General features: G+C 46.7%; 1 protein-coding gene across 1 annotated transcript; it reads right to left on the bottom strand.

The window, feature by feature from the left end:
- Nucleotides 1–68,018: 68,018 nt before the first annotated feature.
- NARS2 (asparaginyl-tRNA synthetase 2, mitochondrial) lies at nucleotides 68,019–125,917 on the bottom strand (the record flags this gene model as incomplete). The annotated part of the gene is made up of 14 exons (XM_082014276.1): nucleotides 68,019–68,163; nucleotides 74,540–74,566; nucleotides 76,675–76,772; nucleotides 77,922–78,059; nucleotides 79,545–79,611; nucleotides 81,396–81,433; nucleotides 81,872–81,970; nucleotides 92,757–92,889; nucleotides 107,765–107,865; nucleotides 117,062–117,142; nucleotides 120,973–121,113; nucleotides 121,803–121,923; nucleotides 122,792–122,901; nucleotides 125,795–125,917. The coding sequence occupies 14 exons, from the start codon at nucleotides 125,915–125,917 to the stop codon at nucleotides 68,019–68,021; spliced, it is 1,422 nt and encodes a 473-aa protein (XP_081870402.1).
- Nucleotides 125,918–142,441: the final 16,524 nt, after the last annotated feature.

Here is a 142,441-nt window from a genome sequence, read left to right as displayed (position 1 = left end):
TCATGTTCCCTGTGGCTGCCCGGATGGTGCAATGCTGTGGCAGAGCTGGTGGCATCAGTGCAGAGGGCTCAGACTGTCCCTTGTTGGAGAATCTGGAGACTCCAAGTGTGTAATAACCCAGGTGCAATTAAGGACAGGTCAGACAGGAGCTTTATTAACTATGATCATGGTGAGAGGACATTTGGACAGCATCTTCCCTTCTGCTCCCCAGTTCTCTGCCAAGGGATTGCAGAGACCCAGCCTATACATTGTTTCAGAAAAAAAGAAAAGAGGTGAGGAAAAAAATATGTTCAATTATAGCAAAGCCAGGTATCTATCCCTGGGGAGCTTGCTAACTGTCGCAATCCTAAGAAGAAATCAAACACTAAATATAGTGGTATACGGAGACATGGCTCTTGGTGGGCTCTATAGGAGTGGCCCACCCAGTGTTGTCTTAGCTCAGAAGTGAGGAGTTGGAAACAGAGGCTGTCAGCTTTTAGTTGAAAGGAATGCTCTTTCTATTAGGATAACCTTCTGAGCCAGACCTCTCAAATCTTAATTAATAATTTTACCACCACACCCTTATAGTGTACATAGGGATAGGAGGAGAGGAGAGACGAGAAGAGGAGAGGAGAGACGAGAAGAGGAGAGGAGAGGAGAGGAGAGGAGAGGAGAGGAGAGGAGAGGAGAGGAGAGGAGAGGAGAGGAGAGGAGAGGAGAAAAGAGAGGAATAAATATATATTTCCGAGGAAATCTCTCTGCCCTGCTCCTTCTCCCCCCCTGCTGCCGCCTTTGTCCCTGTAAGCGCAGTGCACCACCAGTGTGAAATAAACCTTCCAAAATCTAATCTGACACAAATCACAGGATCTAATCTGAGCTGGCAGGCGGGATGAGCGACCTAGCCATGACATCGGACAAATTTCTCACACCGAGATGAAGTCAGGGACTGAGCAATTCGAGCAGGAAACCCCACAGTGGGGCAAGCAGGCGCTGGTGTCCCAGATTTCCCCAGAGCCAGAGAAGCCCTTGGTGCAGGATGGCTCCTGCCATTGCCTCGTGGCCACCAGCCACTGGTGGGGATGCCCCCATGCCCATGGAAAGCCCTGGGCCTGTCCTACACCCACGTGCCCCCAGTTTTAACTCTGCAGTGCAGAGTGGTCTTTCAGCCCATCAAGCATGTTTGCCCTCTGGCTCCTGGCACATCTGGTGTGGCAGAGAGGAGCTCGCACTCCAGGAGCACGTGAGAAGGACCATGACGCCTGGAAAGGTCTCACTGCTCTTTCCAAGCACCGTGTCCCCTTGCTGTCCTCTCCTGGCTGTCACCACTTTTGCCATCCTGGCAAGATCATTCCTGGGAAAGGGGGATAGAGACGATGAGGGTATCCTGAGAGCATGTTTCAGGCGGCTTGGCTCGCTCAGTGGTGTTATTGTTTTTGCCATGTGAAACGATGACGTTGACTGTAGCCATTGGACTGTGTTACCCCGCACTGGGGCTGACCCTGCCCTGGCCACCCCATCCTGGCAGCCCTGCACAAGGGACATGGTCCCCTACTGCAGCCGGTGCTACCAGCATCGGCGAGTGAAGCCCCATACAGGAGGAATGTAGAATAAGCTATCGGTGACCTGTATAATAATGTTGTCTTCCTCTGTGTCCCTGGGGGCTTTTTATCTCATCTGATGGACAGAAGGATGCTGGTTTTATTATTCATGCAAGAAGGCCTCTCCCCTCCCTGTGCTAGCGCTAACTCAAAGGAAATGCAGCTTGGAGGAAGATTTGCAAGCAACGAGGAAGCCCCCCCGTGTCTGCTCGGTAACGGTTCTGCTGGCTGATTGCCCCCACAAAGCCCCGATGCCCCCGAGCCCAAGAGCAAACAGAAACTCCCTGAGCTCCCCCCTGCCCTTCCAGACCCCCCCCCAGCTCTCCAAGCACCTTCTCCTTGCCCCCTGCCCGCTCACAGCACCTTTCGACACGATGCCAGGCACGCCGCTCCTCTCACCCTTCAAAGGGATGGAGACTGACCCCCGCTAATCACGCGTCTACTGTGGCCGAGTTCACGGTGAGTTCGTTAGCGGCATCGCTTTGGGGGAGGCTTGATTGGCAGCGTTAATAACGCCGCGCTGCAGCAGCGAGACGCTGTAGGGCACAGGAAACCTTGCCGGGGTACAAGGCAGCTCTTCCTCGGCTCGCTGGGTAACGGTGATGCAAAAAACCCCCAACCTGGTGTGTATCTTGGGCTGTCAAACCGATCTTCCCTCCTGGGATGTTTTTTTTCCCAAAGTCAGAGGTGTAATTAGGCTTCAGAGCACACGCTGAATTGCTACGCGTGAAATCCACGCCAGAGCAGCGCGGCCGGCGTGAGACCTTCCGCCCCGAGCATCGTTCGTGGCTGGCTGAGACTGGGTTTTAAGGATGTGAGGCTCAAGCACGGACTAAAACCTATTGGCAGGATCATTTAAAAACCTGTAAGCTTCAAAACCAGCTCCTGCCATCAGAGGTTTGTTACCAGGGAAGGAAGAGGTTGGGATGGCTCAGAGCTAAAGTGACTCTGCTGTGAGCTGGAGGACCCGCTCCCCACCGCCACGCTCTGCAAACACAACGGGCGACAAAGCAGTGACACAATGTGGAAAACATTTCCCTCCGTATTTACTTTACGGGAGTTCTCCAGTTGGAAAGATTTCAGTAGCTCAGTGCTTCATGGTCAATCTTAGGAAAATAAAGATGTCTCTCGGGGATGTGAGGGCGCTGACCGCATTTCTGCTGGGATGCTGGAGCGCCTGATTAAGGATGGGGTGGAAAAACAAAATACCGAGTAGTGAGGCTGTACTTACACCCCCAGACAAGCTGTGACCATCTGAAAAAGAAGGACACAGGGGAAACCCTGAGGCGGGCCAGGAGTGCTCCTACCTGGGGGGTGTAGGAGCCAAACTCTACTGGGAGATGCATGAGGACAGCATGAGAGGGAATGGGAAGGTCCCATTAGATGTAAGGAAAAGGCTTGACAATGAGCGGTAGGATAAAAAAACCCCAGATGGGGTGATGTCCATCCTCGGAGATATTAAAAGCCTGCCTGGACAAGACCAGGCACAATGTGATTTACCTCCAGAGTTAGCCCTAACCTCAGGCTGGCCCTGCTTTGAGCAGGAGGTTGGTCCGCAGACCTCTGAAGGTCCCTTCTGACCTCAGTTATCTCCAAATCTAAATTACTTTTCCATAATTAGATTCAGCTCCCAGCGAGGATGGTTGAGCTTGTCCTGCAGAGACCTGATGAGACCGCTCAGACCCCGAGCCCTGATGAGGGACAGGCACAGCCCCCTGCTGTGCACCCATCTCCTCCATTTTGCATGAGAAAGGGCAGCATCAGCATTTTTTTCACTCTCCTTGAGTAAAACAGCCTTTTCTGGGTAATTCCTTCTGCAGAAAGCTGCAAGGTGCCTTCGCAAGCAGGAAGGTGCTGGGAAAGCGCGGGGATCAAAGGAGCGAGCCAGAGCCAAGCTCCCGCCCCGGGGCTGGCTGTGAACCCTCCACGTGCGGGGCCTCCACCGCGTCCCTGCCGCTCTGCCACAGATTTTGTAATCTGGAAGTGTTTCCTGCTGTTCAGCCCCATTTTGTATTCCAGTCTGTTATTCCCAGCCGGTATCTCTCCCCCCGCACACCCTTTGCGGGGAACCAGAGCAGCAGCTGAAGGAGGTGCAGGCAGGTGAGTGTCCCTGTGTGGGGATGGGCAGACCCGGTGGCTCCCCAGGGACCCGCAGGACACCCGGCGAAGGGGTGAGATGACACCACCATCGCCTGCGCCCCAAGCCCCCCTTGGCCAGCCCCAGAAAAACAGCATGGCGAAAGGGACCACGTCCTACGAAAGCCGCGCTGCAGGCGATGCCCCTGGGGCCCCGACGGGACTGCAGCGCGTCTCCAGCCGACTGTTTAGTCTGGGTCTGATCCAGAAGCCAGGGCCACTAACGGGATTTTTCGTCCTTGTCCTCGAGGTGCTTTGTTTTCAGCAATGCCGGTCGCAGGGGTGCTTCCTGGCATCTTCCCTGGCTGCATCCTGACTCGACTCTGGGGCAAGCTGTGAGGCGATGGCACGGGCGCATCGCCTCGCTGGGCGCAAGCATGTGGCTCTGCCACGTGAGCGATGAGCCGCGCACGAAGCTGCGTTGTCCTTGTCCCTCATCATCACCGGTGCCGGCACAGTGTGGGTTGGCTTAAAATTGGGTGAGGTCCACCTCGCCGCCTCTTTGGAGGCTGGCATGGACAAAGGGCTGTGACAACACCAGCAGCTTATTATGTGATATTATCTTTATCATACATATTATGAGATATAGTTATATTTATTTTATATGATGCACATCGAGACTGGTGCTTCTCGAGTCCGTTTGCAAAACGCAGCCACCACTGTTGATTACACTCAACCCTACGGAGGTGAGCAAGAGCCGGGGTAAGTCAGCCTGCGCCACGCGAGCACGCCAACAGCAAGAGTGGAGTTTATTTTGCTTTTTCAACTTTGGATTTCTGGAAGAAAAAGCAAACTGCTCAGAGATTTTTTTTCCCTCCTGAGACTTTGGTATCAGGCCCTGATAAGAGCTTTCCCGGCCATTACACAAGCAGGGCTGGACATGGGAATGCGACATGAACAAATGACTTCAAGCACAGCGCTTTGATAACTGAGTTTTTCTAGCTTTCTGGCCTCTGCAAAAGCAAAATAAATCCCACAGCACTGTCAGTGGTTTCCTTTCCCTCACCCTGAGCTTTGGGCTACTGCAAACGCTACCCCAAGAATAGGGATGTGCCCCAAAGACGCCACACACCATGCTGGCAGGGGCCACGGATCCTGCCCCAGACTTCCTCGGTGAACGTACACCAGTCTCTGCCCACACAAAACTCGTTGCAGGGATGCTTCACCCCATGAGTGCCCAGTGATGGGCTTCACAGGAAAAAACACATGGCTGCGCATCTCCCCTTTGCTTTCTCCTGGAGGCTGTGGCTGCTCTTCCACCCCATGCCACCTCTTGCCACCCTCTGCGACATCCAGGGGGATGCTCATTGAGGACAAGGTTTGCTTTCACCAGGCTTGGGCTTGGCTGTGAGATAGTTTCCAGGCAGGGCATTGCATTTGGGGCCTTTTTTTTGTCCCTCAGAGCATCCGTGTGTCCCAAAGAGTGATGGGGAAAGGGATGCTATAAGAAACAGGTTTCCTACCCTGGTGAGGCCTCACCTGGAGTATTGTGTCCAGTTCTGGGCTCCCCAGTTCAAGAGAGACAGGGAAATTTTGGAGAGTCCAACGGAGGGCTACGAGGATGATTAAGGGACTGGAACATCTCTCGTGTGAGAAAGGCTGAGAGACCTGGGGCTGTTCAGTCTGGAGAAGAGAAGGCTGAGAGGGGAACTTATCAATGTCTACCAGTATCTGCAGAGTGGCTGTCAGGAGGATGGAGCCACGCTCTTTTCAGTAGTGCCCAGTGACTGGATGAGGGGCAATGGGCACAAATGCAGCACGGAAAGTTCCACCTCAGTGTGAAGAAAAACTTCTTTACTGAGAGGGTGACAGAGCCCTGGAACAGGCTGCCCAGAGAGGTTGTGGAGTCTCCTTCTCTGGAGACCTTCCAAACTCGACTGGACGCGTTCCTGTGCAACCTGCCCTGGGTGATCCTGCTTTGGAGGGGGGTTGGACCAGGTGATCTTCAGAGGTCCCTTCCAACCCCCACCATTCTGTGATTTTGTGATTCTGTGATTCTGTGATTCTGTGATTCTGTGAACCCTTTCCAAACCTTGAATGCTGCTTGTGTTTCAAAGCAAAGCCAATTTAAAACAATGCTTTTTAACCAAGAAAAGAATGTGAAAAAGCCAATTTGAGGCTTAGTTTCAATCATTTGGAGACAGGCATCTGTGTCAGCTCTAGGAGTGAATCCCATAATTAAACTGCTTTGCCCTCAATCTCTCAGGCAAAGGTGGATGGAAATACAGATGGACGTAGAGGTGCGCAACAGGAACAAGAGGTATGTCAGGACACTTCTCACTTCCCTTGGCATGCTGCTTCCTTTGCTTAACGGCTGCAGAAGAAGGCTCTTACAAGGTGATACTGAACCTCTTCTGAGCTTAACAGGCAAAAATCACCATCCCCTGTTTAGTTTGAGATGGTGAGCTGGAGGTACCGTGGAGCTGAAGATGATCGTAAAGTGTCAGGAAATTTCTCCCATCATCTAAAGGACTGGTCTTCTGGTTTCTCTGGCTTGTAGCAGGATATTTGGGATAGGCTTGCCTTTCCAAGGATGACTTATAATTTTAGAAAAACTCCAAAGCTTGTTAATTTTCAGCCACTTTAATGTGCTGTCCCGTTGTCTCAATGTATAACCATCTCCAGCTGGACTAACCTCTGCAAGATTGAAATGATGTGACAAAACTGCACTTCTTGAGCATTGTGGTGCCCAACTCCTTTTCTGAGGGAAAGACAGTTGCACCACTGGGACATTGGCCGGGAGTGGAGCAAGGGGTGTTTCACTCAACTGCCAAAAATTCCACCTGACATACAGAAAATGGCACAAGGGGCCAGTCGTACAAGGTTTTGTAGAGCTTAGGTTTGCTTTGGTGAAATGCACTCCCTCAAATCTCTTTTTTTTACCCTCCCCAACACATTTCCACAAACCCTCTGGAAAATAGCACCACATTCTTGTGAATACCACAGTAATTGGACATCCTCATGCCTTTACAAAATTTGGACCTTCATCTTTCCCTGCCGTAGCTTTTTTGTCACAGAAACATTACTGTGGTAGCCCCAGCATGAGACATTGTCCAAAATCTGGGCTGCTTTGTGCCACGTGCTGTGAGAAACATCATTACCTCAGAGATGCCAGACTGGAAGAGAAAAGGCAGGCGAGGAATGAAAGAAGAGAGTTAACCCAGCCAGGGCTACTCAAATCTGCGGTGATGGTGAGGTCCTTACCTTGCCTTTTAGTTCCCAAGCCAACAAATGAGGGTGCTGAACCACTGGCCCAGGTTGCCCAGAGATGTGGTAGATGGCCCATCCCTGGAAACATCCCAAGTCAGGTTGGATGGGGCTCTGAGCAACCTGTTTTAGTTGAAGATGTCCCTGCTCATAGCAGGGGGGTTGGACTAGATGGCCTTGAAAAGTCCCTTCCAACCCAAACTATTCCATGATTCTATGATTCTATGAAATCACTCCCTTGACCCCTTGGTTAAACTCACACTGCCTCTAAGGTCCTTTCCTTGAGGCAATTTCCCCTTTTTATGTCTAGTTTATGTCTAGCTGTGGTCAACTTGCATGTGTCTGCATGAGCTGTTTGCTCACAGCAATAATCAGTTTTAACACAAAAAAATATGCTCGCCTCTAGGTGTTGGTTCGGATATTTAAGTGGCTTTGGTGCACCCAGATGGATTCCCTTTCGGAGGAAATAAAGCCATTTATCCCTGTCCAAGTGTGCTCTGACTCTGGTGGGGACGCATATATAGGGCCACTATGGGGCTGGATCACCACGATGTCCTCCAGCTGGTATCAGACCCAGAAGGCACCTTTTGCCTCCCAAAATACAGGAGGCAGGAGGGAGGGTCAACACCTTCAAGCTACTGATCTGCTCATGTGGAGGCAAGGTGCTCCCTTTTGACTGTGACAAATGGTAGACTTTGTGTCCCATTTAGATTATCTTCAATTAAACCCAAGTTTTTTTGTGAACAGGTTAAGATTATTCAAATGTGAGCAAAGTTGCTGGAGCTTGAGCCAAACCCAGGCCTTTTGCAAAGGCAACAGTGACAACAGTGGATTCTTGGGACTTGACACAAACCATACATTTCAGTATGGGCTTTACAGGAGAGCTGGAGTCTTTTTAGGGGGCCTGTGAGGTGGATGAGAGAAGGAAATGGGAACACTTTTAGTCCAAAGAGCAAGCAAATACCTCATGAACAGGTCAGGGGCAATTGTACCCAGAGATATGTGCCCACCTTGGTGGCTCGGTGCTCCTCCTGTGGCCATCCCAGGGGGAAAACAACACAAACATGTAAGTGCACACAAGAAGTATTAGAGGATATTTTAGATGAAGTGGGGTGAGAAGCAATCCTGTTGCATCTGTAAACCATGCACAAATGGAGGAATTGGCCTGATTTGGCTCATATTGAACTCTCCGTCTCCTGGACAACCCTTTGCATCTGATGGTAACTAGCTGAGTGACGTGGCCAGCATCACAGTTGCTGGCACAAAGGGGGCAACAAGGATGATCAAAGATCTGGAACAGCTTCTCTGCAAGGAACTATTGAGACAAGAATTCTCAGTCTGGAGAAGAGGTGGGATAGGAGAGATGCTGAGGAATCCATCAACAGTGGGGAGAAGGTGGTGGAGATGACATACTCACTCTCGCCTAATACAAGAACGATGGGGCATCACAGGAAGGTAACAGGAGCACACAAAAGGAGACTTTCCTCTGGGCAACAAAGAAATGACCCATGGGACTCTTTGCTGAGGGATGTTCTGGTGGCTTGAAGTTTAGCTGGCCCTAAATGGAGACTGAACAAAATCCCCCAAAGGTTACTGGGTGGTATCACGTGCAGCAAAGGCAGTCTGCGCTGAGAACTGCTGACAACAGGGAAAATATGAGGAGGAGGAGGGAGTCTTCCCTCGATGCTTGCTTACTGACCACTGTGCAACATTCAGCACAGATGGACTTGAGTTTGACCTTCTACGGATGTTCAAATGTACCAGCCTTGGAAGGAGCAAGGGAGGCAGCATTGTCCACATCAACCCTCGTGGCAGAGCCCAACCATCACGGCTTCACATGCTGCCCTGGCTTTGCTCCAGGAAATGTGGGTGTGGTTAGCATTTTGGCAAGACAGAAAGGCAGGAGGCTATGAGGCCAAACACACCAAATGTGGGCAAAAGTAAGAAATATAGTTGAAAGCCCCCACAAGAAAGACAGCTCCATGGAGACCAGCACCAATGGCACTCACTTATCCATGGGCTCATTTCTCGTGGCTTGCTTGATTTTGTGGCCTGGGGTTCATTCCTGCAGCTTAAAAGGGCACCCTAATGAGTGGATTCCCTGGTGCTTCATAATGTGTAAGCTCATGCGAAAGCCCTTCCTTAGTTAAAAGAGGCTTTCTCTCCTCTACCAGCTCACCCTTTTAGATGAAACTCATAGAGACCTAATTATCTCATCCTGCCGTCAGGCCCTTCTGAAACCTGCTGAGGGATTTAGGGGTTTCCAGGAGACACAAGAAGGCACATGCACATCCAGACACTCCCCAAGGCTCTCCATCAGCCATGCCGAGCTCACAGCCCCAGCCGCGTCTCTCCTGGCAGGCACCATGCTCAGGCAGTTTGGCTCATGGGCTAGAGGGCAGCGGAGGATAATTCAGGGTGTACATGGGGACAAGCCCAGATCTGCACAACACAAGGGCCCAAATATCACTTGCTGCACAGCTGGGTTGAGCGTGGCCAGCTAAAATACACAGATTTCTGTTTTCGAGCCTGCCACAGTGAGGTACATCCCTCCAGATGTCTCCAATAGCCAAAACATGTGTCAGTGACAGCGGCTGGTTGGGGTCTGTATTGAGTCCTCATAGCACTTCCAGTCCCTCAACTCTGTGCCTACAGAAGGAAATTTTCTCCAGGTTCTCCCTTTACTTGTGTGAATCACAGATTCAGGCAGTCTGGGTCTCCTGAGGTCCCTTCCAACCTGAATTATTCAATGAACTTATGATCATAAACTGATTTCTTCTATATCACAGGCTCTTAATTAAATGCATGTTTATGCCCATATGGACCCCAGTAACTGCTCATTTGTCCTCATATTCAGCCACCATCTCCAGAAAGAAAAAGCAAGGAGGGGGTTGCTTCCAATCTGTCACTTTGTGGCTTTGGCATCTTGCAAAGGGCTCTTGTGATGCCCTTTTCTACTAGGCTGGAGCGTCCTTAGCACCTTCACGGGGAGGAAATATCACAATCATCTGTCTACTCCAACCTCTCAGCTCTTCCAAAAATCTAACCAGCTGCCAGCCTAAGTATTTTCTGTGCTAAATACTATTACTGCAATATTTTCATGTTCCCTCTCCTCCTCTTCAGCATCGACATTAGCAGCCACTCTAATATGTTTTGCCATTGTTGTACATAAAGAGAAATAAATGCATCTTCTACCCCTTCATTTAGACATCAAAGATCACAGTAGCTGTTTCTGCTTCAGCCTCAACTCATGTCAGTAGTTGCTTGTGCAGTTTCTTTCTAGTAAACCCAGGAAACCCTGCATTTGGTGATGTACTGCCCCTTTCCATAGGAACAATCTTAATTTCTTCTCCTTTGATATGCAATTTTGCATTGAGCTGTCTTCTAACATATTTTTTTCAAATTGGTTTTGCTTGCCAAGTGATCCAGACTGCCCTGTCTGATGAATTTGTCTTCAACATTTACCGTTTCATTACCCTTTGAGTCACTGGCAGCTCAACCCCGCAGGAGCCATCTGATCTGCTTCACTTAGAAAAATGCTGAGACCTAGTATTAACCCCTGAAAAATGGCACAAAGAAAAGCCACATTTGAGGGTGACATTTTTCTGGGATCTATCATGTTTTAATTCACTTGCCACATGCTCTGGCGTCTATGGGCTACCTGCACCACCCTATAGCTGACCTGTCATTAACAGAACCATGAGATCCATCATTTGGCCCAATCATCACCAGATTGATGCTGGGCATCGACTTTTTGCTGCCTAGGGAGTCCTTTTGGAACATTTCTTCTGCCTTCTGTATTGGAAGTAACTCCCTTATTCAGAATTAACCTAATCCCTTTCTCCCTGTATCTGGAAAGCCATTGTCTTCTTTTCCCACACTTTGGTGGAAATGCGAGAAGACTGTTGCTTCCAGGACCTCCATGAGCTTCCCTGCAGGAACTTTGCACATTGCTTTGCTCACCTCTTCCTCAAATACCAGACTTTTAAATTTCTCCGTGGTCCTTCAGTGATAGAACCCACTCCGAAAACCAAGTGGAAGTAGCCATCAAGAATTTTGGTCGGGGCAGAAGCCTTTAGGAGGGGCAGTGTCCAGAGACCATCCACCCAGAATTTGGAAGACAGCAAGGAAAGTCCTGGGCTTCCTCACAGGAAGAAAGAGACTTTGTCCAAAAGGTAGTACCTCAAAGGCAGATGGCTAGTGTCTCATGGATGCTATGATAGCGTACAACTGTGCATTGGCAGAGTCCATCACGGCCTTCAGGAACAGCAGTCAACATAGCGCTGAGGCACTTTATTAACCACATATCTGCCCCAGCCTTTGCCTTTTGCCAGCAAGCAAAGCCTGGGGAAGATATTCCTGAGCACAAATACTCTATTTGGCTTTGGGAACTCAAGTGTATAATAAGTCACTTGATAAACAGTAGTATGGTTTAGCCAACATAGATGAGAAGGTCAAACAGATGAGAAGATGGCCTGTTCAAAGATAACCTACTCCTAATGAATATGCATGTCACTATTGTCTTCTAAAAATCAGAACTGATAGAAGCACATTTGGGATGCTAGTTACAGGGTTTCTGGTCATTCCTATTTCCTGCCCGACCAACAACACAGTGAGAACATCAAATGTTCCGACTCTGACTTGAAGAATGCCCACAAATCTGGCTGAATGGGGCAGAAAAATAACCTGGGGTCATGGTAATAGATTGCCTCGTTTAAAGACTTCTTTAAAATCAAGGAAGCCAAAGGGGAATAAATCAGCTGAGGTGCCGAGAACCACTTTACAACAGCCGAGAAGCTACTGGATCAACAGGACTGTTTAGTGTGACCTCTGTGGATTAGCCTTTTCTCCTTAAATTTAAATTATTCCATTAAAAGTGGCTGCAGCCAGGCGCAGCTCAGGTAGTCTGCTGTTCCCCCCGACTGATCACAGAAGCCTCATCTTTTTGGAAATCCAGCTGGAAGCCCAGCTTGAAGCCCATGTGCTTCAGGCTTCAGAGGAGTGGACAGGAGGGTGGGTGCTAATTCCACAGCACCACCACCTCACAGCAGCTCCTCTGGCTGCCTGTTCCTGTGTGTTGAAAAGCTGTTAACAACACTTATATCAGTGGGTTGAAATGGGGGTATCTCTATTTTGGCCCTATGGCATGGATACGCTCATCGGATACTTCTCCCTCCACTGGAATCCCTGCGGTCACCGACCCAGCTGCTGACCCCGTCACTAGCTGAAAAGCCTTTCCAAAAGCAGCAAACCTCTCCGCTTTCATGTATTATTAAAATTCTTACTGGTTAATTTATTAGGGTACTTTGCACTGGGAAAAACGACCTCTTTGTTGACCCACTTAAGCGTGCTCCACTCCAACACAAAACTGTCAGAAGGGGTAAGGGGAGAGCTGGGGAAGTTGTGCGCAGACTGATGCCCTTTGTCTCAGCGAGACAGCTCCAGGATGGAAGTGCCGGGACTCCCTGGCACGAGAGCAAAGGGCTAGACACAAGCCTTCACAGATCAAACCACAAAGGAAACATTCAGCCCAAACGCTGCATGGACGCTGCCAGAGAAACAAGACTCCCCAGTCCTCCTTCCTACGCAACACTCATCCCTCCCTGAACCTGTGGGTTGGGGAAGAAAACTTGAATCTTCCCCATGTTGGCTCCTCTAAAAATGCAAATGAAAAACATGACGATGTGTGGTGGATGAACCCATCCGCACGTGCTGGGAATCACAGTGCTCATGAGACAGCAAAGGTGCATCCTGGACAACCTCCAGCTGGAGGTGTCCAGACCTGCACCTGGCCTGTCCTCTTCTCTGCTCCTGGGGGGTCTCCAGCAAGGGTATCACTAGATTTGCTCCACAGCAATTTGTGATTCAAATTAACAAGTATGGGGCGTGAAGGAGCAGGGCACTGCAGGGTAAAACTGGATAAGCCAAACTGACAGCCCTGTAAGTGAAATGAGCAGGCTTAGCTGTCATTAGGTCTTGTTTTTCCATTAGTGTCATAATGATAAAGCTGCTCTCCTCCCATAAAGGTGGCCTGCAAAGTGCTCAGACTCTACAGGACTCTCAGGCTATTACAGAGGACACAAAAGCTCCATTTGCTTCATCACCGAGAAAGCACCTAGAAAGTGCCGTGAGGACAAAAGGACGCCGCAAGGAGCCTTCAGACCTCGCGGGGTTGGGAGCTCCATCCTGTGCCCAGCTTGTTCCCCTATCACACCAGGTTCATGCTGGAGCGTGTTTTAAAGCCAAATGCTTTGTTGGGGCTCCTTCACATGGGATGCTCTTTATCTCAAAAAAATGGGCTGCCAATTAACTTTGATCCTAAGGGGGTATGTAGAGGAAGGCTCATGAGGACACCTAAACAGTATGCCGAATTTCACCCCTTAGGAGAAGACCTGGAGGGATACCTTGGAGATAGATATGAAATGCATTAATCCCTGCTTATTCTTAGCTTCATAAAGCTCATTGATCCTGGGTGTTAGATGAGATAAAATACACAGAACGGACCTAAATAGAATAAACTGCAGCAGAAAGCTGAATGCACAATCAGGAGGTAGGACTGTGTGAGATCCGATGCTGCAGCTGCCATTAATCTGTCAAAAACCCTTGGAGAAAGTCGTTTTACCCTGTTGCGCTGCAGTTTTCCAAGCGCCAAATCAAGACCAAATCATCTCAGATGGACATTACAAAAAAAATGACTGAGCTGCTATCTGCAAAAATACTTTGGGGGTGGAAAGTGTAGTTATATGATGGGTGGGGAGTAATTTTTCTGCCTGCAACAGTTCTGCAAACCGAGAGGTAGAAAACAGAGTGTGGGAACCTGAACCTGCAGCAGAGAGAGGTGGAAAGAGCAGTAACTGATGAGTTTTATTGCAACATGTGTTAATCATCCTTCTAGAAGAGGGACTGGGATGGGGGTGGAGGACTTGGCAGCTGGGGGAAAAGAGGGTTTTGAGATGTATTTGTAATGCTATCTCACATCTGGGATCAGTCCTGGAATGGGAACACAGTGTCTGCTCCAGGCAACCCAGAAGGCAATGTTCTTTGTGGCCAGCCTGCATGAAGGACCCGATCCGCTGAGCCAAGCGTGGCCTTTGGAGGTGCCTCTCAAGTGACCTGGGGTTGTGGACTACCACAGATGATTTCCTAAGGGAGTGAAGAGTTTGTCCGAGTGATTTGTTCTGAGGCTGTGAGGACTGCCCCACATGGGCTGCCGGGGAGGAAGAGGTCCACCTTGCAAGGGTAGCTCTTGTCCCCAAATCCTTTGGTGGGGCAGGCTGAGCTTGGTGGCCTGGTGGCTCCAGTAGGTGTATAGCAAAGTCAAAAGATGCCTTCCCCTCCACTTCTGCACCCTGCGCCTCCATCCCAGCACTTCTGTACTCAGATTTCCCTGCCTAGCTGATCCCACCGGCAGGTCTCTCCCATCAGTATAACACTCCGTACTTAGTGCAGTTATCCCTGGCTCACAGCAGCGAGCGGGGCACCAAGGTGTGGGCATGGGCACACAGGCGCATCGTGATCAGGGATTGCACCTACGGGCACCGTGATAAGAGAGTCACTGTATTCCCGCACAGGACCTCATTTGCAAACTCCTTTGGAGGCAATTAATCTTTGGAACCAACATTACTAAAATATGGGAACTTTCTGGCCATGCTGGAGGATGCATGGGGTACGAGGCTTTCCTGCCCTGATTCATGTAGGCTGTTGGGTTTGGGGAAGATGAGGAATCTGCGCCGGGCTAAAATACCCCAGATTCCTTGGCTGGGTGTTTCCAAGGATATATATCTCTCCATACCCCATGCTTTGCAAAAGTTTGAGGGAAGCCATTCCTTATTACATTACCTCCCGATGTGCAGGGGATCCTGGGCTTTGCTTTTGCTGTGAGCTTCCAAAACCCACTGTGTGTCCCCACGGTCCCTGCCTGGCTTCGTGGGGGTCTGATGCTGACCCACCATGCTGCTTGCTGCAGGCAGTTTGTGTTGACTCTATGGGTGCCCTTTGCAAGCTCAAGTGGTTTCTGCAGCTGAGTAAATAGGAGTGAAGCCCATTGTGCATCCCTGCCCTATCTACACATGTGTTCCTCATCCTCCCACCACTCAGGATGAGCAATGAGGACCCTGCTGGGCTCTCCACCTTGAGCAAACATTGGAGAATGGCTCTCCTTCCCGGCAAAAGTGGGCTCCATATGTAGCCCAGGTGCTCCTCATGACCACTCTTAGTGTCCAGGGATGCAGAAGAAAGGAAGTCCAAAGCCAGCCCTTCAGACAGCAAGAACAAGTGAGAGATTATAGCAGCAGCGGCATGGAAGAATGAAGCTTGGGGAGATGGCAGCAGGACCAGGCTGGTCTTCAAAAGCTGTATCATTATGTCTAGAGATAAGGCTTATTAGTGTTTTTTTCTGCTGGAGAAACCACCCCACACACATAGATGAGTTGGGAGAGAAGCTCTGAAGATGCCTTGCGGGCTGTAGGTCTGCAGAGGGGTTTGAGCCTGGCAAAGCTCAATTTCTGTCTTCACTAAGGAGAAGACGGGAGGGATGAGCCCAAGGAAGGGCCATCAGACGGGGACCCAATGATCTCCATGGAGAGGGGTCCTATATGAGCCAGTCCCTGGGTTCAGCCAAGGGGCCATGGGGCCACCTCCAGTCTGCACTTACTCAAACAATGCAAGGAGGCATCTAGACCCTGTGAAACCCAGCACCCCTTCTGGCTTTATATGCCATAGGCACCTGGATTTTCTACCCACTGCTCAGTTTTCCGCACCTCCCATATCACCATGAGGGCCAGGTGCCACGATCACAGAAAAAATATCAATAAACTGGAGGAAATCCAGAGAAGAACAAAGCAAAATGTTATTACGGAATCAGGGAGACTGACTTTCTGAGCTAATGTGTTTAGCTTGGCTTAACAGCAGCATAGCAGGGGCTCAGCAACTCAACTGTCTGCAAATATTTGAAGGGTGTAAACACCAAAGACACGAAGGGAAATCACCGAGGGGGTTTTACGGATTAGGATGAGCAGGAATGAGGTGAAGGCACTAACCCACCACAGCTGCTAACTGGGCTTAGGTCTCTCCATGTACAATTTGCTCAAGCTCCCCCATCTTATAGCTGCTTTAGAGGTCTCCGTAGCATCCACTGTGGTATGATGGGACCCAGAGAAGCACACACAACCTTTACGTTGGGTTTCATCTCTGTGGATGCCAACAAGGAGAAGGTTTCTATGTCAGTGCAATTTTAATCTCACCAGGGCAAGGGCAAGTGGTGTCTTAACACCACACAGCCCTGCTCCCAGCAGGTCTTCAGGCTGCTCATAACAAGCACATGATTTCCTCACCTACAACCTGTTTTTCTCTTCTGTCACCACCAGCTTCAAGTCTGAAGCACAGGGTTGGGTGATGATTTTTAGCTGAAAGCTTAGAAGGACAGATGTGGCTAGAAATCTTTTGCTAATATACATGAATTCCGCAAAATTATTTACTTGGAGAAAACGTCCTTTAAAACACCCTCCAAGCCCCCGAAACAATTAATTTAACATTTCATAACTATGTTTGGATTTTTCAGTTCAAAGTAACACTTACTTTCAAATTGGAAGGGTTAAAACAATAGCTCCAAATCAAAATACTTCATTTACAGTCAAGGGAAATACTCACTCAACTTTCAAGCAAAGTTCTCCTCCAGCTTCGCAGAACTGCCAGAGAAACACCTCAAAAAAAAGCCATTATGTCTTATAGGGTGACTCCAAACTGTTTTGACTCCCTGTAGTGATGTCACTAAACCCCAGACGAGAAGGATATATCCCAGTAGGCACCAAAAAATTGCTTACGGAAGGGAAGATTCAAATTTAGAGTGGCTGCCTATCTATAAATAGTCTGCAGAACTAAAATACATTCCACTTTGGCTGGAAATGCCTTTGGCCTCATAGTCATAAACACTCCTGCCTTTTATAGTTGAACCAAATATTTGGTTTCTATAGTTATAACAGCGAGTACCCAGTGGTCTTTATTTTTAATCTGCACCATGTTTGCCTGAAAAGCAGGGCAGCGGTTTGTGGGGACCTCGGCGGGGTCTGGACCACAGGTGCATCATTAAAAATAAACTTACAAACAGCCTAAAAAGATCCCCCTGAAGCATCCGAACGCACCGAGGTTTGCTTGTAAACAGCATTTGGCTTTTAGATGCTGTACTAAGTGCAGCGAGAGTGAAAAAGGCCAAGGAACCGGTGATTGCTAATATAATAACGAGGCTCTGTCTGACTAATCTGATGTTCTCCAAGCACTTCGCAAGCATTAATCATCCTCCCAGCGGGGCAGGTTGGGGACGGTCGCTCTGAGCACGTTACCCAGCGCATGGCGGCTGCGGAAGAGCCGCACGTGGCCCGAAAGGTCGGGGATGGCCAAGGAGGGGGGGTCTGCATTGCTTTATATATATAAAAAAGTCACGGCCACCTCCCAGAAACTTGCCTTCAAAGGGGCCTGTTTATCTCTCTGACAGAAATACACATGAAAGCCCTTATTCAGCGCTTAATAAATCAAACACCCGTCCGCCAGCATTACTGATGGAAGGAAAAGGAAATTAAAGGTGACCTGCTCGGCTTGAGATCATAGGATGCTTCCCCATCCATTTACAATAATTTAAGGTGGTTAAATCCTGCCCGTAAGAACTAAACAGGTTTCGGTTATCTTCATGTCCCACCTTAGAGAGGATCTCAGGGTGAGCTTCCCAAGGGATGCCTGGAGGTGATGGTGCAGACCCAATGTCTGTCCTGCCAAGCAGCGAGCCTGCAAATCTAGCCATGTGCATGGGCAGTGCTTTCCTTGGAAAACACCTAAACTCAGCTTTTTAGCAAAGCCACAGCTGGTTCACTTAACAGGTCTGAACTTACTGTCATGCTGGACATGCCAAGAGGATGATATCTTCACTGTGAGGGTGATGAGGCACTGGCACAGGTTGCCCAGAGAAGCTGTGGATGCCCCATCCCTGGAGGTGTCCAGGGCCAGGCTGGACAGGGCTTTGAGCAACCTGGTCTAGCGGAAGCTGTCCCAGCCCATGGCAGGGGTTTGGAACTAGATGATCTTTAAGGTCCTTTCCAACCCAAACCATTCTATGATTCTATGATGGGGCAAGAAGAGTGAAAGATAAATCACCGCGGTCTCAGTTTTGGCAGGGCTGGGCTCACACTGGCTAGCCATGGACCTGTTCCCCCTGCTCACACTCAGGATTGAGGGACAGCCTAATGTCACATCCTATATTGCCCTCTGGCAGGAGAAGTGACGCACGTTTGCTGATATATGCGCGGCACATTCCTGTGCCTGTTCCTGATGGGCTGATGGATGTCAACATGCCGACTGACTGCATGAAGCCACGACCACCTGGAACAAATCCCCATTTCAGCTGCTCTACACAGCTACAGAAAGCCAAGGCAAAGCTGTATCGGGCAAGAAGCACCTGGAAATCAAAAGGATTTATTATGAGAAGAAGAAGATTTCAAATTGTCCCAAAGGGGCAAGTTTCTGCATGACTCATGAGGTCTTGACCTCTTGGTCTCTTGGGGCAAACGAGTCTTGAATTATCCCAGGTCAGGGCTGTCTCCACAGAGCTGGATGTGAAAAATGGATAATTATGGGGAAAAGGAGCTGGTACAAGACCCAGCTTGTGGCAGGGGGGCTGAAGACATCTGAGTGCATCCAGTTGCAGCAGGAGAGGAGCCACTGCTCCTTCCCTTAAATTCATCCAGGAGCGAATGCAGATGTCTCAGGTGAGATGAAAACCCTTTTCCTCAGCTTTTTCTTACTCACACAGCACTCTGGGCATAATTCAACCAGCATTTTTTGCTCAGCAAAGGGAGTTAAGGCAGCCCCACCACCCTGTGATGCCCCAGACCTGGCTCCTCACTCTTGCTTCAATGCAGAACTGCTGGAAGAATGACCTTGCCTTTCTGTGGGCAGGCTGCTCATCGGCCATCGGCCAAAGGAGCTGTGACAATGGTACATGGACCTGTTGGCTGCCTGGAGTCAGGCTTTCAACTCTCAGCAGTTGCTTCTGCCTTAATTTGCCAAAATTAAGGTGCCACAGAGATGCTCTCCTAAGAGGCAGAGGAAGCACCGAGTTCACCAGGGTGCCATCGTGGAGCCTGGAGCACTTGTGTTCCTCGAATCGCTGCAGAGATGCCACCCTGCCCCGCCATGGCATGCTTACACAGTGTGACATTGCTCACAAGCTCCTGGCGGGCTTTAAAACCCTCCGAGCGCTGTGCATTTGCCTCAGGGGCTAATGAGGCTCCGACAGGTCGCTACCTGCAAATGGCACTAGCAAATCCCTCCTCTCCTCTGCAGCATTAAAATGCCTTGCGCTTGCTGTGTCACCTATTTCCAAACCCGTGGTTGCTCTGCAATATTGATATTCTTATATATACCAGCAGCCATCTCGCAGATTCGTGGGATGGGCCTACAGCAAATTGCTCCCATGATTTAATTACCCCCTTGGATTCTTGATGCATTGGCGAGCAGCGGTGGGGAAGCTGAGCATCCCTGACCTGCATCCACCCAGCGCTGCTGTTTCGGAGCCAAACTCCTCGCCCCATCCCCGGCTGGGACAACCCTCAGCTTGTGTCGGCTGTAAAACTTGATGTGTTCTGGGGTTCTGGGGTGCCTGGGGACATAAGATGGCTGTGTGCTTGACCCAGCGGCCACAAGCGGCTCTGGGAACCCACGTTCATGGCTTCAGGGGCAAATCTTATGTAGCGGTGGAAGACATTTGCTCATCTGTAGGCTCACAGAAACATGGAGTAGTTGGGATGGGGCACCAGTCCCATTAGGGATTGACTATAAAGCAAGACACACGCCCAGTGTTTGCGACATGCAACAAACCTCATTTCAAACCCACTTCTTGCAAAAACTGCCCTGTTCATCCCCTTTCACCTCTCACGGCATCACTTTGGTTGTACAAAGCTGTCCTCTCCCACCCCACACATCTTGGCACCCCTGTGTGCTCCCCAAGAGGGGTTCCTACAGCAGCTGGGAAGCTCATCTGGGAAGCTTCAGGTTTATTTGGGCAAGAATGTGAAAATACTGATGACTACAATCATTACTTCATCATTTGGCACCACACGGAGCATCCAGTAACCGTCCAAGGTTATACAAGAAGAATATGTAAGAACCGCACCCCAGGAAGGATTTCCTATGCGCAACCTCATAGGGTGAATGTCCTTTGCTTGCAACTTTGTTGATCAAGGTTGGATGAAAAGCTTGAACAGAATGCCACACATGTGCAAGAATTGATGGCTATTCTCAGAATAAGACTTTTGTACCCAGGCTGTAGCTCAGGTTGGGTCCAGCAACCTACTCCTTGTGCATCCTGGTCTCTTGTGTATCCAAATGTTTTATGCAATTTGGAAAAATTCAAGGAAAAGGGATTTTTTTCATTTTTCAAGACAGGAATCATTTAACTAGAGAAGTTTAAAGCAAAGCTAGGAGGATGTGACTGCTCTCAGGGAGCTCTGGGTCCTGGGATGGATGAAGGACGGGGAGTGGGATGGTGATGCCCTTGTGGGAGGTTCCCAGCAGTCCAAGCACTAGGGAGAAGATGCAGGTTTTATACTGAACAAGGTGTGGTTTCAACAGCCAGACCTGGTCCAGCCTGGCCAAGTCACCGCTGCAGCAGAAATACAGATTTAGGGCTAGATTCTCTTCTCAGACACTCAGGCTAACATCCAGACCACCTCCACCGGCTTCCAGCTCTCCTGGATTTATGTCTCCATCAAAGAGAGGTTGCAAGGACCAGCATGGCCATCGAAAGCTGCAACCCCTGGGCACTCTTCCAGATGCTGCAACGATTTCCTTGTCACTTGTCTTGGCCGTAAGTGCCACTACAAGAAAGCTGTGGCTCGACAGCAGCAATCTCTCATCTGCTGACTGGGTGATGCCCTCCGGTTTTCTAGAGGAAGATCTGAAAACCTGCTCTGATCCGGCAGGTTTTGGGTTGGAGGTGCTGACCACCCAACGCTCAGTACATCCTCCCGCAGACCACCTGGGAGCTGCTAGCCTGGGTCATGGCCAAAGGTTTTCCAGCCTCTACCTTGTCCCTGAAGCATGGCCAGTACTGTACATCCCAGGGCAAGCTGGAGGAATGGCCAAAATGGTGAAATTGCCTGGTTTTGGGAAAAGCATCCCCCTAATCCAGGCAGCGGAGGGTATGCTCAGCATTCGGGGTGTAACAGTCCCCGACCACAGCTGTGGCTGACGCAGGGAAGTGGATCAGATAACAAAGCTTTTTGTCTATATTTTAACATCATTAAAAAGTGGATAATCTCCTCCTCCATAAAAGCACCGACTCCCTCCGGGAGCCTCTTTGGCTGCTGCGTTGAGCCAGAGCAATCCTGAGGCCGGCTCTGTACCGAACCAGCAATGCAAAATGGCATTTTGGAAACTCAGCCCGGGGTCTGCAGGGATGGGGCTGAGCTGCAGCGATGAAGCTGTGCCCCTAAAAAGCTGTCGGTCGTTTATTTAACACGCAGTGACCCCTCTGGTGCCGGTGTCATGCAAACCCAGTGGGAAGGACTGACATGTTGTTTTCTTCTCTCCTTGTTTTTCTCCTTTGTGACGAGTGTTTTGGAAACTTAATGGTGAAATTTTTATTATTATCACCTTTTTTTTCTTTTGCAAGAAATGCCCACTGCAGCAACCACAGCTGGGAATCATTCTTAGCTCTTTGCCTGGTGTTATTTTGCCTTTGGTGGGTTTTTTCCTGCCAGCTCTCTGGGGAGATGAGGAAAGTGGTTTTAAGAAGCACCCTTTTGGATGAGCGTCAGGCATGGCAGGGAGAGACGGCGAGCGGAGCTCACCTCTTGCCTTCTGCACCCAGATCTCACCTTGCCCCATTTTCCATCGATGGGTAGCAGTAAGACGAGCAGGTAGCCAGGCACTGCCACATGCTCCCACTTACCCACGCTAAGCGTCAACACCCTCAGAATCCCAATTATCACGCTATTGCACCTACCAGTTGCGCTACCCAAGGCGCTGCTCTATTGCTAACACACCTTCACAGCATCGACACCCGCACAGCCACATTTTGCTGTCAGGGACGCAACACCCTCGGACGTCGCAAGACTCCCCATCTTGCCCTCTGGATTTTTAGCCCCTCGCCTGGGGCGTGCAATGAGAAACCTCCAGTTATTTTCGGTGTGCAGAGAGGGGAAAAGCTGGGGGGAGGGAGGGGAGAGGAAGAGCCAGTTCTTCTTTGGATCAATGCATCGCCATCGAGCGAGAAGGAGAAGGCTGCAGTGGATGTACCCTTGGGAGCTGACTGATCCATCCCCTGTCAAACCCGAGGGTCCCCGTGGAGGAGCTGTCTAGTGAGGCCACGTGGCTCCTGGTTATTTTTAGGAAGAGCTTCCCTCCCCTCTTGTCCCTTTCGTGCAGCAGGAAATCTTTTCTCAGACCTTTTATTTAAAAAAAAAGAGCACAAAACAACCAAAAAAGCACCTCATTTCCTGGAGTCTTCCTCTCTGCCTCGCTTCTTTCTTCCCGTTTTCCCTGGTTTTGGGGATTTTTTTTAGGGCATGACAGCAGCTTTCACTTTACCTCCGGCTCCTCCTCTTGCATGAGCCTCTGTTGCATTCACAGCTGCTGCACAGGAAGAATCAAATGCCCTGAGCAACACTCCTCCAGTGCCCGGAGGACAGCCCCAAGAAGCATCCCCATGCAGGTCCTACCCCAAATGCCGCTCAACATGTGAAGCCATTTCGTTGACTTTGGCCAACGGTGGAGCCGTCCCTCAGAGCACAGACAGAGCACGCGCGGGCTCCTCTTCCACATCCATATGCTCCATCCGGAAATATCAATTCTCTTTCTATAGGAAGGCGGGTTATCCTGGGGCAGAGGAAATGTTTCCTCTTCCCGGCAGGATGTTTGCAGTGAGCCCAGAGTGAAGTATGTATAGAAACCTCCTGACGCGGCTGTACCTCTATGGAGATTTCAGCAAATACCTCCAAGCAAACGGCCTGAACCAATGTTAGTGCCCTCGCAGCAGACTAGAGCCAGCCCCAGGAAAAGAACCAAAGACAAACATAAAAAATAACATCCTACCCTTGCCAAAACTCGGCAGAAGGTCCCCCGCTGGCCACAGTGGTAGAGTTGGGAGGGATCTCTATGGGGAGACGTCCACAGCTGGGATGCCCTGAATCCAGGGAAATGGTGCCCAGGTCTGGCCAGAAAGGAGTTTTTATTCCCCATTTCCATTGAATTTCTGTCTTGAGTAAGGAAAAGCAAAGCTTCTCTGTATTTTTTTTTTAATTTTAAAATTTTCTGACCCCAAAAAATGATTTATCAAAAAATTCCCACTGTAGTCTGTTAAAACAATAGAGATTTCAGTCTTTCATCTGGTTTAAAGTGTAACTCCTGATGTGCAGCTCGCTAGGGTTCAAGACAAGCCTCTCTTCTAGGCTCTGGGCAAAGTACCTGACTTCAAGGTTTGCAGACAAAACTTTTAAGCAAATCAGCCCTTTAGCAGCCAGAAACTTCCCTCGGCTGCACAAAGAGGTTTCGAGAGCTCTTTGACAAGAGCTTTGATCCCTCTTCTTGTACAACACACTGAAGATTTACTGAAGCACTCTGGAGTATCGTATTTGGAATAGAGAAAATAACCCCCAAAGAAATCAGTGCTCAGAAAGGAGTTTTTCCCGTGCAGCTGCAATTCGGGGATTTGGGAACTTCAATCCCAAACTTGCACGGGGTCATTAGATAAATCAGAGCTTCACCCTTTTGGTCATCAGATCACAGCAACACCACCTGCACAAAGTGATAAAGCAGTGGCTGAGCAGTAACCTCTTTTGGATGCTGCAAAAAAACCCATTTAGGTGCTCTCTTCTAGTTCTGGTGTGGTTGTAATTATTTTATGTGCCCCTATTTCCCTCTCAACATGAATCCAGTCCCCGTGAGGTCCAGCACGGTGCGGCTCTGCCGCTTTTTCTGGCTTGTAAAGCAGGGAGTCACAGAGGTGACTGTGGATAGGGGAACATGAGCTCTCCGTACCCTTTGAATGGTTTTAATACTTCAGGAAAAAGGAAGCAAACTAGATATTTTAGAAGTTTTCTGCAACACAAATAAAAATAAATGGTTTTGGAAAAAGTCTTTTTTTTCCTTTTTTTTTTTTTAGTATATCATTCCTATGTCCTGTTACCTTACTGTGGGATGTGCCTGTAGTGGCGCATAGCTGGTTTTACCACTAATGATGGGTCAGTCTGTGGAGGTTTATTTTAATTTTACGACCTTTACGAGAAACTCTTGTGTAGCAATGATGAAAATAGCAGCCGTCTCCGGTTTGTGCTGCGGCAAAACTGTCTGACACCAACACAGACACGCCACCAAGATGAAAAACATTGCCCTTTCTAGTTTATCCCATAAACACCGTTTGCCTAAATGCATCAACCCCAGCAGGTGTTGGACTGAGCCAGTGCTCCTGGATCTCCCACCAAGCCCTGCCCGTCCATGCAGGGGACCCAGCAGCGTATTTTCCCATAGGGATTTGCAGAGGGCAAGGATGGGGAGGATGTTTTTGTTCGTGCCAGGTGGCCAGAAGCCTCCAAGACACAATGTGTTTATCAACTGTATCTCCAACTTCTGCCGTACCCATCCCCAGGGCTGATCCTCGCATGCCTTCATCGTTGTCACTGTGGAAACTCAGACCCACCAAACACCAGCAAAGCCGTTGCTCCTGTGTGAATATTGAACCAGTCCCACGTGAAGACAGAGCATGGCACACGGACATACAAGTGAATGGTGGGGATGTGGGAAGGGATGGAGACTTGCTTTGCCAGACAAAATTTTCAAAACCCTGTAATAATAATAATAATTTTCAGGCACCTGATATTTAGAAACGACCAACCATAAGGAAAACCAGGTACCTCCCAGCACCAGTTTGGGAACTGCTCCTCCTTCCAACCATTGGGAGCTAAAAGCTGTAGTTGGCCTACTTGCATTTTTTTTTTCTTTTTTTTTTCCTCTTTTTTTTTTTTTTTTTTTTGAAACATTCATGTGAATGAAGTTCTGTTTGTGGAAAATTACATCACTTGGGTCAAAGGAGACTTCCTGCTTTTCTTCATCTAATTATCTCATGACTGCTGTCTCTCTGTAACACTCTCGCTTCGGTATTTTGGTTTTTGCTACGTCGGTGGGATTAGCGGTCAAGGGGGTGCGCAGGCACGGGTCTGAGGGCATGAGGACAACGTTGCGTTCTTGGCTAAACTTTGCCCTTCTCGTTGCTTCCCCCTCAGCACACTGCTTTTGCCAAAAGGCACAAAATTAACGGGGCAGGTTGATGGGAACATTTCAAAGACCTCAGCCCAGGTCCTTCCCCAAATGCTACCCAATGCAGGAGGCCACCCCGTTAAGTGTCAGGTCCTGAGAACTTATAGAAAAATGTGGAAAATCCACATCCTCTTAGCAAATGGAGCAACCGGCTCCTCTTTCCAAAGGCTGGAGCTAAAAACCCGAATTTCAAGCTCTCCCAACTTCACACACATAACCATCGGCTCCATCATGAAGACACGCAGGTAACCGGCTCTGAAGGCAGATGAGCTGCTGAACCAGAGAGCTTAAAAAGGTATTTGGGGACAGATTTCAATCTCAGAAAGGCTTTGAATGCTCATGCAGCGCTAATGATAAGATAATTCAGAAATATTTCAAACCTGACAACATAACATACTAGTTCCGGCTGCAATTTAGTGCGTGTTATCAGGTTTTTCATTGCTTTTCTCTTGCTGTGATGGATTCTGAGCTTGCCGCTATTACAGCCATTACATGCTTGATTTTAATGGGGGGTGCTTGCAGCTGTCACAACGGGCTGAAAATATATTCTTTATGTCAAACTGCATAGGAGACATTTCCTCCTTGAGTCACTGACAGGTCACCTCCCCAAACCAATTAGCTAATTGTCTCATATCACTCCCTGAAGAGCAAGAGAAATGAGTGACTTGCGAATGAACTCTGCCCATAGAAAACGCCTGTTCTCTCTCTCCCTTTCTAATTTTTTTTTTTTAAACCTTAATTTAATCTGTCGGCTATTCCAACAAACGAGGCAGTGTGCCTGCCCATTCCTTGCATGCTGATTCTCTGCCAAGCTGTTTTATTTATTTATTTATTTAAAATAAAGGGGAATAAAAATTAATAGTGTTTCTTTCCTAGTATATCTAGGCAACTTGCTGCAGCAAAGGGGGTCATCAGCAACCATTATCTCATGCCGGGGTCCTACTCCCAAGTCTGCCATCGGCTCTTCCCAGCTTCAACCTGACCCTTGAGAGCGGGCGAGGCTCTTGCTTAATGTAAGGACACACTTGTGCCTGCTTTGGATTTAATCTGCCGGGTTAGAAAGCGTTACTTTACTCTGCAGAGCCGCTCCTCAGGCAAAGCCCCTTTTGCTGTTGGCTTCACGAACGTACTGAGCTGTCACTCTTATTTCTATTTCTCTTAGCCCTGCAAAAAAAAAAAAAAAAAAAAAAAAAAAAGCAAGGAGGGGGAAAATAAAGAAAAAGAAAATAAATTGCTCCTCGCTGCATATCGACTGAGTTGCGTGTTGTATTGCACAGAGGACGGAGGGGAGATGTGGCTTCATGTACAGCAGCATGGAGGGAGAAGCCCCGTTTTCCTGGAACAGACGGGGATGTGAGTGGCCCAGGAGATACGTGCTGGCCTCAGCACACCCCTTACAGAGGCGAGCCACGGGGGAAAATCCTGAACCACAAACCCCTGTGTGTTGCTGCCCTCCACAAAGCAGCCCTGCGCCTGCCCAGGGACACTTCCCCTGCTGCTAGATGTTACTACAGCATGAATATGACAGCTGAAATGCTCCAACAAAACTGAAATATCTGTTGCAGCTATCACTATGTCACCTCAACCTTCTGCGATCCCCTCTGACCCTGTGCACCTCTGTAGTAAGACCCCTAAATCAGCCTTGACCAACCTGACAGCCCTCTGCCCGGAGATGCCTGGCTTGGTGAGAGCAGTGGGTGCTTCTTATTGGGACATTAGTAATGGTTTTTTTTTTTCAAAATACCTCCCATGAAGTCCTCACAGACTAAGTAGTGAAGTATGGGCTAGGCAACTAGACAAGTGAGGTGGGTCTCACTGGGGCTTGACTGGCTGGAAAGCAGCTTTATCCACCACACTGGGGGTCCTGGTGGAGACCAAGCTGACCATGAGCCAGCAACATGTCTTCACAGCAAAGAAAGTCACCAGCCTCCTGGGCTGTGTCAGGCTGAGCCTTGCCAGCAGGTTCAGGGAAGGGATCCTTCCCCTCTGCTCAGCCCTGGTGGGACACATCCAGGTGCTGGGTCCAGGTCTGGGTTCCCCAGTACAGGAGAGATGGACATACTGGAGTGAGTCCAGCACAAAGATGATGAAGGAACCGGAGCATCTGACATGAGGAGAGGCTCAGAAAGTTGGGACTGTGCAGCCTGGAGAAGAGAACGCTGAGGGGGATCTTATCTATTGGCATACATACTTGATGGGGGGGAATTAAAGAAGACCAAGCCAGATTCTTCTCGGTGGTGCCCGATGACAAGACAAGAGGCAATGGGCACAAATTAAAAATATGGGAAATTCTGTTTAAACATAAGAATAAACTTTCTTTAATTGTGAGGATGGTCAAACACTGGCACAGACTGCCCAAAGAGTTTGTGGTCTCCATCCCTGGAGGTACTCAAACACCCAAAGTAATCTGCACTTGGTGACCCTGCTTTAGGAAGGGGCGTTGAAGTAGGTGATTGCCAGAGGTCCCTTCCAGCCTTACTGATTCTGTGGTCCAGAGGATGATCTCCACCATGTCATTTCCTACATCTTCCTTCTAAGATGCTTGTCCTTTCCCTACAGTCACTTCTTAAAAGACAACACCCTCCCATGCTCCAATCACCCAGCTCAACGGAGGAGCTGAGACCCTTGGTGGAGGAGGAACTGAATGAAAACAGCAGGTCAGCAGTCAGCATGTCCCATGTGAGAGCCGGGGGACCTGAAGGTACAAATTCAGTCCGATGCTTTGGCTCTGGCTTCCCCACAACAACAACCTGGGAAAATAATGATTCACCTGAAGCTTTGCCTTATGGGGATGTGAAAAGGATAAATCCAATAAAGATCTTGATTTATTGAGGTAGAGCTGTAACGGAGGTGGTAAGAATATATCTCAGATGGACAGAGATGGATAGGACAGGGATGGGGCCTGCCAATTAATTTTTCAGGCTAGGCATTGATGGATTTGAAATAAAACCAATTGTCACCACAGCAGAAATACCCTATAAAATGACTTTTGTTGACTTTACTGGGTTTCTGAAGGGGTAAGGGGGCGAGATGAAAGAAACTCACAGCAGACAGTAAAATACCTTAAGGTGAGGAGGAAAATGAAAGCACTGAGAAAAAATAAGGAAAAAGTTTGTCCTTGGGATCCTAGAAACACTTCTAACAGCTACAGATTTTAATCCTTACTTGAGCTCCCCCGAGACGGGCTGAACTTGGCGTCCCGCAGCACCCTGACCGCCTTGGCAGTGACCCAGCTGGCTGACGCTCGGTAGATGCTCATTAAACCGGCATCCGGAGGGTTAAGCACATTAGAAGAACCTGCCTTGATACATTGCTATCCACACTCTCTTTTTTCCTTCGGAAAATGCTAAGTCACTCTTTAGCAAGAGGCCAGACGAGAGGTTGCTTAGGAACTAAATTACTTCTCATTCTTAGACAGTGATGCTAGCTGGCACCCGGCACGGCGTGGAAGTGTTCAGAGAGGGACCGGAGTTCTAGGAAAGCCATGAGCAACCGTCTACCGGGTCATCCCAGCGAACAGGATCAGCAGCAATAGCTGCTCCCTGCTCCTCTAGACAAACGTCCTGGGCTCTTGTAGGAAACCCTTGGGTTTGCTCCAGAAAAGCAACCCTAAAAGGCAAGGGAAGTCTAAATTAGAAAGGCTTTGATAATATCACAAGAGGTGGTGCACAAGCTCATGCACAGTGTCAGGGTTTCTGCTGGCACCGTGTCCAACGGGAGGAAGGAAGGACGTTTCAGGATGAGCGACCTTTCATCCGGGATTTCAAAACACTTTAGAGACCCAGATGACAGGCAGTACACAAGGCTGTCAGCTCTACCTTCAAATCATGTACAAGAGTTGTCCTCCTTTAGGTAAAAACACCGCTAGAGAAGATTTTCATCTAACTGCTTTTAGGAAAAGTTAAAAACCTCTTGGAGACCAGAACCACCCTGGAGGGACCAGCCGCTAGGACGAGCTACGGTAGCTTCTCAAAGAGAAGTTGTGCCGATGAGGCTGCCTGGTCCTCACGCCGTCTGCCTGGGGGAAGCTATTTCGAGGGAATCATGTGAAGAAAGATCGATGAGTCAACACTTTGGACCAATGAAGCAATGTAAGCTGCAGGAAGAAGCCAAATAGTCAGATTTCCACTGTGTGTGCTCTTAGGGAAAGGACTGGTTTGACTGAGCCATGCAGGAAAACTTTGGAAGTGCCAAGGCAGGGATAAGAGAAGTGAAAGTCCTTTTTTCCTTCTCTGCTGAGATACTCCAGCAGTGTGCTTTGACAGCCCTATTCAAGATTTTACACCATTAAGACTTGATGTAAAACATGCCCAGCTTCCAGGTTTTGTAAGAAAGGAAATCCCCCATTTTACCCAGCAATTTTCTGGGATGTGCAGTCTCTGGAGGCTTGGGGTAGGAGGTGAGGCTGATCCGAGGGATGAGCGGTTGATAAGGACCTCATCGGCAGGGAGCTGCCAGAGATAAACTGTTGTTCCTGCATGATTTTCTAGATGAGAGCAAGGGAGTTGGATGCCCATCTTCCACTGAATTTCCCACCCAATTTCAGAGATCTGTTTGAAAAGCCAGTCTAAACCCATTATACTCCAAGACGACATCTGGCAGCCACTGGGACTGGACTGGACCATGTCCTGCTAGATCTTCATGCTAATGTCCAAGGTGGTCCCTTTTATCCCAGATCAGCTTTGTAATCTAGCAGATGGAGTTTCCCCAAAAACACTTAAGCAAATAAACAAAAAAAACCCCAAGGACAAAGTTCGACATCTAATGATGCTTTCTGAGAAGCACCTTCAGAGGTGGTACTTCTCAGCACCTTCAAAAGTGGGGGAGAGGATGAAAACAAAAGGAAAACCACACTACAAAACCAAATAATTCATTTTCAAAAGACTTGGCACCCTTGCCCATGTACCCCTGAGCCTGACAGACCAGTGCAGAGGTCTACCATCTGGAGGGGATAAATCAGTAACTTCATTGCAGGGACCACACTGGGGCTTTACAAGGGTGCAGAGACTATCACAAGAATGCCAGGGCACTCAGCTAGGTCCTTTCACATATCGATCCTCTACTCTTTCATGGAGTATGGTGGCTGTGTTCAGGACCCAGTGAAGTTTGGGATTAAACATGGTATCTCCTGCAAGTATTCTCTCCCATCTGGCAGGACTCAGATGGGAGGAGAAGCACACACCAAAGGAAAACTATTCCCTAATGGACAAAACTGCAGCTCACCAACCCAAATGAGAAAGGAATGGGGCAGTAAGCTGGTCCTCCTCTCCCCAGTAACCTCCACTGCCTTCCTCCTGAATTTCTGAAGACCATGGATTCACATGGGATTCACATTGTCTCTTACCTCAAGGTAAGAACAACCTCAAACCAATCCCACAGCAGACACAAGAGAAACTGCAAAGTCCCCAAGACAACTAACCAGAGCAGCTAGAAACCAGCTCATGGGAGATCCTGTCCTGGGCATGGCTTGCCCAGGGAAAGGCCATAGCAATTCTCACCCACGGGTGGGCATCACCACAATCACATGTGCAGAACCTCCCAGACGGTGATTTGACTTGCGTGCCTGTAACACGATCAAGTCAAGATGATTCAGTTCACTGTTGAACACTCATTTAGTGTCCTTCCTTCAGCTCTGGACCAAGAAACAAAACAATTGCCTAGAGACAGAGCCCAAGGAGAACTCAGCTGGCTGCGGCAGATGCTTGAAACTCAGTGGAATAAGCCAGCTTGCAAACCTTCATCTCTGTCTTTATCTGGGTCAGGGATTTTTTGGCCAAGGCAGCACAGATGTCAAGGACAAGCAGATGTAGCGGTCGTTCTGCATCACTTCCTTCCGGAGCCATATGCTCAGGCTTGCTTCACTCAGGTCCATCGCACCAGTCAGAGACGTCAACTGGAGCCCTCCAGACTCCTGGGTGGCGTGCACTTGACTTCACAGGGTGGTTTGATCCGCAAATGGTCTTCATGTTACAAAGAAAAGTATAAAGCCAAAAGGCAACCACCTTCCACTCTGCTAACTCTGTCCCATGCCAGATGCACCCATAATATTCTGTTTTTCTCTTCAAACTTGCTAAAATCCTGTGGTTCTCTCTTTTCCTGACACTCCTCCTTCCTAGCAGCTGTCTCAGCACGCTCGGGGTTTTCCTCTAATGTATTTTTGCATCCCCACCTTGCTACCAGCAAAGCTTCACAGCTCCTCCTTGGGATGCACCACCCCAGGGTAGACAAACCCATCTGCATCGCTCCTCGTCCACATGCCCACAGGGTTAGAAGGGATTTATTCTCAGCCCATCGCCACCGCAGAAACCCAAAAAGGGTTTAGCACAGATTTGATTCCAACTTCAGTGTCTGCAACCGGCTTCTCCAAACTGCGCTGCATCATCGTTTTCCCTTCGAGAACAACTCTGCCGACCCCAGCTCACGGCAAAGGGTGGAAACCACCTGCCCAGACTTTCAAGCCGTTCCCCAAACAACCCCCTTTCGCCTGCCAAAGGCCACTCACAACTGCGGGGCTGCGTTCGCTGTGCCGACAGCCGGCGTGCCCAGCCCTGCTCCCCTCAAAGGGCATGGGAAAAGGCAGCGGGGATGGTGCACAAAAATGTGCGGATGGGAACGTGGTGGGGGAAGGAGTGGGAGAGTTTGACCTGAGATTTGTTTGCTCAGCATCTCGTCTCTGGATGAAGCAATCTTTCACTTGTGGAGAGCAGGAGAGAGAGGAGATCGGGAGGAACAGCTTGTGTGCAAGAATAAATTGGGGATAGAGGGAGGGGGGCAGTTTTTTGCTCCCCAGTTTTAAAGTCTAGAAGCCAACTTTTCTTTCATCTTGCCCCTTTTTTCCTCACAGTCATCAGGTCATGGGGAAAGAAAAGAGGACTTGGCGCAACACCCGAGCCCGTTTCCTTATGCAGGGACTTCTGGGGGTCACGGGAAGAGGATGGGTGGTCACCCTCGGGACAACAGTAGCTTAAGGTAAGGGTTTTAGACGAGGCTTTTAAAGGTTTGCTTAGACTCTGCCATCTTCACACTCATTCATCCAAAGAAGTAGTACGAAAAAGCAAAAAACAGGCTGGGAGATCTTGCATCAGGCAGAAAAGATTTCCCGTCTTTGTATTTACACAGCCCTGTGTCCATCTGAAAGGCATCACCCCCACCCTCCTCACATGATTCCCAAGCTCTCAGATATGCTTAAAAAAAAAAACAAAAAAAAAACCCACCCAAGCCACCACTCAGCAAGCAATATACTACAAGGACACATGTTTTTGTGCTCACTTGAGCTAAACCTCCTCCACAATTTTTCCTTTAGCCAAATGTTTCTGAGTAGGAGCGCTGGAAAAATAAACTCCCCCAGCGCAGCGGGACGCGGGCGGGCGGCCGGGCTGAGCCGAGCCCCGGGGGCTGGCGGCTGCGGTCGAACCCCGGGAGCCCCTTCCCAGTCCCCTCCGCAGCACGGGCTGTCGGCTGGGGGATGTTTACTGGGAACAAGTGCCTATTGTCCCCTGTCAAGACTGAGAGGCAGCTCAGTGGGATAAAAATATAATAAAAAAGGACTTCAGCCTTCCTTTTTGCCCTCTTGGCTTTACTTTTACCTTCCAAGTCCTCATAAAGCCCCAAAAGGTGTTTGTGCCTGCATTGCTTTTAGACCTCGGTAAGTAGCTCTGAAATGACACCTCAAGAAAATTATTATCATTATGACCTCCAGAACAGGTTTCTCCTATTATGATTATTTTTCCCTTTTCCGCCTTGCAGCACCGCTCTAGCCCACCGCGGGCTGGGGGTTTTGGGTGGCACAAAGGGAAGGAGCGACGCACGTCGCAGGACTGAAGGTGGCACAAAAGCTGGCAGGATTGCTGGAATAAAGACCTAGCTGGCACCTGGTTTCCAGGGCATGGCTGAAGTAGTTCAAAGCAAGCATGTGCCAACGATTGCAAGGTCCAAACTGCCTTATAGGAAGAAATCACGGTCAGCTCCGCCGGGGCATGCCTGCAGCTGATGCCCATCTGGTTTCTTCGGTGCTTCTGATTCCCCATGTGGGATAAATACTCTGATTTCTCCAAGGCAACGGCTTCTGTGATCCTTGCATGACATTTGTTGCACATATGCCAATTAATACTAATAAATAAGCTAGCACTATTGCTGAAAGGATACACAGAGCGATAAAAAACAAACAGCACTTAGGAAGGACAAGGAGAATAAAAGATGGCAAAGGAAAGCAGTAGTGTGGAGTTAATGATCTGAGATCAAACTGGAGGAAGTAATGGCCCCTTTTTCACGATGTAGTTAAGTCTATGAATATTGAAAACCTTGTTCAGAAATCCCCCGGCAGGGAGACCCACGGCGAGTCTAACAAGTGAAGAAGAAAATTAGCAACTACTTCCCCTTGGGAAACCGTTAGAGGCTGGCTCATGAAGCGACCATGAGGATGAGAAAGCCCTATTATTTTCAATATCCTGCTGCGGGATGAAAGCCGGCCCCGAGCGGGCACGACACCCCGGCATCCCTGGGGCAAAAGCCCCCAGAGGCCAAATTCCACTCAGGCTCAGCAGCATCCGCCTCATCCTCATCCCCGCCAAGTGCCCACGGAGGGCAACGGTCAAGGGCTCTGCCACGCATATCCATCACGGAGCTGCTTCAAGCCAGATGAGGACCCTGAGCGCATATCAATCAATTTTATTTCCAGCAGACAAGGCCTTCCCCCATGTTAAAAATAAACCCATAAAGGCTAATTCAGCGTATCGTAACAAGTCGGATGAATCCATCCAAGCGGTCTGGTACTGCCTGGTGTTTTATCCTCTGTATCCCTTGGTTGTGAATCCAGACAAGGCACACAGTTAAGGACCGGCTGCTTGTCCCCCTGACCCTGCTCCAAGACGCCTGCATTTGCAATCAGTCCTTTTTATGGCTTGTTCCTTTTATTTCTACAGCATCTTCTGTTAAACAAGACTAATTAATGCAACAGGAAGATGAGGTTCACCTCAACGTTGCTGAGTACCAGCAAATCTTAATCCGCACAGGAGGCGGCGAGGTCTTTGGGAGCATCCTTGGGCAGGTGCTGCCCAAAGCATGTCCCAAGTAATCCCTGGGAGTGGGCACGGCCTCAATATCCTCCCCTAAATGATCTAAAGAAGCTTATTTTGCCTTAGAGCAAATGTTGCTCCGGGATTGATACTCATCTGTTGATGATATTCCTCCAGCGCTGGAGGGAAAGCGCGGCAATTTCTATGCAAATTGGAAAGACGGAGCAATGTGAAGGCCGGTCTCTGAGAAAACTGATGCAGAAACCAGATTTACCGGACAGAAACATGCCCCTGCTGCTTGGCTGGAAGCAATCAGAGTCACGGGGTCTCTGGAGGGATCTCTGCTTTTCTGGGAAGGCCAACATTTAAAGAATCGAAAAGCAGACACAGCAGTTCTGAGCTCCCCGGGACTTTCTGAATTTTTTTGGGTAGTTTTGGCTATGTAAATGATTTTTGGTTGCAGACCCTTTCAGTTACAGACCCAAATTCTGATCCTCATAGCAAAGAACAAAGATTTCCCACACGCTGAGGAAATGGCTGCGACTGTGGGTTGCATTTGTACGGGACCACAGGTGTAGAAGAGGGATTCAGCAGCACCTTCACTTGGTCAAAGGATCCTTCACAGGTCAGAGCAGCCAAAGATTTGGTCCTGAAGCTTTACTGAAGTGCAACAACCCAAAATGAATCAACCTCATCTCTATTCCCAGCTTGTTGCTGGGTTTACCCTCCCAGCTTAGGAATGCAGTTGAAATTTAGTTCAGTTCAATAAATACAAGCCTGATGGAGATGCACCCATCTGCCCCCCGCGTCTTCCTCACCCCCAGGCCATGAAGATGACTTGGAGCACCTGCTCCTCATGGTGCAAGGGCTGGTGGCTCTGGTGAGGTGCATGAGAGCCCACGTCACCGCAAGCCCCATCCTCCCGCATTTGGGTGCTCACAGGACTCTCCTTGTCAATTTAAAAAATGCTTTTTGGATGCAACCCCTCATGGAACCCCACTCAGATTGCAGTTTCTCACACCACCACACGCTTCATGGGCTGGTACGGTACAGCTGAAAGTATCTTTAAAAAGCAACTAAGCATCTTTGAAGTCTTACAGTGGGATTTATGTCATCCAGAAAATGAATACAGGTCTCTGAAAGGACAGCAAAGGAGATTTTAGAGAAGGACCCGTAGGTTATGGAGAGCAGCACACTACGAGCAGAGCTGAACCACAATCCCAAGTCTTGCTCTGGCACTGATACTCATCTGTTGATGATATTTGTCCAGCACTGGAGGGAAGAGCGGAGATTTCTATACAAAATGGGAAGACAGAGCAACCTGAAGGCTGGTCCAGCCACCTTCAGCTTAGAAGCAAACTCACACTTGCATGCAACAGGCAATAAACTCAATCTGCTAAGAAAAGCAGAGACAGGCTGGGTGAACTGAAAATGCCACCAGAAAAGTCAAGCGCTGAGTCCTTTCTTGCTGGTCTTCCTTAAGCAAGTTAAAAAAAGATGACTGATTTTTAAAAGTCAGTGGCTTCAGTGCTCTAGGACCTGGCTTTTTATTACGAAATGGTAGGAAAGGACAGAAAAAAAATAATCAGCCTTCCTTTTTGTTTAATAAGAGCCCCTAAACCACTCAAAGGACTTGCAACTGCTGAGATAACTGTCCTGATTTCAGAGAGGGCGGGTGTGGGTGGCACCTCCCGGCATGGAGGGGACGTTTGTATTGGCAGCAAGGCAGAAAGCCTCCACACAACCTGGGGGAAAAGGGGAAAGAAATTAAAAAAGAAAGAAAAAAACCCACCCAGCAAATAAACAAAAGCATTCCTAATAAACTGGAAATGTCATCCTACATCAGGGATCACAAGATCGAGCCCAGAAAGGTCCAAGTGGCAAGAACACGCTGTTAAAAAACAGATGGGAAAAACAAGCCGGGAAAGGTTGAGATTGTGTTTCTGAACTTCTGTTCCCGACACGGGTTTTAGAGCTGGGGCTGGTGTGGCTGGGGAGACAGCGGGGTGAAATACCAGCTGCTCGCGTCGTCCCAGCAATCCCTGTGGAAACCTTAAAGTGGGAGGATGGAGGAAAGAGTTTCACACTAAAATCCCTAATCAACCGCTTTGGAAATGTAGATTTTTCCAGGTTCCCAAGCCCAGGCTCGCCACGTGTCGAGCCAGGTCAATCATACCGCTTTTTTGCATCTTGGCCTTGGTTTTGCGGAGTCCTGCTTGGGAACAGGGGGTTGCTCCTCACGGCATGGCTGTGCGTCAAGGTAGAGGCTCAGGGTGGGTTTTTGGGATGCTCTGCAGCATGGGGATGGCCACATTAGCCTTACTATGCTCATTCCTACTCATCTTAAGATGGACTCGCAGAGGTGGTTCTACTCAGCGCCATAAAACCAGGACCTCAGCAAGCAAAATACAAGTCACACGCTGGGAAAAGTGGATTCCTGCTGACAAACCCCTAAATGTTAGGAATTAGATGAAAAGGAGAAAGGAAGATTAAAAGAAAATAAAGTAAAATGGAAAGATGAGGGTACCAACACACGCAGCCCACAGAGAGGAAACCTCCGAGCTTGCCACCTCCAGGCTCAGCCCATCCTCCCGAACACAAGTGAAGATAAAGCTCCCAGTGACAAACTCCTAAGATACACCAGATGGTATCAGCTATTCCTTGAGACTGTCAGAGACCTTCCAACATACAAAGTAACAGAAGTCTGTTGTTTGGTTTTTTTTTGAATGCAACGTCTTCCTGCACTTCTGAGCGCACGAAGACAGAGCTGGAGCCAACACAGCTCTGGATGCAAGGAGCTCTGTTTAGGGTCCAAGCCTTCCAGGAGCTCAGATGCATTCAAGCCAAGATCTATTATTTAGAGAATGCGGGTCTAGCCTGGGAGATCTCAAAAACCTTTGAGGTCCAAAACCTGGCAGATCTCAAAAATATTTGTAAATATTGAGGTTTGGCTCAGGTGCCTTTCTACACAGGAGGGGTGTGGGGGTGAACACTTTCTGAAGCTCAAACCAGATGCTTTTCTGAAATTTAACAAGTTCAACTGATTTCCTCTATTATTTTGCATTCCTTCATGGTCTAGGTTCCAGGAGATGCCTAAATATCCCAAGCGCAAAGCTTTTCTAGCCCAGCAGGAAGTAGGAGATATCTCCAGGGAGAGCCTATTTTTGAAGAGCTATCCAATTCCAAACTAAGCCTTCAAACTTTTTGTTGTTATTATTTGGATTAAGACGGCAGAGTAGGAGAGCTGAGGCATTCCCACAGCAGATCACATCACTTCTCACACTGCCTGCTTCGCAGTGGTGGAAGGGAGGTCTGTGCATGGAAGCAGGACATGGCTGGAAACCAACAGCTAAGGTCCTGGGAGTTTTTGAGATTGCGAGCTGATAGGCGGGCACCTTGACATTTGGAGGCAGTGTGTTTAAATATCAAAAATCTGTTATTAATTCTGCACAACTTATCTTGCATGATGCCAAGATGGATGGAAAATACTATTTTCCCTTTTACCCAAAATATTCCAAATGAAAAACATATATATGACAAAGAATGGCATTACAACAGCTTTACACATCACCCAACACACCTGTAGTATTAGCAGCCAAAAGTAGGACACCCCAGACCCCCACTGCTGAACAGTTGCATTACAATAAATTAATTGCATCATCCAGCGTTGTTTTTTTTTCTTTTACAACTCCTATTTTATATGTTAAAAAACATTTAATAGCCATCCCTCATTATATATTATTGACCTGCTGGTCAAACTAAAGGGCAAGAAGGGAATGCACAGGCAGTGGAAGCAGGGACAGGGATCCTAGGAAGAGTACAGGGACGCTGCCTGGTTGTGCAGGGATGGGTCAGGAGGGCCAAGGCACAACTGGAGCTGAACTTGGCAAGGGATGCAAAGAATAATAAGATGGGCTTCTGCAGGTATGTCAGCCAGAAAAGGAAGGTCAAAGTAACCTTGATGAGCAAGGCTGGCAGACTGGTAACAACGGATAAGGAGAAGACTGAGGTACTCGGTGACTTCTTTGCCTCAGTCTTCATTGGCAGTGTCTCTTGCCACACCTCTCGAGGGGATGGACTGCAAGATGGGGACGGGAGGAGCAAAGTCCCTCCCACTGGAAGAGAAGATCAGGTTCGAGACCACCTGAGGAACCTGAACATGCACAAGTCTATAGGCCCTGATGAGATGCATCCCAGAGTCCTGAGGGAATTGGCTGATGTAGTTGCCAAGCCACTGTTCATGATATTTGAGAAGTCCTGGCAGTCCAGTGAAGTCCTTGGAGACTGCAAAAAGGGAACATTGCACCCATTTTAAAAAAGGGTAGCAAGGAGGACCCTGGGAACTACCGACCTGTCAGTCCCACCTCTGTGCCTGGGAAGATCATGGAGCAGATCCTCCTAGAAACTATGCTAAGACACATGGAGAACAGGGAGGTGACTCGAGGCAGCCAGTATGGGCTTCACCAAGGGCAAGTCCTGCCTGACCAACCTAGTGGCCTTCTAGGATGGAGTGACCACATCAGTGGACAAGGGAAGAGCTACTGATGTCGTCTGCCTGGACTTCCGTAGGGCCTGACATGGTCGCCCACAACATCCTTCTCTCTACATTGGAGAGAGATGGATTTGATGGGTGGACTGTTGGGTGGATGAGGAATTGGTTGGATGGACGTACCCAGTGGTCAATGGCTCAATGTCCAGATGGAGATCAGTGACGCACGCTGTCCCTCAGGGGTCCATACTGGGACCAGCAGTCTTTAATATCTTCATCCATGATACAGACAGTGGGGTCGAGTGCACCCTCAGCAAGTTGGCAGGTGACACCAAGCTGCGTGGTGCGGTTGACACACCTGAGGGACAGGATGCCATCCAGAGGGAGCTGGACAAGCTCGAGGAATGGGCCCAAGTGAACATCATGAGGTTCAACAAGGCCAAGGGCAGGGTCCTGCACCTGGGTTGGGGCAACCCCCAGTATCAGCACAGGCTGGGGGATGGAGGGATGGACAGCAGCTCCATGGACAAGGACTTGGGGGTCCTGGTGGTGGATGAAAAGCTGGACATGAGCCGGCAATGTGTGCTTGCAGCCCAGAAGGCCAACCATGTCCTGGGCTGCCCCCAAAGCCGCGTGGCCAGCAGGGCAAGGGCGGGGATTCTGACCCTCTGCCCTGCTCTGGGGAGACCCCCCTGCAGTGCTGCGTCCGGCTCTGGAGCCCTCAGCAAAGGAGAGACATGGACCTGTTGGAGCGGGGCTAGAGGAGGCCCCAGCAAAGCTCCGAGGGCTGGAACAGCTCTGCTGGGAGGACAGGCTGGGAGAGCTGGGGGGGCTCAGCCTGGAGCAGAGAAGGCTCCAGGGAGACCTTCCTGCAGCTGCCAGGGCTGAGAGGGGGCTTATAGGAAAGATGGGGACAGATTTTTTAGTAGGGCCTGTAGTGATAGGACAAGGGATAATGGTTTTAAACTAAAAGAGGGGAGATTCAGACTAGATCTAAGGAAGAAATTTTTGGCAATGAGGATGGTGAAGCACTGGCCCAGGTTGCCCCAGAGGTGGTAGGTGCCCCATCCCTGGAAACATCCCAGGTCAGGCTGGACGGGGCTCTGAGCACCCTGCTCGAGTTGGGGATGTCCTTGCTCATGGCAGGGGGTTGGACTAGATGACCTTGAAAGGTCCCTTCCAACCCAAACTATTCTAAGATTCTATGATTCCTTAAGATTAGTAAGTCAAAACAGAAACACTGGGGAATATACAATAAAAAAAATAAAATACTAAAAACCCGTTGGCTGAATTTAATATCTATTAGAATCCTTAGTCATGATGGAAACGTATTTATAACCACAAACCTCCACCAAATCATCTTAACAGCCTCTAGCTGTTGTGCTGATGGCCAAAACAGCACAGTAAATTACCGGCTCACCGTACGAAATTATACGCATCGCTATTATACCATGTTTCAGCCCCAGCCTCTCAAAAGCAGAGCAAGATTTACTTTTATTACCCAGCCGAGTTCACCTACCAGCACACACGTGTGCACTGCCACGTGTTTGCTCCTGAAACAGAGTAAATCCAATGATTTTTGCAATATGGCACAAACCCACTGCCAAGCCCACAACGAACGCAGCGCCAGCAACAACCACTTGCCTTTTCCCCCTCCTTTCCCACGTCTGATTGACTTCCCGCTCATCAGATTTTCCTGTCTGGCAGCCGGACTGAGTTTTTAAACAGGCTGAATTGACTCCTAACCTCATCCAATGGACTTCAAGGCAAGGCACACACGAGGTGAACTTGGCTTCAGAAAACTTGGACTTTCTCAACACAAGACTGGAGGGACAGAGCATGCTTGGATGCCACTTAGAAATAGGTAAGAAGAAGATGATACCAGAGGATGTCGGTGTCTGGCTCCCAGCTCTGCGACGGACTTTTTGCAGACCCTGAAAGATCCACTTAATCCCTGTGCACTTTTATGTACTGCGAAGACCCAAGAGTCCAGCAAGCAACCTGGCAGCACAAGGGTGGAAAGGTTGGAAACCTGTTGAGTATCCAACCCCTTGCATGAACTCTTTGCTCTGTTGGCATGTGCAAGGCTAAAATAATTTGTGCGACCCCCTTTGGTCCTATAATGCCAAAACCCTGTAATATTCAGGGTAGTCAGATGAATATTAGTGAGGGATGGGAAAGTGCAAGGACCAAAGCTTGGGGGAAAGAAAATGAACCCAAGCCCAGTCCACACCACTGGACTTCGGGTACAACAGGATAAAGGTGGGAAAATGGGAGAAGCAGATATCATAATATCCAGGAATATGCACCAACCAGGAATGGATGACTGAGAAACAGCTTGGAGAGCACAGCTGCATTTCTGATCATGCTTTGGTGTCTGGCTTTCTAGGAAACTGATATTTTATTTTTTTAAAAAATATATATAATTAGTCAAAACTCTCCCATGCTTTGAAGGAAACAAATCCAAGGTTTTCACCAGGCCCTTCCACACTGAAAAAAGAAGGTTAAACCATGCCTAAATTACAGCTGATTCAGCAGTAATGCACGCAGCAGAGCACATAAACTCCAAACACGTCGTTCTGGCTTCTCACCTTCCTCCACAACCCGTGTTACGGTTGATTAGTGGGAGGCTTCAGGTAAAAAAAATGCAAAGAATAGGCTTTAAAAGCTCTTCTTCTTAATTACAAATGCAAATCTTGAAGCTTCTCATCCCCAAGTGGTACTCAACAACTCGATCCTATCTGAAATAACAAGTGCCTCAGAGCAGCAGGTCCATGCTTCACCCCACCCAGCCTTAATGAGAGCATTTAACAGCATCGAGTGGGTCATGGCAGACTCTTCCAAGAAGCAGGATGGACAGAGAAACAACCCAAACAGAATATTTTCATCAAACACCCTAGTTAACTAAAAACTCATACGGAAAGCCTCATAAACATCCTACGCAGAGCACAGGACAGAATTTGCTTTACATCCTTTTTTCAGTTCCAACCCAAACCAATGCATGAGGTCCAGTTTCCATCTGCCCCAAGACAAATACTCATTTGGAGCCCTGCTGTGAACATCTAACACACGCTACTGAGCATAGAGTATTTTGTGAAGCACCATCCACGACACCAACATGTAAGATGCCTTCTGCTGCATGTGAAGTGCCTTCAGTATTAAAAAAACAACCTGCGGACAATGTTCTTCTCTACAAATGACTCCGTCTTCAAACCTCGCTCCTCGCTACACCTCCCTGTGACAGCACATGATACATCAGCCCATCTGCATGCCAGCTGGCTGTACTGATTTGATGCTAAAAAGAGCGTATTGATTGATTCCCAGTCGAAGCCTCAGCCAACATGTTTTGCAAGCGTTTGAGGCAGTGGCCTGATCCTTTCAGGCCCTCCGTCAGGTTGACTTTGAAGAGAGTGCAAGGCAGGAGGTCAAAACATGGCTCTGGGAGCAACTCCATGGGTATGGTGCTGGATCTAGCTAGTCTCGGACCAAAGCACACACTGTTGCAGGTGGAAACTGAAAAGGCAGGTGGAGGGAGCAGCATCACTAGGAAAGACCTGTCCTCAACTCTTTGTCTGGTTTAAACCTCAAAACACCAATTTTGTTCCTCTCCCATGTTGTCCTCATGGTATCAACTTCTATCGTTGCAGATATTTGCATTACTCATGTCTCATCCCTTTAAGGTGCAAATTCAGACCTGGTAGGAAGAGACACGTTCCTCCCCCGTCACACATCTATAGTGGAGGCAGAACTTGCTGAAGGATGCAGAAACAACAAGATCTTACAATCTTTAACGTCTGACTGGCTCCCCTTCTATGTTTGATGCTGAGGGATCAGAAATGTCTGGTCACTTCTCCTGAGTGCAGATCTCACCTCTCCAAGAGCGAGTTCAGGTGGTGGGGTGGGACACCCCTCTCTTTGGTGATGTGCCAAACACTTCGGGCCACCTCCTGGGAGAAGGACCTTGGGGTACTCCTGTAAGAAGTCCCACAAGCCAAGCTAAAATGCTGACCTCCCTCTGCACGGACGGCAGCCCTGCGGGCTTTTATCAGGGCACTTTCTCATTCACTTTCCTTGGAAGATGGCCGTCCCTCACTGTTTCGGAGGCCTGTCGTGTAAAGCTTTCCCAGGCTCCTAATCACTCCCGTCACCCTTCTCCAAAGGCTCTGGTGTCAGGGGTCCACCCACACACACATTGCTGCAGGATAAAGTCGTGATCGCTGGCAAGAAAATTCCCCGCTCCCTGTCCTGCCTCACTCCGTGCACGCAGAGGGCTCAGAGAGGGATCCATACGGTCAGGGCTAGGTTCAAACCTCTATCCCCAATTTCTAGCTGCCTGCAGGGATCAGCCTGCATCATTTCTCAGCATCTCCTTCCCCTTGGCACAGCCAGGAGGACCCCATACACTCCCTGTCATTCCCCACATCCCATCTCTTCTGCCTTTTGTCTTTTTTTTTTTTTTCCTTGCATTTATTTTACTTATTCCCCTCCCTCAAAGGCTTTAAGGCACAATCACAGACCGCTCACTGTCTGCACGGCTGTCACTAGGGCCGGAGGTAGCAGTGGGGCTCAGCCGCCAGCTCCGCTCCCCTCTCCCCTGCCAGCCCGGCCCTGTGCCCTGACCCCCGAAACAACGAGCCCTTCTATTCCCCATCGCCCCGCTGGAAACTCCGGCCTGACGCTGCGCGGTGGAGAGTGGGCGAGGGAGGCAGGGAAGGCGAGAGGGAGGGAGAACACAAGCTTCGAGTCAGAATCATAGACTTACAGAACAGTTTGGGTCAGAAGGGACCTTTCAAGGTCATCCAGTCCAACCCCCTGCCATGAGCAGGGACATCCCCAACCAGAGCAGGTTGCTCAGAGCCCCGTCCAGCCTGACCTGGGATGTTCCCAGGGATGGGGCATCGACCACCTCTCTGGGCAACCTGGGCCAGGGTTTCACCACCCTCATTGTGAAAAATTTCTTCCTTAGATCTAGTCTAAATCTGCCCTCTTTAGTTTAAAGCTGTTACCCCTTGTCCCGTCGCTACAGGCCCTGCTAAAAAGCCTGTCCCCACATTTCTCCTCAGCCCCTCTCAGCCCTGGCAGCTGCAGGAAGGTCTCCCTGGAGCCTTCTCTTCTCCAGGCTGAATCCCCCCAGCTCTCCCAGCCTGGCCTCCCAGCAGAGCTGTTCCAGCCCTCGGAGCGTTGCTGGGGCCTCCTCTGGCCCCGCTCCAGCAGGTCCATGTCTCTCCTGTGCCGAGGGCTCCAGAGCTGGACGCAGCACTGCAGGGGGGACTCCCCAGAGCGGGGCAGAGGGGCAGAATCCCCTCCCTCACCCTGCTGGCCACGCGGCTTTGGGGGCAGCCCAGAATGTGGTTGGCCTTCTGAGTTAACGGTTCTCCTTGGCTCAAAGCAAACAAGGTTTTCCTGGGAGCTTCCTATCTGGAGGGAGTGATTTAGGAACCACACAGAGACCCAGAATCAGAGGAGCTGTGTGTGGTGTTGACGGCATGGAACCTATTTTCTGCTGTCAGTAAGCCAGGGGCATTTACTGTGTTTGCCCCCCTCTGTGTCGGATGGCTGCCAAGCACAACACCCACGTGAAAGCGGCGTGAGAAGGAGGGAGGTGCCGAGATGGCCTCTGTAGGGTTGGTGAGTGGGACTTTGCAAGGGAGAGGCAGCTAAGGAGTACCAAAACCCTCACCTGGATTACACAGACAGTCTTGCCTTTTCCATGGGGCACTGTTTCAAGCCAAGAGCATTCTTGGAGCAGTCAAAACCCACATATTCCCCCCTACAAACAAACAACAAACAACTCAAAAGGTGCTTAAATAGCATGTGGATGAAGATTTGCAGAACAGGTCGGTAGCAATGACTAATAACCCCATTTAGCATGATTACTGACATTACTATGAGATAAAAAAATGCAGACAAACATAAGTATCCCCCAGTTCAACAGCAGCACACAGTGCCACACCTACAATGTACGTGTGACACAGCTCTTTGAAGCTGAAAATTTAGAAAACAGCTCAAAGTCACCAGAAAAGCAGAAGGAAGGTTTACTAATGAGTTCTGGAAATGAGACATAACCCTCTTTTGGGTATTACAGTAAGTGGCCAAGGAGTTTGTTTAGCAAGTCCACTTGCATCCTTTGGTAGCCACACGAAAGTCCACGGGGATGTTCAGAAGGTCAGTGAGGAACCTGAACGGGTGAAGGCAGCAGCTGTGATCATCAACAAAACTTAATCGCTGAAAATCTACAGAATTCAAAAGACCACAAATCTTTGACTCAAAATGTTATTTCCATCTTACCATATGGATGCGGGAGTTGGAACTCCACCAAAGAGATGTCTAAACGCCTTCCAAAGCAAACGCCTTTGGAAAATAGCAGGTTTAAATGGAATAAGATGCATAACAAGTACTGAGATGCTATTAGGACAGCATCTTAGATCCAGGAAACATGATGGAAATATTTTAGATGCGTCCAAAAGGCGCTGGGAAGCAAAAGAAACAATAAGTAAGTAAATAAATAAATCAGCCAGAAAATATTTCTGTCAATAGATTACAGGAGAAAGAGAGACCGAACATACAGGATTTAAAAATTCAGAGGCCATGTGAAGAAGAGTCCAGAGTAGGCAGAGATGGAAAAGCTTTCCAAGCAATGGAAAGGAAGATGCAATTCAAACACTTAATGCAGAAATGTCCAAGAGCTGTTCTCAACTGGTCCTGCCGCAAAGCCAGACTTAAACTATAAATAAAAATGTCCCATTTCTGGCCCAAGAGTGAGCCTCCCATCCTGAAGAGGCATCATTTTGGGGTGAGAATATTCACATTTGGATGGAGAAGTTCATTTCTAGGTATTAATGTAACACAGACAACCAGACTGATGCAAGATTTCCCAGATCCTAACCTTCTCCAGGAAAACTGCGCACGAGCTCAGAAAAAAAAAAAAGGAACCGAATACGAAAAGACAAATCCAGAGATGAAATCACACCCCCCGGGGTTGCTGGCATCAAATTATTCCAGATTCACTGGAGAAACAGGCACCGCTGGCTATCTTACACAGCAAGAAACATATGCTCCCAGCACTCACATTTTCCTCCTGTTCTTTAAAGGCACAGCTTGCAAGCTAAAGACGACTATGAGCTTTTTTTTTTTTTTTGGACAGAGGCTGATTTTTATTTATTTACTGTTTTTAACGTATTTTTAAAAATCTAAACATAGCACGTATTTACATTGCTGTATGGCTAGATATGGTTGATGACATACGTACGACTGCACTGTGCGGATCTGCGCGCTGACCTTGAGGAATTCCTCTTTGTACGTTGTGAAGCCAGGTCCTTGCAGGCATACCTTAGGTGCAAGCATGTTTGTCCGAGGGTGCACATGGTCTGGATCGCTTCTTGGGGTCTCAGGTCAGCTCTCTGCAATTTCAGGTGCTGAATATTTGCCTTTTCTGTTGCTAATCACGAATAAGAAAGAAAAGAGATGCTCTGCACTGACTGCATCTATACAGCCTCCCCCCTCCACAGCCACTTTGCCGCGGGTTTAACCTGTGGTAACCACAAAGCTGCTTTCACTTGGTAGGAAGGTGTTCAGGTGCTGATCCAATTTCTCCAGATTTAGACTGAAAAAGCCTAAGGAGAAGCAAATCTATCTGTCCCTCTGCGAGGCAGAGACCTGGATCTCCTTGCACCACCTCTTCCAGGCCAGCAGCTCTTAAAAGCTTTTGCCTAAAAGCACCCAGCCACGGTGGGATATTAACATAGTGGTGTGCAAGGGTGTAAAGAAGCCATTCCTAACACCGATGACTTCTCAGCTGGGATGAGAGACTGGAAAAGGCAAGCAAAACCCCAACCCAGCCTTTCCCTGCTCTGCTCCTTTCAAGCCTGCAGTGCTGCGTGCTGGGGAAGGACCAGAGATAAGGCTCAGGGATCATCTGATGTGCAAACAAGAATGGGGATTTTTCTTTCTCAAGCTATTTTTATTATTTGAACAGAATTATAGGAGCCATCGTTAGACTGTGGAGACACCAAATGAGGCTTTGGAGGGTAGGTCTGCTCCTGGCTTATGCATCTGCACTGCCCAAACACAAGGAGTGCTACTGTAGGTGCTGCTCAGTGACCCACAGCAGAGGTCCAGGATGCTTCAGGAGACTTTCTGGATGCTCAGCAGCTTTGGGAGCCTCTCCGGAGCCAGGTGTCCCAGGTGGCACAGGCCAGGCTCTCAACAGCCCCGGTGGCAGAGCCGATCGCAGCTCCGGATGAGGAAATCACAACAGCCTGTATTTACACGACACCTCTTGGCCAAACGATATGCCTAGGTGTGCCACAATTAAAATTCCATAAAATTACCCAGCCAAAGGACGGTGTGGGATAATAAGCATTTGCATAATGTTGATCCTGGGCTTAACCTCTTTTTGCCCAAATCCTTGCCAGGATGGGTCTACCCCACAGAGAAGGGCTGCGAGGTGAAGGAGAGGCTGCGCAGAACGGCAGCGACAGCAGTCCAGAAACCACTTTCAGCTCTATCGCAGCTCTCTGTGCACCCTGAAGTAAATCAAAGTCTCTCTTCCTCATTTCTCCCATCTCCTGAGACAGGGATAAATACGCTTCATCACCACTGTTAGCTGCTGTCAGATCCACCTAGGCATCATGACAGGGACATGAGACTTCAAAGACTTGAAAAGGCTACTGAAAGGAAGGGCAGTTTCAATTATTCAAAATTTTTAAATATTTTGGATCAATTCATCTCTGGGAGCCCCCAGGCCACCCGAGCACCTTCTGCATCTAAATCCCTGCTGGAAGCCCTGTGCACTTCCGTGGACTGGTTGCAATCTCCTTCAGTAGCTTCACGCATTCCCAGCAGCATGCGAGCAGTTCGGAAACCCCTGGCTCAGGTAGAAGCGATAAAGCCAAGTTGAGTTCCCAGCTGTGGGAATGACCTTGAACACAAGTGCAGCCAAACCACTGACTTGCTCCGTGCCTCAGTTTCCCCATCTGACCAGACCCTTCAGGGCAGAGTGGTCTCACCAAACACCCAGCGCATCAAGCCCCAAACCAGCCGCCTCTGCTGCTACTGTAATCCAAATAAATAATATTTGCTCTGTTTTGAGTCACTACAATAAATTATGTGCTTTGGTCTGGTAAACACTATTACATCACCTCTTGCATCTGACACTCGCTAAAAGAAAAAGAGAAAAAGAAAAAAGGGCTTCAGTATCACTTCTGCTCTCTTCCAAAAAGAAATGAAGCCAGCTTCCTCTTACACTTTCCTTAAGTATTGTTTGTCTTTCTTAATTTCAACCTGTGCTTTGCCACCATCCATCTTTTACATCCACCGTGGACTTTGCCAGGATCGTCAGCCAGCTCTGAAGTCATGACAGACAGCTGAAGATTCACTCACGCTGTCTGAGAAAAGCCACAGCACCAGGAAAATACACCAGTTTCACTCCCCACAAAACATGTGGACTCCTTACCTCCCCGGACACGTCCACCTCGATCGCTGCAGTGTCTCAGGAAGACATGCAGGTTAGCCCTGACTAAACCAGTTTGGGTTTCAGCAGCTGAAGAGCTGCCCTAGCACAGCACTTCTCCCAAGTTGCTCGTGTTGGTAGAAAACAAAACAAGAACTATCCACCTGCACAGGGAGCTGGGCTAAAGCAGCTATGTTGCTTCCTAGATTGGTGGCTCTGTGTTGAGCTATACTCCAGGGGTATCAGAAATGTTGGGTTGGAGGCACCTCAGGAGGTCTCTAGTCCAGCCTTGCATTTGAGGTGGGACTAGATCAGGTCAGCTGGGTTTTTCTCTAGCCAAGTATTGAAAACCTCCAAAGTCTGACACCCTGCAGCTTCTGTGGGAACCTGTTCCACTACACCATGATGCTCCTACTGGAGGAGCTTCCCCAAGACCCAACCTGAACCTCCAAAGCTGGTTTGTAGTTGTTGTCCCTTGTTTTGTCACCTGCTACAACCAAGAAGAGTTTGGTTCCATCATCCCCATAAGCTTCAAGTTGCTGCAAGTTATTAGCTCAAGAGTATCATGATGACAATCCGCCACCATCTGACCATCCCCAAAGGTGTTACAGTGGGCAAAGGAATGCACCCAAAAAAAATGACCCCAAGAAAAGGCTGCAGGGAAGAGGTTGTGTATTTTGACTCATCAGCAATGATGCAGCAGAGAAACAAGTTACGGAGCGTGACCTTTCTGCAGCATTGCACAAGAAAGGTGGTTCTGCCGGAGCGTTGGCGGGCACTGCCCTTGCAAGCGAAATGCACCCCCTGACCTGCAAAACCTTCTCCGGTGGAGCAAGTGGTCATCCCTCCTCTGAATCACGGGGCAGATGACAACAACTAAAACATCTGATGCTCTGTTTGAATCAAGCCTGGAGATTACATGGGAGGAGCAGGGTGCAGCAAGGCAGCTTGACAGCTGGAATCAGATTCAAAGCCAGGGAGTTCAATGCTGTCAAAACTTTCTACAAAGAGCTTGTCTGCACTGGGTCAGAGGACTTCCCTGAGTCTCACCAGCAGATCCAGGTGACACAATTTGTGCCCTAAAGCCTCTTTTGCTATCCCTCCTGAGTTCATGCTCAAAATCCACAAATTCACCTAAACCAGCACTGGAAGGGACTCTTGGAGAATTTGTCGAATTTATTCCACTGCCTCAAAACAGGATCAGCTCTCCTGAAGTGCAGTTTGGCCAACCTGCTCTTCAAAACTTCCACCAATGGAGACTCCGAGCCCATCCCAGCCCATCTGTTCCACTGCTCCGCTCCTCTAGCAATCAGAGGTTAGGAAGTTTTTTCCTAAAACTTGTTTCCCTTGCTGCAGTTTGAGCTCAGCACTTCTTGGCCTCCCACCACTGGCCACGGAGAAAAGTTTACTCCCTTCCCCTTCGCAGCTACCTTTGACGTACTCAAGGACTGTTATTTCTCCTCTCAGCCCTCTCATCCCTAGACTAAACAACCTAATTTCCTTCAGTCTTTCCATGTTTTCTAGGTTTCTGCCCATTTTTTGGTGCTTTTCTCTGAGTCTCTGCAACTGTTTCCTATTTTTGGTAGAGGGAAGCATCCTGACTCAGGCACGGCAGAGTTGAACATGGGAGCGACCCTTTAAAACTCCTTAGAGAAAAGGAAAAACAAAAAAAAGGAGATCACTTTGCTTAATACCCATTTTTTATATTTTGCTGTAGAATTATAGAGATGTCCTTTCTCCTCCCTGCTATAAAATTTCATCCTAAGTAGCACTGTGACAAACTCCACCTGATACCTCCAACCATTTGAGCAGCCTAAGACTTCTCTGCTCCGGTGGTCCTACTTCAGTCCACATCCAACACCCTCATTTCATGAGGGCATCCTTGCTACGCCTCTTCAAGTGGGATATGAAGGATCTACTTCAGGGGCCAAAAGAAGCCCTTCACAGGGAGTTTCCCCTAGGAATAGGGCTGTGATCAGTAAATCAGCCCGTTACACCCCCCTCAACCTCTTCTGCTCGCCCCATCGGAGAGGAGCAGCTCTTCCGACGACCTCGATTAAACTGCTTCTGCTTGATGTAAACATGACCAGTGATGCACAAGTCAAACTTTCCCCCCAGTTAAACCAGTGGCAGGGGGAAAGCACTAAAGGATTGTAAAACCAGACAAGAAGCTTTTGTTTTAGTCAGAATTGTAGACATACATCTCAGCCAGACAGAAAATGCTGACTTCACTGTACATAAATGAAGAGGCAAAGCGCACTGATTTAACGATAGGAAGCTAAGAGCTGCTCTACAATGACAGCAGTTATTTTTTTTACATTGTTTTTTTTGCCAAAGAGCCCACCTTTGAACCCCATCGTGCCGGGTAGCGGATAGACACAAAACACCACTCTAAACCCACGTCTAACTCGGAAGACAACAGACAGGCACGTCCAGCAGGAGAGCACCAGGAGACAGTGAGTCAGTGCAGACCGGCAGAACATGTGCTGGTCTCGGCTCATCGGTCACACAACTAAAGCCAAGGGTTTTGTTTAGGGACTGTTTTTCTTTTATTATTAATTTTTTTCATGGGTGTTTTAAGGAGGAGCCAGGAGGAGAATTAAAGAACAGCCCTGTGCTTTGTGGCTGTGTACCAGGAAACCCTTCCATGCATGAAAGTCAGAAGGGGAGAAGGTGGGGACAGACTTTTTAGCAGGGCCTGTTGCAATAGAATAAGGGGCATCAGTTTTAAACTAAAAGAGGGGAGATTTGGACTCAATCTAAGGAAGAAATTTTTGACAATGAGGGTGCTGAACCACTGTCCCAGGTTGCCCAGAGAGGTGGTAGATGCCCCATCCCTGGCAACATCCCAGGTCAGGTTGGACGGGGCTCTGAGCACCCTGCTCTAGTTGTAGATGTCCCTGCTCATGGCAGGGGGTTGGACTAGATGACCTTGAAAGGTCCCTTCCAACCCAAACCATTCTGTGATTCTATGAAAGTACAAAAGTGTGAAAAAAACAGTAATTGAGTGAGCCGATGATGGAGCTTGGCGTCCCACGCTGAACCAAGGTGGAATGTGGTATTTTGGTACTTTTGACCTTTAATTGTTTGGTTACCTTTTATTATCAACACTACAGAAGCATCTACAGGGCTCATCCAAGATCATGATCAAACATCGTAGGGTCTACATGAACCCCTGTCCCAAGACAGCATACACTCTAGTTATGAAGCTGCAAAGAGGTACATTTCATCTCAACCTTGAAACAGTCATCGTTTGATCAGATGAATGTCACCCAATGGAAGAGAAACTCCCAACCCCCATAATTCCCAGAGCATTGTGAAAATAGGTCCTACATAAAGTATCCCACAGTCTCCCATAAAAGCAGTCCTCTGAAGTGAAAGAGAGCAGGTCCTGCCATAAATGCAGATTAATGCTGCGTGAACCAGGTGTGAAGAAGAGTCCCCTTCCCCAGCCACTCTAGATGGAAGCTAGAGAGAGTATTTTGCACCTTATTCTCTTGCCAAAGATCTCGTTGAAAAGTAAGCCCAAAACAAAACCAGTCTTATAAAAGCACAGCACTTCAAGGACAGTGTCAGCAACACACCCATGTGCAGACACGTACATTTGAAATGCACTTGTCAAAGAAAAAATAAATCTATCATCTTCCCTATGTCAATACAGCCAGAGCAGGAACTTCAAAAGCGATTAGCAGCACCCTTCAGCCTGAGATTCCTCCTTTGAGGTCTCACAGCAGAATATAAACTGAAGGCATAAAGAAAAGTGGCAAAGCGAGCGATTCAGCGCCTTCCCTTTGAGCCTGTACAAAAGCCGGCGTAACACCGCGGTGGCTGAAAACCCGCCTTTTGTGCCTGAAAACCAAAGTCCAGCCATGTGGTTTATGTTGTAAATGATGGCAGGTTTTAGGGGAGCAAAGCTCTAGCTCAGGCTCTAGCACATCTACCTGCTTTGAACAACTGTCGAAGAGAACAACTCGATCCACACACCGACACCCTGAATGCACGCTGCAGCTATGTAAATATTATTCTGTTAATAACAATGCCTTAAAAAGCAAGGGGATGGGGCACTACCGAGCGGGACACAGTCCAAGAGAAGGCCAACGTTTTCAAAGGAAGCTGGTGCACCCGGCGTGACCGGAAGGGAAGTCCCACCGACCACAGCGCCGGGACCGCTCCGGCACAGAGATCCCCTCGAGTGACATCTGCCGAGCACGGCTTCCTGCCCCACGCAGGCTGCGTAGGACGGCCGGGCACATCGTTTCCTCTTGGGGGAACGAGGATGTTTTGAAAACATAGGTGGCTTACAAAGCACTTCGGGATGTATCTGGATGAAAAGCGCTCTTATGCACATCGATAATTAGCGCTAACCGCCGGCGTGTCACACCCTCATGTAGAGCATTTAGCAGATTTATTCAGCTCTTGCTGGAATGCCGGAGCACAAGCTGGATATTGAGAAGGCGATGTGAGCGCCCTTTCATGGGGCAGATGCTGGGGAGCTAATGATGTTTGATGAGTTAAGGCCGCTGGTGACTCAGGATCAGCAATTAGTTGATTTCTGCGGGAGGAAGGTGCTTTGCTCCATTAAGCTAAAAGCATCCCTCCACAGTTCAGCATGCACAAAGTCATTCTGTCCATCTCCCACAAAGCCTGCCTACATATATTGGGGGTTTGATATTTCCCATGTAAACACACGGTTTTACCTTTGTTTCAGTACATTTGGGAGCGAAAGAACTGGATTCCCTCGCAGCTCCATCCTGCAGCCAACCTGATCCTCCCTCGAAGGGGATCAGGCATGCAAGGAAAGGAGCCTTGCCTGACCAAGAGCGACTGGGCACACAGGCTAATGCAAAGGGATGTGGCACCACTGCTGTCTACGGGGCTGCACCCATTTTGGACAAGGCTAATAACACCGGATCACAACTCAGATTACCCCCCCGGCCCTGCCCTAGTCTGTGACAGGGGACCGCAGACATCCACCGCCCTCCCCAGGGTAGGCAGCGAAGCTTCCATTGATCAATAATGGGCACTGGGGAGACACCAGCTGCACTTGTTCTGCCCGCCGTTCCCAAAATCCACGCAGGCAAGAGCCACAGGACCGAAGGACTCTTTGGTTGGCTGCCCCCCTAGGAAGGGAGAGCACCCAGCTCTCTCCCGGGAAGCTGCATCCCCGCCAGCCAAAGCCTGGCAGAGGTTGGTCACCGGCATCAGAAAGCGGGACCCCGGCGTCATCCCGGGAGCGATGTGCCGAGTCATAGGATGGCAGCTCGTCGTAGCCGCGTTTCCGAGCTCTAAGGCTCGTGGCACACGGCGAGACCGTCAGGCGGAGGGCGCGAAGAACAGTTATTTCTTTCAAAGAGCGGGGAATGTGACAGAGCTGGCATTTGGACCCTCTTTTTACAACTTCTTTGAAGTGTTTGATCTCGGCCGCCTAATGACCCAAAAGGCTATCGAAGCACTACTGGTGCTATCTTCAAAGGGTTGGAACGTTAAATGACTAATAGGAACGGCGGGAGGGAGGGGGAAAGCGACCGTTATGGGGGTGTTGGGGGGGGTGGTCAGAGATGTATCACCTTTAGTCTTTGGGACAAAGGTATTCCTAACCTTCCCTAAAAAACACGACTTCAAAGTGTTGACAGCCGCAGGTCCCGGCCCCAAAACCGGGCGCCCCGGTCCATCAGCCCGCGGCTACCGCGGCAGGGGACGAGCCGGGGGGGCTCGGAGATGCTCCCACCCCCCTTTCCCCCAGCAGTGGGGTGCCATGGCCGACCCCCCCGCCCATCCCCGCCATACCGAACCTCGGCGGGCTGCAGGTGCACCCGGGAGTGGGGTGGGGGGGGAGATGGGGTTACCGGTGCCGGGTTAGCGAGAAGACGGGGTGAGTTGAGACTTACGTATCTCCGTAACTTCTTCTCCGGCGGTGACTTTCGGAGCCAGCCCGAACACACCACCTCCCCGCCGCTCATCGCGGCGGCCGGGCGCTGCCTCCCGGCGCTCAGCGCCGGCCCATGGCGGGCGGGCGGACGGGTGGATGGGTGCGTGGGTGGGTGGGGGACAAGCGCCTCCCCCGCCGCCGCCCGCTGCCAGCGGGGAAGCCGGCACCGGCGCCGTCCCCGCTCACCACGCCTCCCGCCCGGCCCGCCCGCTTTAAAGACACAAACCCCGGCGGGCTGCTCCGCTTCTCTCCTCCCCCTCCCCGCACTCGCGCAGCACCCGCAGGGCCGCTCCGTACCTACCGCCGCAGCTGCCCTCAGCCTGCATCAGAAAGTCGCCCCCTTCCCCCCCAAAAACCCTCCCTTGTAAGGTTTAACACCCCCCCCCCCCCCGCACCCTTCCCCTCTCTTGATGGAAAAAGTCCTTCTCACCCCAGAAAGGAGAGGGTGGCTGTTGCCCCGCTGCGCTCAGGGGCTTCTGCCTGAGGTGAAGGGGCTGTAGGAAAACAAAGAGGTTGAGGGAGAAACAGCCAAACACCAGTGGTAGCAAAAACCCTCCTGGATGGGGAAAAAAAAAAAATTAAAATAAAAAAATTACCAAAAAAAAGAAGAGAGGAATCGATATAAGCGTCATATTTTACTATTGATTTTTAAATAATGGAGCTGTGCCCACTGAAAGGAGATTTGACTGCCACTGGAGTCTCATGCAGACAAGCCAGGTTTCTTATTACAGCGAATTATACTGGCTGAGATTAACTATCATCTTCCAGATCTAGAAACACCGTACACTTAAAAGTCTGATCCTCTCCTCAGCTCAGGCAGCAATAAAACTTCCCTCCACAGCCCTGCAAGTAGCATTATGCTCTAACCTTCCTTTTGCTGCACCCTTAAAAGCAAAAACCTGGGCATAGCCCCCATAAAAGCCGAGGCCTCGTGGCCCACAACGCACTCACGCTGTCCGCTCATTAGGAAAATACAGCTCGGGGTTGTTTGCTGGGGATGTGTTTCCAAGACCTGTCTCTATACGGCAGCTCTGCCCCAAACCTGCTCGGGCACATTCAGTCATCCCTGCCTCGACTTCCCTGCCTGTCCAACCTCCGTGGGCAGGGAGGGTCCCTCCTTACGCGTTTGTGCCGCAGCTGGTGCAATAACAACTCCACGCTGGCTGGATGCTCTGCTGGGTGTCAAACAACAACAGTCCTTATGTAAGGCTGCTCGTGCGGGGATCTTGCATCACTTCGGAGCAGTAACTACAACTCGCAGTGCCTCTGGGAGGTAGGCACGGCACCTCTTTTCAAGATGGGGACAGCACAGTTAAGCCATATGTTGTTTATCATCTTTCTGAATACATAAAGGAGGGGAACAACCCCTTAAAGAACAAGTATGTCATTTGTTAGGAATGCGTTTTTTCCGACAGCTTTGTTTTTTTCTGCCAGTGAAACACAAAGGCTAAAAAAGATTTTTCTACCTTTTCACCATCCAAAGGAAGGGCTCGATCCTACTCGAGCACTGGGCAATCTCTGTGCAGACGCTGGCTGGGGCTGGATCAGCTCACCCACCTCCGCCAGTGCAGCCTGCGCGATGGAGCTGGGAGCCGGGGAGGACAGAGCGGCCGGTTCTGCGCTGGCATCAGCCCGCGTTGCCTCATTCAGCGCACTGGAGCTGTATCAATTTACCCTGCAGGAGAGCCAGAGTCTCGCCCGCAAACTCTCCTGGGTTAGAGGCGCTTTGTGCATTCGCAGGGAAAACTGCGTCCCGGTGACCTGCACTCGAGAGATCTTCCCAAAACCCACAGCAATTTCAGGGAGGCCGGTGGTCGACGGAGGATTTAATAAAGACTTAATGGAGAGCAGATGATCATGATTAATATGCAGGTATCGTGCAAAGCCATTCCACGGTGTATGTTAATGATTCACAGGTTAGGAATTTGCTCATACTGACACCAATGCAAAGTGGTATCAGTTTGAAAACCAGTTGCAGAGAACCCTGTCCGCATTTTTATGTTAACAGCTTTCACCACGCAGAGTTGAAACACTTCGTTTGGGCGATGGATGTTTAAAGAAATGCTCCATAATTATCATCATGTGAACTGGAATGAATTATTCTGCACATTCTGTCACAGCCTGTGGTTTATTACCCTGCTGCCTTGCTGTACTATCCTTCCTCTCCGCTCATCCCCTACTCTGGATCACGTTTACTGACTTGATTATACCACAAGATATATCTGAACGGTGTCCAAAACATGAAGTATCCCTGTGAATTCTTTTTTTCACGCCCTTGGCGATGCCTATTGCAAAAGCCTGACACATGTACCTCAGATTGCTGGGACTTTTGGATGGGAAACGGGTTGCCTTTTCTGTACGCTTAAGTATGCTGCCATCTCAAATGTGAAATATAAGCTCTGCGCAGAAAAATGCTCGAAACAAAGACGCTCCACGTGAACGTGCCTCCCTAATTCCACCGTGGCTGTGCTCAAGAGTGGGAACAGCGAGTTAATTCTGGCATCGGGCTGCCAGATTACATATGATCCAACGCATGTAATGTTACAATGCCTTATAATGCTGGCCCCACTTAAAGCATTTGGCCAGGAATACAAATATTACCCCCAATGCCTCTAGGAGTTAAAGACGATGTATGTCATGAACGCGGCTCTGATTTGGCAGCGCTTGCACGTTCGTAACAGTTTTACCAACTTCAAGCTGTTCCTCCAACCGTCGGCGGAGACTGAACTCAGGCTGGCCCCAGCTGACTGCGTAAATCTCCGGAGTCTGAGCTAACAGCCAGCAGCCTTGGCGGAAAACTGTGAAAACCACATCCCCATGTTGGAAAAACGCGATGGGGGAGTTATACGAAGCCATCGAGAATCCATCTCTTGCCAGCAGAAGCAACTGAAGGGGGAACAACAGAATTAGCAGGCGCAGCAACGGAGACGTTAAGAGGTGCCATGTAAGAAATCAGAATTCCTCGCACAAGGGTAGGGCAGAAAGAACATTTTCCCAAGAAAAAGCCCTTGTGCCGCGTGTTTAGTGTGTCAGGGTGCAGGAGGAAGTTACACTTTCTCCTGCCGAAACCTCCGGGGTTTCTAAGCATAACCTTCAGCGTGCCTCCTTGTTCTTGGCCGAAACTGAAATCTTTGAAAAATCAGAACTTCTAAGAAAGAAACCACAATGCCCACCGCTTTTCTTGCCTGCTCCGAATTTATTTAAATGAGCTGTGCCATCTACTGGCAGACGGGAAAGCTGCAGGCAGAGCAATTCCCCTCCCCGCTCCGGCCGCTGGTGTAAGCACTCGGGATGGATGGAGACAACGGGCATTTCCTGGGGATTAGGGACCAGCTGGCTGAAATCCTTTGGGCTGCTCACCCCAGCCAGGCACTAAGTCCTTGGAAATGCCCTGTACTGAGGTTAAGATAAACCGAAACATGCTGGAGGGGGAGAGGCTTTAAAAATCTGCTGTGCTGCTTGGTGCCACATGCCTGCTTTTCAATTCTGAGCGGATGCTCGCTCTCCCGAGATCCAGCTCCATGACAATACGACCTGACTTTATCTTCATGAAACAGTTCCTGCAGCAGAGGTAGATGGAAGCAGATATTTTTAATTTCATCAAGAATTTTCAAGGTTAAAAAAAAAAAAATCTCTCTGAAGAAGTTGAGTCTTTTCAAGCTTTCCACCCTCCGTAAAAGAGCACAGCAAGCCCCCCAGAACAACGCCATTGAAGCCAAAGCCCAAGATGGTCCTTCCTCCACATGACAGACAGCAGCTCCAGCAGCACTGGCTGCTTTCCATGAGCAGGGGGAATAGCAGCACGGGATGTTTTGATCAGATAATGAGACAGTTTGAAGCATCTTCACTACACTGTTCTGGCAAAGACGGAGGCATCAGAGCTCCGATGCCTTAATAGAGACTCAAAAAAGAGAGAAGGGAAGAGATGACGGGCAGGTCAGCAGTGTTCAAGGCTGCCTTGGACTTGATGGTCCAGTTGCTAGTCGTGGCGATGGGAAAACAATGGTTTAAACCTGCTTTGTCCCCTCTCTGTTGGTGATCCTGGCAAAAACCAGCACACCTCATCAAGAACGGACGCAGACCGCCGGGCAGCACGGGGAGAGGGCTGGGGTGCTGAGCTGGCCGGTTTCTGTGGATGCAGCCAGAGGACACTTCCAGTCCTTGCACTTAAGATAATTAAATGGGTTTTCCTATGCCGGAACCACAGCCCAAGCTGCGGCCCAGTCCAGCCTCCCTCAGTAAATGGGACAGTCAGAAACAATTTTGCCTGGAGCTAAGCCGGTGTGCTGGTTTTGGCTGGGATAGTTATCTTCTTCACAGTAGCTGGTATGGGGCTGTGTTTTGGATTTGTGCTGAAAACAGTGTTGGTAATTCAGGGATGGTTTTGTTATTGCTGAGCAGTGCTGACACAGTGTCAAGGCCTTTTCTTCTCACCCCACCAGCGAGGAGGCTGGGGGTGCACGGGAAGCTGGGGGGGGACACAGGCAGGGCAGCTGACCCAGGCTGGCCAAAGGGATATTCCATACCATATGACGTCATGCTCAGTATATAAAGCTGGGGGAAGAAGGAAGGGGTGGAGGGATGATCGGAGTGATGGCGTCTGTCTTCCCAAGTAACCGTTACGTGTGATGCAGCCCTGCTTCCCTGGAGATGGCTGAACCCCTGCCTGCCCATGGGGAGTGGACTCCTTGTTGTGCTTTGCTTGTGTGGCTTCTGCTTTACCTCTGAAACTGTCTTTATCTCAACGCATGAGTTTTCTCAGCCTTCCGATTCTCTCCCCATCCCGCCATGGGGGACTGAGTGAGCGGCTGCGTGGGGCTTGACTGCTGGCTGGAGTTAAACCACAACAGCTGGGACAGACCCTACTGAGATATTTCTCAGCTTTGGGCCCAGGTAGAGCGTCTTCATGCCTGGTCCTTCCTTCTAGGATGGATGAGTTCCTCATGCAAACTCTCCTGCCTGAATCCAGATATATTTTTGGCAGACACATTTTACTCTTCCCCCCACCCCCCTATATGCTATTTCCACCATGAAAGAGAAGGAAACTGGGAGTTTTCCCATTTTTTTCTCACCTTCACAAGACAGAAAACCATTGTAGCACTGATTGGTGGAAAGAGCACCAGGCAGTGCTCCAGACACGGACACTATTCTTATTTAAGCATAAAGGCCACTTCATCCTTGTTTTTTCCTGATGAGACCAGAAGCCCTGCATGGAAAGGACTCCCTCTACGGACACTGCTTGGCACAATAAGCCTTTGACTGCAGCTGGGCCCAGGGCACACAACCATAAAACAAATGATAATAAAACAAGCAGGGAGAAATCTTTGCCGGGCTCCCCTGCCTGTTCACCCGACCCGGGTATTCTCTGACATCCTTAGGCATTACTTCAAGAGCAGATGGTGCTCTGTGGTACAGCAAACGAGCAATTATCCTCCTGACACCCCACAAGGCCTCCCCGCATGCGATCGCAAGAAGTTACTTCACCCCAAGCTAAGAGCTGTTGTCTGGCTTTTCAGCATAATTGGATGTAATCAAGTTTAATTTGGTTGGTGCAGTAACTCTGAAGACTTTTGTAACTGGATTACTGTCGGCTCAACGGTCATGTGCCATTATATTTGCTGGTCAAAACAGAAGCCAGAATAAAAACAGACGCTTTCCCCCTATTCCTCCTTCCAATGAACACCCCTCCAGGATATCAGCTTGAACTGTACAGTCAATATAATGAACTAAAAATTCTATTAGAAGAAGGAAACCATTGCTGTCGTCTTACGTTCAGGCCTCTCCTAGAACATGTAAATTATCTAGAGTATGTATCTACATTTGTTTACAAGCACAGACCATGCACAGCTTAGAGCTAAAACTAGTGGAGCATAGGCCTATGATGCACATGAGCTTTGAGACATATAAATTTTATTATCCTTATTGTACAAGTAGGGAAGCTGAGACCACGCGCAGGAGTGAATGGCTGATGAGGAAGGAGACCCTCAGGTCCTATTTTCTACTGTACATTCCCAGCTGAGAAGAAGGAACATACAAAATGCTGTGTTCATAGCAGACTTACAGCTCTACTACAGGTAATCTATAGGTGACAGCGTGGCACCTGGTAAACGTAACAAAGCCAGCAGCATACAGACCTTGTTTTCAGACCCCCCAGCTCCTACCAGTGTTAAGTCACTGAAGCAGCATGTGAAAGCCTGTTCCCATCATACCTTAGGTCAAATTCTGAAAATTCCAAGAACCTCTGGTCTTTTCTAATGCCCCCAAAATGCTGAGAGTTAAGACACAGTCATATCCTCCTGACAGATGCTGAGGCCAGGCAAATAGAGACTGAAATACGGTACTTTTTTAACAGTGAAAATAATCACTGGAGTAACGCAGGGAGGTGATATGCTCTCATGGTTTCAAAGCATTTTAGACCATTTGAAGGTACAGGAAGCATATTACATTCCTGGTTGAAATGTCGATTACATTGTAGACAGACACCTCCTAAAAGTCAGTTCAATTTTGAATTGCAGATCAACCATAAAAAGACCAAAGTGTGAAGAGACTTCCCTAAGATCAGCAGCAAAGGATGCTCTCCAGCTCCCAGTCCCAAATGCTGCGGAGCAGCCACCCTCACAGCTGAATGCTGTTAAGCCACAGATGCAGGCATATGCACCTCTGGTTTTGGCCAGATGGCTATTTTGAGTTTCTAATGATCTGGGAAATGAACACTTCATAATGTTCTATCTCAGAGGGTTTAGCACAAACTTTCTTCCTTTTTCCATACCAGCACTGTTACAGATGGTGCCAAATTTCAGTCAGGGACCAGAGTAACAGAGTGCTAAAACCACCAAGTTTTAGCACATACTCCAAGGAGACAGCAATGTAATCCTGCCCAGTGAGTCATCCATCAAGTTTGTTAACAAATAGGCTCATGAAACTTGTGAAATACTTGCACACTATACTTCCTAAATCACCATAAACGCTAATAATTTATCAATGCTATTAATAATAATGGCATTTGAAAGACTGGTTTGAATAAACCAGGCCCTCAGATTTGATTTGCATGGTTATTCAGGTTTTGTGGGTGGCAAAGTTCAGACGTGTAGGGCGATACGGAAAAGAACCACCCATGCATGCTTACGGAGAGGCACCTAAAGCACACCCTTCCCAGCACCTCAGCTGCTGTGCAGAGCCCCTTCTCGGCAGCTACGACGCTGTGTATGCGCTGTTGGGCAAGCCTGAATGGACATGGTGATTTATTTATATTAAACAACCACAGAGGTCATTTCAAGTGCTTTCACGGAGATGCCATCGTGTGACTCCAACCTGCCAGAATGAGGCCTCATCTGCCAGAATCTCTGCAGTAGGTAAGTGCTCGCAGCTGGATCTCCTGGAGCTGCAAACTGGTGACCAGCTGAGCACTGATTTTCTGTAAGTTCGTGCAGAAATGGGAGAAACCTGTTCTTGACTCAGGCAGGGGAGCCTGGAAATCTAACCCTGATCCTAACTCCGGCTTTGCTTCCCTTCATAGCCTCTGGCAAGTCCCTTTTCTGCATTCACCTGGAGCACTGGGTTTCTCACAGCTGGGTGAACAGCCCCAGCAGCACTGACACAGAGAGGTCAGTAAGCCTTGAAGTTGTCTAGGGTGGGTGTCTAGCTGCCTCCTGCCTGGGCGGGCAACCCGTGGCCTTGCATTCATCAACAGAGCAGCAGCAAAGCTGAGGGACAAGCAGAAAACAGGAGACCTGTGTCGCAGAAAAATACGGATCACAAGCCTGTTTCACACAGCTTAATCATAGTACTGAGCACTTAGAGCCCAAGATCTTCAAAGGGCCACAAAGATAGCACTGAATTAATGCTCAAAATCACTTTGAAAGTAAAGACACCATAGAAGTATTATTACAAAACCATTGTGCCTATGAAATATAATTATTTTCCCCTGTGGCTGGAGATCTAGGCTCTTTTGGAAGTCATGGTAGATAGTACAGAGTAGTCCAGTACAGAAACTTATGTGTTTACATCATTATCAAGGCTACCTCCCAGACCACACTACGATTTTTTTCTGAGCAGTTTGCGTATTTTTTTGCCAGCAACCTCAATTTTTACAGTACATACAAGTATCAGTACATTAACCTGCTGAAGACAGTAAGATATACAGCTACCAGTGAAGAGCAAAAAGCCAGATCAAGCTTTGCAAAGAAAATTAAAAACGTACTCTCTTGGCTGCCTCAAATTATTCAGAAAAAATCAATTGTAAGAGTAATAAAAATAAACAGCAGGACTGCTATCTCTGAAAAGCCTCGGGACATACAGGGATAGATAAAAATCACTGAAGCACAGTCTAGGATCCTAGAAATGCCAAAAATGCGTTTGAAACCGGATCAGTTGCAAACATCCTGCCTTGCTTCTGGTGTGGCAGCGCACCCAAAGGCAAACAGAGGGAAGTCTCGTGGCGAGGCACCGAGCAAGGATTCAGTTGATTTGGGTCAGTTCCATGGTTGTGCCACACATCTTCTATAACCTTGGGCGAGCAGCTTAATTGCTCCGTGCCTCAATTTCCCACAGTAAAATACTGTCAGCAATAAGAGCAACAAGGATCCTGAAGTCATTTCACCTGTAATCGAGGCTACAATTTCTGATGGAGCTAGTATATGCCTTTTAAATGGCCGCACGGTCTTGCCACTCTCCTGCCCTTTATGCGAAAGCTCTCCCTTTACAGCATCTTTGCCGAACACTTCGTGCAGCAGACAGCAAGACACAGCTGTCGGACAGATAATAATATGTTTCACACCAGCAATAAAACAACGGGAGCCATAATTTCTTTGAACTCTGGGTCAAACTTCTTGTTAGCCAAGTCTGTAAGAACTTGTATAGTAAATTACGTATGTCTCTCTACCAGCAGGATCATAAAATAAAACTTTACAATCCTTCCGAAGGTCATGGCTCTGCAACAAACAGTAAGACAAAACAATAAATTCACCCCCGAGACCACCATTTTTTGTGGTTCGGCAGCTTTCGTTAGATCTGAAGGAAATCAGGACTTTGATAATCTTTATACAAAGATTATACTAAGATAACTTTCTTATTTCTCCTTTGGACCCATCTCCCAATTCTCCTTAAGCATAAGGCAGAGGCTAAAACTACAGTAGTAATGACTATTATTGGTTTCAGCAGCAGCAAAACCACATTTATCTCTATACACACATTTAATGGAAACAATGACCAAAGTGTTTCTTGGCAAATTAGTCCCCTGCTCCCCCCAAAGAAAAACACATCTATAAGCTATTTCCAAAACAATCAATATTAGTCCAGCAAGCAACACTGTACGTTACATTTTCCATCAAAGTCTTGGCATTCACTCACAAACAAGTGATGTTTTATGAATTACAACTACTACCAAATAAACTGGAGAGGGGACTGCTGAGCTGGACATCTTGCTGCTTTTTACCCAGGTCTCGGGGCCTGAATATAGGTAATTCAGCTGAAATCCCTGCGCTGCTCTGCTGACTTCTAAACATTTGGCCCAGCAATGTATCTTTTCATCTATGCTTGTATGGAAGCTAGTACAACAGTCCAAGATCTAGACACTGCCGTAGTATCACAGTATAAATCATAAAGGAGAGAACAACAACCTCTACTATTAGCTTCAGAGCATGCCTTTGCTCTCCTGTGGATTTCAAACCGGAAAGACTGAGACCTGGTATTAGTTCTGCAGGTATTATTTTTAATTAAAAATAGAGTACTTTGGGACACTTTGATCCCGCACATAAAAATCTTAAGTAAAGAGATTATCTGATATTCTTGAAGTGAAAACAAAGGTTTTCCTCTAAACACTCTTCTGAGAGGCTGTCATTTGGTTATGCAAAGTTTATGGCATTGCTCTTTTATTCCCACCGGTGTTGCTCTCCCATCGCTCTGTCCTAATGTTGCAAAGCCCCAGACACAGTAATCAATGACACCGACTCTTTCCTCTGAAGCTCAAAGTGAGGACAAACCTGAAAAGAGGCAGTACTGGCTGCTGAGGAACTGAAACTTGAACAAATACTTACCGAAAGGACGCTAGCAGAGACCGCGCTGGTCACCTGGGCTTGAGAGCTGCCTGCTTACCGCCCTGAAAACACCCCAATGTAAGCTACTGCACTGCATGCTCAGGCTAAGAGATGACTCCTGTGTGCAAAGAATAACAGCTTTTTATTTGAAGAAGTGTCAGAGTTTTTAGCTGGCTTCAGCGATTGTCACAGTGCAGACTCTATGAGAAGATGTAGCAAGGAAAACTGCTTAAATCTAAGAAATTCTCAGTGCGTTTCCCAGTCTACATGTCCAAGAGGAACGACCTCCCCTGTCCTCCAGATTAACTTCCGTTTCATTCCGGGATAGGAGATTCGAAGGAAATACATGACATTCCACATGGAAATCCCAGGGAAAACACGTCGCATTCCTTGGCAATACCAGCCAATGTTATATATACATAGCACGAGGTGAACAATGCCAGCCTGGAGGGAAAGAGAGGCTCCCACCCTTGCTGGGTACCCATAAATCAAGCTTCTCACAAGAACACCAGTCTCGGTATTAACCCTAAGCAGTATCATCACGCACACGGTCCTCAGTCTCTACCTTCTCCTCTCTCCCACCGCTAGGAAAAACAATGCATGTTGAAGGCTGTTTACAAGACTGGACAACCCTTTCTTCTCCCTTCTGAGCCTGAACGTTCATGTGGTTAGTTCTGCTGGGAACAAACCTGCTCTCCCACTCATTCCGCCAGCTATCGGGGGGTAGCTTTTAGATCCAAGGGCAATGACCCCTTAGCTCAGCCTCATCCATTGATCTCCAACTCACCGAGTATCTTTGAATGAAATAGAAATACATGTAGAAGACTGGGGAGACTGCTCCTCCTGGACACACAGTCAGAAACACACCAAGAATCACTCATGATGCATCCTGAGAATCACAGAATCATAGAATCATTAAGGCTGGAAAATACCTCTAAGATCATCAAGTCCAACTGTCAACCCAACACCACCATGCCCACTGAACCATGTCCTGAAGCGCCACATATACATGTTTTTTGAACGCCTCCAGTGATGGTGACTCCACCACTTCCCTGGGCAGCCTGTTCCAATGTTTGACCACTCTTTCAGTAAAGAAATTTTTCCCAATATCCAATATGACCCTCCCCTGGTGCAACTTGAGGCCGTTTCCTCTCGTCCTATCGCTATTTACTTGGGAGAAGAGACCAACAGCCACCTCACTACAACCTCCTTTCAGGTAGTTGCTACATCTTCCTTAAAAATCTGCCTTTCTCCAATGGCTGCAACCAGAAAAAACAAACAAAAGAAACCCAACCCCAAAACCAAACAAAATTTAAACCCCAAAACCTTTGACATTCGTTTGTATGCCTACCTATCTATAAATCAAAGGTTCAACCTTTTCCTTCTGTCCTGGAACAACCTCTTATCAAGGCAAAGAATGAAGGGTGGATGATACCAGTCCTTGGTTCTTGCAAGCTGTCACCTCACATAAGGCCCCGACAGCCACTCTGCAAGCCTGTTTGAAACAGTCCTGCTACCCTTCCCTGTAGCTTGTGACTCATGCCACATCATCCTGTAACTTTTTAGCACCTTCTATTGTCTTCTCCTCTACACCTTGTTTTTCACCTGTCGCTGTTTAGCCCCACCCTGCCCATCATCAGATCTGGCATCTCGCAGCGTGATCAACAACCTCCCGCTGACAACAGCCCGCTTGATGCCAGAACCGACGCAGCCAGCCCAGAGCTGCTGCAGGGATGAAAGCAGAGTGGATGGGAGATGGTTTTGCCATCCACCCACTCTGTTTTCAGCAGATGAGCTTCCAGTTCAAGCAGTCTCATTTACAGCAACTGTGACAGAACCAGTGACTAAGGATCTCAATAAGGACACCTGCTCATCCAAAGTTATTTAGGAACATGGTATGGATGGGGCTGTTTGGCAGCTGTACTCTTTCCACATCTTTCTGCTGAGAGAAGTAATTCCTTAAAGGCCAGCAATAACATTTAAGACAAAGCATTAAAAGGAGAGATGGTCCAAATGCAGGAGGATACTCGGGTGTCTGATGTAGGAACGTTTCCGTGGTTTCAAAGAGAAGGCAGGTGCTTGAATTGTTTCATGAAACCAGACTTACCAACGCAAGGCTGTACCGGGAAAGGCAAACCAGCAAATGCACAGTTAACACCTGCCTAATCAAATAGATGACAGAGATATGAAAAAAAATTGATATGCTGGGGATGTCTCAGTGCATGCAACAAACACCCCAAAGTACTGACCTTGTGGTGATGTTGTTTGCATGATCATAACATGTAAAAGCCCCACCTGTGGACCAAACTGAATCATGGCAGGTGCCACATGACATAAATATGTATTTTTAGATACTGCAGGTGCAGTATTATACAGCTCTACCAGAGAGAACTGTGAATGCAATATTACCAGCCCAATGCTAGTTGATTACTCTTTTTCAATCTCTTTTATCTACTTGGAAAAGAAGTCTTCACGGCTGTTCTGCAGCCACTTCACGTTGTATGTGCCATTTTACATGGGGATCATTAGCAATGAGGTTGCCACCTTGCTTTTTTCTCTTTATATATATTGTTTATACTGCAGCCGTCTTGGGCACCAGAGTAGTAAGCACTATGCAAATGACCATTTTCTAGATTGTGATAATTTGGAAGGGAAGAGGGATGCTGGAAACCCTCAGTTCAAGTCCCAAATAAACCACTAGTTTCCAATTGCCTTAGGCAAGTCACTTGATCTTCCCATAAACCTGTCTTCAAAACAGAAATTAATATTTTTTTTACCAAGCAGGGAAGCTAAAAGCATAAACCCATTAAAGACTGCAAGGAGTTCGGATCCTACAGTTTTAAGCAATTACTTAATACGTATGCAATGCTTGGGAGTATATGTTGGTTGTTTCAAAATATAGCCAAAACTGCTTGGTCCAATGAACACATGAGGGATTTTTCTCAATAACAACAAAAAAACCAAAGCAACAACAAGAAAACACCAATAAACTGCAAGTTGGCTCTGGAGAGATGAATGAACATTCAGCTAACTGAACATTTTTTTCTGCTATGACCATGTGATCTCTTCGAGACAGAAAACAGATCTCTCCTGCAGAAGTTTTGCAACTAATTTGGGTATACAGAAAAGGAAACATGTACCAAAGTCACTGGAGGAAACACTATGACGCTGAGTGCTACAGTTTTGTAACAGAAGAAGAAACCAGAGTTACAAAAGAACCCAGTGTACATCTTTATTGATGATTCACAAAATCAAACATCATTCACCTAATTCACTCCAGCAGTTCCAATATGACATTTTTCCTTGCTAGGTTTGCCTGATTTTTCCAAGGTAAACAATATTTGCTTTTAACTCGTGGTGGGGAGAATGATGCTTTAGAGTAGCCATTTCGTAAGAGCCAGTGCATCACAGCCATGACAGTACTTCACAATTTTATAACACTCAATCTTCAAAGCCCTGTGCAGGCATTTAATTAAAACCTATTAAAGCCTCACAGCAGTCCTGGCTCCCAGTCCATTTTAGGTCACACCTCCTTATTAATATTTCACAGAAAACCCCCACTATCTCCCAACAACACTTATTCAGTATCTCCATGGCTTGTACTAGTCTCACGAGAATCTTAACCCTTTAGTTAAGTGGGACTTACTAGTACTCCTGAAGGACACTGAAGACATGAACTGCCATCAAATTAACTGCAAGTGTGCTTCCATAATCTCATCAGAACATATATTATTTTCAATGAGCCAGCATTACATTTACCAAGAGTTTCACCAATATAAAAATGATCTTGTTTTCCTACTAAAACACACTTAGTCATACCCTAATACTTTATATACATATCGTCACACCAGCAGTTTTCTCCACGTGAGTCAACTGCTGAGCTACAGGAGACAGGAGTGAGGAAATCTGGGGAAAGGAATAACATCTTTGATATTGTCAACTCCCAAGATGTACTGCAGGTAGCGTTCAAACCCCATTCCGAAGCCTCCATGAGGAACTGAGCCGAATTTTCGGAGGTCTAGATACCTGTAATTTAAACAGACAGTTATATTTGCAGCATGGTTATGCTGAGGTAATTAGAGTGAGCTTTTTGTCTAGGGTTTTGCTTTCCATCTTAATTACTTCCCTTTGACCCTAACCACTGTGGATTTCTGCCAACACAGCCAGCGTTGGTCAGGGGTGTGAAGAGGTGCAGCTCCCCAACAGGCAGAATTGTATTAGCAGAAACCCCAAGTGCAAACACTTTCAAACCAGCATAGCTATGCTTTGTCAAGAGGCTAAAAGCATGTTTAGGAGTGTTTAGGAGCAAGAACTCATCTGGGTATGAAGAAAAGCTTTAACATCATAGCTTTGATCATACTGAGATCATACTGAGAACATCTTTGTAAGTTTTATTATCTAAAATATTCCTAGCAGAGGCACAAACCCAGGTTCCTACAGAAGCACAAAATATTTCCACTGTGGGAGATGGAGTTGCCTGCTTGGGTTTGTTCAGCCCTTGCCATGCTGGTGCTGAAATCTGCCCTACAATAAATTCTTTCATCTTCTGTCTTCTCTTCAGTAGTCTAAGTAATTTCATTTCCAGTAATTTCTTCAGAAGCCTAAATAGGTCTTGCTGTCTGCTGAATATTCCTTCAGATTTTTTTTTCCTTTTAAGGTAATTATGATTGCTTTTTGTTACTTTTCCCCCAATCACTCTTACAGACTGATTCATTTATTTCCACAGTAAGTCAGCAAAAAATCTTGGACATATCTTCTCCAAAAATGAGATCTGGAACAAGACATTTCATTTTGCAGAACAGCACCTGTTGTGCACAGAAAACTCAGAAAACGTCTGGAAGCAGGTATTCCAAATATATTGGTGTCAACAAGTTTATGATAGTTCTTCTTTAGAGTTCCCCCCTTCCCAGTTAGACTGTAACGGATGCGATACACAGGAACTATATTTGCAGCTATAAATTGTCACCAACAGTTTTATTTTAATAGGAGTGAAAAACATCTCAGTGGTTATACTGATTTATGGGGCCGCTTCTGAGCTTGCTGAGGCCACAAAGTTATTCTTCTTTATATGAATGCACCAGTAAGGGACTGAGTGACTCCAGATGTATTACATGCTTCTAATCTTCATGTATGAATATTTTATCATCCCAATTTAAAAAAATCAAGTACACTTAAATATAAATATATATATATGTTTTACTGCTTAGGCAGTGGAGTGGAGGGGAAAAAGAACTGTGGAAAAAAAAATTAAGAGTGGATTGATAGTAATAAATGGCTTCCCAAACCGTTAATGAACTTCAAGGAAGAAGTGTATTTTATACTGTGTGTGTATATGTAAGTGTTTATATACGTTTATGTATACTTGTATGTAAAATAGACATATATATTTAAGTGTACTTGCTTAAATATATATGAGTGTACTTGCTTGGAGTTCGATGTGCTTCAAAATTTTGTTGGCTTGAAGACTACATTTTAACAGTGAAGCCAAGGTAATGCCACTGATCACCTCGACTTACAAAACAGAAATATTCTCCAACAAATTCTACAGCTGCACGAGATTGACCTGGCAGACTTGGTTTGACAGAATGCCTTTTATACCATGAAATATTATTTCTTCCTTGCAGTTCATTAACAGTACTTCAAATCTGGGAAGCCATTTATTACACTCAATCCAATCTTCAGGATTTTTTCCCCACTGTTTTTTCTCCTCCACTCCACAATCCAAGTAGTAAAACCAGAAGCAGAACTTCTTACCTCTTCCTACTAGCACTGACACACAATGTGCAGTTATGCCTATACCACAAGCTGAAGAGCAGGTTCAAGAGTGGGACATGCATCCTCTGATCCCTGGGACCCATGTGCTTTCTGTCTGCACCGCTGGGGGTTGGCTTGCCTCGCTAAGGCTCTGTTGTATCCACCCCACACCTTGTGACGAAGATTATGCTTAGGATATGAACACGTAGGCTGTGCAACAGCATGGTGGTCTTCATCGCTATCCACTTCACCCACAGTGCATTAAGAAGCTGAGTTTTCCCTAATACACTGGGAACTGCCCCCGGGGAGCTCCACTTAGTAGCTTTTCAAGGGTTTGCACGGAAGATGATGGGCAGATCTGATGCTGAGGGTGGTGACTTGTGAAATAGGAAAGACCTTAGAAATGTGAGGGATATGGGTGCTGCCCGTGGCAGATCAACCCGTACCAGCTCAGTAGTTCTGAGTAGAACTGGCAAACCAGACGGTGACAACTGTAGTTGCAACTAGTAATATAAATAACAGCACCAACATTTCTGATGATGCCTATAAACATACCTGTATAAAGACAGTTGAGGCTAAGCCTAGCATCTTTTCTCCCCTTTTGCTGGCATCAGAGTTTATAAAGTTATTGTAAGGAGATGAAATAATTCAGCTTCTTCCAGATGAACAATAATAATAAATTCTACCCTTGCTTATCCAGGGCTTTCATCTGTAGATCTCAAAGCACTCTGAGAAGCCATTTTGGCAAAAGGAGCGAAACAAAACCCATTAAAGTAAATGGAAAAAGTCCATTGAATTAAACATGCTGAGGATCAACCCCGTGAATCCTTTCTGATGACTGTGCTTAGAAGAAGCAAAGGAATTGAGAAATTTTCCATTCTCCCCAGATGAAAGAAAAAGTAACTGCCTGCAGATGAAGAGAAAATTCTCTTTAGGCTCGAAAATGCTCCCTGAGGTTTTCCTTCATTCAGTAGTCTCCAGACATTGCAGGTTTCTCACCTCAAAAACAGTCATGAACTAGCCTAGATATTTCTCCCAGTAGCTCATACTTAAGAGGAGAGCTGAGCCCTCCATTGGCAACTGGGGGACTGTGCAACATTACTCCTCCAAGGAAATAAGTTTCCGCGACCCCAGCTAAGCCCTGGAGTTCATGTTCTGGACCTGGAGGACTTGTAGTTCTTCAGAGATTTGAATCTTACTAAAGTATGTGCTGCAACAATGTCCCCCGGCAATGAATTCCAAAAGCTTGTTATTGTGCCAAGTTAGAAAAGCATTTCCTTTTATCCTTTTAAAAATCTATACCCTTTTATCATCATCACGAGCTCCTGTGCTACACAGCAAGGCACTATGAAGATCAGCGCTCTCAGTGACCATTCAAAAGCAGAATGTATTCTTTTCGGTCTCCTTTCAAAACAAATATGATCTTGATCTTTTATGTAACCCTCTTGTTATACTGAAGCTTCTGCAGCCAGTTTGAAAAAAGTAAGGCTGAAAGAACAAAGATATCGCAGTTCATGAAGTTGAATATTCTACTGGAAAAAAAAGAAAAAAAATGAGGGTAATGAAGAACTACCAGTGAAATGACATTTGAAAGACCGTTTTGTTGAATGTTTCAGGAAATAAATATGCAAAGTATCACCAGGTTCTGATGCTGGGAAAAATGCTGTCTTTGGTGAAACCAAAAGAGAGAGAGAGCTTCTGTTCTGCTACAACTTTTTGGGAATCCACAAAAAAAGCATTCAAGGAGGTCAGTCTAAAACACTCCCATTGACACAAGTGGGATTTGGGCATATTTTGGCTAGCTTTCGCACTGATTTTCTGCCTGCCTCTGTATGGCCCAGCACAGCGCTATGGTTTCTCCCCAGAGCAGAAGTAATAGGATCAGGCACCTGTCAAGAACAGTGAAGGGCTACCTGTTTTTGCTGGGCTCTGAAGGATGTTAAAGGATGATATGAATGCTGTCACTGGCAGTGGATTGGAAGTGGCTCACCAGCGCTGCTTTTCCTTAAGTCCAGCTCTTCCTTTCTACCTTGCGACATGAGGACCCAAAAGAACACTCCAGCATTCAAGCCTCAAAGAAAATTAGAAATCAAAAAGCCCAACACAGCTCAATCTTCTCCATCTAGAGCAGGAGCAAGGCCAAGACAAAACAATAATATCCATTCTAAGACAGCAGATAACACCTGCTCCGCCACTGTGTAATTTCACCAGCATTACACCAGAGGATCAGAAAGGCACCTGGACTGTAAATGGTTCAGTACGAGGCCATCTTACACTTAGACTGGCCCAGGTTGCCCAGAGAGGTGGTCAATGCCCCATCCCTGGAAACATCCCAGGTCAGGTTGGACAGGACTCTGAGCAACCTGCTCTAGTTGAAGACTCAACTAGAGTTCAACTAGGTTCATGAGTTGAACGTGCTCATGGCAGGGGATTGGACTAGATGGCCTTTAAAGGTCCCTTCCAACCCAAACTATTGTATGATTCTATGATCTTCTCCACTGATGTGCATGATGATAGTCAGAGTGAGGAAATGGATGCCTTACATGTAGAAAGACCGTCTGAAATGCTGCTCAAACTGATTGATGGTAGTGGGGACACATTGTCCGTTACAAAGTACCTGCTTTGTTATTGCTCATGCTAAGCTGGCACCTGGAGGCTGCAGGCAGGATCTTTGCCCCATTTACAAGGCAATATACTCAATACTCCCTGGTCACAGAGAAAGCAAGTGACTTCCCAGAGTAAACTCCGATCGCCTGACTTTCCCACTTAACTTCCACAGACCTCTTCAAGGCTAGCCAAGATCAGCATCTACAGTACTGAGCTCTTTTCTGACTACAGTTCAAAGGAAGGAGTGTCAAAATAAGATAAAATAAGTCTGCAAAATCAAGCCAAATACTTTTGCAACTCATAGTCTTTATGGAAAGAAACCTGCACAACAGGAAAGATGAGGTGAACTGAAGAAGATTCAGAGGACTTTGACCATTCCCTTTATCTACCTTTTTTGAAAAGCATTCTAAAAGGTAGGAATGGGCAGAAGCACAACAGTATTTCAGATCATCAGTTGCCTCTTTGCTCAATGATTCTCCCACAGACAAAGCACTCCTGAAGCTGTTCTAGAGGTGGCGAACCCCCATAATATCCTCATGCTCAGTGAGAGAAGGAAACAGGTAGAAACAGAGATATGGCAATATACAAAGGATTTCAAAAGGGTCCACATCTCATACAGCTGCCCATTCTAAAGTCAGCAAATATTATATTTAAAAAGGAATGACTCAACTGTTCTTCAAGGAGTTTGTGAGCCAGCTTTGGAGACTAAATTCAATCACTAAATTGGAGGAGATTAATTTCAGTCTCTCCTGCCACCTCCACTAAAAAGATGGATGCTGGCAAACCACCCACCTGTTTTCTGGCAGATTGTGGACTGGAGTCCAGAAGCATCTTATGTTACTCCTATCCTGCACCTTCCTAGGACACCAGACACTGCTGTGACAAGGGGTAAGAACAGTTTTAATCTTCTCTGGGAAGTCACACCATCTGTGGTGTAGTGGAGGGAATAGAGGAGGAAGTCGCCTCCAAAAAGAGATCACAGGAGGAAAGAGTTTCCAGAACATGATTCCTACATATCCATGAAAATGCAATCGGATGATGGGCGATGTCTTAATCTTCTCTTGAGGGAAGCATGAGGCAGGGCTGAGCTACCTTTGTAGTGTTGGAAGGTTCTGCCACTGAACACCAGACTTCCTCAGGCTATACCTCAGCATCTAACCACACACCTGATCATCCTTGGTCAGGATAAACCTTCCCTCAGATGAAGTGATATGGTGTATTCTGGCCCATAAACCCAAACAATAAAGGAAGACATTTCATTCACCCTGTTTGCAAATGGATGATGGAAACATCTGACATGCACTGGGCTGTTCCTAAGTGACTTCATATTGTGGGAAGAGGAGAGTGAAGAATCCTACACTTACTCTGCTTTTTTTCAAGGCAGCCTCCCTAATGATCATTCCAAATGCTGCAGAGTATTTGAATATACTCTTCTAAATTTAAAATTCTCTGCACTATCACCTCTCAGTAGCAGTGACAAAGCAGAGACCAAGAAACACTTGTCAAGAGGAACACTAAGATCTTTCTGTCATTTTAATAGGCTAAACCATTAATTCAAAGGCTGTTCTGTCTCCTTAGCAGGACAGTTTTAATTGCTTCAACCGCTTTGTTAGGAAAGATTTTTCAACCCAACTGCCCTGTCAATTGCAAAGGGAGTTATTCATAGAGCTGTTAAAGGTCACACATTGCTTGTGGTTCTGTAACCTGTTTCTCTCATGCAATGGCGGTCAGAATCTGTTCAACATGGAACGCAGCTTAATGATTTAATATCAAAAATCACTGATGGGTTGTAAATTAATCCACTTTATGAAATCCTGAAAGGAGTAACCTGTACTGTGAGTGGACAAATTGGGAAGATAAACTAAGTGGCATTAGATTAAACCTTGTTTAAATGAACCAGCTGTTCCATTTAGATTGGCAGTGATGGCAGGACAACTGGGCCAGAAAACATCCCCTCAAGAACAGGATCAAAAAAATGAAACAGTTGTTTAAAGAATCTCAAAAGAAGAAAAACAGCTTGCAGACCAAGATAGTGTCTTACCATTGGTACGCATCTGCGAGTCCTAATCTGTGGAACAAAAAGAAAACACCTTGTAAGTAAAGGAACACAGGAGATCCACACAAGCAGCACTTGCCTGGAAGAGAATGCTACAAGAAAAGGGAGGGTCTGATGATTAAACTCAGTCCAAAAAGGAATAGTAGGACATTAAGGGAAGACATGATCAGTGGCTGTCAGTTCTGGTAACTGGCAGACAATCTTGAACAGATTCCCCACACGCTTCTTAAAATGTAAAGGTCATTTGTCAACATACAGGGTTGATCCCAGATTGTGCATGCTCTTAACTTCAAGCATATCAGTAAACTACTTGTGAATGTTTGGAGAGTACAGGCCTGAATATTAAATTTACAATTACATATAGCCAACCTCATTTATGAGTGAGTCAAAATCTATTCACGTATGGCTATGTGGCTCCCCTTCCATAATGAAATAAAACCACTGAACTCCCATGGCTTTATTAATGTGTGTCAACTTCTGCAAAACTCCTAAATAAAATACATCTTTTTCTAATTGCCACCAGTGCACTCTCCCCTGTTTTCCTGCCCTAGCAGAGTCAGAGAGAAATTGTTGTGGTTTTTTTCTCCACTTCTCTGAACACAAACAGAGAACTATAGGCAAAGAAAGACCACTTCTCTCATCTTCAGCGCATTGCAGCCATCCCTGAGTAGGACTTGGGGAGCTACTGTATGAAGTGTGTGTAAGGAGACAAGATCCCCGTTTTTTAACTCTCTTAGTTCTGCTAGGTCTGCAGGAAGTATAATTTAAAAGCCTTAACAAAGTATTTGGGCTCAGCAGATCTGATCCCGAGTACTCAAAATTAAGAAAAACAAGTGAAAAGAGGTGTTATTTTTCTAGGTCATCTTCAATGCAGAGCTGTACTTTAAGGTCACTGAAGACACACCCCATTTGTAGCTTGAAATACTTCCTATGACTTTCCTGATGAACAAGAAAGTCTGTCTTCAACCTCCATAAGGACCACTCCTGCAGACCCACACTTTGAGGGCTCTGGACTCTAGATCTCAGTAGCAAAAATTTCAAGTGAAAAAGTGCAGCAGGCAACATTGTACTTTGCTTCAGCTGAAGGATGTCTGCTTTGGGAGAGTTCGCAGGGAGAGTAACAGGAAGCACAGGGAATAATATCATCCTACACCACAAATTGAGAACCAATGCTCTGGTGATTTTAATTGCCTGGCACCTTTTGGATTCATTATGCTGAAATGGATTTTGCTCTTCACCACTGACTAGATATATCTCTGTGAGCATGCAGCTGATTTAAGCAACAAATTCATTCCCAAAGTGCAAATGATGTTACTCTGGGATTAATCCTGCTCCTAAATTGCTATGCACAAGTGTACAACCGGCCCAAATGGACTCATCTGAGTTATGAAAGGTTCTTTTGAACAGACAGGATCCAGGGAGTAATTGTCTATGGCGAATTACCCCATCTATGATGTCAATTATTGTTAACTAAACAGCAGCTTTGATACTCTGACACTGAATTTAGCCTAAAATTACTCAAAGTCACACAACCCAGAACAAAGCAGCAGGGAAAGAGTAATATGACTCAGTACAGGTCCCAAGCACTTCCAATGAAGCTTCCCACCAAACTGTTAGCAAAGAACTGTATTCTCTTAAAAGATGCCACTGAGGCCAACTGCATCACAGCTAGGAATGCTTCCAACCAAAACTGCAGTTTCTCAGTTACAGAATGTGATGACAAATACATCTAAGCTCTGTCTACGTGATAACTTCCACCTTCGCAATCCACTCTCAGCCACAAAAGCTGTGAAGAAAAGGCTCAAGGATGAAGTGCCTCACACCAGACCCAGACAGTCCCAGCAGAGCTGAGGCATTCTGCTGCCCTGGCCTCCTAGTGTAAAACAAACTCTCCAGCAATGAGCTAAAACAGAGAGGCACTTTGCATACCTACAGCAGAAGCACAAGACTTTCTTCATCAGTTCACCTACTGGGATAAATAGACATCTCAAAGACAACAAATAAGGATTTTTAAAAAAGCATTAGCTGCCCTTCCAGTTCTCTGTTTTGCCAACCACTGAGAGCTGCTGAAACACTCTCTTGGTCAGGCTAGTCTCCTGGTACCTGTGGGTTTTCCATACCTCTGCAAGCGTGATTCGAGGAAGGGCAGTCGCTCCTCTCTCAAGCTGCCTCCACACAACTCCCCTATTCCTGGTACAAGGAGATCAACAGCTGCAACCTTAAAAGAAAGAAACCTAACATTAAGTCATGCCGTGTAGCCATACAGTCTACAGCAGAAGTACAGTTGACACTGGATAGCTGTTTGTAAAAACCTTCTGTAATTCTTTTATTGAGTCCAGGACACTTAAGTAACTATTTGTAAATGCTTGCAAAGTCCCTTGTTGATGGGAGGGAACTTTACAATGATAAACATCAGTAAGTCTACAGAAAACCTAAACAAGTACAGTGATGGTCCAGACTGAGGACATCTACAGCAGGCGGTGTGAACTGAATCCCACCAGGTTATTTTGGTGACCACCTATGCATGTAAGCAAGCCTGTGCAGGGTATAAAAAACCCAACAGCAGCTCACAAGGAGGCAAAGACACATGGGCAAGTTTCCCAAAGCCCTGTTTTCCTTAGAGTTTAAGCTGCACTGATGCTTGTAACTTGTGTTTACGCTGTCTGCCCCCATTCCTTGAGCCAGCTCTAGTGGTAATGATATGAATGGACCAATGGCACTGATGTGCTGATCCAAGTGTTAGGATCCCAGTGTTATCACCTAAACTGTTAGGTTTGGGCTGGTTTTCTTCTCTGTTTTGTAGAGTTACTTCTCTTATCCCAAAGCTGAACTGTTGCTAGAATTAAAGCCAGTGAAGTGACAGTGGCACACAGTGGGGTAGTTTCTCTTTTTAGTAGAAGTAATGTTTCAGGTTGTCTCAGTTCAATTGGGATATCATATCTCCAGAGCATGAGACTTGTGGAGGAAGAGTTTACATCCTGTGTCCATCTGCTATTTGAGGATTACATGGATGGTAGATTTGGACGACAAGAGAATCGTGAACTGCTTGGAGCTATGCAATTCTAGGCATTTCACCTAGTAGTACTGAAGTTTATCAGGAAAAGGAATAACCTATGGCAAACCTATCTTAAGGGCCTTAAGCAAAAACTTAATGCTATCCAAATCCTGAATCTTCCTCCTCCTGTTGTTTCTGCTTTGGTGATTTCTTCTACAACAGGAAAAAGACTGGACAGGATCACCAGATGGTCATGTCTTATTTTGGGCTTCTTGAGTGGGAGGCCCAGCAGAAGACCATCCTCATCTATCTATCAGTAGACTAAGACACGCTTAGCCAAAAAGGAGGTGGAAGTGTGACCCATGGACTCACTGTGTTTTGAGGTCCATCTTCATTGTCCCGCATGTAGAAAGGTTTGAGGTCGTATGGGTAGTTAATGACAAACACAGGAACCTCACCACAGTGCTTCAACAGGTACTTTTCATGTTCCGTTTGGAGGTCACAGCCCCACTGTAAAGACAGCAAAAGGGACCTGGGATCCTGCTTTGGTGCCTCCTGACTGTGGCAAGAGACACAGAAAAACCTCTGCAGAGGAGAGATGTGCAGCTTTGAATAACACGAAACCAAGCACAGCAACTCCTCACGCAGCCCACTGGGAAAATTTGCTAAGCAGACAGAGTTTCATGAGTTTTAAGGCAGAGCAAAGCAATGAAAATAACATGGTTTATCTTCCACAGAACAGGGCCAGATCATCCCTGCATCAAGCCCAAGCATCTGGTATCAAATCATCAAAAAACCCAACCAACCAACCAACCAACACCAAAAGCACCCTCCACATAGCTTAAGGGAAATAGGCACCTATCCAAAATCAGCTTACTCAACCCAGCAAACCAGCCTTATTTCAGTATTACCTCCAATATATGGAAAACAGCTTTGCTAGGCTGACTGCTCTCTTCCCTGCTGTGTCCTGTTACACGCTACATTAATTCTCACTTAAGAAAACCCAGCATCCTATCAACTAACTCTTTGTTATCAGAAACCTTAGACATTTGCAATGCCCTTCACTTCTCCTTTCTTCCAGTGATGTTATAAATTCTGTGGCTTTTGACTACAGACCTTCAGCCCACTTTAGGATGTGCAAAGAATATTGGGGGAGTGGAAGGGGAAGAGAAGAGGGCAACAGATATTCTGCACTCTCTTCATCTGAAAATATTCTGAGTTTGCTCTCAGATCAAGGTAGTACAGATATAGGATTTGAGGTCCTGCACCCACTTGTACACAGAGACGAGACAGTTACCCAACCGGCCACGAAGGAGGCTTTGACCAGACGGTTATTTTCCTCAGTCCATCAGAATGAGATTAGGATTAATCAGTATACACGAGATGAGCACCACCACAAGTGCTCTCCCTCTGGTGTGTGTGTTTGAAATTAGGCAAAATATGATTTTTAGAAAACCATAACCTAACAGTGTTAGAAAGACTAGCATGTGATTCTTATTCCCAGTTAACATCTATGCTTTGGAAAGACAAGGGATTCCCTTTACCTACATCTACATTACATGGTATTTTGACATGGTTTTGGCTTTTTGTCAAACTTCTGGTGCTATTCTAATATAATTCCTTTATTTGAGGACTATCGCAGCAACCCTCTTAGATGGCTGCTACTGAATCCACAACACACTTGGCACTACTCGGATACAGGAAAGAGAAGTGCTTTTGACAAAGCCTGGGTCCTTCAACAGCAAGCTCATCACTTCCTTGCAAATGTTACATGTTCTTCTGCTACTGATCTTACTCCTTCTACTACTCCCATTTCAGTCCCAAAGGGCAAAAATAATACCTGGGTCACAACTGAGCAAACACCCCAGGAGGCAGATAACCTGTGTGAAGTAACAACTCTTGTGGTACCAGAGAGAGAGAGAAATGAGATTTCAGAGTTCAGGCTGGCTGTGTGCACGAACAGGCAGAGGGACAAGCCACCGGGCAACTGCCTACCTCTGGCTTGAAAGTGAAAGTTTGAGAAGCTTGCTTCAAAATTTCCACTGCTTCATTGTAGGAAATTCTGCAACAGGGAAAAAAAAAAAAGTCTTTAAGATAACTACGAAAGGAATAACAAGAAAGTTTTCTGGCTAAGTGCCGCACTGGAAAATCAGTGAGGCATTTCCCCACCACCATGCCAACTTGTGCTGTGATGTCAGACTTCCCAGCAATGCTGCTCTGGACAGAAACCAAAAACCATTTTATATGGCAAGAACCCTGTTTTCCTGTGCTTCAGCTACATGCGGGGCAGGAAGTGCTAAGCTCTCAAGACACTTTTGTATTATTGCAATGATGCATTTCAGTCAGAAGTGTGTTCTGCAGAGAATTGCTTCCTAGAAATTTGTAGGGTTTTTTTTTAAAAGAAAACAATGTGCCCTCATCGGCATAGCTCCAACAACATAGCTCTGCTGTTGAGGATGGTGTTAGGTAAAAATAACAGCCCAGAGCACAAAGGGCTTGTAGCTCAAACATCTTTGTTTTACTTTGAAAAGAATGTGAGATTTATTTGCAGCAATGTTTCTCAACTCCTCTGACAGATCTGAGAGCAGGTTCTCCACCAACTTCCACCAGTACAAAAGAAAAGCATCATGGCAGAGCAAACAGAAAAAGTGCAGTGAGAGATGCTGCAGGTCTTGACAAGTGGAAATCAAGACTCAGTGGAAGATACTTTTGCGGACAAGTTTTTTGCAAACCAAGCAAATGTTGCAGACAGAGAGAAGAAAGAATAACCTGATCACAATATTTTCATCTCTCTGACTAAATCAAATTATAAACCAAATTCCCTAAAGAGCACAAGCTCTTTACACCCAGCTACAGGGTTTCACTTATACAGGGAAGGCTTTTGGAGGAAATACCTCAGGAAGGAATATATTGCTCCATGTGTTTGGGTTATGCAAGGCCATGATCCAAATGAGGTCTATCACTGGCACAGGTTCAATGCATGTAGGTGATATGTGTAACCCAGGAATGCCCCTGATCTGCCAGCAGTCGATGAAGAGAGAGACAGAGAGGGAGAGGAGGATGGGCTGCATCACTTTCTTTTTCCTTGGACCATGGGAGAAGCTGAGTGAAACTCTGCCCTCTCAGGAATACCAGTTAGGTCCAAAGAGAGAAGGACTGGTATGGGGAGAGAGTGACTTCACTGAGGTCTCCCATGGTGTCTGTTCAGGCACAAGGAGGATTTATCATGAACGATCCTGTTGCCCAAGTGTGGCTGTAGCTGCTTAACAGGAAAACCAGCACTGGGCTGAGCAGCCCTACAGTGTTCTTTGGGATGGACAGTGCCACTATTTGAAGAGATAGGAAAGAGTAGGGAAGAGGAGACATTCAGGGGCCAAGGAGGGAAACCAAAACCCTTCAGTTCTTTAGCATGCAGAGAACTGGGAAAAGGAGTTGCACAAGCAACCAAAATAGAAAACCAATTGGGATTTTTAAATATCAAAAAATAGTTTCACAAAAAGGGAGCTGTTGGAGTGAAAGTGTGAAGGAAGGCAGAGCACCAAAGCCAAAACCAAGCAAGACAGTGAGCAAACCACTGTGCAGGTATGTGCTGGAAGAAGGATATCCTGATAGAAAGAGAATATTGTCCAGGGAAGCAAAGCCAAAGGCCAGCAGATTCAGATGCCAGTGTCATGCAGAGATGAGAGGACAGTTGGCGAACAGTGCAAAGGGAACAGCAATTCACGCTTTTGCAGAGACATGATGCTAACGCCAAAGACATTGAGTTGGGAAAGAAAAAGAACCTACACAAAATAGGAACCTTTTCCCCAAAAGCCCTCTTCCAGATAATTTTCAGAGAGAACTTACGTCACAAATTTGTTCTTCAGCGTTTGTTCCAACCTGTCCTTGGTCAAAATAAGAGAAAATAAAAATGTAAAGCTACTTTTAAGAGTTGAGGGGCTCAGAAGAAACTCAGAAAAGCTACCTCCCTCTAAGTTTTGATTTGTAGGTCTGCACTGTGATCCAGATAGGGGCCAAAATCCATTCCCAGCCATTCAGTGCTAAAAGGGTACCTGATTTTTGGAGCTCATGATTCAGAGGCTGCTAGATGATGTGACAGCTACAGTTCTACCACACTTGCTACCAGCTACAGAAAGCTGTGCATCCTCTCTGTGTTGGACTGAACACTCACTTAAGCTCAGACTGACTTTTAGCTCTTCACATTTTGTTAATGTAGGACAACACAGTAAAAAAAAGTAAAAATAAAAATTTAAGCCTCCCTATAACGAAAAGCCCCCAAAATGTGTAACAGGATTGCAGCTCTTTCATGTCACAATTATTACCTTCTGGGCAGGAGATACGTATTTATGAAAAAGCTCAACATCACGAGGACATTTGGAGAACACAGTGCTTGTTGCTGTCTTGAAAAGATCTTCCATAACCTAATAGAGAAAACAGGAGTGCATGAAAAATTATCACTGCTTAGATGTCCCAGACTATAAATTAAACACGGTACACATCAGCCAAAGGGTACAGAAGGAGCTTCTGTCGTTCTGCATGGTCAGACTGCATAAAAGGGTACCAGCTTGCTAATGTTCCTAATTAGCAGGCTTGCTCAGTAGCTGAAGAGGACTGGAACTTTTGTTTCTGCTATGGGTTTAGTGCTTCAGCACCTGCTGATGGATTCAATATCTTCAGTCAGGTATCTCCAGTGAAAATAAGCACAGCTAAAATATTAAAGCAGCAGTCCTGATCAGCCACCACACACAGTACCATCATTTGTGGTGACTGGTCCCAGATTAATTATGAGTGAGGTGCCTTTCCTGTAATGAGCAATTCTGGTTTTCTGCTTTGTTGTTACAAGAGGCAGAACTAAAGGAGAGGAGAATAAACATGTACTGTGCAGAGCCAGTCCATCAAACAGATCCCAGCTAGAGAGACTCTGTGCAGAAACAGCAAAGCAAACCGAACATGTACAGAGACGAGCAGAGAGCTAAAGCGGAGGACACATCAATGCAGGGACGTTTGAGAAACTAAAAAAAGATGTTTAATTTCCCTAAACTAATGTGGATTAGCTAAATGACATTATCATCCAATTTGGATATACTTATCCAGTAAAATGGGCTTCACCCATTAAGAAATTAAAATGTAATTTTGATTATAAACAAAAAAAGCCCCCACATGGGATGCCACTGCATTTTGATCAACCCGTTTTAAGAGTAATTTTCTCTTTTGGTTAAGCAAAGCAGATCATCCAAGACACTTGCTGTCATGCAGATTAAGAGTTTCCACGACTGCTCGTAGTCCCTTGCCTGCACAAAGCAGGCAGTTGATACCCATGTAGTACTGGCGATCCCAATTCTTCTTCAAAATCGCCCTCTTATTCTCATCTCCTTTGTAAGCCACAGGGCAATGCAGATGGGCCACATGTCATCTCAGCCTGGGATGGGACCAGGTTTTTCCCAATAAAAAAAGTCCTGGCAAATTCATCGTTTTTTTTTTCCTGTGAGCCTAACAACTGCTTCATTAACTGCAGAGTTGAGAGAAGCAAAGTATCCACCAACGATATCTAGGCGAGTAGCAGTCCCTAGACACCACAAAGCCCAGAGGAGACTAACTGCCAAAAGATGAACCTGATTTCCAGTCAGCAAATCTGAGGAAGGGGCAGGTCTCTGCCCTGCAAGGAACCAGACCTTACAGGAAAGAGGAACAAAATGCACAGAAAAGAAGAAGCTGGGCTACTGACATAGCCAAGAGAAGTCTTCAGGCATGGTTGTTCAAACTCTCATGTTTAGAACTACATCCTTCATCACCTCTCCCAAGCTGCTGAAACACTGCTCTGAGCTGATGAACAACCTCTGCATTTCGCCAGCCTAGAGAAGCTGGTAAACCAGTTGATTCTGACTCCTCTGGAGCCAAACTCAGCCTTCAGACTCCTGCATCAATCTGGGCTCTCTGTTTAAAAAGGGAAGATCCAAATAAAGGAACAGCATTACCATATGCAGATGAACGGTTTTACCCCTACTGGTACTCAAACACAGAGGAAATGAAAAGCAAGCATTCCTGCTGCTGAGCAGCAAATAAGCAGTCAGCTTTGAACTTTCTTCAAAGTAGCTAGAAAAAGGCTTATGCAAATGAAATTAAGAAAACTTCTTGGCAATTCATCTGGTTTCACCAGGCAGAGACGAAGGGATTTTACATTAAGCTTCCTCTTTCTAGAAAATGAAAGTATCATCTGTTTTCAGAAAAGCATGTTGTTTAATTAGCACTTTTTTTCCTCACTGTGCGATAAAGTAACAATTAGGTTCCCACAGTATTAAACATAAGTAGCTTCCTCTTGTGGAAAAAAGATGTGGGTGGTATGGGAAAAACAATCTGAGAAATATTTCCAGGTTTGAGACTGAGGTTTTATCCTGGCAAAAAAAAGACAGACACGTGGTTCATGCATTGGCCTCCTCACTGCTCTTATTTATGCCAAATGTGTACTAGGCACGAACAGTGGAGGGAAAAAAGAAAAGGGGAGAGAAAAAAAAAAGCACTCTCCAAGTCAGAAGTTATGCTTTTAAGCAGATAATATAATGAAGGACTGGAAAATGGGCTACATGAAGGTATAGGCCAAGTGATTGGTTTGAATGTATCCTGTAAGAAACGTGCTTGATAGAATCATATCACAGAATCACAGAATCATTAAGGTTGGAAAAGACTTTCAAGATTGTCAAGTCCAACCACCAACCCAACACCACCATGCCCAATAAACTATGTCCTGAAGGGCCACGTCTACATGTTTTTTGAACACTTCCAGAGATGGCGACTCCACCACCTCCCTGGGCAGCCTGTTCCAATGCTTGACCACTCTCTCTGTAAAGAAATTTTTCCTAATATCCAATCTAAACCTCCCCTGGCGCAACTTGAGGCCATTTCCTCTCGTCCTATCGCTGGTTACTTGGGAGAAGAGACCAACACCCACCTCATCACAACCCCTTTCAGGCAGTTGTAGAGCGATGAGGTCTCCCCTCAGCCTCCTCTTCTCCAGACTAAACACCCTCAGTTCCCTCAGCCGCTCCTCATCAGACTTGTTCTCCAGCCCCCATCACCAGCTCCGTTGCCCTTCTCTGGACACGCTCCAGCACCTCAACATCCTTCTTGTAGTGAGGGGCCCAACACTGAACACAGGATTCGAGGTGCGGCCTCACCAGTGCTGAGTACAGGGGCACCATCACTTCCCCACTCCTGCTGGCCACACCATTACTGATACAGGCCAGGATGGTCTTGGCCTTCTTGGCCACCTGGGCACACTGCTGGCTCATGTTCAGCCGGCTGTCAACCAGCACCCCCAGGTCCCTTTCCACCAGGCAGCTCTCCAGCCACTCCTCCCCAAGCCTGGAGCGTTGCATGGGGTTGTTGTGGCCCAAGTGCAGGACCCGGCACTTGGCCTTATTAAACCTCATACAGTTGGCCTCTGCCCATCGATCCAGCCTGTCCAGATCCCTCTGCAGAGCCCTCCTACCCTCCAGCAGATCAACACTCCCACCCAACTTGGTGTCATCTGCAAACTTACTGAGGGAGCACTCGATCCCCTCATCCAGATCATCTATAAAAATATTGAACAAGACCGGCCCCAGAACCGAGCCCTGGGGAACACCGCTTGTGACCGGCCACCAGCCGGATTTAACGCCTTTCATCACAACTCTCTGGGCTCCTCAGCCAGTTCCTCACCCAGCGAAGAGTAAACCTGTCTAAGCCACGAGCCGCCAGTTTCTCCAGGAGAATGCTGTGGGAGACGCTGTCAAAGGCTTTACTAAAGTCCAGGTAGACAACATTCACAGCCTTTCCCTCATCCACTAGGTGGGTCACCTGGTCATAGAAGGTTGGTCAAGCAGGACCTGCCTTTCATGAACCCATGCTGGCTGGGCCTGATTCCTTGGTTGTCCTGCACATGCCCTGTGAGCACCCTCAAGATGAACCGCTCCATGATCTTCCCTGGTACCAAGGTCAGGCTGAAAGACCTGTAGTTCTCGGGATCCTCCTTCCAGCCTCTCTTGTAGACGGGTGTCACACTGGCAAGACTCTAGTTATCTGGGACCTCCCCTGTTATGCAGGACTGTTGATAAATGACGGAGAATGGCTTGGCAAGCTCCTCTGTCAGCTCTCTCAGTACTCTTGGGTGGATCCCATCAGGCCCCATAGACTTGTGGGTATCCAGGTGGCTTAGCAGGTCCTTAACTGTTTCCTGCTGGATTATGAGGAGTTTATTGTGCTCTCCATCCCTGTCTTCCAGCTCAGGGGGCTGATTACCCTGCGGATACCTGGTCTGGCTAAATAGAGTAGTTTAGGTTGCAAGGGACCTTTAAAGGCCATCTAGTCCAACCCCCTGCCATGAGCAGGGACATCTTCAACTGGAGCAGGTTGCTCAGAGCCCCATCCAGCCTGACTTGGGATATTTCCAGGGATGGGACATCTACCGCCTCTCTGGGCAGCCTGGGCAAAGGTTTCATCACCCTCATTGTCAAAAATTTCTTCGTTAGATATAGTCTAAATCTATCCTCTTTCAGTTTAAAACCATTACCCCTTGTCCTATCACAACAGGCCCTCCTAAAAAGTCTGTCCCCATCTTTCTTCTCAGCCCCGTTTAAGTCCAGGCAGGCTGCAAAAAGGTCTCCCCAGAGCCTTCTCTTCTCCAGGCTGAGCAACCCCAACTCTCTCAGTGTGTCCTCATAAGAGAGGTGTTCTATGCCTCCGAACGTTTTTCTGGCCCTCCTCCAGATAGGAGACTTATACAGGGAAAAAGTCATGGGAATCACAGCAAGTAGCTCATCTCAGAGGTGTGACTCTTAGCATCCAAAAGCCCATTAATTTGCTTGCTTCCTAATGGAAATGTAGAAATTGTGCTGGTAGGAGGACAAGCAAGGAGGAGAGAGGCAAAAGTTTTCCCTTCTTCTTCATCCCTGCTGTATTGGGTTGGCATGGCAAGGTTTTGGTAGCAGTGGGGCCTGCAGGGGTGGCTTCTGCAATAAGTTGCTAGAAGCTTCCCCTGTGTCCGATACAGCCAGTGCCATCCAGCTACAAGATGGACTCACTCCTGGCCAAGGCCAAGCCCATCAGCAACCGTGGTAGCACCTCTGAGGGAACAGAGTTAAGAAAGGGGAAAAAACCCCAGCACACAGCCTTTACAGGTGGAGAGAGGAGTGAGAATATGTGTAAACAACTCTGCAGATACCAAGGTCAGTGGAGAAAGAGAGGCAGAGGGGGCTCCAGGTGCCAGAGCAGAGATTCCCCTGTGGCCCCTGGGGAAGCCGGCTGTGCCCCTGCAGCCATGGAGCTCCACGGGGGAGCAAATCTCCACCTGCACCTGCAGAGGGCCCCACGCTGGAGCAGGGGGACGCCCGAAGGAGGCTGTGACCACGCTGGAGCAGGCTCCTGGCAGGATCTGTGGTCCCATGGGGAGAGGAGCCCTGGCTGGAGCAGGTTTGCTGGCAGGACTTGTGACCCTGCGGGGGCCCAGGCTGGAGCAGCCTGTTCCTGAAGGACGGCACCTGTGGGGGGACCCAGGCTGCAGCAGCCTGTTCCTGAAGGACGGCACACGTGGGCGACCCAAGCTGGAGCAGCCTGTTCCTGAAGGACGGCACCCATGGTGGGGGGCCCAGGCTGGAGCAGCCTGTTCCTGAAGGACAGCACCCGTGGGGGGGGGCCCAGGCCGGAACAGCCTGTTCCTGAAGGACAGCACCCGTGGTGGGGGGGCCCAGGCTGGAGCAGCCTGTTCCTGAAGGACAGCACCCGTGGTGGGGGGGCCCAGGCTGGAGCAGCCTGTTCCTGAAGGACAGCACCCATGGGCGGGGGGACCCAGGCTGGAACAGCTCATGAAGAACTGCAGTGAGCAGGAAGGGCTTACACTGGAAAAGAGCAGGAAGGGCTTACACTGGAAAAGTTCATGGAGGACTGCCTCCTGGGGGAGCAACCCCATGCTGGAGCAGGGGAGGAGTGTGAGTCCTTCACTTGAGTAGGAAGGAACGGCAGAAAACTGATGAACTGACCACAAGCCCCATTCCTCGTCCCCATTGCGCCACTTGAGGGGAGGAGGGAGAGGAATCGGGGAGCAAAGTTGAGCCTGGGAAGAAGGGAGAGGTTTCAAGATTTGGTCTTATTTCTCATTATCCTACTCTGATTTTGACTGTCAATAACTTAAACTAATTTCCCCAGGTTGAATCTGTTTTGCCCGTGACAGCAATTGCTGACTGATCTCTCCCCATCCTTACCTCAACCCACAAGCTTCTAATTGTATTTTCTCTCTCCTGCCCAGCTGAGGAGGGGGAGTGATAGAGCAGCTTTGGTGGGCACCTGGTATCTAGCCAAGGTCAACCCACCACACCTGCCAGCCTCTCTCTCTTGATTTTCACCTTTCAGAGAAGTTCAGCAGTATCAGTCCTAGCCGTCCCCAATATTGCTGTGGAACTTAATGGTTTTAGGAGCAGCTCCCAAGTGTATTGTTTAACTTGGATCTTTTGATACTGCAACTTATCTTTCCAAATAAAATCATGACCAGAGTTGAAACAGAGGAAATCATCAACAAAACAGGGGTAAATGTCCGCAGCAGCAATTGAAGGTGCTGTGCCCTACCAGAAGGGGTCAAATCATCATCTTTATTATATAAAGACAGTTTCAGAAAAATCACAAGAACTGCCAGGAGGATTTTTGTTTATGCATTTACCTGGGCCATGTACATGGATGCAGTGCAGATCACAGAGTATTTACATATGAAATATTCACCAAGTGGACCGTTATTTCTTGCTTTCATGCTTGCTCACCCCGCCCCCCCGTACATGTGTGCACATATACACACAGACACAGAGGGGAGATTTGCACGTCTTCTTGGTCATAAAGTCCCATCTCGGCTATATAACCAACAGCTCAGGACTCACTCTGGAGACATGCTGTTTTTGTGAAAGGAAAGAGACTCTTGTCTGTCAGACCACCGCTTCACTGGCCATCGAAGCTGAACTATAAAGGCTGATGGAAGTGAGGAAAGAGCCTCAGCTATGGCAGCTGGATGCGACTTCAGAGAAGGAACCTATAGCCCTGCAAATACTCCAATGTCCCCAAAGAGCACTGCACAAAACACTTGGAGCAAACCTTTCCCATGTGATTGCCTGTGTTTGTTCCCTTAAGACTGCAGTCAGATTCGCCCAATCGTCTTAGCCTTGGCCCTGAAGACAGAAAGTACTCTGAGTGCAAACTATTCTGGAAAACAAACCACACCCACGTTTCAGATCTAAGGTCCCTGAAACTGGCACCCAAAATCAGGGCTACTGTTGATTTGATTTCATGCATGAATTCCCTTCTGTAAAACAGAGGTAATAATGCTCCATGTCACTGGGCTGTAATGACAGCAAATTAGTTTTGATGAAGTACATAACCAGAGGAAGAGAATACTTCTGCCCTCAGGACAGAGCTCAAATACTGTGTGTTAAATTGTATTCTCCATCTTAAAGAGATGTATTCTGCATCTCTTAAAAAGACAGTGGTGCTAGGATGTGATCTTGTTAAGGAAGACTAACACTATGCATAAACTCCTGAAAGTGCCCTCTGGAAAACTTTCTTCTAGCATTTCCTAATTTTACTGCCTAAATAATTTTATTTTATTTTTTAAGCATGGTTTTATATGTGTGTTTGATGAAATTCAATAATGACTGCATCATACGGCTTCTTTGAGACCCCATTACTGTCACGAGTAAAGTGGGATCCTTTAAATCCACTGCACTACCAAGACAGGGGAACAAAAAATGGAAGATAATGACCTACAAATACAGCTACATGACACAGCACTGAAGAGAAAGGGAGAGGCTGGCAGCAGGCATCTCAGACGGCAGATGAGACCGGAGACCTCGGACCTCCAGTTCAGAGACTGGAGGGGCAATGGCTGTAGTGAGTCCAGACAATTCCATACAAATTGGACCCCTTCCATTGTCTTACCTGACCACCTTCTAACTCCCTCTCTATGTCATCCAGTTTGCTTTGGGGCAACTTAACTCAACTTCTTGACTAGACTTTTCTGGAAAGAGGCCACAGAGGCCTCTCCTTAGATAAACTTACAAACACTCTGTAACGCTGAAGTAGTAATACTATCATGCAGCGCAGAGTGCTGCACTGAGCACATGGGACTTTCCACAGAAAGTATTGTGAAACCAGTATTGTGAGAGTTTAAGTTTCTTTGTAGCACTAAAATATGTTTTGGCACAGAGCAGAAATTTAGCTTCATGATCAAGACGCGTGAGACTTCACAAGAACTGCGCTAATTTAGGAATAACTGAGCGTTACTCTGTGCAATTAGAGACAGAGGAAAAAAGGGCTGTTGCTGTAAGATTTCAGGCCCTTTGCTCCCAAATACATGTAACTTTGTTATTAGATCCTCTTTTTCCTTTGTTTTTTTTGTAAGGAAAGCTACATTTCTTTTGAAGCTTTGGCTGAGAGACAGATCTCAAGCCTCATCAGTGAATGGTAACCATGTATATCTTTGTAGCAAGGCTCTTTAATGGCATATTAGCCTTCAAGATGTCCCTGAAGAAGCTGAGCATTCCCAGCACACTAACTTGCTGGATTTAGAGGTATTCAGTCCAAATGTTGAATACCAATTTTAAAAATAAATTTTAAACAATCCAGCTCTTTATGTAAGGACAAAGTTCAGATGCTAACCCTGGCCAATAGCCCCCAGGGCTTCCAATTGGGCCTTTTGCACTGAACAAAGAACTTGCAGATGACGACAAAGAGACAAACTGCCCAACGGGCAGATACATGACAGAAGACTGAATTTAGGTCAGTTATGTGGGGGAAAAAGAAACTTAACTTAGGCTTTAGAGCAGCTGTCAGGTTTTGTTTTGGTTGTTTTTTGGTTTGGTTTTTTTTTTTTTTTTTTAAAAGAGAGATTGCCCAAGGATTTAAAAAGAAACAAAACAGGAACTCCACTTCTGCAAATGAGAACATCACAAAAGTAAGCAATGTAGACTCACTATGAGGAATGCAAAACGATGGCTGCTAGGAGACTTTCTGTGACAGGGAAAGACGCTTGTCAAAGACTTTGGGACAGAGTGAAGAAGCGAAACAGGAAAGCACAAGTTGAGACTTCACAAGATGTTTAACAACAACAAAAGCTGAGCCAAAGGGGGGGAGGAGGAGGGGGTAAGTTCCTCCTTTGCCTCCAAATAAAGGCCCTACACATTCCACAACAGTTCTCAAATCTAATACTCTGAATTGTCTGACTTGGCTGTCTATATTTCAAAAGCCAAGAAACTAGGAATCTCGCCACAAGAGTACAGATACGTTCACATGGTGTTCAGGGGCTCAAACAGCACTTAACAGAAGACCCTGCTTCTTACAGCAGATGACACCAAGTAGTGGTGCGGTTGACACACCTGAGGGACAGGATACCATCCAGAGGAACCTGGAGAAGCTCAAGGAATGGGCCAAATGCAGGGTCCTGCACCTGAGTCGGGGCAACCCCCAGTATCAGTACAGGCTGGGGGATGGAGGGATGGAAAGCAGCCCTATGGAGAAGGACTCAGGGGTACCAGTGGGTGAAAAGCTGGATATGAGCCGGCAATGTGCACTCGCAGCCCAGAAGACCAACCATGTCCTGGGCTGCCCCCAAAGCAGCGTGGCCAGCAGGGCAAGGGAGGGGATTCTGCCCCTCTGCCACGCTGTGGGGAGTCCCCCCTGCAGTGCTGCATCCAGCTCTGGAGCCCTCAGCACAGGAGAGACATGGACCTGTTGGAGCGGGGCCAGAGGAGGCCACAGAGGTGATTAGAGGGGTGGAACAGCTCTGCTGTGAGGACAGGCTGGGAGAGTTGGGGTTGTTCAGCCTGGAGAAGAGAAGGCTCCAGGGAGACCTTCTTGCAGCCTGCCAGGACTTAAAGGTGGCTTATAGGAAAGATGGGGACAGACTTTTTAGCAGGGCCTGTTGCGACAGGACAAGGGGTAATGGCTTTAAACTAAAGAGGGTAGATTCAGACTAGATCTAAGGAAGAAATTTTTGACAATGGTGGTGGTGAACCACTGGCCCAGGTTGCCCAGAGAGGTGGTAGATGCCCCATTCCTGGCAACATCCCAGGTCAGGTTGGACTGGGCTCTGAGCAACCTGCTCTAGTTGAAGATGTCCCTGCTCACTGCAGGGGGGTTGGACTAGATGGCCTTGAAAGGTCCCTTCCAACCCAAACTACTTTATGATTCTATAGAAGCAGTGAAGATTTCAATCAGCTCCTGATTACCTAGAGAAACAGGGGCCTCAGGAAGTAAGGCATAAACATACACATATGCTGTGCTCTAAGAATACAGAAAGCTGTTCTGGAGAAATGGAGAGAGAGAAAAGAGAGCAGGATGTTATTAAAGAAGGTGCACAGAGATTCCCAATGGGTCAGTCCACACAGGGCAGAGCCATCAGATGTTGAAAATGCAGAAGCAACACACACAAGAGACAGAGTATGTCAGCTCTGCTGTCAGGCCATACTGACTCAGCAGACTGGATATGATGCAGGCTGAAGAAATCACCACCTGGATGTTACTTTATACATCTGTAGCGAGTGCCTCAGGTCTTTTTCTTTTATAAGGATATCTTTCCAATAGTTTTCCAAGGAGCTTATCTGATATAGGAGAGCGCGTGCAGATGTTTACTCACAAGTCCTACTGGGCAAAGGCTGGCTTATGCTGAGACTAGTAGGATGCATTAGCATCCATCATGTGGTTAAACTGCAATGGAGAGGTCAATCCTGAAAAATCAAGAGCTGCTGGCTAAGGATTTCTTTCAGTCTTCTGCTAAAGCCACAATGAATAGTGTATGCCAGGAACTGTTGTTTCTACTTGACATTTCAATGTAGGTTTCAAGGAGCTCTTTATGGAGCACATCAAATCGCTGCTCAGATTCATTGGAAAGATGTTGAAGGGGAGAGTACCACTTTCATTAGCACCAGTCAAGCACATTTACACATTTCCTGGCAATACAGCAACTGTGCAGCCTTCCATTCAGATGGGGGCTGTGTTCACACTTATATTTTCCCTTCCAAATCCCCTCTGTGGCATTACCTCTGCTGCATAAACCCTGATTGTTGAAAAGTCCTTGTGCAACCTCCACCCAGCTCACACATGGTGAGAGGAGCTGCAACCTCAGTTGAGCACAGGGGGCAGAGCTCAGGAAAGAGGCGGCAGTTCTGGCACCAGTCCTGCATAGACATTTGGAGTGCCCACCTGCATGATGTCTTGGAGGTTTTCAGTGAAGGACAGCTCAGCTTCCACCATATAGAACTCCGCCAGGTGCCGGCGACTCTGTGAGTTTTCCGCTCGAAACGTCGGGCCGAAGGTGAACACATGGGTAAAAGCCCTTCAAGGCAAGAAGAAACAGTTAGGTCAGGCCCAGCACACAAAAGGGTCTGTTATATTGAAAGCCCCATCTACAAGCTCACTTTTCTCCTAGGATCTAGAAGCACTCATGTTTCCATTTCATCTTTAACCAGTTAAATGGCACTGCTGGGTATGCTGCTATTACGTTGCTTCAGCTGGGCATTAAGGGGTTATTCACACCTCTCCATGACTCAGCGAGTTTGTACAAAGCCTGTTCAGCTTTCGCTGAACACTATTCGTGCTCAGGACACTTTTTGAAGCTGTGTGGGAATTAAAAAAGAAAAAAAAAAAAAGACAAAAAAAAAAGACTTTCTGCAGAACCAGATCACTTGGAGAAGCACCTGGACATTGCACCAGTCAGGCTCCCCTCATCCACATCCCTTCACATTTGTTTGGCTGCAAGGCCCAACCTTTACGGGTGCTGTGACACCCCAGAGCCCAAGAAAGCAGAGGGGGTCCTGCTGCTGGAGTGGCTGGGCTCAGCAGGCGGTGTAGCCCAGCGGGATGGATGTACGGTGTACAGTTTGCAGTCCCCCTCTAGTGGCAAGACCAAAGTTTATTGCTGAGATAATGAACTGAGCTCCTTCCACTCGGCTCAAAACGGTTCAGCTGAAAGGGGTCCTACTGCAGAGAACACATCTTGGGTATCATTTTATGCCCAAGCAACCAATACGTTTCCTATTATGAAGCTATTTCTCCAGTAGCCTTCTGGAGAGTCTGATTTAAGTCTCTCTCGTTCTGCGGTCACGTCATGCTGTGTTACACAGGATACAAAAGCCTTCTTGATTCTCCACTTCCTTCATAAGAAGCCTTCCTATCAAACTGCAACACAGCTTTAGAAGTTTTATTTTTACCATGGGGAAGCTACACTCCAAACGATACCTCTTACGCTGTGGACCATGAGCACTTGAGCTCCTGGACATCCTCAAGCCAAGCGAGAGGTTCCCATGATAGCTGTGTTTCCTGCCATGCTGCATGGGAAGCAAACCATGATCAGGCAGAGAGCGAGCTGCTTCGGAAAAGCCATGGACTGGACAGCTGCTACCTTTGGTATATCTTTAACTTGACATTATTTTTAGCTGTAGACAGCGAGTAGGACAAAAAGATTCTGATCAGTTGAGATTAAGCACAGTTTAATGCTAGTGAAAGGATGCATGCTAATTGCTGGGGTTGGCATTTGACTTGCATCTTGCTCTGCAAGCTTTCAACTTAAAGAGGGTGTTTGCTCAAGTTTCTGCGCAAACTAATTTTGTGAAACTGAAGTTTAAATAAACAACGCTACAAAAAGCAGCATTTTTCCTTGGCCCCTTATGGAGTCATCTGCACTGCAAATAAAGGAACACACACATTCTGCTACACTCATCTGTTCCCTCATGCCACATGACAGTTAAAGGTTATGATCCAAAGAAAGAGCACTTTCTTTTTCCTTGAGCTGCTAGTAGTAAACACACCAGAAGAAAGTTCCAGGTCAAGACTTTGAATACGTAGCCTGCCTGTAGGTTTCTTTTCCCCACTGGCTCTGCTTTCTCTGCTCCAACAAACACACTTTCTGCCTCTACTTGCCACCCACACCTGCACTCTCTCATACATGACCACAGCACCTATGATGCTAACCAGATTTTGCAGCAAACATTTTTTCTCAAGCATCATTTTCAGCATGCCTCTTTTTCCTCTCCTGCTTTTCTCGCTTGCTGCAATATTACTGTAAACTTCTGCCATCACTTGATCATCCTCCTTCAAACTGCCCTCTGCTACAGTGTCTATAAAACCTCAGCAAAGTTTAGATAAGTGATGTACCAAGACTATTAGTCACTGCACAGGTCAGTATTACCTCATCAGTTCCTTGTGCTCCCCCATCTGTAGCCATCTGTTGTCTTGGGTTATAGAAAAAAAGCATGTTTTTCCTCACAAGGCTTTTTTGTGTTGTTTTTTTCCCCATGTTCCTACAGCACCTGGCACAACAAGGTCTTGGATACAAAGCTTAAGAGCCTCAACTGCTATAGCAATACAAACAACCAGTATGAAACAATGAGTCACTTGGCCAAAGTTGTTCAATGTTTAAGGCAAAACTGGTCAAAAACTTTTGATTGCCAGGCCACAGAGGTTGGCCTGCAGTGGGAAATGGGAGATGCAGGTTCTTGTACTAGCTGTGCCCATGTTTCATGCTTTTGCTAAAATTTTTCAATTTGGGCCTCTTCTGTTAAAGAAAGAATTTTCCCTGAATAAGTCAGTTTGGTCACAAGTACAGATTGTGACTGGGCCAGAACTGGACACAAGACAAAAATATTTTGAGAAGTTTGCAATTGCTGAAGTACCTACTTAGGACTGCTGGGTTTGATGTGCAGGTCTCTCATTTCTCCCTGGCATGAAGTCTTCAAAAACTAACACTTAAAACTAAAGCATACCAGCTGATTATGAGGAGATCCTGTCCCCCAGAGCAGCAGTCTGGCTTCAGTGAGACACACGTTTCTCAGCTGCTGTCCAGGCACAGGCACTGACACTTCACTCAGTGTAGGTCACTGGGGCAGATGACAGTCTCCAGCAATGCAGGCTATTATGAGCACTTGGAACTGTATTTCCTACCGAATCGCAGCCCAAGCGCGACTGATATCTGAGGCAAGTGGAAAGCTCTAGTGTGCAGGTGAGCAGGAATTAACAATAGCATAAAGGTTACAACATTAGAATGAAACTGGATTGGGTGGTCGAGAAGATGAAGAAGTATTTGTACTTAAGCAGTAAACCATGAAGACTTAGTTGTTCCTGCACTCTTAAAAAATGTAGCTGTCATGAGATCAGCAGAATCCACAGTGATCGGGGTAAAGGCAAAGGTGGCAGGGGGAGATCCGGACCACTGACTCAATTGAGGGACTATGAAAATCACCTCCCCCTTGTCCTAGGAGCATGCACGTCAACTTGAATACGTGTAACCAATAATAAGCAGTGTGGTAATTACTAGCCAATGAATCACAAAATCACTAAGGTTGAAGATCATCAAGTCCAACCATCAACCTAACACCACCATGCCCACTAACTCATGTCCCACAGTGCCACATCCACACATTTTTTGAACACTTCCAGAGATGGCGACTCCACCACCTCCCTGGGCAGCCTGTTCCAATGCCTGACCACCCTCTCAGTGAAGAAATTTTTCCTAATATCCAATCTAAACCTCCCCTGGCGCAACTTGAGGCCATTTCCTCTTGTCCTATCACTAATTACTTGGGAGAAGAGACCAACACCCATGTTGCCACAAGCCCCTTTCAGGCAGTTGTAGAGCGATGAGGTTTCCCCTCAGCCTCCTCTTCTCCAGACCGAACAACCCCAGTTCCCTCAGCCGCTCCTCATAAGACTTGTGCTCCAGACCCTTCACCAGCTCTGTTGCCCTTCTCTGGACACGCTCCAGCACCTCACCATCCTTCTTGTAGTGAGAGACCCAACACTGAACACAGGATTCGAGGTGCGGCCTCACCAGTGCTGAGTACAAGGGTACAATCACTGCCCTACTCCTGCTGGCCACACTATTCCTGATACAGGCCAGGATGGTCTTGGCCTTCTTGGCCACCTGGGCACACTGCTGGCTTATGTTCAGCTGGCTGTCAGCCAGCACCCCCAGGTCCTTTTCTGCCGGGCAGCTCTCCAGCCACTCCTCCCCAAGCCTGTAGCGTTGCATGGGGTTGTTGTGACCCAAGTGCAGGACCCAGTACTTGGCCTTATTAAACCTCATACAGTTGAATGTAAACTTGGGAGGGTTCTCCATTGTTTTTGTTAATCATGTAATGGGATAAATATGTGGCAATTCCTCTGTGTGGGGTGCTAGCTTTGTGGAATACCACCTAGCACCCATATCTGTGCAAATATACTATAAATAAAATACCCCTACTCTGTGTGTGTATTAGCGTGTTGCACACCACATATACGATCCCAGTTTTGGGGCAACATGATGACTAGAGACTTATCTTCCGAGGGGCTTGCTGGCTGCAAGATATGTAAAAATAATTTAAAAATTTAAAAAATCCTTATTGCTCCAAGATGTCAACAGTGGTCAAACACTTCACAGGCACAGATCAATTCTGTGCTGCAGGAATAAAGCCTCTCTGTGCCCAGGATGGAGCTTTTGGGGAGGACAAGTGAAGAAAACTCCCACAGGAATGGATTTCAGTCTTTTCTCAGCAACAGACATCCTGCTGGGACCAATCTTCTCTAACTTGTACACAGAGCACCACCTACGTTTATAAAACGAACCATTAGCACTGCAACTTCATGGACTATCCCAAGGTGCTCAACAACAGCAGGGATAAGGGCGTTGTGATAGCCTGAGGAGAATTAACATCACTGGTGACTGGTGTAGGGCCACACTTGCCTGCTTGCCCCTTGGAAGAGAAGAAAAAAAGAAAAATAATAAAAAACCCCCAATAAACTCCCCTCTGCAGGGAGGGGAGTAATTATCCATTTCTCAGGCTAATTGTAAAAGGAAAAGATAGATACAAATAACTGTGAGAACTTCATCACGATCCTGGGACCCTGGCAAAGGGAAACTAGCCAGATGTCATGCTGGCAAAGTGATCAAAGGAGTGCAGTAAATTCAAGTCATCTGGTAAAGGCAATGCAGCACTGACCAGAGGCCTGGACATAACAGAGAAACACAGCTAAAAATACATACAGTCACTGTCATCAACTCCAAGCGTGAACAATTATTGTTCATCCAGACATTCATCTACTGTTTACTGTGCTCTGCCTTTCAAGACATTAAGCAAATGCACACTACACAAATCCGACCTTTATTTGTACTTCATCTGCTATTAAAAAACATATCCATGATTTGATACACTGCTGTATCACACTGAGCATGTACAAATAGATGAGAAAAAGAGGGATGGGAGCTGACTCTGCTCCCATTTCATGGTACTGAGGGCAAAACCAGTCATTTTGTTCTGTGTGCATTCAGCACCTAGCACAATGGAGTCTCAGTCCAGGGCTGTGACTCCTATGCTCTACAATGCAAATAATCAATCATTTAACATTCCCAGACCTCTGCAAGACTTCCAGCATTTAAAAATAACTTGAAAATTCTGGCTAAGTGTTCAAAAGTGCCTAGGTCAGTTGGGATTGTGAGCACTCAAGAGTCTTTAAAAAAAAAAAAAAGAGAAAGTCAGTAGTGCCAATTCCTCATCTCCAACAAAAGCACACACAGGAGTTAAGAAAAAAAAAAAAGGCAAGCCTAATAATCTGTCGAGCCCTTTTCCTTAGCCATTACAGGCTGAGCAGTAATGTCTGTAACGCTGTCCTTGTACGTGCTACCAAAGAACACAAGAGAGGCTTTGAAACGAGTCCCTTTGCAGTTAGCTTCACCCAGATCAGAGCTCTGGACAGGAATCCTCAGTGCATTTATGCAGTTCACAGGCGCTGCTGGGGTCGACACCAGAAGAAGGCAGAGAGCCGTTTAATTAATTGCTCCCTTTCTGGGACTGTATTTTGCTCTGCCCAGTTCTTCTAGAAAATTTGAGAGCTTAATGTGGAGGCCAGGAGAATACCCACAGCACTCCCTCCAACACACTGAAAAGCTGGAAAAGCTAGGGTCTCATCCTGCAAAACGCTGAGCTTGCTTGCCCCGGCCCAGCGAGGGCTTAGCCACCTTCCCAGGTACAGGCTTGCAAGAGTCCCGTCGGATGCAGACGGCAGCGCCTGGGTGCGTTGGTGGAGCGCAGCCGTCCTCTGGACAGATGATCACTGGGTGGAGGCTTGTTCTTACCCAGGCTGCATTTGTCATCTCTGCCCTATGAACACCCAGGAAGGGAGAAACTTTCCCCTTTTCACCCTTATTTTACAGTTACTAAAACCCTCTTCAGAAGCAGCTACCTCTTCCCCTTTGAGAGCTTTATGCCACACAGAACAAAAGCTCGTTTCATTTGAACTCCTTGTCAATTCATTATTGAAGCAGTGATAGAAACCAAGAGAGAAGTATAAAGTATCTGTGCCCAAAGCAGCTTAAAATCATCTTTTTAATTAAACACACACAATGTTTGTATGCCTGAGCATCTCTGCCTCACTGGCAATTTTTACACTGCAATCCAAATATAATTAATTGTGCCGATGGTTCCCAAGCCAGGAATGGATTGTGCTCCTTTTCTAAGCCAGGACTCCACGCTGCTACTGGGGTAATAAAGACTTATTTGTGCTGTCAAACGAAGGGGATATAACTCTGAGCAAGCCTATTAATCAAGAAGATGCAATCCCTGCACAGTCAGCTTACAGCCCATGCCAAGGTCACACCACACGGTAGTGACACAGCTGGAGGCAGAAGCTGGTTGCTGTGACTCAGGGCTAAGCACTAAACCACACCAGTACACGCAGCTATTCATTTGTAGGGTGCCCTTGTTCTCATCCCAAAATACTACAGGTGTCTGCATAAAAACAAATACAGTGATTACTCTGACAAGGTCTGCAGTGAAGCGTTAAGCTGGAAGGTGATTTGTGCCAAATCTTACCTATGGCCATACTAAATGAACAAAACATATGACCCTTCAACACAGTATGTTCCCCCCCAAATCTAGATTGCAAGAAAAATCTATAAGCAATAGCTCCTAGACCAAGGACAAAACATATGGTGTCAGCAGAGGAGGAAAGGAGAGCAAGGTGACCCTAAAGCCCAGGAGCTTAGCTTTGTCAGCCACATTGTTCTTTCCCTTAGGAAGGGAAGAAATTAATAAAGCAAGCCATCCAATGTAATTCTACTCTGTTCTGGTATGACCATATTCATTTTGAGCATGGAGGACTTACCTGCTCTATCAAAATAAGCAGGTGACTTTGCTTGGCTGCCAGAAGACACCAGCTGGGTGCAGTGCTTGACCCAAGCACAACTGGGATTGTTCAGGGATGCTGAAATTGGTATGTTGAAAGATGCTCTGGCCTGATGCAAGAAACCACACGCACACAGACAACAATTCAAACATACAGATCCCAATGCCTCCAGGAGCTAGTTTTCAGAGGAGCTGGAAACCCAGGGCTCCTAATGATGCTAGTGAGGTACAAGTGCCCAGCAGTTTGGAGAAGAGGGAGAATGTTTAACATCCTTGAACTGGGTAGACTGTATTAAAATGAAACCTCAGAGTTGGACAGAAATACCTGGGTTTTAACCTCAATAGAAAAATAATACTCCTATTAGTATTGTTTGGTGGCTTGGATTTTGCACAATGAAAATGCACATATTTCTGTTGAAAGGGTGGCAGGGGGACTGAACTTTATCCAGGAAAAAAGGAGAAAATGGAGTTTTAAAAAATTTCTCATAGAACATGCCACTTCTATCTGCCCTCTGAGGAAGCACTGATGAGAAAACTGCATCTTGACAAGGGATTTTATAGCAGTACGTGAAGCTTGGGCCCAGGCAGCAGAGCTGGTGTGCTGAGTGCTAAGGTTTCAATTCATGCTGCGACGAGATGGGACTGTACTTCCTTTTGTAAGCAGCCAAAAATAAGTACATAAATTAAAAAAAAAATGCTGTCTAAGTTCCCAGACAGGGACTGGGAAGTGCCAAACTTCCCCCCCCCAGCCAGACTGAAGCAACACAGCCATTTCTCTCGCTGCAACCTCCAAAGGGCAGAGTCCTACCATGCCTGTGGGACCGCGTGTGCAGCAGCACCCTTGTGCCACACTCTGGGACCAGCTCTCCCCCTGCCACGTCCTCTGCTCTGGCTTCAGCAGCAAGAAAAGGAGAAGATGGGACAAGGATCCTCCCCAGATCATCCACCTCTGCCCAAAAACGATCCAGGCACACTTGAGTAATTAACAACAACGTGACCCATATACCTTAATTATCTGGCAAAGCAGCCTGCATTTTGTTTATTAAACCTCACCACACACCTAGGCACAGCATTGTTAGTTTACAGATGGCAGGAGAATAGGGGAAAATCGAGACACAAAAGAAACAGAGTTACTCAGAGTCATACAATGTCTTCTGCTCCAGGCTCAAAAGTCTCATCAGCCTGGGTCCTCTGCCCTTTTATGTGACTCTGTTGTACTTTATTCTCAGTGGAATCTTGTTTTGTCCTAGTTGTCATATTATTATTTCTAATTAAAGTCAATAAAATGACCAATTGGCAATGATAACTCAAGCTGGGATGATGAAAGCCACCAGAGTAGTTAAGCATTTATTCAAATAACCATTTCCCATGCCCTAGCTAACACAGATCTTCTACAAAGGAGTGTTATAAAATGTTTCAAAGATTTAAATGAAATGGGGAGCAAAGATCTCTTTCAAAACTTAATCATCCCAGTGACTCCTACTCTAAGCCATAAAAATACATTACCAGCATGAAGGGGGGAGCAATTGTGTTAAATCTTTTTCCTTTCAGAGTAGAAAGCACACATGTTCTCCACAAACTGCATTACAATAGCACTGAGAAGGATTTTTCTTTTTTTAAATCAATTTTTTCAGATGGACACTGGTTCTACCAACTCCACAAATATGAATCACAGCCAGAAACTGCATCAGTGAGTGCATTACTGCACAAAGGGGGTCATGGTTCAGGTCACATCTCAGTTTGGGTGTAGCTATTTAAAATTTCCACAGCCTCAAATTCTATAGTAACTAAAGAAAGTAAATAACTGTATTAAAAAAAAAATTACTAAAAAGCTATATTAAATGCAACACATTCCATCTGACCACAACATGTATCTATAACCATATTCTACTTCAGAGCAATGACAGCAAAGCCTTGAAGAAATTCAGGGCACACACTATTGGATTTGTGCATCTGTTTTAAGAAAAGCTGTGGGAGCAAACAGGGATGGAGCTGCCTGCCTTGACATCTTGTACTGGAGCCAGCTCTTGGGGTACAGGGGCTCCCTGGGAAGCAGGAGCTGCGGCCGGAACACAAGGCACGTTCATGCTCTCCTAAGCCACTGATGGTCAGCTGAGCTGCACTAACAGATCGCCCACAGGCTTCTTCTTGCCTCAGTCCAAGTAAAACAAGTTTGCAGAAGCCACCATGAACGTGGCTACCATGGTACAGGGAACACGCAGGCAGAGAGTTGTAACAGCTGAGCTGCAAGGCCCTACACGAACCTGGATGCTGGGATCTTCTGACACAGATCCTACGGCACCTACTACTGCTTTGAATAGAGATGACAAGATGTTCAGAGAAGGAAAGGGACTGTGCACTGGATTCAAGAACAGAAACAGAACGGTTTATCTTAGCTTACTTGTAAAAGGAGGACCAAGAGTTTCAGCTGATGACACCTTTCACCAGATAAGTGTAAAACCTGTTCTTCTGTTGCTACTTGCACATGATTTTTACAGTCAGGAGACAAAATAAAGAGCACATAGTCCAAGTCACTGCTGGGATTTGCGCTCAGCCCTTCATGCGTGGATCCCAGGGACATGGCTGAACTGCAGCTACTCTCAGCACACCTACCATGCTTCTTGCAAGGGAGTTACGTGCTTCCCTTCCCAAAAAACTGGAGAGGGAGAAAAGACCAACAGCATCTCCATGTGGACTGCAAAGCTTCAACCAGCCAAGCGGCTCTAGGCCCACCGTTGTACCTACAACATTCATGCATTGAGCCTCCCAGTAACAGTCATTAACAATCACTGCGGCAGTCATGAACCAGACTGAAGCATGTGGTAATTGATTAAAACCAGACATGTCAGGGTTGCTTTTTATAGCTCCAATTAAGTGTCAGCCTAATTAATGGAAGTTAGCGTGCTAATTATAAGAGTCTGCATTGTGAGTCAGACTCAAACAAATGTTGTGCAAGAAATGTCAGAGATTTTTTTTCAGGCATCCAAGATAAATAATTACACTTATTTTTGTCAAGTCTTAGCAACAGGAATGTTATACTGGACATCATTCCTGCAGCTGCATTCAAAAGTATTTCAAATTGTACAATGTAGAGCAAATATTTGCTTGAAGACAATGCAGTCTGTTCCATCATTAGCAAGTCATTTTGGAATCAAATTTTAAGGCTGCATTTGCCAGATTGATGAAAACGAAGGCTCTTTTATGGAAGGCAGCCTCAAATACATCTCTTCAGCTCTGCAGTGTTTTCTTGAACACCAATCTGAAATGACACCTACCTCCCTCCATCTCTTCCACACTTTGAAAAGCGGTGAAGTACTGGAATTTTAAAAGTGAAATCAGTGTGATTTCAGTATCTTCTGAAACAAGCAGGAAATCCACTGTGTTCAGCTCTCTACAAACTCAGGCAGGCACAGCTAAAATGGTCTGCCGGACTGAGATTTTTTTTTTTTAGAGCCTCTCTGAAACCAGAAAAAACAGTTGCAGAGAATATCTGCAATAGGCAGAACAGTAGCAAAATCCATGACGGTTTAGAAATCAAGAGGATGTGCTTGAGGAGAGGGGAGTGGGATTAATAATGTTTCAACTAAACCAAGTTTGATATCTAGACATTAACGGGCAGATGTCAGTATGAAAGGCTGAGATTTTAAGTTAGGCAGAAAAATACAGGTCCTGGAGAGAGATGTTGAATAGAAAGTGCACTAGAGAGAAAATTCACCAAGATGGTCTTATGGATGAGATCGGTGGAGAGAAAAATGAGAATGAAGCCAAGAATAAACTTAGAAGGACAGAATAATTCAAGCTGCAAGGGACCTCAGGAGGTCACTGGTCCAGTCTTCTGCTCAAAGCGGGGTCAGCGAGAAGGCTTTATCTAGCTGGGTCTTGAAAACCTCTAAGGATGAAGGGTGCACAGTCTCTCTCGGCAGTCTTTTCCAATGCTTGACTGGTCTCTTCGTGATTTCGCCCCCCCATATCCACTCAGAACTTCTCTTGTTTCAACTTATCCCCATTGTCTCTTGCCCTCCTGTTGTTCACTACTGCAGAGAGCGGGCTTGTCTTCTTGATAACCTCCTTGCAGGTCACAGCAGGCTGCTATTAGGTTGCCTCTGAGCCTTTTACCCATTTGCAGGGAACTTCAAGAGAACATGAGAAAAACAAGAGAGGCAAAACCTACTGACGGTCTGGTAAAACCAAAGAAACAGAGCTAGGGAGAGCAAGGAATGAGGAGAGAACTTATTCTGTGATTTAGGGAGGGAATAGCCCCCAGAGCTTTTAGGAAAAGCAGTTTTAAAGCTCATGATGCAAAAGGCAGAACAGACAGTGCCAGGGCTGAAACGTGGCAATAGGAAAATCAATGCAAAACAATGATGTAAACTATTTGCAAGAGTGGCTGAAAGGAGACGAGCAGGTAGAGCTTGTGGGAAGTGCAGACAGGTGAAAGGAGGGGAAAAAAAAAAAATATATGGAGTAAATACAGCCAGTGAGTTGTACTTCCTGGCAACAATTGATTTTGGCTGTCTCCAGTATGCCTCTGAATCATCTTCAGCTGTCACAGGCCCTCCAGCCTAGTTCAGGTCCCCAAAGGGGCCTTTATCGTCACGGGAGGATCACAGGGCAAGGAAATACCACAAGTACTTCACAGCAAACCAGTGACATTTAAAACCAGTTATCGGGACAGACACAGTCCTGTAAACTTCTACCACATACATTGGTTACTGACTCATGTGAGACTGAGAAGACTAAAGGGGAGAGCTGTATTACTGAATAAAGACTTTTCTGGAGACCTTAAAGACCCTACAGATTTATAGCAGCTGACAATGATTCAGACACCCTGAGCAGTCAACCTAGATGCCATCACTGCAAAGACAAAGTACAATGAAATGAGAAGTTGTGCCAACTAGGCCTTTCGTGTCATACTGAGACACAAGATGAACTTCTCTGACCTTGCCTTCAATAACAAGCATACACAGCACAGAAGACAGTCAATAAATGCAGGAACACCTCTCTTCCCACTTTTCCTCAAAGAAAAAGGTTAAAAACTCACAAATTATATAAGGCTTGTTGTTCTCTCCTGTAATCAGGAATAGCACCAAGCAGCCCTGACATAAAATGGAGCCTGAAGCCCTGGACAACATGCAGGCACGGGTATTCAGACAATACTCCATGGGCTGCAAGATGAACCCTCAGCAAGGACAGCAGAAGATTTAGTTCCAGACACATCTGGTAAGTCTTCTCCATACCTCTCCTGCCCAGACTTTTCCAACCACAGCTTGGAGGTTGCTCATGACCTCTGTAAACCTAAAAGTTAACTCCAAACAGACATGACGGCCTAGCTGACTTTCTGTTCCCTGCTACCTAAGCCCCATGGACAAACTCTTCCCTGCCTCTTACACCTATCCTGCTCCACCCCTCGTTTCTAACAGACTTGTGCAGGATCTGTCTCTGCACTCCCACGTCCTACAGCAAGTCAGAACAGGATATGGGCCAAGAGTAGATGCAGAAGGGTCTCCAAAGCATTTCTACCTTGGTCTCCTCCCACAAATTTTCAGGGACCAGTTGTTCCTGAAAGCCTTAAGACTGCAACAAGTCAACATTTTATCTAAGCTAAAGGGAATTTTTCAAGAACAGTTCCTTTTCTGGGCATGAAAAATTGAGTCTGGCTAAAACAAAGGGTAAATTTCACAGGATCAAATCCAAAACACATAAATCTTCACTGTTTTGGCTGCTTTGTTTATTGGGAAGACCAGAACATTTCTGTTTATGGGGGAGAAGGACTCCCACTTTTTACTATTCTGAAAGCATCATCAAAACACATTCATTTGCCCAGCAGCTCTGGTTACTATTATGCACTTATGTTCTTTGATCATATAGGAGTCCTATTGACAGAATAAGACCAACTTGATAACCACAGATTAAAACCTTCGGAGTAGCTACAAGGTTTCACAGTATACAGAGGGTTAATACTGTGATGCATCACTATAGTGCTTCTACATCTAGAAGAGCTTGATCTATTTTTGAAGACTGAAGGGATTCAATACCACTTGAGCTGTAGGCCTCAAAAACTCAGTGTGCTTAAATAAAATACTAATAAAAGGAGCAGGTTCACAGAACAGCTATGCCTCATTATGAACAAACACAGTTTATCTAAACGTAGATGGCACCGGATCCATTTAAAATGCCTGTAAGAACAACATGCTACTGTAAAATAGGAACATGAAGCTGTAATGTAATGTACTGCATGCTGAAGAGTATTGATTTTTTTACCCATCCTTTGAGAGCAAGGTGCACCTGAGTGATATCAATGGAAAAAATATTTAGCAGACAGATCTTGCATCTGCCCAGTTTAGCCTTCTGCTCCATCCCAGAGCAGGCTGTGTACTACTTAAAGGTAACATACTGATGTAGGAGAGTGAGGTTCTATTTCTAGTTGATCATTACAATCCATAGTTTTTCTTTGGACTATTTGATTTGTAGAATTACGTCTTTCAATAAAGGTCACAATGCATGACAGTCAATTAAGTCCAACATGTACAAATACATGTCATCCCATCTTTTTTCAGGGATGCAAAAACTCCACCACCCCTACAGTTAAACAAACCTCTTCCTCATTAAACTTTCCCCAGCTAATGTCTGAGATGACGCATCAGCCTTTGGCTGCCAGGTGACCTGTGCTTCTGTCACAGCAGCCAAGGCACCACGTGAAAAACATCCTGTCCATCGAGAACCTTTAGCCTGAGTATTTCAGCAGACCACAGCTGTCTAGTGGTTTGAGAAGAGACACTGCCTCTCAGAGGTAACAAGCCAGGCAGAAAACCACTTTCTGAAGAAATTTATACCTTTTGATTTATACGCAAAACTTGCTGTTTGTTCAACAATTTCACTGCACCTATTTACCAGCAGCCAATTAATCTGTGCAACACTGATTAAATAAAAAACAACTAAACAGTTATTACTTGGTTTGCAACACTGGATATGAGGCATGGACAGCAAACACTAAGACTGCTAGAAATACTCCTTAGAACCTCCACACGAAAAAGGCAGATCTTCCTAGTTCAAATTTTCTAAAGTTAGGGGTTTATCCCTCTCATCTTCAGGCGACTTGCACTGGACAGTAACAAGTCAGTTTAGAAGTTACTTTAATGTCATTCTAAGTGCATAACAAACCCCCTTGGCAAGTGGCAAACAATTGCAGTGCTACCTGCCTGAGACCTGGTCTCTGACAGGCTTTATCAGCTGTTCAGCTGGCAAGCAGTGACTTGGTTGAAGTACCATGTCTGAGGAGAAAGACATTGCAAGCACCCAGAAAACTGTGCCTTCAAATAAGGGATTGTGCTGATTTGACTCCATCTGTTTAATGTACCAGTATAGTTAATTTATTGGGAAAATTCAGTGTAGGAGAGGACCAAACCTCCTAATCAAAGGAACCATCTCTCTGACAGACTGACACTTTCACTCCTAACTATCTCAGGGAAATATTAACATTAAAAGCTTAAAGATAATTTTTTTAAAATCAAAGCCAGTATTAACTATTTGACTGTGATCACTTTAGTGGCTGTAATGAACGAAGCATCAAGTGTGAAAGCCATGAAACAGGAGAAATGAGAATTGGCAGAAGGAAGAAACACAACAGGAAGACTGAAGGTGACAGAAAAAGGAAGCTTGGGGAAAAAGGGAGAAAAGAAGAAAGGAATGTGATAGGTAAAACGAAAAAGATTTTCTTGCTGAGACATGCCAGATGTGAACAACAACAAAGAGACACTTAAGGTATTACAGTCACTAGCAACAATCCTACAGTCATGCCCTTAAAGATTATGACTCCATCCAATATTCCCAATCCATGGCAAGCAAGAGACTCCTAGCATTTAAAACTAGTTCATAGGCCAGAATTAAAAAGCAGTCTAGTCTTCCCCTGCCTCAGCTGGCCTCTGACACCAGCATCCAGCCACTGCTGCTCATTTCTGGCATACATATGGTGGCAGATATCTAATGGATACCAATGGGGCAAAATTACCAACTGAGAAGATCCCACTGATCAACCCAAAAACTCCTAATTTTGCTCACCCTGCCATCACTTCCAAATGGAGCTGGCCAGAAACTGTCAGGAAAGCAGGTACATTGAAGAAATGGGTCTTTTCCGCAGATTCCCTTGCCTCATTTGACATCTGTAAGTCAAAAAATGAGCAAGAAGTCAGACTGTTGGTGTTTGAATAAAAAGTACGGCTCCCGGCTTATTTTCCCCTGTTTCTTGTACGAAATTCCACAGGATTCAACCCAAACACTGCTTGAGATGGAATCCAACAGTGTGGTAAGTCATAAGACAATGCTCCCCATCTTTGCTCAGACTGCTAATGGGCTCTAAAACCTATTCAAGCAAAACACATTATGAAAAAAACCCCACAAGATAAAGCATTCTTGGGGACTTCTCTGTCCAGGGGTCCAATGCAAATAATGTGTCTGTGTAGAGAAAAGTAATACTTTAAGTGGGAAACACCACAGCACCCGCCTCCACTTCCAGTGACTTAGGGGGATATGGGTTGTAGGCATCACAACCACTTGCAGAACAAGTCTGTGAACTGTGGCACATCTCCCCAGTGTCATGTCGGCACAGGGGAAGGATATGCAGTTCTTTCAGACGTTTCTCAAAGTAACAGGGATTGTAAATTGGATCCCCAGCAATTAGTTATCTCAGTTCAGCTGAGTGGGAAGTAACTTGTTAAGATGACACAGCTTCATGGAGTTTCACTGCTTGCCCAAAATTCTGCGGTCAGCACAGAGTTCGTACACAGCTAAAAATATGTGGCTCTTCGCTTCTCACCTCCTACCCTTGTATGTGGGTATGTCAGGAACTCTAAATTTTACTCAGCGAAAAGATTTGTGTAACTTTATGTGTTTAAACATCCATGAGCTGAATTAGGAATGACATTGCAGAAAGGAAGGAGGTAACAAAATGTAAAATAAAATGTCAGGAAGGACACATTCACCATTTTACAAGCAAATCTGAGAACAAGACTGGTAGAAATGCAGATTTTCTAGAGTAGCCTCTGATTTTTGACTCCCTGGTAAAGTAACATATATACAGGTAAGGGCTCTGTCTACCCTAGGAGTTTGGGAGAAGGTGGAGAAATCACATCTCATGTTTCTAGGAAACGCAGACATATAAAATGAAAACCCCTCTGGAACATCTGCTGAAGGTCATTTTGCCCAGCAACATGTGAAAGAAAGATGCCAGCCTATCAACCCAGTCTCCAAGTACAAGTATTGATTTTTCAGTTTTTCCTACCAAGAGAAACAGTGAGGGAGAAGGGAAAAATCTCTGTAATTTGGAAGTTCGAAGCTTTACACAGCATTGCCTTCAAAATTCAATTTCAAGTCTGATGAGAAAATGGAGTATTTTCCATGTCAGGTGCACTGACTTTAAGCAAAGACTTTTAAAACTGACGTTACTTCCTTTTCATGGACAAATGAATTTGTTTCCATTGCAAAAAGACAAACAGTAATCAGAAAAAAAAAAAAGTAATGCAATATGCTCTTAAGCCCGGTTATTCAGTCTTCAGAAAAGCCAGAACTGAAACAACATGGAGTTGGAAACATCACAGCTTACACGTGATATAGGCACTGAAAAACAAACTACACTTCATTTCAGCTTTTGCATATTTTTTCAGGTCATCAGAGATTTTAAAGCATAAAAAACTACAAATAATGGAAAATTTAGCAAGTTCAGCTTTTCATTATGAAAAACAGACTAAAAAAGTCCCATTAAAGTAATTTTTTTTTTTTTTAATTTACAGGCAGAAAAGAAAAGTTAGAAGACCTCTGTGTGGAGCACTTTAAAAGTCATTTGAGGATAAGGACTATGCTTCACTATTTCCCTGGTGGCAAACCAAGCTGACCATAAACCAGTAACAAGTCCTCATGGCAAAGAAAATCAGCAGCCTCCCGGGCTGCGTTAGGCACTGCTGACTCACCGAGATCGCTGGGTGAAGTGCTCGCTTCCACAGTGCAAGAGAGACATGGACATACTGGAGTGAGTCCAGCAAAGGGCCACCAAGATGCTTAATGGACTGGAGCATCTTTCAAATGAGGAGAGGCTGAGAAAGCTGGGCCTGTTCAGCCTGGAGATGAGAAGGCTCAAGGGGGATCCTATCCATGTGTATAAAGACCTGATGGAATGGAATGAAGAAGAAACAACCAGACTCATCTCAGTGGTACTCACTGACAGGACAAGAGGCAATGGGCACAGATTTTAAAAAAAGACACATGAAATTTCATTGGAAAACAAGAATAAACCTTTTTTTTTTTTTTTTTTTTAAAACATTAGAACAGGTTACCTACAGAGGCTGTAAAGCCTCCATCTGCAGAGAAACTCAAAACTCAGCAGGACGGAGTCCTGGGCAACTTGCTCTAGTTGACCTTGTTTGAGCATGCTGAGATGGATTAGACAATCTCTAGAGATCACAATTCTGTGACTTTAACAGAAAAAAAACAACCATGAAGATAAATGAGATTTTTGTTTCAGCATTTTCTAGATTTCAACGTCATCCCTAAGCTCTGGAGGAATCAAAGGTTGGGGAGAAAGACAAAGAAGCTTCGAACGTAATCTGAGGCTTATCTACATTCACTTCCATACAAACTTCCAAATGAATACTTTCTTCTGAGATAAGTTTGAAATACCCATTTTTCAAAGTGTAGTTCCTAGGAGTTATGCTAAGTGTTGATAGCTCAGCCAAGTATGCCACTGCCTCCAGCCACCCTACTCCCCAGCTTGCTTTGTCACCTGAAGGTTGCTAGGCTGAGGCTTGTTTGCCAGCCTTTGATATTCTAGAACCTGCCATTTTTCTCAATGAGTCGGAAGGTGTTGCTTTTGTTCTCAAAAAGCTCTGCTGCTCATCACAAAGATAAAACAGAGACTGCCAAAGACCTCAGATCACAAGGCAGTTTTATCTCTACACAGCATCACACCAAAGAAAAGAGCAGGCTTGCCTTGTTCCACAGAGATCAATGAAAATATGACAATTTGTGGCTGTAACCCCAGGACTGCTTCCTTTGTTTCATAGGTTTTACAGTTCTAAAAAAACCAAACACAACACCCAAGGATGCAGAAGCAGGCCCCTATTGTTTTCTTCAAATAAACCCAGAGTATTTGCTCAAAAACAATAAGGATATTAATAAACATACAAACATCCACATACCACAGCCTCAGAGCCGTGGCCAGAATGCTAAAGAGAACAGCCACGTACCGCTCCAGTTTTCCCTATGGCAAGCTTAGTTCAGCTACATTCCTTGTTCCACCAGTGAAAAATCCCACCTAATCCTGTAGGATGCAACATCTAAACAACGAGAAGGAGACAGACTGGAAGCAGGAAAAGAACAGAAGAAATCAGCCATGAAATCTCAACACTTCCCCCCAAATCCACAAACAGGATACAGCTGTCTCCAGGAGCTGGGGCTTCGTTTATTTATAATGACTTGTGTGTCATTTTTCACTCTCCAAATCAGATGTAATCTCAGGGAGGCAAAGAGAAAATAGACACAACAGTAAGTGACTACAGGAAGAGTGTGAGAAAGTCTACAGCTCAACTGGACTTATAAAAACCTGCAGCCAGTTTGAGAAGCCACTGCGAGATCCTGAGATGTGTGTCTGCATTGCGAGCAGCTCCCAGATGGCTTCCGACAGAAGGTGAAGAGTGAACACAGCAATATATAGACAAAATTTTACTCTCCCATCACCATCCATTCGCCTCACCTCTCCACAGATGTCATCATCATCTCCCTCATTTTGAGACACAAAGCTTGATGAACGGGTGCGGTGTGCTGCAAAAGTCAATCCACTGGCCACGCAGGGAAAATTAAATGCTTCCTTCTTCCTTCAAAAGGGACCCCTTCAGCAAAGGGGGATCCTGTAATCATCAACTTCACATTTCACATGTACAATTATCGACTAACCCATTAGAGGTGGTTCCTCCACTTCGCACATTCCAGCACAGGATGAGGCCAATGTTTTCAAGTGCCTGTGCCCCAGGTTTATGCTCAGCCTTTTAGATCAAGCTTCCTTGTTTATAATAAACAACAACAGTCACTACTAGAAGACAAATAATAAATAGTAGGTGATGCTATCCCTTCACTGCTGACAGCGAGATTGTTTTTTACATTCGTGACTAGCAAAACAAAGCAACAACATTGTGGTGCTTTTATTTCAATTAGATGAACTCTTCTCCCACTTCCCAACCCCAAAATACCTACTTGATAGAAGACTGGGGGGACTAATGTGTTTACTTTCAAGTTCTCTCCATTCCCTAGTTGAAAATGACCCAAATTACAATAGGGAAAGAGGGAGGGGGAATCTGTATGAAACATCTTGGTGTCTCGGAGTAAATGTGCTATAAACATACTAGGATTTGACATCAACATCAAAGGCTTTTAATTCTCATTCCAAAGACGAGAACAACTGGATTTAGTACCTGTTTTGTTCTCCATCTCCTCAAATGTCTAATGATTTAATTTAAAATTATTCCCTTTGATGTCAGTCTTGTATTAACTTTTACTTGAGGCAATTAGCTTCAGGAGAGTATAAACCGTTTGATTCTGTCTTTCATTCTATGCAAGCCAAATGCATGAAGGAATCAGAGAGAGCTTGAAAAGCTCATAGAAATCACTGCTGCAGCTCTAGTCCAGGCCTACAACACCATGCTGCTGAAGCTTCACAGCACCACATCTTTAATCCAGACCTGCCCTCTGTGATGTCCCATTATAAACATGACTGGGTTTTCCTTTTTAGGCAACCGCTGCAAAATTCATAACTTCCAAGGAGTTCTCCTTGCAATTCTAATCCTAATTCTGATCATCTGGACTTGCACTGGGCAATAGCAGCTGGTTCTGCTGAGACAAACATCTCATAAATATGGACTGGAATTACAGGAAGAGATGAACCAGGTAGAAACGAGCAGAAACTGGGAGAGCCAGAAAAGGCAAGAACAAGCCCTCCCTCAGCTCAGTTCCAGCTTACCCCGATCCTTGCTGAGCACCTCTCTGAAGTCCCCATCTCCCAGGGACTGGCTGCCTCCCAGACCATGACGCATCTCTGAAGCGGAAACACCTGACAGACACCAATACTGTTGCATTTAACTGTGATTCTCCCCAGCAGACCCCAGCCTTCCTTGGTGCTGACAATGTTATTTTTCGGCAGTACCAAAGGAACGGTAGGAGTAAGTTTCTGCATCTTCAGCAGCAGGCATGCGTTTCTGGCTCCGCGGTAGGCACAGCCATGCACTTGCACCCTTCAGGGATCTACAGACTTTTACATTCACTCCTGTGAGCAGGTGGCAAAAAAACCAAACACCATACCATCTCTGATCTCTGGATATATTTTAGATAAGAACAACATCTGGATGGTTCTTCAGGTTTACAGTTGTAAGTATCCTTTCAAATAATTAAACAGCCTGATCCAGACCCTCAGTTCAGCCAAACACCCAGATGCAATGAGCTATGTGTATGAGAAGAGACAAGCCTGATACAGAACACATATTACCTCTGCTGGAGCCAACAGGTAGAGTGCAGCACTACCTACACATAGAGCACCATCCCCAAGAAGGAATAAGGTCACAGGCAATACAAAACACATGTGAGATCTACTTTAAAGAGCTGTGAATGGCAATACAGCTGTTGCACTTTCTAACTCACTGCATGCTGAGTTCTTTTAAATGGCTGCAGCTGGACAGCAGGGAAAGTGGCTGACCATGGCCTCTTCATACCAGCTGGAGTGTTTGGGCCAGAAAGCCTCTTCCAGAGCATAGAGGAGCCTGCACATTCCTTGCAGCAGCTGAGGACAGTCAAACAAGGAAATTTTGAGGGAGAAAAGTGAAAAAGACAGAGCAAGAGACCCAGAAAATGAGGAGCCTTCAACACTGCAGACAGAGTGGGTGGCTACTGAAAATAGCAGGGAACAGACATGCAGCCTGGTCACAAAGACAAGAGAAAGGCAGATTTCCTAGGAAGCAGCCCCAGGAGGGGACTTCATGAAGTTTCTTGCAACATACAAAGCTTCTAAGAATTTTAGACTTCAGAAGAAAAAAAGAAAAAAGCAAGGAAAGGATCTGCCCTGATGAGTTAAGACTGCTGGTACAGACGAATTATTTTCAGATTAAATTAAAATAAAATAAAAAGTGCTGTCTCACCCTGCTGATCTGTGTTCCCCCTATTTCAAGAATTACCTCATCCTATTTTGCATTCTACTAAAACCCAGCTTGCAATATTCAAGGCTCTTTTGGTGTTTTCAGTGTTTATTTTAAAGAAGACAGCACAAGCAAGAAGCTTGCCCCCTCCAGCATTCCACCAAAGGCAGACACTGTCAAAGGTGCAGAAATCCACAAGCTGGTGTTGCTGATCTTCTCCACATGGCTTGGGGTCTGCCTGGCTGGCCTCACACTTCTGGCAGTTTCTCCTCAAACTTCTCCTCAAACCTATACTTTTCAGGTATAGAAAGTCTCAAGTGCAAAAGATTTCTCTAGAGTTCTTATCTGGTGACTTACTTTTCAAAATCTCCTCTGCTTACTGCCCTCTTGTCATTGTGACAGTACTTCATCTTAAAAATATTTACCTGAACTGATTTGCTTAGCAGAGAGGAAAGGGATTCCTCTCCATCCCAAGTGCTAATATGAGAACATCCCAACCAAAGCTACACACACACTAATCAGTATGCCCAAACCAAAAAAAAAAGATAATGAGGAAGCTGAACATATAAACAAACACAAACCCTACAGGATTAAGAGATCTAGGAATCAAAGATCATGTGTCTTCAAAAAGTATTTGCCTTTTAACTCGAGATGCTTTCTTCCCCATCTCTTCAAGTCTCATGTAAAAACCAGATTCCTACTATCTTCACTTTCCACCATTTCCAAAGAATGCGTGGGCCTGAGCAGCCACCAGACATTAGTCAGAGGATTAAAATTATGCCAGTCAGGAGAAGACAGCTATTAAAAGGCAATGGTTCATAGTGGATGCAAAAGCAGCCTCTACTTGGGCCCTAAAGGCTACTCAACCGAAGTTTTCAACTTATTTCACTCACAGCAGTACAGCTAAACTGGCGAGATTATCAGGTACAGGATTTAAACATTTTAAAAATTAATGATGGTTAATAGTGGTTTAAAGCTGTGTCAGGGGAGGTTTAGACTGGACATTTGGAAGCATATCTTTACCAAGAGGGCGGTCAACCACTGGAACAGGCTTCCTAGAGAGGTGGGCGATGCCCCAAGCCTGTCAGTGTTTAAGAAGCATTTGGACAATGCCATTAATAACACGCTTTAACTTTTGCTAAGCCCTGAACTGGTCAGGCAGTTGGACTAGATGATCTTTGTAGGTCCCTTCCAACTGAAACAGTCTATTCTATTCTAAACTGAAGAATCTAATTTGCAGGTTGCTTTCACTGATTCCCACCTCCATAATTCTTGGCTACTGCTCAAACATAAAAAGCAACAGGAATTTATTTTCTCCCTTGGCCTGTGCATGCAGTGAGATAAGGGCTAGTTTAAAAGTGACCGAATACAGCAGACGGGGAACATGTTGATGGTTGATCAAAAGCATATACAGATTCTGAGCTTTGCTGCAAATACCACACCCTTATTTTTATGTCTGACACCCTTATGTCACCCTTACTTTTATGTCTGACAGCCTCACATGCATGGCCCAAGGAAGGCTTAATCTTCCCCAGATTTCCACTGTCAAGAAACAATGTCACTGATCCAGTGGAGTGGAGTGGTCACACAGGGAAAGCAAGTGGTCTTGGATTTCTGCTAGCCAAGATCAATTCTGCACAGAGCTTCACTTTGAAACAAAACCAAGTACTAAATGAGGCCAGGCAATGAAGTGGTCCTCAAAGAAGAAACAGGAAATCTAGGGGAACTTCCCAGCAGCAAATGGGTTTCTGAAGCCTGTTCTTTGTGGCACAGGCCATTTAATGTGATCTGACTTGGCACTTACTCCACACCTTTCAAGCACAGCTGTCACTAAATGTCTCCCAGACAGGTATTATTTACACCTAAGCAATCACACTGGAGAGAGAGCAAGAGATTTGCCTTGAACTACGCATTTAGTTAAGATCCAGTTTATCCAAGTTTCAGACTCACGGTTTGGCACCTCAATCAACATTTTTGCATCAGTGCTTCTGTTACTACCTACACTGCAAGTCCTGCATCCTTTACAGCTTTCAAGTGGATACAATTTGTACCAAAGACATAATACGCTGTACAGCTGCAAACTGTGTAATGTTCTCATCATTAAGTGTCACTTGTTTTCACATCTTAATTTGCATGCAACAGCCTGGAATGAACCTTTGGTAGCATTAAGGGATCTCAATTAAACAGGAACAATTTAGTTTAGCTAATCAACTCTATTGTCCCAGCAAGCAAAAACCTGAGCCACATGTACTGGTCTGGAAGGGAATCACTAGTAGCACAGATTAGATCCCAAGATCCTGAAGAACCAGTACATGGAGACTTTTTGTCACAAGGCTGTGCAGAGAGTGGAAGACATGATCCCACAGCAAGCAACTGCTACCTCAACACTTTTGCTTACAAATGATTCACCAGCAAGGCTGGAGCCAATAAGCATAAGTGGCAATGGATCTAATTGTTTGAGACAGAGAGTGAATTTCAAATATAGGAGTATAAAAAAGGCAGATGGAATTTCTTATGATTCATGAATGTGGGGGATAGGAATGATGAGAAATCTGTGGGGAAGATCTTAGTGGACATACCTGCATTTAAGTTTCATAGGAAGTTTTGACCCAAGACGTGAAGTACTTTTATATAATGATAGGTTGTGGCAGTAATTTGCTGGCTGGATGGGGAGACTTAGAAACGTTGGAGGAGAATTTTGACATAAAACAGGAGTAGCTTGTAGGGAGGAATATATGCACAAGTGAAAAGCAGTTTTAGGTATTGCTGACTTTTAAGGAGTTATCTCACGGTGAATTAAATTCTTAATTTCAAAGCCAAGAAATATTTGAGTGTAGTAGGCTGTCCTGAATGTCCCATCCCTTCTCTTGGGCTTTCACGATCACATCTTTCTGTTTACCAAGATGTTCCACCTCTGTCTGTTGTTCTTTGTAAACTTTTCCACAGCACCGGGGATAGAAAAACCTCATCAGTACAAAAGGTGCTGATTAATGCACAAAAGAGCAATTAAAAAAAGAGTAATGCATCTGTTTAACTCTGCCTAAATTATTAGTTGAAGCAAAGGACTGCTATATTAAAAAAATAATCACAGAAGTACATAAAGGAAAGACAAACATTTCCTCTAGCTTCAACGACTCCAGAATTACTCTGCAAGCAAAAATCAAAACAAACTTTACGCAACCCAACTTACCTCAATTTGAAAGAGTTCCCCAGCACCTTCACAGTCATTTGATGTAATTATGGGGGTATGAATATGCACGTAGCCATTATCCTGGAACAGACAGAATACTGAAGTTAACTAGTTAAAGATATCAAATGTCAACTTCAATGGTGACATCAACCAGCACACATCATAACTCAGCTATTAGCCCCCAACCAGGACAGCATATGTACTCTTTTAGGCAACTTCTGCCTTACATGGACAAAGACAGAGGACTAACTAAATGCTAGCATGACTTACAAATCAATGTTTACTACTTGTGCTTTTTCCTCCATGTTTCATACAGAAATGAGATTTATGCCATTACTATGGGTTTTTGCAACTGCCCGTCTCCACACAATTCCTCCTTCTTATCTTATCTTATAAAAAATACTTCCTCCAGTATTTTTTATATTTTTGGGGCAGTTTCAATCAAATTCACCCCTACAGCCTCAACACTTCAGTTTCTTCCAGCTTTTTGGAAGCTGGTGGTTGGGCAGAGGTGTTCATCCCTAAGAGCGTGTTAGATGACAGAAATGACACGCTGCATGGGAGAGAGGCTTTAGAAACACCCAACCACTATGAAAATGTCAGTGCCACCTCACATCTTCTGAGATATCGAAGTTAAACTGATTTTTTAAGACAGGGTATGCCCTGTCTTGGTCATGTTCTAGGTACCTGGAAAATTACCCACTCATGTAATAGTTCACAGATCCAGCAGAGGCCTCTGAAACCAGGAAGGCTGTGTGAAGAAAGAGCCCTTATAGTCTCAGTTTCTCTGCAGTGCAGCCATAGGCTTTTAAACCAGCTGCAACACAATTTTCAGTGTATGGGTACATCAAGCAGACCTCAGACAACCACATACAGCATGTTAAAGGCAAAACCAGGAACGGAACCCAATTGTCAGCTTCCCAACTTAGTCTCACTACAGAGATCACTGGTGGAGCACAAAGATCACACCTATGCATGTCAAGGCAAACAAGAACCTGAAACTAGCTGATTTCAGCTGTGAACAAAGGATTTTTCTTCTCATGCATCACTGTAACGTCTAGCACAAAGGGAAGCCCTTTAAAATCAGGGTGTGTCAGCATTACCATGATACAGGCAATGATGCAGCGTAACCCATTGTCTGTTTACACAAAACACTAATAAAAAAAAGAAAAAAAAGCAAACGCTTCTAAAAGCTTAGTTACATAGCTTTTACCAGAATAACACAAATTGACCATTCACATGACAGGTCCTGGTCCTTATCACCAGCTAGGTAATAGGCTAAGAAGATAGAAGCAGTATTTACTGCCCATCCTGAGAATCAAACTAAAATTAATTTGGACCAAAGAATTTGTACGGATATGCAATGCATTTTGTGGAAGTACCATAACACAACCACGAGGGAGCAAAGTCCCTGCAGTCTGCTCTAGGCTACCTTGGTTACGGGCGCAAAGACCTTGGCTTGCTAAGTGCCTGGCAGGAGCTACTCACTGAGATCCTGGTACTACACAGAAAGAAGTTTGAGCCAGAACTACTTGCTTTGCCTTGGGAGGGCAGTTTCAGCCTACCAATACAAAATGCAGGTGCGGGCCATAATCTCATGCATATTCCAGAGACCTGCTGATCACGTGGCCTGCCAGGCCTACATGAGGTTTTGGAAAAATTGCCTAAATTACAGCAACTGCTACCACTGTATGAGGAAGGAAGCACATTTCACACAGAAAAACCCTTTACATGCTTTGGAAAGGAATGTGAACTGCACAGGTCCGAAAGATGAGAATCCCACAAAAACCTCTTGCATAGTTCACCTTACAGAAGCTCCTAAAATACTTCAAGTTGCATTACTGGCTCTGACAAACCTGAAAGTTAATGTGCAAAGCAGAGGTTGCCATTCACATTGCAACTATTTTACTGGGCCTAGGAATAATGTCCCTGTCCCACATGGACCACAATACTCAGGAGAAGATTTAAAGATGTCATTTTAGCCTTCAACATCCAAACCAAAGGCATTTGGCATTAGTCATTCACTGCTGGAAATGAATAGGCTAAAGAAAAGTGTTTAAAGATACAGAGTTTAGATAATTGTGAGTGTGTATTCAAAAAACCCAACTTATTTTCTTTCATCATTAAGGTCTTTACAGCTTTGCACAGTGAAAATGCTCTGATTATACTTTCTAGTTATCGTATGTTCTGATATTGTCAAGTTGGAAACTCTTGGGATGATGTAGGTGGCAATTTAAAAAGACTGTTTTTCTTCCATCAGAATTGGAACAAATCACAGATGTTCCTGGTGTTAGGAGAGTCATGACACAAGCATTCACAAATATCAGGTCTGGGACCAAATCTTCCTTATTCCTTTAAAAATAACTTTAGTGTAGCTGCTGCTACTAAATTAATGATACTTTATATTTGTTAATACTGGTCAGCTCTTGAGCATTTTGGTCAGGAAGATATGGCAGAGCCTGAGTTGAAGTTAATTTGGAGGAGTAAAGCCTTTGTCAGAAAAAAATGCCTTTTTGTATCTCAGCTGGCTTTCTTGTGCAAGTTTGAAATCACAAATGGTTGCAGGCCATGCCATCTAGTGGCAGCTGTGTTCTATCTCACAAGCTGGCACAATGCTGACACCACCAGCAGCTTTAGGATTATAGAACGGTTTGAGGTGGAAGGGACCTTTCAAGGCCATCTAGTCCAAGCCCCCTGCCATGAGCAGGACATCTTCAACTAGATCAGGTTGCTCAGAGCCCCATCCAACTTGACCTGGAATGGTTCCAGGGATGGGCATCTACCACCTCTCTGGGCAACCCGGGCCAGGGTTTCAACACCCTCATTGTCAAAAATTTCTGCCTTAGATCTAATCTGAATCTATCCTCTTTTAGTTTAAACCATTACCCCTTGTCCTGTCGCTACAGGCCCTGTTAAAAAGTCTGTCCCCATGTTTCTTATCAGCCCCCTTTAAGCCCTAGCAGGCTGTAAGAAGGTGTCCCCAGAGCCTTCTCTTTTCCAGGCTGAGCAACCCCAACTCTCACAGCCTGTCCTCATAGCAGAGGCGTTCCAGCCCTCTGATGATTTTTGTGTCCCTCCTCTGATCTGTTCTTTGGGCCAGACTAATTACTACATACGAACTTTGTAATCAGAATGCTCTGAATATAATTCTACTCTAAAGCCAGTTTATCTAAACTACAACACGTTTACTTCAATGAACTGCTTTAAAAGAAAGGGCTCAGGTGGGCTAGAGAACTTGCTACCTTTCTTCATCTACTCACACAAAGAATTGCACAGTCTTTATATGGCATCTGGGATCAGGGTTAATTTACTGCCCCCACCACCTGCACAAAGCCCATCCACAGCTTAAAGGTGACACATTCATAAGATGCAGGTGCCTCCCATCCATCAGTTTGAAATGCATCAAAACAAGAGTCTCCTAATCTCAGCTAACAGCATCCACACAGACTTGTAATGCGGTAATAGAAAGGTAAGAACTGAAAAGAATAACATGAAGCTCTGAGTCAGCTTTGCTGGTAGCCTTCCTGCAACACAGACTTTTCCATGTGGGAGGAGGCTTCTGTCCAAGGATCGTAAGGTCACTACTGAGCGTGGGTTAGACAACTCCATATTACGTTGTGTTCCACAGACCACACGCACTCGCAGGCAATTATACTGCAACTTAGTGAAAGGGATAAAACAACTAACAGGAAATGGGTGGAAAGATGCTAACAAGACCACAGATGTGCTAGCCTGATCATAAGCAACAGCCTGGCCAAGGCCTCAGTTGGCTCAGGCTGGGAAAGAAAACCACCGTGTCCAAAATCCACATCCTGCAGTCAATGCATCATGCTCCCTCCCTCCTAACGTGCTCCTGTGAAGCCAAACTGGGGGAGTGTTTTACACACAAGGCTCAGTACAAAAGGGACTACCTGAAAGAATGAGTGGATGGCTGCAGTGGCTTCACTGCGGATTCTCAAGAGGGAGCCGAGCGTGTTGTTTCTGCATCGGAGGTGAGGGAATTGTCGGACATACTCCAGTGGGTGCCTCCCCTTCATTTTCAGGGGGAATGACTAAAAACAAGGAAATAAAAAGAAGAGGATGAGAACTTGGAGTCAATATAGTTTTATTGCTATTCGTGGACTACCATCCCTGCCTACTAAAACTCAGTTGTCATTACAGAGCAGAGAACTAGATGATTTTGCCTACCTTTTCTAGCTATTTTGTGGATTTTATAATGCTTACGGTAGAGCAAGAGCCATGAACACGAGAAGATAATAGCGCTCTGAAACGCTCCACCTTTCAGATGTTGAGCCCCCTTGAAAGCCAGCTATTCATCTCACTGCTGCAACAGCGAGCTGGTTCCAAATGTGCCTAGGGCAGCTACGGTTCTTCCACCTGCACGATCTGGAGTGTTTTGCCAGTCCCACTGCTTCTCCAATTCATACCCCAGCCAGAGTTAACCAGGTAAACCACCTGGCATAAGTAACTGCTTCAGGGTGGGACAAATGCACGCTCTTGGTTGCCAGCATGTGCACCAGTTTCCATGTAGAAACAGCTCTGCCCCTGAAGAGAGCGTCCATGGTGATCCCACGTTTCTCCTTTGACGTACCCTATAGACACCGCTGACAAATCAAAGCCTGCAGGACCACTCAGACCTAAAGAACATTCAGTTTGAAGCATGCTTTGTTGGATACTTGGACCTTTTGAAATTAATTTCCAAAGCAGTCCTACCAGTTGGACTCCTGCTGCAGTGACATACCCAAGCATCACAAGGTCCCACCACACGGATGGTTTCAGCTTTCAGCTCCATGTTTTGCATCCTATGAGGACTTCTGACCAGTTTTCCTTGCACTTCCACTGCGCTTCCAAAAGTCAGGTCTCTAAGAAACCAAGAAAAAACAACAGCTTAACTAGGCACTGATCCAAAGTCAACTACATTCGGAAGAGATTTCTGTTAATTTAGCTGGACTGCTTGTCCTGGTTTCAGAGATCACAGAAGATAGTGTAGCCATAGGGCTTAATTGATGAAATGAAAAATTAAGTGCATTATTGGGAATGTGAATAGATCCACAAAGCTATAGAAGAATTTAGGACAAGACAGGAATGTTGGATGAGTTGAAAAGAGACAGGCTTTCATTAGAAGGGGCTATTGGCATGGACAAACCAGCCTTATAGAAAAAAAAAATAATCAAGTTATGTGCAGAGGGTTCCTGGATCATCCTGAAACGCCCAAACCTAGCCCAACGAACAATCAAGACTAACAAACAAAATGAAGTTGTAAAACAAGCACATTATTTTATTATAATAGAACAGGCACGCCTATCTAGGGTGTACACCTCCTGAGCCAGCCCTCAAGTTGTTATAGGAAGAGCAAGAGCGCTCCCCAAAAACCCAGGGGACAGTTATCCCTGGCCACCTTGTGTGATTTCCAAGCAAGTCCAACAGTAGCCCAGAATGCCCACGCTGCTATAGCTATTAAGAAAATTAGGTCCAACTTAATCTCACAGGACAAGCAACTGAACCACAAGGCCTCAGCTAAGCAGAGACAGGGTAGTCAGACACTCTCCATCCTAAAAACACATCCAGAAACCCCAGACTACAGCAGTGTCTTTCCTGTGGTCAGGTACCAGCTGCTGGAGGCTCCTCCAGCAGTTTGGTGAGCCACTGGGACAAGAAAGGAGGCCCGGGCAGACCCCTCCAAGCACTGATCAATACAGATATTTCTCCAGGTATCTCCAATTGACCAACCTATTTTCCAGGCTGGGATCAGCAACCACCTGGAGGTTTTCCAGAGAACTCCCATCGTTTATATGCAGGAACAAAACTTCCTTCTGGGATCGGACAGAGCGGACCCAGCCCTAGAGTAAAAGAAAAAGAGGTTTGTTATTTCTTGGCATAGACTCTGCATAGTCATGCTCTTCTTCTAGAGCTGAGCTGGACATACTACTTCAGGCCTACTTCAACTGCTTATTGAAATCAAAGGAAGTATTTCTTTAGGACCAACAAAAATAAAAAATAATAAAAAAGTCAGTGTCAGTTTTTCTATTGACTTCAAAGAAAAGAGGAACAAATCCTTTGGCAGAGACATCAACTCTCCTCCTGAATACAGCAGGGATAAGTAAGATCTACCTGCATCTCTGGGGAGCTTAGAATATGGAAAGCAGCAAAGCTCTCTGAAGATGAAAAATGTTTTAGCAAAGTAGATAATCTTATTAGTGAGGTCCCTTCAAAACACTTCTTACTGCAACAGAAGAGACCAGTAATGCAATTGTTTATAACAACACACTCAAGGCTGTTCTGATGATTTTTTAGTACCAATTTTTGTTGCTGTATCACCTGTAGGAAGGTTCCAACCAAAATTTGTTCACTAGTTGTTCAAATGCTGTAGGCCATTTGACTGCTAAAACAATGATGTTGCAGCCAATAGATTCAGGTGAAATATTACATATTCACGCCAGACAAAAATCAAAATTAATGCCCTGACAATTTTGGATGTTTCTCCTTGCACCTCAAAACCAAGACTGCTACCCCATGAAAAAAACAAAACCACACATTAAGAAAAAAAATCGAGAAGCATTCTTGTCCAGTTTGACTAAAAGAATTAAAGCAGTAACACAGCAGTTTTTTGTAGCAGCAAAACAGTAGAACCAACCATGTGCATGTCAGGTTAGTGTCTTAATTTGAGTTTTTCAATAAGGAGTAAATTTTAATTTCTTCTTAAGGGAAATTGTAAGTCGGTACCAAGGCACCAAGCATCCAAAATACAACTCCCTTAGTTGCTCAGAGTTGAGACAAAGCTGCCCTTAAAAGCAAAACTATCTGTGTGAGAGCTTCCAGCTCATCTTATAATAATACTGCAGAGAACAAGTGCAAAAGGTGCTGATTAAACAACCAAACTGCCTCTTTTCCCATCAGTTTTGTCTTTTGCTTAACTGTAAGTGTCCAAGTAGTTCCAATGACTTCAAACTGCACAAGTGCTTTAGGGATTTTATACCAGACAAACCAATGTGAACCCATCTATTTCCGTTTTCTAGACTGAACAAACTTCAAGAATTAAGCACTACCAAAAATAAAGCATTCTTAAAATTACAACATGACTAGTAACACAGACAAGGCATTACACAGGCTTGTGTAACAACAGAGAGAGGACAACTGCATACAAGAACTATGGAAGATTTTAAAGTCATAAACGTAATGAAATTTCAGCTTTTGCTCCAGTCTCACAATGTCAGGCAAGCGTTTACCTAAACGTACTCTGCAGGGTGTTCCTCCCAAGGCAATAACTAATGCAGGAAACAAGAGTCTAAAACTAGGGTCTGATCATTTGGGCATCCTCATATTCTTATGGCTAAAGCAACAGGTGTTTAAAAGGTATTTCACACAATAACATGCCTGAAGCTGTTGTGCTTATCTTCTGTATTCCAGTAATCCCCAAAACATGTCATATATGTTATACCTGATGCACAATGTTTAATGTATAATGGAAGATGTTTTTCTTAGTCTGTTATCTCCTTAACGAAACACACAAAACCCCTGAATAAAAAAACATTCTCAAGGTTGTTCTGGGATTTGTGTCTTGCATCCTTCAATAGGAAATAAAACCATACCCACAGGCTTGTATTGGAGCAGCAGCGGCTGTGGCAGCTGTTTTGACCACTTCACACCATACCAGAAGCAGTATGTAGTGACGATCCCACCTCAGACCAGACTGCACACTCCAATAACCTGGCCATAATAAGATCAGTATTAAGCCAGACCACTTGCCCAATCCAGTTCAATAAAAAAAAAAAATTTCACCAGCACAAGGGAAGAACAACAAAGCAAGGACCTGGGGCAAAAAAAAGAGCTGGTATTGCCAATTTTAGCACCAGTTTATTCCAGCTGGCATTATTCATAAAACTACAGCTGAAAAGCACCTATAGTGGATCAGCTTCTTTCTACCCTATTAGGCTTCACCTATGTGTGTGCAGGAATACCAGCATGCTACAAACCATTTTTTGTGTCAACAGAATCATAGGATGGTTTGGCTTGGAAGAGACCTTTAAAGGTCATCTAGCCCAAACCCTCTGCCATGGACAGGGACATCTTCATCAGGTTGCTCAAAGCCCTGTGCAACCCAAACCTGAACACTTTCAGGGATGGGGCATCCATAATTTCTCTGGGCAACCTGTGCCAGTGTCTTACCACCCTCATTGTAAAGAATTTCCTCCTTATAAGTCTAAACCTATCTTCTTTCTGTTTAGCTTAAAACTGCTATCAAGAATCCCAGTCCTTCACAGATTCATCCAGAAATACTGAGAAGTGCACAGTTCTAGCCAAGGGCCTTGCACTAAAACAGGGACTGTGCATCTGCAACCACTCCGCGGTCAGTCGGGAACACCAGAAAACAGGGACACACACAACCCTGTGCTGAGGAAAGGGAAAGAGCTCCACTGATAGAAATCCATTTATCTCGGTCTACCTTGGTTCACAATAGGAGCCTGACACAAACATCAAGGAAACTGTTACCGTTAGCTCTAGCCAACACTGCTATGAACCTAGATGTGGAACAAGACCTAAAGGAAACCTTTACAAACATCAGCACAGAGGCAATGGTTCACTCTCCCAAACTAAAACTGGACAGAGCATGTTTCAGTACAACCCATCACAGTAACAGCCTTTCCCTGCACGTGTCCCGAGTGCTCCTCTCCCTCCCGTTAAGGCTCCGGGTCGGGCCATTACCAGGCACACCCCGACCTCTCGGCCACACACCTGCACTTTAACCTCGCCAGCCGACTCCCGGGCCCCCAGCGCCTCGCGGACCCGCAGCCGCACGGCCCGAGGCAGGGAGGCGCAGCGGCGGAGGGCCTGCCACCCGCCCCGGTGCCCCAGCATGGCGGAGGCCTGGCGGGCCTGCTTCCTCCGGCAGCCCGGCCTCGCCTCGCCTCGTCTCGTCTCGTCTCGTCTCGTCTCGTCCCGCCCCGACCGACCACTCCGCTCCGCTGCCGGCCCGCTCCCACACAACTCCCGTGAGGCGACGCGGCTCCCACCGCTGGGGGCTGCCTCAGCGAACCAATCGGAAAAGAAGAGGGCCCAACCCGAAAAGCCGCCTTTTCCGCTGCGTCGGCGCAAGGTCCTCTGGGAAATGTAGTTCATGCTGTGGAGTGATGGAGCCCAGCGGGGCACGGGGATACGGGCTCTCCATGGCTGCGGGAGGGCTCCTCATGCTGGGGGACAAGGAGTCCCCATGCTGGGGGTAAGGGACACACATGTTGGGGGTAAGGGATCCTGCTGCTTTATGGGACCTTGGCACTGCTGTCGCCGCCTCCTCTGCCTCAGGAGCCCCAGCTGGGCTCCCACCACCTCCGTTGCACAAGGGTTTTGGGGACAGGCCAGGACAAAGACTCTGGGGAAGAAACCCAGAAACCCGCTGGGCTCTCAGCCAGGCCAGGCTGCAGCCCTGCTCCCCACCTGGCCTTGGGAGCTCTTGTGGGAGCAGGCTGAAGGCTGAGGCTGCCCTCCTCGATGGCAACATGGCCTGGGGACAGTGCGCTGTGGGTGTCAGGGACCATCTGCCACTCTCCTGCCCTCCTGGGTGCCTCTCAGGGGGGATAATCCCTGTGTCAGCCTGTGGTTTTCCTAATTGCAAGACTCGATTCTGCTTGCTGGGGGGCCAAGACCCTTTTCCTGTCCCTTTTTAAGCCTCATGATCCTCTGCCTCTTTGAGCTGCTCTGAGTGGCAGATGAGAAGCAGCCATCAGGAAGGCAAGTCTCCACTCCTGCAGAGAAGGACTTGGGGGTCCTGGTGGGTGAAAAGCTGGACATGAGCTGGCAATGTGCGCTTGCAGCCCAGAAGACCAACCGTCTCCTGGGCTGCCCCCAAAGCAGCGTGGCCAGCAGGGCGAGGGAGGGGATTCTGCCCCTCTGCCCCGCTCTGGGGAGACCCCCCTGCAGTGCTGCGTCCAGCTCTGGAGCCCTTGGCACAGGAGAGACATGGACGTGTTGGAGCGGGGCCAGAGGAGGCCACTAAAACGCTCAGAGGGCTGGAACAGCTCTGCTGTGGGGACAGGCTGGGAGAGTTGGGGTTGTTCAGCCTGGAGAAGAGAAGGCTCCGGGGAGACCTTCTTGCAGCTGCCAGGACTGAAAGGGGCTGTTAAGAAAGATGAGGACAGACTTTTTAGCAGGGCCTGTTGCGACGGGACAAGGGCTAATGGTTTTAAACTAAAGGAGGGCAGATTTAGACTAGATCTAAGGAAGAAACTGTTGACAACAAGGGTGGTGAGCCACTGGCCCAGGTTGCCCGGAGAGGTCGTAGATGCCCCATCCCTGGCAACATCCCAGGTCAGGTTGGACGAGGCTCTGAGCAACCTGCTTTAGTTGAAGATGTCCCTGCTCACTGCAGGAGGGTTGGACTAGATGGCCTTGAAAGGTCCCTTTCAACCCAAGCTATTCTATGATTCTATGGAAAAGGGGTGAAGTCAGTGCTGCTTCCCCACATAGCCCAGACTTTGCTGCTCTGCTCTGCCCTTTGCCTGGTCCCTGTGCATCCCGCTCCTGCACAGTCACGTTGTGGGAAGGCAGCAGATGAACCAGTCTGCTGTGCTTGTGGTCAGAGCTTGTCTCATTCCTGCGCATCGATCTTTGGAGTACGGTGGGTGAAACAAGAGAAAGCAGCAGTGTGATTCCCCAGGGCCAGGAGGTGCTGGGAGGCAGCTTTGGCCGTCACACTGCTTGTAGGGAGACAAATCCCTGCCTTACTGCAAAACCTCAGTTAAGAAAAGAATTGCTGGCCAGAGATCTCATTTAAAAGAAACAAGATGGACTCATGGGAAAGAGAAGAGGAAAGCTTTGTAGATGTCTGGTTTTGACTTTCCCCTATGGTGCTTTTTATCTGTGGATGAAAAGCTTCTTGTCCTCAAAGTCCCCATGCTGCTTGCCAGGGCCTTCCTTCACCTCTGCCTTTGCTCCCAGTAAGCTGGTGTGCCCACCCGTGGCTCTCAGTCTAGACCTGAGCCCCCAGCTGCCTTGAAAGGCCGTCCCGAGGAATTAGAGCTGCAGAGCTGGGGCACGGGCATAACCAGGTGGATGAGAAAGACTTTCAGAGGAAGGACAGGAGACCGCAGGGAGGGGTGCAGGGAGGATAGGTGAGGCCTGAGCTAGAAGTGCATCCACAGCCAACGAGGACAACTTGTCCAACGTCCATCCCCTGTGCCGCTGCAAGGAATTGGGCAGACTGCCTGGACACACGCAGGTTACTGCCTCAGTGCTGGATGGAAACACAGGGACACACATGTCTTGGTGCTCCTGAGTGAGCAAACTTAGTTTTCTTTTAATGCCAATCACCATCCCGTCCTGTAAGGGCCAGCACTGAGCTTTGCTGTACATTGGTAGAGCGCTGTGATGCAGTTCCTCAGAGAATCACAGTGCAGGAAGGAGCTGGTACTGCTGCAGTGTGAGGCAGAGATACAGGATGTAAATTGGTAGGAAATTAGTCCTCCATCGTTCAGAGAACTCCTGGCTTAATGTGGGAATTAAATGAGTGTGTAATGACTGTTCAGTGCACCTTACGTGTTCTTTCTGCCCGGTCACAGATGGTGCATTTATTACTGCTCTCAGCTATAGGTTTTTCCTCTCTTATTCAGCCCATACTGTCCCAGAATATTTTTTTCCAGGGTTATTTGACACATAAAACCCTCTCCAGGCCAGATAAACAATTAATTTAGGACGTAATTTAGACACCAAGGACAGTGTCTAAAGACACCAGGAAAGGGGTAAGCTCCTTCCCTTCAGACCTGTCTGCTCTAGGGCCATCTGTGGGTCTTTGGAGGAAAGGGGGTAACACAGGAAAGCCTGTCCTTCGATTTCTAGGACTGGACTTGAACTTTTCCTAAAAAAAAATGGTTTTTTTCCAGATAAAGATCAAATGGTGTCACTGGAGAGGGCAGGAATTTTGTCCATCAGTCTCCATAAGAAAATGAGGATGAAGCACTAGTGCAAAGCTGACAGTCTCCCGGATGGCTTTTCTGCCCTTGGAGCTCGGCTTTACACCAGCTGCTGCTCCATACACCCTGATCTGCTTCGTACTCCCTTTTGCCGAGTTCCTCACCCACGGCTGATGCTGCTGGGACCATTGCTGTGAGCGTTCCAGGCTCGTGGACTGCAGACAGCATTCGTGTGCTGACAGGCATAATCTCCAGCAATTTTTCTTAAGAAGGCAGGGGAACAAACAGGGGTTACTGTGTTCCCAGAGCTCTCCAACAAACATCGATTTGTTCCCAACAGAGCTGACCATCCTCTTTTCACTGCTGGATGCTGCCCTCCCCGGCCAGCAGTTTGGCAATGTCAATACCATGAAGCACAGACCCATTGATGGCCCCAGGTCTCAGGTTGTTTCAGTAAGTCCATATGGGTGAATGCAGTGCTAGAGCTAACTCATAGCTCTGTTCCCTCTCCAGTGAGCTGGGTGTTTTGGAGCCATTTTAGGTGTCTGCAAAGACATGGCAGTTTCTGAATGTATATTTTGTTTCTTGCCCTGCAGAGCAGAGCTCTTCTAAAAGCTCTCCAGAGGGCACAGGTGTTGTTTGTGGATCAGGTAAGTCTGGGCTGGGAGGCAGGAAGCTGGTGGTCAGGGTGTTTGCAGGGAGGGAGGTTTAAAGGATGATGAGAAATAAAGATTCTCCTCTACCCACAGCTGGGTGTGGGGGCTGCGGAGAAAGCATGGAGCAGTGGTGGGAAAGGGCTTCCAAACAGTTTTTGGGCGGGTGTGAAGAATCAGCTTTATGCTTGTAGGGCACCACCTCCTTGGCACCATCCATATAGCAATGCCCAGCCTTCACCTGGCAGGAGAAGTGCTCTGAAATGCCTCCTCTGCAGATGTTTCAGCCTGGTGCTTTATGTCCAGACTGTCTCCACATGGCGCCTCCTCACCCGTGCCCTCTACCTCTTTCTGTTCCTTCACTTTGTCCTTTCTAGCGGATGGAGGAGGAAGAGCTCCATGCTGTTCTGCTTTGAAGTGAATCTGTCCTTGTTCTCTTCTAATTCGGAGGCTTTTAGCCTCAGATCCTCCGGATCTGACCAGCGAGTGGGACTCTTAAGGAAGGCAAGGAACAGGGTGGGAGTGGTACGAAGCTAGAAATCAAATCTTGCCTCCTCCAAGATGACTGTGATCTGTCAGGTGTCTGATGACACGAACCTGATTTGTCCACATAGTTTGGAATTGGAGATGCTGTTACAGAAAAACTCTCCCCTTGGGGCTGGGCATGTGCAAATCTTTTCCATCTCTCCTTCTGAGAGCCTTGAAGATGTATTTCCCAGCTGTGGCATTTCTTTCTGATTTTGAGGGCTCTTTCAGTGAAGGCTTTTATCAGCAGTAATGTCCACTGTTCATGGACCTCTGATCTGGAGTCCTGACCATGCCCAGAAAGTCCAGCATCCTTTTGACTGCATTGCCAGGAGATCAACTTGTACCTTCTGCTTGAAGCTCGACATAGTGCTTTCTGTGCAGGTAAAGGAGTATCCATGCAGGGGATAAGCATGTCCTCCCAAAAGGAAGAAGAGTAAGGCAAATAAATCCTTGTTAACCTGTAGATAATACGCAGTTCTTCAATCTGACAGACTCCCCACAGTTATAAAGTCTTCTCACTGTATCAGTGGATGCCCTTTGGTGTCCTTAAAGGTCCTAGTTTGAAACTTAGATGCACAAGACAGTCAACATCCTGCTGTGCCTTAGATGTAGGAATGCGGACACTGTGATTAGAAAGTGCTGTTCTTTTTTTCAGTGATATCTTGGCAACCTGAAAGCACATTTGTCTTTATTCCAAAGTAAAGGATTTGTATTTCTTTGTTTTACAGCAGTAACTTTCCAATGAAATGAGATACAATATATAACACATTCCTTCCAGTAAATAAAGTTGATTTTCCCTAAACAAACCACTAGTTTAGATATTTCATTCTTTCTGTCTCAACTTCCAGGGTTTTTTTTCTGAACCTTTTGCTGAAAACAAAACCGAAGCAGATACAACTCTTGCTCCTTACCACGTCCTTAGATTTTTTCTTTATGTTTCCAAGCAGATAAAGAAAAGGGAAGATCCTGTCCTTCTGCAGAGGATAACACATGACTTGGCCTGGCTGACCTTAGGTTTTGTGACAGGGCCAGTTTCAACGGTGCCACTCTTTGCCCAGGTCGGCGGGTGAGTAAACACAATGCTCATAGACGGTCTACCAGCTTGCTCTGCTGGGGTTAGGCTGTATTCACAGTCCTCTGAGAGCACTCCTTGATCCCAGGAAGGAGCCAGCCCAAAGATAACACCCCAAGGATGGAGTCCCAGGAGTTGCACAGCAGTGTCTGAGCAGCTTTGTTGACTGTTCTGCTCTGATACTCCTCATTTGTGGTGTCTGCTGGTGAAACCCTTATTCTGCATTCCTCCAGAAAAGATTCTAGTGAAAGGCAGAAATTGAACCCTTTCCTGCCTGTTACCGGTGTTGTGGCCCAATACTGGTATTGAGTTGATCTGTAGTGCGGGGCTGTCCAGTCCCCTCAGTGTTCGGGAACTTCCTCAAGTTCCTCCACTCAGTGTTGCTGAGGTCCTACTTTGACCTGAGATGTGGTTGTTAGCAGTCTAGCTCTCTCTCCAAGCTTTTTTTTCTTTGCCCTCACCTGAGCAACAATGGCTTCTCTGGGCATTCCTGGGTTCAAAACCTCCTGGATTGTGGGTCTGGCCATGATGATAGGGGTGAAGAGCAACATACCTGAAGAGAGCCTACAAGAAGGCTGGAGAGGGACTTTTTACAAGGGCATGTAGTAATAGGACAAGGGGCAAGGTAATGACTTTAAACCGAAAGAGGGTAGATTTAGATTAGATATACGGAAGAAATTCTTCACAATGAATGTGGTGAGGCACTGGCACAGGTTGCCCAGAGAAGCTGTGGATGCCCCATCCCTGGAATTGTTCAAGGCCAGGTTGGATGGGGCTTTGAGCAACCTCGTCTAGTGGAAGGTGTTCCTGCCCATGGCAGAGGGTTTGGGCTAGATGACCTTTAAGGTGCCTTCCAACCCAAACCATTCTATGATTCTATGGCTCTTCATACACATACTCCAGGTGAGCAGAGATCCTGGATATTCAGGAACAAGGGAAAGCAGCAGCAAGATGTCCATCCTGACCTTGTCCCATGTGTCTCCCCCAAGAGCATTTCCTGCTGCAATGAAAACAGGAGTGTCACTACACAAATGGCACTCAGCAGGTGATGTACCTGGACGGGTTCATCTGGGATTAGCAGGAGATCTGTTCCTACAATAGTAAGGTGGGTTTCTATGTGGCCTGCATAGAGCTGGGATGGGCAATTGCTGAGTATTGGAACAGGCTGCGGTGGCTTAGCTGTCTGTGGGCTTCAAGGGAGAAATACTGCAGCTATAACTGGAGGAGGACTTAGTGTACAATGGACAGAAGTGAGTATTTGGAGGGGAGGGTAAGAGGACCATGCCATGGGGAAACTTGGCTTCCCCAGCCTGGGACCACATTTAACCCTCTCTGCCACCTCCCCATTTGGCAGCCACTGGATGTCAGAGGAGCTTGGTGGATGGTGGGAGCTAGGTCTGAGTTCAGTAGGGCATGGGGAGAATGAGTGCTATGGACCTGAGCAGTTAGTGTCTTTGTTATGAGTCTGAGACTGAGGGAAATGACTTGTAGGAGCCCTGTGGAAAAGCATGTGACAGGACTCCCAAGCCTAACAAATGTAGCTCCTGCCAATTCCTGGAGCAATGGACTTAGCTGACATGGGAGAAGGTATGAGATGCTCCTGTTAGATGTTTCTGGTAGATGCAGGGTTCTTTTTCCATGATGGTCCTTCACTGAGGGAAGAAAGAAAGAGGATTAAAGATTAATGTGGCTGGGAGACATGTAATGCGAGGGCGTGTTGAAATCAGTGGGTCTGGACAAATGGGTTTGGAGGCAAAATCCGCATGATGCCATAGAATCATAGAATCATTAAGGCTGGAAAAGACCTTTAAGATCATCAAGTCCAGCCGCTCACCCAACACCACCATGCCCACTAAACCATGTCCCAAAGTGCCACATGTACACGTTTTTGAACACCTCCAGTGATCGTGACTCCACCGCTTCCCTGGGCAGCCTGTTCCAATGCTTGACCACTCTCTCAGTAAAGAAATTTTTCCTAATATCCAATCTAAACCTCCCCGGTGTAACTTGAGACCAATTCCTCTCTTTCTATCGCTAGTTTCTTGGGAGAAGAGAATGACACTGACCTCACTACAACCTCCTGTCAGGCTGTTGTAGAGAGAAATAAGGTCTCCCCTCAGCTTCCTCTTCTCCAGACTAAATAAATGTCCAATAGGTCCTGTTGCTAGGAATGATTCCTGAGGAGGATTGGCCAACACTCTCCATCTCTCTCTTTCTCACTTTCAGTTAAACGCAGAGTGAAAATTTCTCCCATGCAAATGGAGCCATGGGGGCTAGCTGGTTTGTTCTGCAACAAGGTTTTATCCTTCTGAAATGAAGATCAAGTGGTTCAAAAACAGGCAGGAGGAGATGGACAAAGCTGTGTACGAGAACTACCTCCTAGATGGAGATTAGTCTTTCCAGATTCTGGTCACTTTGGAAGTCACGCCTAAGCAAGGGTTTATCTATGCTTGCCAGGTGGAGCATATCAGCCTACCAGTGCCCATCACCATGGCCTGGGGTAAGCAACTGGAAATGGGGAGATCAGAAAGTCTTGAGGAGAGTTGCTTCTAGCTCTATGGGGACAGCAGGAAACTAGAAAAGATATTTTCGGGGAAAGCAATGTCTAGCCTGGGCCTTTACTCTCTGGACTGCTCTTCCAACAAGAGCAAGAAGGTGACTGGAATGCTGGGCTTTTTGCTGGGCTGAGGCTTCATCGTGGTGGGTCTTGTCATCTCTCAGAAGAAAAATAAAGGCGAATTATTCATGAGCTAAGTAGAAACCTGTTCTTAATGGGGCTGCAGAGAAATGTTTTAAAGCCTGTAAGGCTTCACTAGAATTTAGATTTACCATGATAATTTCCTTGGGTTCCCAGCATTCAAGTGGGTTTTATATGGTCTAATTCAATATCCACAGAAGCCAGTGATAGCTTTTAATTTATTTTAACTGATCTTAGATTGGGCTTTCAGTGATGAGGAGCCATTTTAGAACTATCATCAGATGCTGAAAGGTCAGCCCAGTCCTCTGAGATACAGTCCTAGGCGATGGTTATGGTTTCTTATGAGTATAAAATTAGCTACTTCATTCCCAAATGTCTCCACATTGCTTTGTTGCAGACATATTTTGTAGACTTTAGAAGCAAATACGTTCATACTTATTTATAGAAGTATTAAATATGTTTCTTTTGAAACTGCGCTTTTGAAACTTTGAAAAAAGCAAGAACATCTTCAAGAAAGCTGCGTTCTTGTTCTCAAAATATTAGTTTGCTGAGTAACATCATCTTATCCTAGCCTTTGATTTCTCCTTTCTAGTAATTTAAGATTATTAGAATCACAAACAAGTACTGAGTAAGTCATCATTGTGTGATACCTTTCATGGTGCAATGAGGAATATCCCTCAATTTAATTCTGTACTATTATTTTTTCCTAAGCAAACTCCCTTAAGCAAGTCACATCCACCATCATGTAGCCCTTTGCTCCCATTAATACTCGGCCTATGGCTTCAGGTCACCAGCATCAGGAGGACATGAATTCCTTGCCCACTATCACAACTAGAACAAGAGAAGGCTTTGTGCTGAAAATGCTGAGATCCCCTTCCTTAGACCCAAACATCAGTTTTCCAGTGAACTACAATGAGAACAACCTACAGATTTGACTCTATAGGAACCAGTTCTCCAGCCTGCCTAGAGCCAGAGCTTGTCGCACCTGTGTTGTTCAGGGCCCCACATCATCCAAGTGATAAATGCTTTGGATATGTCTCCAAGGTCATCTCAGAAACGGGTTTACCCTGCCATAAATAAATTCCCTACCTCTGGCAGGGCTGCCACAGGCTCTCTGAAGCTCAGCCGACCTCATGGATCTTAGCAGCTCTGTGTGATGGGTTAGCACAGGATCACTTGGAAATGACAAGGAGAAGGAGCAGGCTGGCAGCTACTCCAGGACTTCAAATCAGAGATGCATCCACGAACTGTTGGGATGAACATGGAAACTGCAGGAAAGTCATCAGGGGGACGAACCTGGGAGACCTTGCTCACAGGAGGCTGGAGGAGCTTTTCCTGTCCCTCAATCTAGCTGGCATGGTGACTGGCAATGCTCCAAAGCCTGTGTGAGAAGTTTCTCCACCCGTTTCTGCTCTTTTTTGCTGCAGGGCTGCCATGCCTGTCTGCTGCAGCCACAGAGGAAGACAGCACGGGAAGGGACACACTGCTGGGTGACTAAGTCCACACCAAACCTCTGTGAATTTGTTTTTGTCTTTCAGAGTTAAGAGGAGCTGTTGCTCCCTGCTTTTTTCCAACACTATTCCCTTTCCTCCTGCTGTTGCCCATGTTAGCAGGGTACTGCCTCTTCCCTTCTCAGAGGAACTGTGAATTTGGAAATTGGCAGGCTTGCAAATTCAAGGGTAATCGCAAGGACAGACTTTGGGCCATTGAGGCTAGGATGGACTCTGCTCCTGCATGAAGCTGCAGGAGGACAGCTAGAGCTTCCCGGCCCTGCCCACATGTGGAAAAATAAGAGAGGAATAAATAATAGCATTTCTAAGGAATGTTTTGTACTTTGAGCAATTTATCTAAGGGTCTGAAAGGATTTAATAACTGAGAGCTAATTAAATGTACTAATTAACCCAGTGTTTAATCTCAGCTTTTCGCTAGCTTTCTGTGCTGCTGAAGCAGAGATGTAGTCCCATATATCATGACATCCAGCCACTTTGCTTAATTGTGATTCCTCTGCACATGGTGCAGGCACTCAGCTGCTAAGGTGATGAGAGGAACATGAAAGCCCACGTACAGGAGAAAATTAGAGGGGCGAAGCCAGCCCTTTGTGACTAACAACCTGTGAGATTATTTCCATAAAGAGGATATTGACAGTCTAATTTTCTTCCCCTCCCCATTATCACCGGTTTGTTCTCATTAATGCCACTGTTTCACTAAGGGGGATGGGAACAATCTGCTTTTGGGCACATGATAACGAAATGGCCATGTTATTCCTTGGTCCTATCCTTGTCACCATGGCTCCAAGCTGCTCTGCCACAACCAGGAGGAGGATGCTGCTCACTTTCTCTTCACACCACACTTCCCCATGGACTTGCTTTTCTGCACCCATGGTGCTACTGGTACTATTTTGGTGTACAACCCATACAGCCAGCTCTTACAGAATCATAGAATAGTTTGGGTTGGAAGGGACATTTCAAGGCCATCTAGTCCAACCCTCCTGCAGTGAGCAGGGACATCTGCAACTAGAGCAGATAGCTCAGATCTCCATGCAACCTGACCGGGGATGGGGCATCGACCACCTCTCTGGGCAACTTGGACCAATGGTTTACCACCCTCGTTGTCAAAAATTTCTGCCATAGATCTGTTCTAAATCTGCCCTCCTTTAGTTTAAAGCCATCACCCCTTGTCCTATCACAACAGGCCCTGCTAAAAAGTCTGTCCTCATCTTTCTTAACAGCCCCTTTCAGTCCTGGAAGGCTGCAAGAAGGTCTCCCTGGAGCCTTCTCTTCTCCACACTGAACAATCCAAACTTTCTCAGCCTGTCCTCACAGCAGAGCTGTTCCAGCCCACTGAGCGTTTTGGTGGCCTCCTCTGGCCCCGCTCCAACAGGTCAATGTCTCTCCTGTGCTGAGGGCTCCAGAGCTGGACGCAGCACTGCAGGGGGGTCTCCCCAGAGCAGGGCAGAGGGGCAGAATCCCCTCCCTCGCCCTGCTGGCCACGCGACTTTGGGGGCAGCCCAGGAGACGGTTGGCCGCCTGGGCTGCGAGCGCACATTGCCGGCTCATGTCCAGCTTTTCACCCACCAGTACCCCCAAGTCCTTCTCAGCAGGGCTGCTCTCCATTCCTCCATCCCCCAGCCTGTACTGATACCGGGGATTGCCCCAACCCCGGTGCAGGACTCTGCCCTTGGCCTTGTTGAACCTCATGAGTTTCACACAGGCCCATTCCTCGAGCTTGTCCAGCTCCCTCTGGATGACATCCTGTCCCTCAGGTGTGTCAACTGCACCACTCAGCTTGGTGTCGTCTGCAAACTTGCTGAGGGTGCCCTCGATCCCACTGTCTATGTCATTGATGAAGATATTAAAAAGTGCTGGTCCCAAAACAGACCCCAAGCAACACCGCTCGTCACCAGTCTCCATGTGGACATTGAGCCATTGACCACTACCCTCTGGGTGTGACCATCCAATCAATTCTTCATCCACCCAACAGCCCACCCATCAAATCCATCTCTCTCCAATCTAGAGAGAAGGAGGTTGTGGGGGACCGTATCAGAGGCCTTACAGAAATCCAGATAGACGACATCAGTAGCTCTTCCCTTGTCCACTGATGTGGTCACCCCATCCTAGAAGGCCACTAGATTGGTCAGGCAGGACTTGCCCTTGGTGAAGCCATGCTGGCTGTCTCAAATCACCTCCCTGTCCTCCATGTGCCTTAGTGTAGTTTCTGGGAGGATCTGTTCCATGGTCTTCCCAGGCACAGAGGTGGGACTGACAGGTCGGTAGTTCCCAGCATTCTCCTTTCTACCCTTTTTTAAAATGGGTGCAATGTTTCCCTTTTTCCAGTCTCCAAGGACTTCACCAGACTGCCAGGACTTTTCAAATGTCATGGATATCTTAGATCTCCATGAGCTGTTTCCTCAGTGTCACAGAGGAAGGGACATTTGAGGTTACCACCCAGAGCCAGCTTGATCCAGCAGTAGATCAGGAGCAATGTGCCTTTCCTGCTTCTAAGGCTAAATAATTCCTCCTGGAAGGAGCTGTGAGGGATCCTGGAGCAGGTTGGTGGGTTGGTGGATCATGATGAACGCAGGAGAATGTGTGCTCCACAGGAGAAACAGAGACGTAAGACTCACAGGATCCAAGATCCTGGTACATCATAAAGGGCATCATCCCAAGACACACTCCTCGCAGTATTTAGTGGGGGACATCTGAAATCTTGTCATTACTGCTTCTCACAGCTATCATGGAGACGGTTCCTGGGAAGCTACCAAGAACCACAGACTGCCCAGCCTAGGGCAGAGTAATTGCACCTAACAGCACTATTTAAGCCAGCAGCTTCAGTTTGCTCCCAGCTGTAACTTCATCTACACACTGTTCCTTTATTACTGCTAATATAAACATGGGATGGAGGTGAGCTTCCCTCAGACTCATGACCTCAACTTGGGGACACAAATCCTTCTTTAAGAGCTACTTATTTAAATCTGTTTGGAAATGAGTCTGTGTGAGCACAGGGTCATTAAATTAGCCGGGGAAACAGGCTACGCTGGGGGTTTGCAGCAGTCACCTTCACTGGAAATCTTCAAGGGAAAGCCAGGTACGGATCTCTCCAGGATGTCTTAGGAGAATGAATCAGACCTGCCAGGATGTGGGGAGATGACCCACCAGGGGCTTTTTTTCCAAACTGAACAAGCAAACTATTTTACAAAACCGTCAATCCCCCAGTGTCTCCTTGCACAGCCCTATGCAGCCAGAGGAGGAAATTGGTAACTCTACCCAGCAAGCCTGTTTTTAATTAACAAATAATTATCTACAAATTGCTGTAATTATTGCCTTGGATTCCAGAGGATGGGGACGTTAGCGCGAGATGAGCAGAGTTTCCTTGCGAGTGAAATATTTTCCCTGCCTTATCTCCAGCGCCCTGCTGCTGTGAGGTTTGGGGACTCGGCAGCGCTTTCCTTTCGAGAAAGTGATAAAACAGCTCAGGCAGCCTGAAAGGCGAAGCGTGGTGGAAAAGGCACCGAAGGGAGGGCAGGTTCTTGTGTTTATTGCGTTGTCTACCCTCATGCTGGAGTGGTTTGGGTGATGCCAATTAAGACATAAACCCCGGCACCAAATGCCAGGAGGAGGGTGCTTGCACGCTGGTGAGCTGCCAAAGCAAAACGAACATCCTGGTTTGCGATCTTTCAGTGAGGAGGGGATAAAACCATGTTTGGAAAATTTGGGTTAGTGTCAATCCAGATCACATGGGTAGCATGGAGCTGGCCTGAGCCTTCAGTACGGAGGGATGCTGGTCTGGAGAGGGTACAGCACCAGCCATGACCTGCTGGACCATGTTTCGTAGGGAGAGTGGCACATGTGGAGCCCATCTACTGCTTCTCCTTCAGGCTCTGCTGCCAAACCTCATGGTGGATATCCACAACAACCACCTTTTCTGGATACAAATTATCTCCCTCATGGTAGCCTAAGTACTAACACACAGGGATGTTTATTGTCTCAAAGGGCTTATACCCTTTCTACAGGTGTAACAGGGGAAAATCCACCCCAGTTATCAGGGAAGGCACTGAAAGATTGTGACATGTCCCAGGCTGGATGGGCAACATGCTGAAGAGTTCCCAAGCCCAAACTTCAGCCTTGCTCGATATGTTTAATATCTGAATCCTGATGCCTTCCAAGAAACAATGCCCTTTTTTCTGTTACTCCTAAGTGATTCCCCTAAACAATGCTGCTCGCTGCCAGGGTTTCCATGACAGCCTCTGCTTCAAGCAACTGGGGTGCTTTTTATTATTAATCCGTGGCATACTCACCTGAGGTGAGCTGCCTGCTCCATGTGCCACTGTGAAATGCAGCTTTTGTTTCCTGAGTACTACGTCTTTCTGCTTCTTCGTATAGACGTTAACCATTTTGGGTTGGGGGGGGCCCTGCAGCCCCTACCAAGGTGATGTGGGGTGCACTGCCAACTCACAGCATCCCTTTCGCTCTAAGAAAACCCCTTCTTGGTGAAGAGATGTTGTGGCTCCTTGCTGCAGAGGAGCGTAAAGAACAGGACAAGCTGAGACCTTGGCCCTGCCCTCACCCTCAACTTACCTTTACTGGCAGGACAAGCTAAGAGCCCTTAACCCTGCTCAGAAATACCCCACTTGTCCTGAAAATACAGACATGGAAGCTAATTTTCTGCTACTTTCTGGGGTAGCAGGAGGAATTTGTTTGGATACATGAACCTGTGTCACTGCTGATGCCCAACATGGTCCCCAGCATTGGCTAGTCTTGAGGAATTCATGTTCTTCAGACTCCCTGAGGTTTAAGCTCCCGGCATGAACTCATCCTTTCAGAGCTCACATTGGGACCTCAGCAGGCACAGAAAGGCATTTCTCAATTGTTTCAAAGATTGTTGTCAAGCTTCGCTTGCCAATTGTGTGAGCGAAAAATTACCCACTGTGAAAGCAGAGTCTTTGCCCTTAGCATGGTGCCCTAGATGCTGGACCTTCTTGAGCATCCGTAATGCTCCTGCCTTATTCAAGGCATGGCTGTGCCTCAATTATGTGACTCTAGCAGGAAAACAAAGAAAATTAGACCATGCTTGGCGTTAGGATCAAGAAGTGTCTTTTTTCTTTTTTTTTGATACCTACCTCTCTCCCACGCACTGTGGCCTTTAAATAGGTTTTTAATGAATGGAAATAGTTCATGGACAAAGAAGCTGTCGTGAGAAACGATTGATTGTGTTTAATATTTTATTTTCAAAACTTAAAAGGAAATTTCTGAAATATCCTTTGGCAGGTCTGTGGAATCTAATGAAGCAATTCATAGAGATACAGAAGGAACGGAGGGCCTGTTACCAGCAGAGGGGGACAGCGCTGGTAGTGTTTCGTACCCACTTTTGCAACACAGCTGAAGAATGCTGTGGAAGAAAGGCAAAGGCAAAATTCAGATTCAGTTGCTTCAGCCCCGCTGATGAGAAAAACTAAGCCTTTCTAACCACTGCACACCTAGAGTATTTAAAAAGCAGGGAGAGGAAACCAGGTCTTTGTTGGTGAAACCCAAATTTTCTTTGAAATTGGAGCATCTGCAGGCTACTGTGCCCAGCGTCACTGTGGTGTTTTATGTCACCAAGCTTTAATGCCTTTGGAGACTTCCCATGGGAAACCAGGATCCTACTGGGCTACACTGGTGAAACAACTTGTCCTAAATCACATAAAAGGTCAAGGTCATGCATGGGATTTGAACTCTGACCTTCTGTTGGCTTGTTCTGTGCATGCACCATCAGCTCTTGTTTTTCTCAATGCCTCATTTCACTCTGGATAGTTTGTGCTGTCTTCAACTTCTCCCAGCTGCCAATGATGCTCTTTGCTGCCTCCAGCATGTCCCCATAGGTGACATGTCCCCATACAGGACATGTCCTCGAAAGGTGGGAGGAGCTTTTTGTTCCATGTGAAGGAAAAAGTCACCCTGTGGTCAGCTGCTCTGCGTGATGGCCAGTTTGAATTTTTCCTCTGCAAAATCAGCAAAAACAGGGATAGGGATAACAAGGTTTCAAGAGAAATTCCAACTTGTTCTCCAGACGAGTGTAACCTTCCAGTTAAGGGACAGCAGCCATCTCACCTAATGCTAGAGCACTGCCATGCAGGTGTTTACATCTGAGCTGTTCACGCTCCCTTTATAGCTGATGGAGACAAATAAGCTCCTCTAGGGAGCAGGATGTCTCTTCCTGATGTAGACATCTAAAATAGCCAAGGTGCATGCTCACAGCAGTGCCTGTGATGGCAGTCTCAGCTGGCGAAGCTTCCACGATTGGGAGAGACGTACCCGTCTGAGATGTTGGCTGTAGGCGATGCTTGAGGAGTTAGATGCAATGCAGGAGGGGGTGCCTTAAAAAACATCTCGTCTGGCTCTGCCTATACAGGTGAGACCTCAGTGCTGCTAGTGAGCTCCAGGTGTTCAAAACACACTGTTTTCTGCTTCCGCTGTCACAACATGCACTGACATTTCTTTAATTTCAAGATTTTCCGTTTTTTCTGGCTACTTCTTCCCTTTGGTCACTAGATGACAGCAGAGCTCTCATAACATCACACCAAGGACTGCTCTGAACCCAGGGTGGGTACTACTTCTGTACCAGGCAGTTCATGGCTGGGACAGCTTGCTGGGTGCCCCAAATCATCCTGATGACTTTTAACAACTCTTTCTACTCATTGATCTGGCAGACTATGTACAAATACTATATCTAAGTCAAAACTTCCACCTTTTGTGTGGAGCTATTTGTGTGCATTTTCCTGTTTCATCATCTCTGTCGTCCCCATCCTATTTTTAAGAATTTCTCTCACACCTGCTCAATGCCTTTTGTTTTAAACTAGGCTTATGCTCTCCAAAGATGGACACTATCCACCTCATTTAATCAAAGAGGAGTGTTCACAGATACAACTGGAACACCGTCCAGCCCTGTACAGCCTATACAACACCTACAGACACAGAGCTGATCTCCCAAGGAATAGGTGGCTCCTGGGGGGAGGATTTCTGTGATAACTGGGAATTAGCACCTAAATAT

Source organism: Phaethon aethereus (assembly GCF_964289735.1).
Source record: "Phaethon aethereus genome assembly, chromosome: 1".
Lineage (NCBI taxonomy): Eukaryota > Metazoa > Chordata > Aves > Phaethontiformes > Phaethontidae > Phaethon > Phaethon aethereus.
The sequence above is the reverse complement of the archived record's forward strand: the minus strand, read 5'-3'. Positions and strand labels throughout refer to the sequence as shown.